Below are 144,179 nucleotides of genomic sequence, written 5' to 3'. Positions count from 1 at the left end.
TGAGAAAAAAATCATGTAAAATCACGGGATTTTTACCTTTTTGGGGGGTTGGGCCCCCCCCCCCCCCCTGGCGCTCAAGGGGGGGGGGTGCAAATTGAAATTTTTTTGAGGATCAAAAAAAAAAAAAATGTGCTCACATAGGGATTATTTGATTCCGGGTTCGAATTCCTGCCACGGCATTGATTTATATTTTCTTATGTAAAGTAATCCCTTCATGGAACTCCTTGAATGCCAGAGCACATTATGGTAGGCAGGCTAAATCCGGGGTAAACTTAAGCTTGCTCATATATTGCACTCAGGAAGAACAGTGTTAATGCTGACGAGACTCCCCTGGGTATACAAGCATGCCTAGCCCTGTCCCGTGACGTATGTCCGTCAACGAGGAATTTCTTTCTACATTTTCTCTTTTTAATCAGGTATGATACAGGTGGTTTGGTGTAAAAATGCCATAAATAAATATTTGAGAGGCTAATGATGTTCATGGTCGTAAGAGAGAGACAGAGAAAAAACATTACTGGAGTATAATAAATCGAGAAGAAATTGTCCCTTAGACCTATCGGAAACTATTCCGCTTCGACAAGGAGAACGGCACGGATTCTTACCCGAACATGATGAGAAACGGGGAGGATGTCTGACACCGGTGGAGAGCATTGAGGCCGCGCTCCACTACCAGGGGAAAAACACTTTTGTGCTCCCACGAATAGGCCCGAATTCACAAAGGAGGTTTTCCGACAAACCTAGGTTCATGTGCGTCAAAATGACGCGTTTCGACGCGTTTTTACAAATAAGGTTTGTAAAAACGCGTCGATACGCTGAGTTCCCATAGGACATATATTTAATCAGATGGTCAATACTCCAATTGGTTTTCGACATTTGGACATTATTTTTGGTGTTCTTTTGGAAAATGAGAAAACAAAATAGAGAAATTCTAAAAATAGATTTTTATGATGTCACAGCTTCGACACTGCACTGTTGGGAGTTGAACATGAGAAGGCACTACAATAAATAGTACGCTAGGGCAGAAATCAGTTCAGTATTGCTCTAAAGGTGTGGATTCACATGGTTGCAAAAGTAACAGCATTTTGCTCCAATTCGTGTAAATAAGTTAAATGAATATTATAATCAAGATATTTTACTTGTTTAATCCTTTCTCGGTAATGCTAGGAGTCCACTGGGCCGGCGCCAGTTGGCGCCAGTTTGCGCCAATGCAATTTACTGTGGCGCCTAGTGTCGCCAATAAGGTGCCTAGTGGCGTGTTGTGGCTCAAACTGCCTCCCAACTGGCTCGTGGTGGCCCGTAACGGCGCCAAATTTGAATGTGGCGGCAAGAAAATTTCAAAATGTTTAAAATTTTCGTCGCGCCACTTGCATCGAGCAATCAGCGCCAAGTGTCCGCCAAGTGGCACCAAATGGCGCGAACATATCGCCCTTTGGCGCAAACAATCCGCCTATTGGAATCCACTGGAATGTAATGGCGCGCGCCAAGTTGCGCCAATGAGATTTCGCGCCACATGGCGCCACTTGGCGCAAAGGGGCACCTTGTTTGCGCCACTACGCGAGCCAAACGGCACCCGATTGGTGACTACTTCGCGCCAAATGCCACCTGATTGCCCGCCATTCGGCGCCACTTGCCGCCTATAACAGCAGGGCGGCATCGCAGGACTTTCTCACAGTGATGGCGGCAGTTCTCCAAGCTCTAGGGATGAGGTTGTGCTGGGCATCCTCCTGGTTCAACATGCGGACGTCCAGTGCCCGATAGTGCTTCCTGATGAGGTTGTGCAGCATGACGGCAGCTTCAATGAGCAGGCGGACTGTGTCTGGTTCCTGTCTCATCTGGCCAAGGAAGCACTGGAACCGCAGAGCCAGAATACCAAAGGCATTTTCAACCACACGCCTTGCCCTGGACAGACTGTAGTTGAAGATCTTCTGCTGTTAGTCCATGTTACGACGGCCATAGGGCTTCATCATGTACGTCCTCATGGCGAAGGCATCGTCTCCCACGAAGAAGTACGGCATAGGGTGCTCTTCATCATCATGGGGAAGAGGAGCTGGATCTGGGATGCCTAAAGTGCCAGCTTCAATGCACTCCTTCAGTTCACTGTTGTTGTAGATCTGGGCATCAGACTGATGGCCAACCCCACCCACATCGATCCACAGGAACTGGTACTTTGAATCTACCAGAGCCATCAGGACAACCGAGAAGAACTGCTTGTAGTTGAAGTAAAGGCTGCCTGAGTTGTTGGGCTTCTGGAGACGGATGTGCTTTCCATCATATGCTCCCAGACAGTGAGGAAGATTCCATCTGGCTTCAAAATCACCTGCAACCTCAAGCCAGCCTTCATTGGTTGTGGGGAGGGAGATGACTTCTGCAGCATACTCATCCACTACCGCTCTGGCTACATCAGGGACAAACTTCTGGATGGTTTCCTTGCCCACTCGGAATTTGTAAGACAGCTCGGCATAGGTGGCCCCAGTGGCGAGATGGCGCAGGAAGACGGACAACTTGAGACCAGGGGAATGGCCTTCCTGATGTGGGTGTCCTTCTTCTGCAAGTGGGGTGTAAGCCTGACCAACAGGTCATCAAACATCTCTGGGGACACCCTGGTGTAGTTCTTGAACTTCCTCCTGTCATTCTCACTCAGCTCTTCCATCAAAGTGTGGTACTGTCCACGTTCGGCCCTCAAATGTGGGTGGAGCATGGGTCTAAACCACCAGTTGTGCTTCCTTTTCTTCTTAGGAGGCTCTTCTTCTTCAGGATTGGCCAGCATAAGTTGATAGGCAGTGGCCACCTCAGCATCTCTCATCATCTTCTGATCGAGCAGCATCATCACTCCAACATTATCAAAAGCCTCAGACATATCGAAATTGTAAATATTTAGTAGAGATGTTGTTCATACAGCAGCTGAGGAGGGTCTGAACCAGGTAGCCAATGGCCGGTATTTATTTAGTCGGCAAGTAGCGCCAAGCGGCGGCAAGTTCAAACCAATTTGGCGACCTTTGGCACAAACTAATCACCAAGTGGCGCAAAGTAGCCGTCTATTGGCGCGAATGGCGCCAACAGGGTTAATTTTGGAATCAAATGGCCGTGTAATGGCGCAAACTGGCGCGAACTGGCGCAACATTTTGGAGCAAGCCGGGTGGCATTTGGCGCACGCCATATGGCACCCAGTTTATTCCACTTGGCGATACATGCCGAGCGGACATTAATTCGGCGCCACAGCGAGCCACTACGCGCCAATCACATAATCTTTGGCGCGAACTGGCACCAACTGGCGCCGGCCCAGTGGATATTTCTGCCAAACTTTATTTATTAACTGTCTATTTCGTCAATGGTTGATTTCTAATAAACATTTTTGTCGATGAGTTTTACGCCCTGCAGATAAAGGCTGGTGAGATGTGAGTTGTTCATGTGACCAGCCCTCTGTCATAATCTATACACCTATTCAGAAGGAACTCATTTCGAAGGTGACAGGCGTCTCCCGAATGGTGGCACCGATGGTCCAACAAAGAGATTCGATCATACATGTCCTTCGAAGGAAGACTAGAGGGATAACTAAAATTGTGACCTCAGACATGCCATGGGTTTTGCATTGCCTGCATTATGGAGGAAAAAAGACGGCTGTATGAACTATGCGACTTATAAGTTATTCAAACATAAAGACTGATTTTTTTTTTTCCAAGTGCATTTCTATTATGATAGAAGTTTATCAAGTAAATCTCAGTGAAATAATAAATCCTCATAGGTAAATAAATAAATCCTCATCATCAAAGTGAGGCCATATGATACCAAGAAAGATAAGTAAAGATCCATTTTGTGTGAAGTTCTCTGTAATTATCGCGATGTGTTCGTCGTGGCAGTCAGTGGGATCTCTGCATCGTCACAACCTTTTTATCCCATATCCCATCCCCTTTTCTTTTGTCTAACCAAAGAATAATAACTGATTGAATAAACTTGAATTTAAATAGTCAACGGTGATATTTCTAGTAATAATCAGAAATTAGGGGTTAGGGGTTTTAACCCCCCCCCCCCCCCCCCCCTTAAGGCTGCCAAGGGAAATGTGATGTGCATAGAAAAACGCCATCATATGTGCAGACCCACACAGTATTAGTAGATGTTAGTAGTTGCCACGAAAACAGCACATACGGGTAAATGGTAACAACAAAAATCGACTCGCCGCTACGCGGCTCGTGGATGATGCTCTGCATCGTCATTGGGTTAACACCCACCCCCCCCCCCCCTGAGCAGAAAGCTATAGATCCGCCCCTGAGCATGATTATCGACAATGATCAGTGGCAGATGTGGACCTGTTAAAGAGACTAGATGGGATATTGTCAAACTAAATATTACGATTTTTCATTTCGTCGATGTTAGCCGGCTATTATCACCATTAAAAAATGACTGCGTTTCTTGAGCTGGCGTGGCGTTAACTTACTCGGTCAACATTTAAGTGTTAGATCTGGATTATAGTCTGAATTTGACACTAAAGTCTATACATCATTTATCCCCGCATTTATAATGGAATCCTGCATCTTGAACTATGCTTTGTACATTCTTCTAAAAAGAACTAAATAAATGGTCTAGGAAGATCAACGTGGAAGTTAACCAATGCAATGATTATAACCCTTCTTGGATCACTTCTTTCAGATGTGGCACTATCAGTGGCATAGACCTACTCACGAGCAATTATGATCTGTGTTTTGCCATGGCAAAGACTGCCATTGCCTTCATAGGTCTAGACTCGTTTTACTCCACTACCGTGGCATTATGTCTCGGTGCCGAGTCACTATGATCCAGGTCCAGATTCAACGTAGTTCGGATGTAGATCAGGTCTACTAAAAACATAGGTTTAGAATGTGCTTGCCAGATAAAGTAGGTGTGGCACTCTAATAATGTTACAGGTGTCACTAAAGAAATGGGTGACAATTGAATAAAAGGCCAGACTTAAGCCACACAATAAAGTCAAGACAATAATATTTACAAATGTAAAGTTCTTTTAAGGTCTTGAACCATCTTGACTAGAAGTCTGAAATTATCAATATTTGGGGAAAGTTACCAATATTTGGAGGTACAGTTGTAATTGTGCTGCATTACATCTTGTAATTCTCATTTCTTCTCTACCTTTATTTTTGGTGGCAAATTTCTGTGTTGCTTGATATTCAGACAAATTAGTAGATTCACTGAGCATGATATTAAAAGACAAACTCATAGGCACTATTTGTTAATATTAAATTGTATATATCAATCTGCACCAATGAGATGCACCAATGATTATAAACAATGTTATGGTTAATAAACATCTACCTCTACATGGATTTCCTATTCTTGTATATAGCAAATGTTAAAAAACGATATTTTTTGGAGAAAAATGATTTTTGAAAGTTTCCTTGTAATAAAAACTTGAAATAAATATGAACCTGTACTTTTTAAAACTGGTCCTATCAGATGGAAGTAGAACTTGTTTTTGTTTCTTGAAATCTAATGGACTGCAGCTATTTTTTTGTTTTTGTTTTGCAGGTTGTTCTAGAAGGTTTGACTACCATGCATCGTTCAGGTTATTTATCTATGATCATAATAGTATTATATTTTGGTAGTTCTTTGAAATACATTAACATTTAACATAACTTTGTTATACTAAATCTCAATCTAAGTATTGACAAATATATTAGGGACGCTGAACAAGATATCAAATTGAAGAAAAGAGATTTTAGAATATGATGTAGAAGTATTGCATTAGGAGTAGTTGCATTAGTAATAATAATAATACAACCAATGACAATAGTAATAACAACACCACTAACTACAATAATTTCTTATTTAGAAGAATAAAATCTTAAAACTCACCATAAACCTGTGCTTTACATGCTTAATATAGCACTTTGGTCTTTGAATAAATGATAAATGTGTAATTTTAAATTTTTTTCTTCTAAATTTCTTGCACCTTTTACAACGTAAAACGTTGTGTTCAAGAGACAGCAGTCCCCCCCCCCCCCCCTCCTTATTCATTTGTTGCCTTTATTTTGTTGATGTAATGTTGTGATGCATATGAAAAGGGCATTTTTTTTTTAATTGTTCATAAATGAGTTCATAAGTGTTGAAAACATAATTTGAAACTGCTCAATCCTCTTTCTTCTTCACATTTCTTATTTTATGAAAGATATGCGATGATGATGGTTGATGTAGGCACAATATGTTGTACTCTGTTATGGCAATGCTGTATGACTGAGATGTAGTGGTGCCGGTCTTGACCTTGTGATTTATTTAGATCTGGCAACAGCCAGATAGATATAATCATCTTTCCTAATGAGAGAGACGGGGAAATGTGATAAGAGAGTGAGCAGGGGAAAAAAGACGAACTTTAAAAAAAAAAGGAAAACAATAATCTTCAGGATTCTGTTGATAGTATCGTCTCACATTCACAATGTTTTAATTGCGATATTACGCTAGAAAATGGAAGAGAGCTAATAAAAACTAAAATTTGTAATTAACATAATTATTATACGCGTTGCGCATAGGCCGAAATCCCCATGTTGCTGGTACACTTTGGCTAATCAGTTGTCTTCTTTGATAGGCTAATACAGTGTACTTCAACCGGGGTGCCGCAAGACATCTCTCAGACGCGAGGGACATTTAGTCATATAAAAAAAAAAGTTTGGAAAACGTCGATTTCGTGAAAATATTAGAAACCGATAGACTAATTCCATGAGAAAATAACTTTTTTGATATAATTGAGTGTCTTTCCTACTCACTCGCTTTGCTTGCTCCCTACTATTACAATGTAAAGCGCTTAGAAACGTATAACTAAGCGCTATACAAATGTGACTTTTATTATAATTTAGAAACAGGGTGATTTCAGGCAGCGAAGTGCCTAAATAGCTCCATATTTTGGCACAAAGGTGCCCAAATATCCTTCTATTTGACAGCGAGGTGCCCGAATATATCATATTTTATTTCGAGAATATATCGAAATTACAATTTTACAACTCTCGTTCGCTTTACTCACTTGTCACATTTAGAAATAGGTTGATTCTAGGCAACGAGATGCTCGATCATATCGTCATATTCGTGTATCGATGTGACCGAATATATGATTACTGTAGTCATGTATACATGTATGCTTTTAGTCTTGCACTCATCCGTCAACGTTTTTTTTTTGGGGGGGGGGGTCCATTCTTGTTGATTACTCCGATGAGAGCAAGATAACAAGCTTTAGTATTTCTGTGTTTATTACTTTACCTTTTGAATTTTTCACTGAAATGTCATGTATGGCGTTTCACCTCTGGTATTTTAACATTCATCAATTGAAAAAAATAAGAGATGTTGAAGGATTAAGTTAGCCTTTAAAAAAAACGCTCAGACTTTTCAGGATAAGGAAAATTTCCAATCAATGTCTTTGCCCTGGTTTTGTCAACTTCGCCATGATGTCGTCTGGGAAACCAGAAAGGGCTATTAACCCGCTGACTTCTATTTCCGTTCATTGCCATATGTTTGATACAGGGGCCACCCGGTTCCAGTAGACGATCGGTTAAAGAAAATAAGGACAAGGTACGACGGACAAAAAAGAGTGGGTATTGTGAGTGTTATCAATACCAATAGGAAGTTTTCCTGACATCTGAAAAAAATCTGAGAATTTTTTTTTCATTATGTTAAAGTAAACTCTCTGGATCGTTTGTCAATTTCTACAATTTCGTATCAGGAACAATTTATTATCGCTCAAGGACATTCGAACCAGAAACTAGACCAATCTTTTTTGCAACACTGTAAATGAATGACGTAGAAATTGCCGTTTTCTCATTGGTGGTTTGGTTAGGAGGGGCATGTCTTTTATTTCTTCCTCAAATCAGCATTCAGTTTTTTTCATCGCAACCCTGCGGATGTGTCGAATTCGAAATATTTTGATAAAAGCAGTTATCTCCAGCAAATTGGCAAAAGATCATTCTGTGCCACTCTAACTTTACCGTCAGAGCCTCCGTATTCAAGCTAAATTACTCGGTATGTCTGAAATCAACGACTACATTGCTGAACTCGTCCTACAGAGTATAGCTTTCATCTTGAATGTTCTCACAGTTGGCTTCATCATTGTACGCAAGAAGCTTAGAAAGCAACAGAATATCTTCACCTGCAACATCGCCTTGGCTGACGGCCTGTCAGCTTTGCTTGTCATTGTTTCCATTGGGCAGATTTTCAGGGATGTTCAGTACAGAGGTGTAAGTAATTCTCTTTCTCTATACTTACCCTGAAAAGGCGACAGATTGCTCAGCAACTAACATGCGTTTATTGACTACGTTCAGATAAAAGTCAAAATATATCTTTCGTCTTTTCTTTGTTGTAAATCACGCAAAATGTCTTTATGTAATTAATAACAACAGGAGATATGTTCTCAAAATTTACCAGAAGTTTTCTTATTGTTTTTAAATATGACTAATGAAAGGCAATCCGCTTGTATTTACTCATGAAATTTTGCTTTAAAAAGCCGCACAATTTCAATTTGTTGATACATGATTAACAAAAAATACTATTTCCTTCTTGGCCCAACCATATCGGTTACATGGGCTAACTGACGAATATACTGTTGTACTAACAAATCTATTTTCTTTACTCATAAACTTTACTTTAAAAAGTCGCACAATATCAATGAATTTGATACTACATAATTGACAATAAAAACGATTACCCTCTTGGCCCAACATAAGTGGTTGCATGGGCTAACCGACAAATATACCATCGTACCAACAAATCATTAGGAAGCCCGGACAAATGTGTGTTCGATTGCTTCCCGCGCTCGCAAACATTATAATTGGGGAACGCAGGGGAACTGTTAAGCGCAGTGCAATACATTTCTGTATAAAATGATAAACCGTGCCCCCCCCCACCTCCCCTCCAAAACGAATATATTATTTGTCAGAAGGAAAACAAAATCAAGGTTAGTTTAATCATTCATAGCGAAATTATAAAAAAGAATGCAATAATACCAATAATAATGATACTTCAAATGATAAAGTTGATTTGTCCTTTTTTAACCAAACAAGTATTCATGAGATTTTGGAAATTATTATTCGTTCATTAAAATCCAGTAAAGCGAGTGGCTACAGTAAATTAAGTGTATCTTTATTAAAACAAATAATTTATTTCATGGCTTCCCAATTATCACCCCTCTATAATGTATATCTCTCCGAAGGTGTTTTTTCCCTGACCCTTTAAACAGTGCGAAGATAAGTTCCATATAAAAAAAAAAAAGATGATCCATCTCAAATTGTAAACTACTGACATGTTAGAAGAAATACAAACGTATATAAACTTTATAATTGGGGAACGCAGGGGAACTGCTAAGCGCAGTGCAATACATTTCTGTATAAAATGATAAACCGTGCCCCCCCCCCCCCCACCTCCCCTCCAAAAAGAATATATTATTTGTCAGAAGGAAAACAAAATCAAGGTTAGTTTAATCATTCATAGCGAAATTTTAAAAAAGAATGCAATAATACCAATAATAATGATACTTCAAATGATAAAGTTGATTCGTCCTTTTTTAACCAAACAAATATTCATGAGATTTGGGAAATTATTATTCGTTCATTAAAATCCAGTAAAGCGAGCGGCTACTGTAAATTAAGTGTATCTTTATTAAAACAAATAATTTATTTCATGGCTTCCCAATTATCACCCCTCTATAATGTATATCTCTCCGAAGGTGTTTTTTCCCTGACCAGTGCGAAGATAAGTTCCATATAAAAAAATTAAAAAAAGATGATCCATCTCTAATTGTAAACTACTGACATATTAGAAGAAATACAAACGTATATAAACGATTATCTTCGTTTTTAAGTATGAATAACGATTAATTTCTAAATATTATGGATTGCCTATACAGACCACATTTTGTATTCCTTGAACAGGTTTCTCATTGAAACCGGTACCAATGGAACCTGTACATAAAGACCACCTGCCTATAAAGACCACTTTTCACGTGTCCCTTGAGTGGTCTTTATATGCAGATGTTACTGTATATGAATGATATTGTTAATGCATCACCTCTCCTTACACAAAATCTGTTTGCAGACAATACTTACGTTTTCTATTCACTTAAACTTCCCCTACCCCTAGATATTTAAAAGACTAAATTACATTTATTTTGGACCTTAGACCAATAGCCCTGACAGGCTATTTTGCTAAGATAGCCGAATCGTTTATACATATACATTGATCCTAATCAGTTTGGAAATCGTAAAGGCTTATCGACGACACATTACCTCTTGGTCTGATAGACCAGATATTGGAGAATGCAGAAAAGGTGAAATTTACATCAACGATATTGACTGCAGAATATTGAAAAGCCTTTGATAGGATAAATCACAGTGTTTTAGTTCAAAAGCTCCTACATCTCGATGTTAGACCATGCCTTATTAACTGGATAGTGAGCTTTTAGGGTAATCGATTGCAATGTGTCAAATATAATTGGAAAAAATCAAACTGGAATGTCATAAATACAGGGGTTCCACAAGGAACAAAACTTGGACCTTTGTCATTTTTTATACTATTGAATGATGCATGCCAAGATTCCCTTATACCGTATTTCAAATACGTTGACGATTTGTCAATGGTAGAAAGCAGGACTATATGTAAAGCTTAAAAATTACAAGATGAACTTCGCAAACTACAGGAATGGTCTAATATGAATGATATGAAACTAAATGCCTTTGAATGTTCAGTTATGCAGATCTCCTTTTGTAAGCCTTTTTGGGTAGTAGTTATATTTCATACAATGTGGCATTACAAACATGTAACTTAGTTCCTCTTGAGGAAAGAAGAAAACAATTGTGTCTTACTTTTGCTCATAACCTTGAAGAAAGTCCTTTTTTCATCGAATTGGCTAGTAAACAAACAGGAAGGTCGCTACTGCTTGAGGAGAACGAAAAAGTACACCCAGTACAAATGCAAGACTAACAAATTTAGAAAGAGTTCAATACCCTACCATATAGATCTTGTAAACAATGAATAATTGGAATGCATGTTTTATAATTGTGTATATATCAACAGTATTTGATAACAAAATTATCATTATTTACTGTTTTAATACGTACCCAACTATGATTTATTTTTGACGTAGAAAACTATATGTTTTACAACCCATACTGTAATATGTTTATCTTGATACAGAGACATCAATATATAATTAGCTTTGATGAACTGGCAACATAGAGCAACATTTTGCTGACTTTCAATTTTCAATGAATATGAATTGTTAAGGACACAGGTGCAATAATTTCAGTATTAGCTTTTTGACTTGTTTTTATGTTATGTATTGTATTGTTTCCAATCAATGATTATGATTAATATTGTCAACTTAAATAGATTTTTAAAATGTAAATTAATATATAGTCATTGATTTTGAGTAGCTACACATGACTAATTTTAATTATTACTAATACCGTTTGAATGATTGTAACAAATGAAATATAATGTTATGTTATGGAGCTCATGTACATGTTAACTTGAATAATTCAGCATTTTGGCTGCGAGGAATTGTTTTTTTTAATAAAACCATTATTGAATTGAATTGAATGAATGGAATGAATTTATAGATGACATTCCCATAATTGGAAAAGAAGTAACATAATTCGTAGATGTAACAACTTTAAAGGTAAAGACCAGTATTGGAAACGCCCCAATTTCAAAAAGTTAAATACAAGCTCTTATTACTAATCATGTGAAAGAATATGTTTTGAATATTACATGATGATAACAATTTTGACGGGAAACCGCCTACTAATTGATATATTTGGTAAATTAGTGCATCTCTCGCCTGTTGAGAGATATGAAATGCACGTGTCGCGCACGTGTGTGTAGTCCCATATACATCTTTCTGTGTACAGTGCTTGTAACTTTACGAAGAATGGGCCAAATTTCTTATCATTTTGATGATTCCAGAACCTTGCAATACATCTATGCTAGATGATCAACCTTTTCTGATCGATTTCACAACGTTTCTTTCACAATGCAATCGCATGACCATAACTGGTCATTAGCTTAAACTTGAAGAAATTGCATTAATAATATTCACAAGTTAATATCAAGAGACAAAGGCATACTATATAGATGAAAATATTAACTTTCACATGAGTCACTATTTATGCTTTATAATTCATTCATTTTGTCATACATATCGCATCGTAACATAATATGGGGGGAATACAAGATGGATATTATGTTAATATCTCACCTCCAAAAGAAAGCACTTCTTATTTAAACACATTCACATTATATAGCCCATACTCATCCAATATTTTATGAATCAAAAGCATTAAAGTTTGCCGATATTCATATTTTCAAACTGCAATATTAGTGTATACATTATTGATACTATACCATTTGCACTTCGAAATATTCTGGTGTACAATAGTAATATCCATTTTTAATCCTGCGCGACATTCATTGGACCTCCATTAAACCAGGGAGGTGAAAGGAAGGAGGCGAAACTCTTGTAATTTATTCAAACGCATTCATGATTTGTAAAGCGTAACAATTGGATGTGTAACATTCCACTTGGCTTTGAAGTTCCATGCTCCGAACCGCGCTTCCACGGCGGGGACTTTTGGAAGCACCAGTTTTACATTTATTACAAAATATTAAATTACCGGCAAAATTTCAGTGTAATCAAAAACTTCATATGGGAATTGTATTGGGAATAGTGCATCAAACAAATTTTCAAATTTAGTACTCCGTCCTTCCTATAATTTGGTAAAAGTTAGTAAAAGAAAAATTACATCATGCCCAAAACTCAATAATGCGCTAATTTGTGCATGTTTTCATTTCCCGTTATTTAATCCATGATTTACAATCTTCAATTTTCACGACCGTTCTCAGCCATAAGAGCGTTCGTTCCCTAAACTCGACGGAAGAGTTGTATCGCCGTACAATAGACCATTTTCGCAATGTTACCAAATTTAATGCAAACGTCTTTGTGAAGTGCCTCAATACAAATTATTTTACTCACCTGATAAGAATAATAGTATTTCATTAGACAGAATCGGGACTGCATATTTCATTTGATCTCGGTTGAGTGAATTCTCTCGTCCTCTTTGCCTTCGGTCGCGTTGCTAACTGAAGCAATTTTTACGCAAACACAATATTGACGCCTCGTGTAACGGGCATATCCCCCTTGTAAATTGTTTGCGTTGGTGTAGGTGTATGAGTGTGTGTGTGCTTTGTAGTCCTAACAAGACAACCATTGGAGTCTGTTGTTTGTATGTATTCGAATTCATAATAATAATTACCCTTTTCCCTTTCACCTGTTCATATAGGTACAGTGGATCATCCTTACTTTCCGATCGATGTACTTCATAGGAATATTCAGCACTTTAGCAGTGGCACTTCATCGCTTCATCATCATCCGTTTCGACCCATTCAACAAGCGTAACCTCGTCACGGCACCGCGCTGTATCATCCTGTGTGTCATCATATGGGCTGTACCCTTCGCTACGTTCTTCAGCTTTGACAGAACTACTAGTTTCGTATTTATTCGACTAGGCTTACCGGCTTTGATATTTGCATCCAACGGTCTCTCCACTGTTTGCTATGCACTCGTGTATTGGGCAATTGCAAGCGCAGCGCGTAAAGCCGGCTTAACCGACCGCATGTTAGTACAGCGCATAAAGCAAAATAAGAAAGTGCTTACTACATTTGCGCTTGTTGTAGGAACAAATGTCTTATGCTGGACGCCATACTGCCTGTGCAATTTCATAATTACCTTACGACCCGACTTGACTTTCGCCAACAATGATTACACTCCTTGGTTCGAAGTTGTTTATAAACTTTCACGGGCAATACAATCACTTAATGGCGTTCTAAATCCGATCATTTACTGGACTCGGTTAACCGATTTCCGTCAGCTGCTGAAGGAAATATGTCCATGTAGTAGGAATAAAGATGACGGAGGTACATTGAGTAATACGAATAATGTTAGCAATACTCAGATATCTTTGCAAATAGAGAAAAGTTCTGTAGCAACCCCGAAAGATCATGATAGACACGTTAAAGTCGTATCAATGAAACAAAATAGCTATATCGTTGAAACCTGAATATCTTTCAGAATCAAAGTAGGGAGGAGACGGGGGTAATGTATCCCTTTGTCTTTCAGCTATATAACTTGAGGCTTCAATCGCAAGGCATTAATCCTCATTACTGTCAGTTATGACTTAAGGACGAAGTTCCCTAAGTTGATTAGCATAGTAGCACTGCACACACATGATTTAGCAGTCACGCAAAACAAACTCTCGCAAATTATTATTCAATAAAATCTGAGAATGTATACTATTATTTAGATCTATTAGGAATAAATCTTTGTCAAAATCCTTCTACTAATTAGGGTAAAAATAATAATTCCACCTTTATGACCAACAGTTTATCATGTATTAAAATAGGCGGTTATATCTCAAACACCCGCCATGTAACGCGTCGATCCCCGGTATTTTTTAAAAATATAACATGTAATACAGAATTTAAATATAAATTCAGGCCATCAGTTAGACATTATTATTTTCATATATCTTTTTACGAAGATTGGGGGCGTCATTTTTTTGGGGGGCGGAGGAATGTACGTGAGGAGATCTGCATTATCAACATTTCAGGGGGGGGTTTTAACGATCTCAAGAAAATTGTAATCATACTTTTTCTCCCCTTCGTAATATCACAAACTAAGCTGCCTCCTTCTAATTCAGAATAAAGGGAAATGGCTAAAATGAGTTAATTCGAGGGCACTGCGCTATTGGTTAAAAAATCTAAAGTCCCTAGTCTTGGCGGTGTGAATGAGGTATATTATGGAATAATTTAGTTATTGTGCTTATCTAATAATTCGGTTGCATAAAAACTGTTGTATTTTAAAATGTGAGGAATTTATTTTTTGATTTGTTAATTGAAGTTATAGACTTTGATATGCATAGTTAGCACACTTGTTCAATGTATCCTTCACCATATTTACAGATTTGTAATGACATTGATAACAAAGAACTTGTTTCTATAGCAGGAGTATCGTGTATTTTTTTTTTTTTTTTTTTTTTAATATGCTACTCATCTGCGAGAAATTAGCCCTGGATATATATATTTACATGTATTTTACTAAAGGCATCATTAGAGGGACGTTTGGAGTGAAAAAATGAATCATTAAGTAGACATTGTCATTAGGAGGACAATTTGGTGTCCTCTTAACGTTTTTTACGTGTTATTTCTCATAGAAGGCCCAATTTTGTTATATATCACTCTCTCTGTATATGTAATTTTACTAAAGGCGTCATTGGAGGGACATTTGGAGTGAAAAATGAGTCATTAAGTAGACATTGGGGTTAAGGTTAGGGTTAGGTTAAGGGTTATGGTTAGGTTTAGGGTTAGGTTTTAGGATTAGGGTTAGGATTTGTATGATGTCCACTTAATGTACCATGTAGGTTATGAGAGACACGTTACGGTTATAGAAATAATAAATACATTAAATCCTTGACAGTTTTATTCAATCATTTCCTTTGGCATTATACTAATATATTTCATCACTTTTGTAAGTACACAATAAATAGATGCTTCTCACCCTGCTATCCGCTTTTTTTTTGTTTAAAAAAACAAAAATCCTGAAGAAGAGAAACAGGAAGCTCTCGCCGTTTGAATAATAATAGCAGGTGTCATTCAAGTTCATAATTCACAATCCCCATCTAAGGTAACTCTAACAGTTTTTTTTATGATAAGGACATGACACTTGCCTTAATTAAAAAAAGAACAGATGAAAAGAAGTTTCTTATTAGCTTCTTTATTAGTTTCTTTCAGGCAATTCTTTTCAGGTTTTTTGACGGTTTGTCCAAAATCTGGCAAATGTTGGTTTTGACATATTTGCAAAGCAATGCTGCATGCTCAAGGAAGCGTGTGTGGATTAACGCTATTGAATTGTGGTCATGTAGCTCATTGTTTGAGACGCGCTGTACAGTGTATATATAATGTATAATTTCTTGTGTAAGCTCACAATAAACCAATGCACTGCAAAAGATTATATTCATGTATAACACCATGGTTTGTAGATAATATAACGCCTATCAAGAATCACGATTGTTAAGCTCAGACCCATATACGTCTGCTTTTTGACAAAATTGCTTAACTGCAGTTAAAGGGATAGTTGAGTTTTGTTGCGGATGGCGCTACACAAAATATTTTTTGTGAGATAATGAAAAACTGAGTGTCAAATTTGAAAGAAAATACAATTCAAATAACAAAATCATCTTTCTTTGATAAAAATCGGTTTACAGACGGCTGAAATATCCAGAAAAATAACGATTTTTAATATTTATGGTGCCCCACAAATATTGGTTAATTAAACCAGCCGTTGAAAAAACGAGATAGCGCCGTTTTATTCCAGCCAATTCCGATGAAAGCTTTTTCGCGTTGGGTATAATACGCACAACCGGCCGGTACGTGTCTTTTTATAATTAATTAATTAATTAACTGACGGTCACCGTATTTTTTTTCAAGTGGAGCTGAGTTGGTATGATGGTATTGGCTAAATTTCACACATTTTGTGGTCTAAATTATCTTCATGGCAAATTTAGGTCCGGAAAGAGCAATATAAATGAGTACATACGAATAAGAGCAATAGCCATGCACTTTGAAGGCATTTGCGGTCTGAAACAAGAACTCAACTATCCCTTTAAGTAATGTAAATTTATAAAGAAGTTGTATTATATTAATAAATATTACTATCATTATCATTTATTTGGCAATCACTCAATCACAAGTACAATTATGATAGTGGAAAGCACAATTGAAATACAATCCATAATTACATGTAATAGGAATGAAAAACACATTTCTACCTCATTTCCCCGGAATGCCGGGGTTGAAGAAAAAAAAAATTCCATTAACCGTCATTGCTACTATCACTATTACTGTCATAATTGGTATTATTATCATCGTTATTATTATCATTATAGTTATTAGTATCACCATCATTGTTATTATAAAGAGGAGGTCCAAACTAGCACCCGGTTGGCTTTAAGAAAAGCAGAAGGATAAGTAAAATGTATACATAAAGATTACGCAAAGTCTGGATATGAAAATAAATTAAATTAAATATGAGATTCGTGATAAATCGAACAGAACATTGTTTATCCATCACTGCATGTAAAGCACATTAAGATATTTCTCTCCGATTCCTATGTTACCATGGTTAATAATAAAATCAAATTCACAGCAGGCTTCCTTTGTCCGTATTCGTGTTGTGAAATTTCGTTAGTAATATAATTTCGAGGAAGATGAAAAGGATTATTCAGTGACAGTTTTTTGTTCATGCTCTAAGCCTGCAAATATTTGAGCTGCCGATGTTTCTTGCATTTCATTTTTGTATACTGATAAACATGGAATGGTTGAATATTCGAATAGACTTCTTGAAGTCACCATCAATGCAAGGTCATTGCTGTACTGTCTTAAAGAAGTTCGACGATAACGCCTGAAAGTAGCCATGTGCCAAATCAAGTTGTGAAAAGTAACGTGCTCCACTTAGTCTGGCCTCCTTCAAACTTTTGCTAAAATCAAAATATCCATCGTTCAATTTCAATTACTCACTACTCTTTTTTCACGCCTATTTATTTGTACCGTGATACAATGAATTATGAATTCAAATATTCGCTTTTCAGTTACAACATCTAGTCATTGTGTCGTAACACATAACTGCACAGGTTAATTACATTATAGGATTACACATGAATGCATATAAACAAGTTCCAAACAACTAATGAGGAAGATTTCAAGCAAATTACTATCTGCTTTCTAAATCAAATTTTATATAAACACAACTTAGAATGCCGGATTAACCTATCAATTAATCTATAACTTTCCTATTATATATCATTGCATCGTTATACAAAGTCACATAATCAAATCTGTGAAACACGAAACAGTGCTAAATCTTAATATGGGCGCCGCCATCTTGAAAAGGATTTGTTTACAAGAATGACGCCCGCTACGCCTATTGTTGGTATAACTATGCATAATGGTGTTACCAGCGGCAAATCGTAGGTTATTCAACAATATTTACTTTACTCTTCCATTCTTTTGAGAAAATTTACAAAGAACTGCTTAGGTGCTTAAATATTAGGGAAAGCAAGGTTAGGAATTATCCCAACAATGTCGCGCTTTGAATAAGGTGCACACAGGAATGTGAATATTAATTGTCTGAAATTGTGTCTCTACCAGGTCTCTATAACACTACGGTACATGAACAAAATGCACCAATTCACTACTTCCAATACACGAAATACACAGTATTTCCCTTTATTTGCTTATCCAAATTAATTTGAATTCTACGTACCAGACATCAAGATGTTTAAAGGTAAAGACCAGTATTGGAAACGCCCCAATTTCAAAAAATGAAATGGAAGCTCTCATTACCAATCATGTGAAAGAATATGTTTTGACTAATACATGATGATAACAAATTTGCCGGGGAATCGCCTACTAATTGATATATTTGGTAAATTAGTATATCTATTTGACTGTGAGAGATAAAGGGTAGTCCCATATACATATTTCTGTGTATAGTGCTTGTAACTTTACGAAGAAAGGGCAAAATTTCTTATCATTTTGATGATTCCAGAACCTTGCAGTACACACCAATACTTATATGCTAGATGATCAACCTTTTCTGATCGATTCCACAATGCAATCGTATGACCATAACTGGTCTTTACCTTCAAAGGACCAGGCTAGTTCTGTGAGTTGCCGAAGGAAGCTCTTTAAACACGTCAGGCGTTAGGGATAGTGAGCATTTTTTCCCCAAGAAAATTGAATATTCGCTCAATGGGAGGGGGGTAAAGATCTTATATTTAATCAACACCCACCCCCCCCCCCCCTGAGTAAAAAAGGAAGCGTTTAAAAAAAAATCCACAAATAGAAACATTGGGTGGGCTTTAATCCCACCCCCCCCCCCCCAAAAAAAAAAAAAAAACACCTGCATACGCGCCTGATTACTACTACTAGCTCCCCGACTACTAATACTAATACCAAAACAACTACTACTTCCAATACTAGCTACCCCCTACAATTACAACTACTTCTACCTCTGCTAATACTATTTCTACTACAACCACTACTACAATCACTACTTCTACTCATACTACTATTACTTCCACTACTAGATCCCACACTAAAATTACTACTACTACCCCTACAAATACTACGACTACTACTATCATCCACACCACTAAAATAATTACTAATAATATTAATACTAAAATAACTACTACTACTTCTACTACTACCACTACTACTACTACTTCTACGTCTACTACCACCACCACTACCACTATAATGACTACTCCTAAATCTACTACTCCTACTACTACTACTACTACCACCACTTCAACTAATACTTCTTCTATATTCTGCTGGTCAGATGCAGATCCATTCGACGGGATATGGGAGGGGACAAGGGGTATGTGCCCACAACCTCCACCCCAACCATCTTCACTCTCCTGTATCTTCACTTCACAGGCAATTTCATAAGTCGCAATCTTATTTACTTCCCAGGGAATTAAAATTGTATACAGTGCGTTTAAAAAGGTATATCCAACTTTTGTAGCTTATCAAATATTTATAATAAATGTGAACATCCGGAATTATGAACCTTCAGAAAATTAACCTTCGGAAAAAAGCTAGTGCCTGCCGTTTATGGTATAGTAGAATTCTTTTATTAAAAGGCTTGATCTGTCGGAAAAACAGATAATACAAATGCAGAGAATAGGATCTCTCAGATTACGGGAAGAAGCAACGAGAGACAAATTTCTTCTTAAAATATATTTGATACTCAATTGCATAAAAGGCTCCAACGTATCAATAAGGCTATTTCAATTTGAAAGAGATGATTGGTGCTACAAAATCGAAGGATAGCAAAGAATACAGAAATACTACGGCTTTCCGTTTTGCACTCATCTGCTTTTGTGATTTACACCGATAAGAGCAAGACAACAAGATTTAGTATGTCTATATTCGTTTCTCTACTTTATGAACGTTTCAATGAAATATAATGTATGGCGTTTCACCTCTGGCATTTTAACATTCATCAATTGAAGAAAAGAATATTGAAGACATATTTGAAGGATCAAGTTAACCATTAACAAGAAAACGCTCCGACTTTTCAAAAAAGGAAGATTTCCAATCAATGTCTTTGCCCTGGTTTTGTCAACTTCGCCTTGATGTCGCCTGGGAAATCAGAAAAGACAATTAACCCATTGACTACTAAATTCATTCATTGCCAAGGGCTTACTACAGGAGCCACCCTGTTCCAGCAGACAATCGGTTAAAGAAAATATGGACAAGGTAGGATTAACACAAAAGAGTGGTTATCGTGAATGTATACAGTATTAAAGGGTAGTTTTCTGAGATCTGGAGAAAAAGACAGATGAAAAAAAAATCCCTTTCTGAATCCAATGACAGTTTTAACTATTTAGTATCAGAAAGGATATATCATCGCTCAATGACATTCGAACCAGAAACTAGACCAAGTTAACTTCATCTTTTTTGCATCACTGTGAGTGGCTGACGTAGAAATTGCCGTTTTCTCATTGGTGGTTTGGTTGGGAGGGGCATGTCTTTTATTTCTTCTTCAAATCAGCATTCAGTGATTTATCGCAGCCCTGTGGATGTGTCGAATTTGAAATACCCCGATAAAAGCAGTTATCTCCAGCAAATTTGGCAAAAGATCACTCTGTGCCACTCTAACTTTACCGCCAGAACCACCGTATTAAAGCTGAATTACTCGGCATGGCTGAAATCCACCACTACATTGCTGAACTCGTCCTGCAGAGTTTAGCTTTCATCTTGAACGTTCTTACAGTTGGCGTCATCATTGGACGCAAGAAGCTCAGGAAGCAACAGAATATCTTCACCTGCAACATCGCCTTGGCTGACGGCCTGTCAGCTTTGCTTGTCATTGTTTCCATTGGGCAGATATACAGGGATGTCAAGGTTAAAGGTGTAAGTAATAATCTGTAAAACAACAATGAAAGGCGAAAGATCGTTTAGCAACGACCATGCTTCTATTGACTACATTCTGATAAAAGTCAAACGATATCTTTCGTCTTTTTTTTTGCTGTCGATAACGCAAAATGTGTTTCTCTTATTGATAAACAACAGGAAATATGTTAACAAAATAAACAAGAATATTTTTTTTATTAAAAGCAATCCATTTGTCTTTACTCATAAAAAGTTACTTTTAAAAGTCGCACAATATCAATAATGTTGTATTTGTATTTAAATTTATAAACATTTATTTCCTTCTCAACGGTACAATATGAAACACAATGTATATATAAGTCATATATGTAACAATGATTTCAACATAGAGTAAACAGTAAATAATTTAGATAACAGAATGAGGCGAAAACCCGAAAAGCATAGCTTGAGTTTGGAACGCCCATATCTTAACACAGTAACTGAGAGAACATTATAGATATTATGAATATGACATATTGTACAACAGAACGTTGATAGGAAAGAAAAAAAAAATAGTAAATAGTAAAAGAACTGAGAGGTGAATTAAGTATAATTATGCACGTTCACTTATAAAGAGAAAGTTATTTCAATTGCATATTCAGAGCCCTCCTGGGCTGTCTTGGGCTGTCCATTTGTCTACGATTACATCATGAACATGACAAAGTACAACGATTCTAAAGTAGACAGCGCGTACATATCATTAAAATCAAGCAAAATCAACAAACAAACAGCAGCTTCATCCGACAACATTGTCCAAGGGAATACACAGATGGTATCTAGTAACAGCTGAGGTGTATAAGTAATTTTGATACTACATCTTTAACAAAAAGGACTTTTAAATTTTGTTCCAACGTTATTAGTTGCATGGGCTAACCGACAATATACCATCGTACCAACAAACCTCTTTTCTTTGCTCACAGATGTTACATTAAAAAGTCGCACAATATCAATACTTTTGATACTACATAATTGACAAAAAAAGTCTATTTCCTTCTTGGCCCAACGTTTCTGGTTGCATGGGCTTACCGGCAAATATACCATCGTACCAACAAATCATATGCAAGCCTGGGCAGTAGCCTTTTCGAAACCATGGTCATGATGGAAAGGACGACTCTTTTGAGATAGGGATGTAGGGCAGAAAATGTCCCCCACCCCTTTCAAACTGTTATCTTCATCTTCCAAGGGGTTCGAATTCATGCAGCAGTTTGTCCTTTTGCTAGACACTAATCTCCATTTGCCATGCTCGGTGTAGTAATTTGGCCCGTCGCAGCGGTATTCAAGAACGGCATTATTATAAATAAAATCACTTTTTTCAGGAGTATTGTATTTATAGGATTTCGGATTCCATTCTAGGGTAAAGGTGTATTTTTTAATAATGCTCGAGTATTCCTAAGGCGCAATCAATCTTCTTTTTCTTTTGTTTTTCTTCTTTAAAAAAATAAAAACCTAAAAGTAATTTTACGAACAGCATATCAATAATTTCTCTTTCTTTTGTGCTGTCTCTCATTTTGCTCTTTTTCTTTCTGTAATTTTACAAGATAGTATGTCAAGTTAAACCCGAAATCACTTTCCACCGTTGAGTTTGACTGTGTGTCTTTCAGTCGTAATTTGGGGCAAATCGATAACACAGTAGGAAAAGAAGCAAACATCTCGAAGTTCGGTCAAGGTCTATTGATTAATCTCGGGGTTTTTTAATGCTTAATTTCCCTCCTTAATACGATGTATGTTAAGAAAATCAAAACAAAACACTCAAATAGTTCTTACCACGAAAGAGAATAAATAACACATCCCCCTGTGTAATAGCTGCAGCACAGCCATGCAGGGTAACCGACGACCCGTCAAACCGATATTTTCGGTCTCGCGTATTGCCGTTGCCAATGATGGAGCCGCTGCAGGCCCTAAATAATGTTTAGATGACCAATATTTTGGCGATGATTTTGGTTATGTAGAATTTTAAGAAAATAAAACCATATTGCTTCCCTCGCTCACAGACTTTATAATTGGGGAACGCAGGGGAAATTTAAGCGCAGTCTTAAAGGGATAGTTGAGTTCTTGTCTAAGACCGCAAAAGCCTTCAAAGTGGATGGTATTTGCTCTTATTCTTTATTATTTATGATATTTCTAATGCCTTCTTAGAACTAAAGTTGGTATAAAGGTACGTTAGACCCCAAAATGGTTGAATTTAGATTAAAGCGACTCAGTAACATTGTTGAAGGTTGATGAAAAAACTGCGTAATTTTTGTATGAAATGTTACTTATTATTTTCCTTCTACTGTATCTACCCTCTAACATGCTAAAAATCCTGAAAAATGATCAAACAGATAATGATTTTTTTTTTTGAAGGAGTCACTGCACGACACCCTCTACCAGTAAATTCTCCAAATCATTTTTGAGTTTTCCCAACCGTTTTTCCATGAAAAATCGACATAAGAAAGGCTTTTAAAATTGTTCAACATTTAAATGTCTGGAATGGTATGAAGAGCAAATTCATTAATTTGTGACGATTTACATTCACCTAAAATGTAAGTAAATTGGAATAATATAGTTTCCCAATTTTTTCATCATTAATGATGGTCCGTTTTCACTCAAACTTTCAGATTATCTTTAATTGTACATCAAGCATTGAAGTCACTACCTTAGCACTATTTTCTCTCATCTGAAGATTGATACCAAGTCCCTTTAAATACGATCATACCAATTCAGCTCTACTTTAAAAAAATACGGTGACCGATACAATAACAAGACATGGGTCGGCTGGTTTTGCGTATTATAACCCACACGAAAAAGCCCCCCAAAAAGCCAATATTGGCATTGGCTGGAATAGAACATATAAGGCGCTATATCGTTTTTCAACGGCTTGTTCAAAATGAGTGAATATTTGTTGGGCACCACAAATATTAGAAATTATCATATTTATGGAAATTTCAGCCATCTCTGAATCTATTTTTAATCAAACAAAGTCATTAAAAAAATGGTATCTTCTTTCAAATTTGACTCTCAGTTTGTCATTATCTCACAAAAATTATTTTGTGTAACGCCCTCTGCAACAAAACTCAACAGGCCGTTTAAACATTTCTGTATAAGGCGACAAACCGTATCCCCCCCCCCCAAAAAAAAAAAAAACAAACAAACAAAAAAATCAGCAACAAAAGTTAATTATTTCCAGAAGGAAAACAAATCCCCGTTAGTTTATCAAATCACTAATACCAAAAGAACACGATCCGTCGTTTAGATCATACCAAAAATAAAGATTTTAAAAAAAATTAATTAATAATGTTTGGCCGTTTTTGTTTTTATTCGAACACATATTCATCGGCATTTAGAAATTATTCGTTCATTAAAATCAAGTAAAGCTACCGGCTATGATCAATTAAGTGTATCTTAATCAAACAGAAATATTTTACTTTATTGCTTTTACTACTTTTACATGCCTTTGATTTATCTCTCTCCCCGAAAGTATTCCCTAAATCATCTAAAAATTACAAAAATAATTCCGAGATATGAAAGGATGATCCATCTCATATTGAAAACTACAAACCAATTTCGTTTTTACCTAGCATTTCACAAATATTAGTATAAACAGAAAAAGTTTTAAAAGTATTAAATTCGCTTTGAAATATGAATACCTCATTGATTTCTAATCAATATGGATTTAGAGATAATCGCTCTCTCCACACAAAAAACACAATAGTCTCTACTTAGTTCTTTGGGTGTATTGAAGGTATTCGATACCGTGTAATATAGTCTATTAATTCTTAAATTAAAGGCATATGGATTATAGAGTCAGAGGGACTGTCCCCCTACTTGCGTAATTGACGTTAATATGTTATTTCTAAATCTAAAACATCAAATATTTCCACAGTTAAATGTAAGTACCACCGGGCTTCATTTTAGGTCCCACACTGTTTTTAATATATGTGAATGATATTGTTAATGCATTACCACTCTCGTTAACATACATTTTGTTCGCAGATCATACTTCCGTATTTTTGTCACGTGGCAACTTAAACATTCTTATTACAAAATCTCAATTAAAGCCCCACCACACTACTTGTAGCTACTTGCTCCCTCTATATAGCAAACAATTCCTTAGCGGTGCCCGTTGGTCCCCCATGATCCTCTCCTTCTTGTGTTAATTGAAAGCTGAGTTGATGAGATAACCACCTGTCAGTGACCACGCTAATCTCTCTAATCTCTCCTGGCCAAACTAGTACAGAGGGGCTTTAAGAATGTAATAAATGTTTATCTTGGTTCAAATCCAATAAGCTCTCCCGAGATATTAACGATACTAATTACATTTTTTTATAGCACTCTAAACATGTCATTCATAATATATTTTTTTAGTTGACATTCCCATAATCGAAAATTCGGAATAATCGTTTCAAATTTAACATGAAATAGTACATTAATGATAAGTGCATGTTAAATTCGAGAGGTATTTGCATTCTACATAATATAAAATATTAATTTTTCAAAAGTGAAATTCATTCATGAATTTCGTCATACATATCTCATCGTAACAAAGTATGGGTAAAAGACACGATGAATATTTTGTTAATATCTTGCCTCCAAAAGAAAATACTTCTTATTTGTACACATTCACCTTATATAGCCAATACTGATCCAAAATTGCATTAATGTATACATTTTCGATAAATACTATACCATTATCATTTCAAAATATTCTTGTGTGCAGTGGTAATATCCATTCTAACCTGATCTTCATTAAACTCAACCCGAAATATCATAGCCTATCTAAACAGGTCATCCTTGTATGTTGCGAATACAGTTTCCCAAATTTGATAATGGCCTCAATGATATTCGCGTTATCGCGGTAACGAGATATTTTCTGGGAAATTTGAAACATTTTAATGACCATGTGACCTTTGATGTTTGACAGCTAGAATATAAATTTTATCCATACATCCTTAAATCCTCATACATACTTCTTACATGTTTGGTTAACATCTGTTCGATGGTTATCAGGTTATCGCGGTAAAAAGAAAGAACAGAACAGACAGACAGTCGGCCGAACGGACGAACTACCCAAAAGCATCACATATAGCTCCGTTTAGTCTCATTTCACAACGCTCCCTATCGGCAGAGTCCAGCAGCCTAACATGTACGTTAGCCTATGGACTTTTACCAAAAAAATCGTTAATAATTAATTTTTTGTTTAAACGAAAAGTACATCCACCCCGACGTACGTTATCACTAGCTCTTTCATTGGAACCCTCATGTCCCATTGACTTTTGAAAGTTCACCCACCGTAATTTGATCAAAATAGGTCGCAAGCTCGCCATTGCCTATATAACACAAGTGCAACAAGTCGAACTTTGGACTCGATTTCCCACGCGATTGTAAGGTTATAGTTCAAGCACACGAAGGATAACAAGCATGAATAATCATAGATCAGTTCTGATTTGTTCATTATTTCCATTTCAGCCAACCCCCCACCGTAATTTTTCTTTTTAGTATAGGCAAGCATTTTGCCGAGGTAAGCGAATACATGAATATTCATGAACGCCATGGACTATTCGATTATTTACAGAGGGGTGCAATTGTGCACCACATCAAACTCCCCTACTTTCAGTCAAGTATTTCATTTTATTATGTAGTTTGGTAGGTTTTTTATGTTTAATTATCAGATATCAATGATAGTTTAAAGATATGGAATAGGTTCTTGTATTTTATATTTAGCAAAGCAATGTCACATACAAAATCACTATCAAGTGTCATCTGATCCGCCGATTGCCGTCTGCTATACGTTCAAGGCACATCTATCTGTGGACTGTGATGTACCCAGTTTACTCGTCATTGTAGATTTATGATTAGCCACCTGTCATATATTAGTCTTTATTTGTTGACACACATACAATTACCACACACATGAACACTCTCACTTCCCCTCCCCGACACACCATTTCCGCACACCCGGTTCACACATCATACCCATGGCATATACACCCTGCAACATAGTCGAACATTCTAGTTTGGTAGTGACGGGGAACTAGCTACGTTCGTGCTGGCAGTTAATGGTCCAGCGAGCGAAAATGAGACAACCGGAGCAATATGTGTGCCTGCACCACCCTTGATGCCGGACGCATGAAAATGAATGGAGAATGCACTACTGCAAACATTGCATTGAAGTAGTGGACGCGCCAGTAATTCAAAGAATTGTTTGCACTATTCAGTTTGCATCAGTTTTTGTTTAATGATGTCACTTTCACAAGGCCCTATCCTCCATAAGATTGTGCGCGTGAGTGTGGGTATGTTTTCTGTATTCTTTATAAAACTACTATTCAGTTACATCTGTTATTTGTATAATCATGCGAATTTTTAATCATGATTACTCTTCACCCTTTCACCTGTTTATAGGTATGGTGGATCGTACTTACTTTCCGATCGATGTACTTCATAGGAATATTCAGCACTTTAGCTGTGGCACTTCATCGCTTCATCATCATCCGTTTCGACCCATTCAACAAGCGTAACCTCGTCACAGCACCGCGCTGTATCATCCTGTGTGTCATCATATGGGCTGTACCCTTCGCTACGTTCTTCAGCTTTGACAGAACTACTAGTTTCGTATTTATTCGACTAGGCTTACCGGCTTTGATAATTGCGTCCAACGGTATCTCCACTGTTTGCTATGCACTCGTGTATTGGGCAATTGCAAGCGCAGCGCGTAAAGCCGGCTTAGCCGACCGCATGTTGATACAGCGCATAAAGCAAAATAAGAAAGTGCTTACTACATTTGCGCTCGTTGTGGGAACAAATATCGTATGCTGGACGCCTTACTGCTTGTGCAATTTCATAGCTACCTTAAGACCCGACTTGACTTTCGCTAACTATGATTACACTCTTTGGTTTGAAGTTGTTTATAAACTTTCACGGGGAATACAATCACTTAATGGCGTTCTCAATCCGATAATTTACTGGACTCGGTTAACCGATTTCCGTCAGCTGCTGAAGGAGATATGTCCATGTAGTAGGAATAAAGATGACGAAATTACATTGAGTAACACAAAAAATGTTATCAATACTGAGATTTCTTTGCGAACAGAGGAGAGTTCTGTAGCAACCCCGAAAGATCATGATAGCCATGTTAAAGTCGTATCGACGAAACAAAATAGCTATATCGTTGAAACCTAAATAGGCCTATCTTTTAGAATCGAAATATCGAGGAAACGGATGTAATGTTTCCCTTTGTCTTTGACAGCATGTAGGATTTGTTGTTATTCTTTTTCTTCTCCTCCTCCTCCTTCTTCTTCTTCTCCTTCTTCTTCTCCTCCGTTTTTCTCCTTCTTTCTTCTTCTCCTCCTCCTTTTCTCCTCCTTCTTATTCTCATTCTTCTTCTTCCTTTTCTCCTCTTAACTCTCAGACACTGATAAATATGTTTTAACGCCAATCCGCACTAGTTTGGCCAGGAGGAATTATACCTCCCTGCATGGTCACTGACAGGTGGTTATCTCATTAAATCAGCTCTCAATAAATATAAGAAAAAGGGGACCATGGGGGACCAACGGATACCACTTAGGCATGGTTTGCTTTATAGAGGGTGCAAGTAGCTACAAGTAATGCAGTCCCGCATTAATACCCTTTCCACTCATGAAGGTCAATTGATTAATCATAAATCTTTGTGAGCATAGGATCTTATAATGTGTTGAATTCACAATTAAGTTTTAAGTGAAAATTGTAATTTCGAGATGATACGTCATCGCTTCAAGTATTAGCTCAAACTTATAAATTTGAAGTGAGGAACACAACGAAATAAATTCGATCCCAATATTCATGATAACGGGGCTTTTTACGCACAGATAAAATCTAACATGTCAATCGAGGTCTTAGTCCCCACAAACAGTACAGATTTGAATTAACAAAGCAAAACAAGCAAACAAGGTCTTATTAGCTCTTTAAATGTATGTTTCTTTCAGTTTATGTTCGAATGTTATCCTAAGTTTTTGGCGGTTTGTCAAAAATTTGGCACAGGTGGGTTTTTACATGATATTTTCAAAGCTATGCTGCTCAGGGAAGCGTGTATGGGTAAACGCTATCAAAATAACTTCGGGGGGGGGGGTTCTGGGCTGTATATTGTTTTTATTTTGTATCATATCTAATGTATGCTTACAATAAACCAATTCTTTGCAAAAGATTATATTTCACATCTTGGTTAGTGGATATTACGGCGCCTATCAAAAATCATGATTGGTAACTTTAGGTCTACATGTGTCTGCTTGTTGACAAATAATGCTAAAATGCGGTTTAATAATGTTTATTTATAATGAAGTTGTATTATGTAAATCAATATTATTTTCATATATTATTTCTAAAATGCGGTTGAGTAATGTATATTTATAATGAAGTTGTATTATGTAAATCAATATTATTATCATTATTAGTATTATGAGCATTTGATGTTTGGCAATCGCTCAACCACAAGTACAATTTTAATAGCATAAAGCATAATGAAATATAATCAATAACTAAATGTAAAAGATATAGAGCGCTTTTTAAATCCTCAATTCACCCGAAAGCCGAGGCAGAAAAATTTGAAATAAATTCCTATGAACGTCATTGTTACTATCACTAGTATAGTCATGATTAGCATAATCGTTTTTATTATCATTATGATTATTAGTATCATCATCATTGCCATTATTATAAAGAGGTCCAAACTGGCACCTGGTTTGATGGCCTGGTACCTGAAAGCAGAAGGATGAGTAAAACATATCTGTAAAGGTTACGCAAAATCTGGATATTGAAATGAAATGTATAAAATTCATGATGAATCTAACAAAACACTTGTTATCCTTGACCGGATGTTAATCAAATTGGGAAGTTTCTCTCTGTTTCCTCTGCTATCATGGTCAATAATAAAATCAACTTGAATTCACAGCAGGCATTATTTGTCTGTATGCGTGTTGTGAAATTTCGTGAGTAATATAATTACGAGGAAGATGAAAAGGATTATTCAGTCATTTCGGTGACATATTTTGTTGATGCTCTAAGCCTGTAAATATTTGAGCTGCTGTTGTTTCTTGCATTTCATTTTGTTTATATTGATAAACATGGAATAATTGAATATTCGTATAGATTTCTTGAAGTCACCATTAATTCAAAGCGTTACTATACTATCTGAAAGCAGTTCCATGCTGCATTTAGATAGCTTTTCCCGAAAGCTTAGCAAAATATAAAAATAGGCAATGAAAATATTCTCAGAACTTTCACTTTACTTACAAGAAAAGCTCTTAAGATTTTTCAACTCTTGACATTAGTAGGTTAATAAGTAGTAAGATATTCAACAGGCCATCTCCTCATCAGAAAGAAAAATAAGTCTGATTCATGGCACTTTGGTTTAAACAAGTTATACGAACACCATTCCCCTCTGGAAACGCCCCGCCATTTATGGTTTTCATGAATAATCTTTAATAATTGTATTTTGCTTACATGTCTGGAAAAATAAATGGTAAACGCTATAACGGGATCTCTTGAATATAATTCATTATTGTACGGGAAATATTTTGTATATATTTCACGAGTCCTAAGCAATGAGCTGCACTTTGTTTTTTCAGTTTCTTGTGGATCAAGTAGCAAAGGAGAATAAAATACATAAACCCTTAATTTAATTACTGTATTGTCTTCCTTTTCATTCTGCATGTGTCACTGGCCGTTCATCTGGAATACGAGAGTTTGTTTTATAAACAAATATGCTTTTAGTATTTTTTTTCTTCTTCTAAATTAATGTTAATCCTACAAATGATGATGCAATAAATTTGGCGCTTCCTTTCACATCGTGACTTTCTTTCGATAAATGTTTCCAACAATGAAAATCAACTCATTTCATATAAAACGTTGAATGAAGTGACTGCTGTCATAGATTTCGATATTAGATTAAACCTCAGAACATGACGAGAATAATTGCACCAGACAACCTTCCAACCTCAGACGTGCTTTTGAACCATTTCCCAAGCGGTGGATAATCAAGAAGAAGAAAAGGAAGAAGGAGAAGGACGATTAGAATAAGAAGCAAAAGAAAAAAAACAGCAACATACAAACGTACAAGCATACACCCTTACACACATCCCTACATACATGATTATATCCAATTGTTTTTAAATGGCGCAAAATCTAATTAAATATGTCTCAATACGCTTTACAGCAACAACAAAAACAAATAACAAGGAGAACAATAACAAAGAAGACGAAGAACAAGAAGAGGAAGGACAACGACAACAACAACAACAACAAAGAAGGTGAAGAAGAATCTTTATGATTTAAATTCGGCAAATACCATTAGATATCGAATTTAATAACATCAATACTCACCTTTTTTATTATAGCAAAACTTGAAAAAAAAAAACCGATGGTAAAAATATTAAAGCATAGAACTTGCTGTTATTTATTTTGTTATGAGCTTAATATACCTATTTTTCATAGTATTAAAAATGATAAATAATTAATTTTGTCTAATCTGCCCATGGTAGCAACGTAAGTGTGTAATGCTCTTCTTCTGGGCAATGTTACTCGTATTACCCCAGTATTCCCGGGTACACGTGGGCCGAGAGGGGCAAAACACTTCGTCCAAGGATAATTTTTTAATAATAGATTTCGCTTTTATCAACGATGCACTCTCGCAAACAATGCCACCTGTTCATCTATGGGTGAACACATACCACACAAAAATGATACCAAATGATTTGGGATAAAACACTCTTCCATAAGATGTATAATAATTTACTGTTCATAGATAATTTTTAAAATAATAAGCAATTTTCTTCTTTTTGTTTACTCACACGGTAGTATAAGAGTAAAGATCCTTCACCGCAGTGCATCTTCATGATAATTATCGCCATAAAAGTCAGTTTTGGAGTAAACCTTACCATCTTTATTGTATTCTGTTTTGAGCATGAAGCATGTTTTCTACCGAAGATGGCGCCATCAGCGAACTCGCACGCTCAGCCTATGATTTTGTTCGCCTGGCGTAGATATTCAGGGATCACGTCATCTTCGGCTTGCAGCAGAACTGCAGAAGTAGGAGATCGCGGGGTGGATGATTATTAAATATTAATCGGCCAGATACTAAAAGGATGTAAATCGAATAGCTTACTCAAGGTGTTCGGATGTAACAGCTTTGGCCGATGGCGTATAACTCTTAATCACTAGGTACTATTTCCCATTTGCAGGCCAAAAAAATGAAAAATTTAAATTCCAACGGCATTTAAAAGATAATACTAATTTAGAACTTCCCTAAAAAAGGGGGGTTTGAAAATGTCTTTAAGTGGGAAAATAACGGCTATTAGTTGTCAAATCGACTTAAGAGCTATAGAGCCAGTAAGTAATAGTTTGATATTCAGACCATTGTACAGAATGGTCGTACAGTACGTTTTATGCTGCGCAAAGATTCAATCAGTTTAATTTTGGCCATTAAAAGAAGTGGGTTATTGATGTAGACAAATGATCATGTACCCTTTACAGCTCATTTTATGTATGTTATATTACCAAAGAAGAAGAAAAGGCCAGTCAGTCACTCGATAGTGTCTGACAGTGAAGTCTAGCAAGTAAACGGGTTTCCTTGCATAATTTGTATATCAGGACACTGCTAACGTTTAAATTTCACAGATAGGACATATATGACATATTTATAATTCCTGCAAAGTTCTACATAATTTGATGTTGGCTACAAAAGGAACAAAGTGTATTTAAAGTAGGCCCAAAGGGGATCAGGATTATGGACACCGAAGAACGATACTCCGTGAAGAGGTGCCCTAAAACATTTCTGGATGAATGTGAGAGTGAGAGAGTGAGAGAGTGAGGGGAAGGGGGAGAGAGAGATTATAGTTATATGTGTTCATATCTCTGTCGTCTGATCAGATTAAAAATATTTCCTTCATTTTATTTTTCTTCTTTTCCTTCTCCTTCTTCTTCTTTTCCTTCTTCTTCTTCTTCTTCTTCTTCTTCTTCTTCTTCTTCTTCTTCTTCTTCTTCTTCTATCCGTTCTGGCTCCTTGCACGCTCTTTACATTAAGCCTGGCAATGCTGGGAAAAGCACAACACCATCTTGCCTCAAAGAAACACAAATTGAACAAGATAAACAATTATTTTTAGCACAGAATCAATCATTATGATTATTTTTTAATACGAAACTTTAGATACTCTCTAAGTTGCCAATAAAATCATATTAAGAGCATTATAATATAATCTTATAACCTATATCAATTAATGTTGACAAAAAAACAAAAAAAATGTAGGATGGATTTGAAACTTCCTTGATCAAGAGAAGCAAAAAATGATGACGCCCGCAATGCATGTGAAGAAGATGATTTTGTACAATATTTTCAAGACGAATGATGATTAAGATATCGATTTCTTAAAAACCGTCTGCTTCATTTATAATGCGATATGTCGTTTTGTTTGGCCCTAGATGGCGCTCGTTATATTTTTGCCATCCACGGTTGGAGCAGAGATGCCTCACACGAAAGTAATATTAGTATCCGTTAGCTGTTTTTGTGAATGAGAACGCTCCTATGAAATGATAGGGGCAACGGTGTTTTGGTATAAAATGATATTGATAAGCATCTTCTTTGTATTGTTATCCAATTTTAAAAGAAAGTATTTTTATAACATTATTGTTTGTTTTGGGGTGGTTTGTTTTTCTTTTTTGTTGTACATGTACCTGAATGAAAAACGATCGCAGCTGTTTTGGGTTTACAAGAAATCAACTGAAGGGAAATGTGAATACCCTATAGGGTAAAATACATCGCATAAAAATCATGGTCGTATTACGTAATACCTCATTGTTATGTTAGCACATTTCAGTAAGTGATGCACAAGGCCATTGAAGTTGATTTAGTTTGATTTTTCGAAAATAGTCAAGATCTTGTTCTTTATTTTTTTTTTTTTTTTTTTAAAGTAATACAGTTGTTTTAGGGTGTACCCCATTTGTTTGGTACTGTATTATAGACAAGATCTTTATTTTTGGTAAAGGGGGGGGGGGCTGGTTAAACTCCACAAGCCCCTCTCTATAACAGCTACTGCCCTGATCTAGAGGTACATGATTGAGCAAAACTACAGTCGGATGTTTGTCAGCAAATTTACAATCTCGCCATCGGAAGGTGATCGGAACCATGGAGGGGATTAGAGATTCGGAAACTGGTATGGTGATAGTGAGGCGGAAGCTCAGTGACATGATAGGCCTAAAGTACTGCTTTATCTAGTTTGCTGGCACGCCCTCTTTTCAGTCGCAGTGCGTAACAGAGTCTGCACTGTGAGAAAAGGCTGGCAGCATGCTCCATAAGCTGTGTACTTTAATAGTAATACGCTGCTCCGAACAAGACAGCTAGATACTGACAGAGCTAGGCTCTGCTCGAGGCTTGAGGAATTGTGGTAAAGTGTCAAACTAGAGTATATGCCTGCCGACTATTAGAAGCTCACAGTGACATGGTAAAGCACTGTTGTATCGGTGTACGCGAATGTGACTGTTTTGTAGGGGAGGGTGATCACCCCTACCACTTTATTCAGAAACCGAACAATTAATAGCAGGAACTTTTGCCGCGTCAGATTTACTTGTCAAAATAAAAGAAAGGTAAATAATAAAACATATTTGTTATTTAGACATATGTGTGGCTTACACCCAGTAAATAAGATCGATTGACCGATCTGTATCGAAAAAACAAGTCAGAACAAATTTTGGAACCAGCGGGACTTGAACCTGCATCTACTGCTTGCAGCGGGCAGCGACTCTACCACAAGGCCATGACTGGTCCATGGCACAGTCATGATTAACTAGAAACAAATACCCCAAGCACCTATCTAGCATCTCATCAATAACGAATAGCAGCATTCTATAACTAATTTGCCCTCAGTCAATCAAATGCATTGATCTTAGTAACTTATAAATAACGATTACCTTAATTTGTTATTGATACATTTAACATGTTTTGTGAATCAAAAGCCCTGGTATTGTTCAGCTCCAATAGCTGCTCTTATTACGCAACAATGCATTGTTTGGCTAATAAATAAAGCTTAGGAATAGTAATTTGAATAAATGATAATCAATTAACTTGCTCTGACATTATGAGATAGATAGTTTTTTTTAGTTTAATGCAACCAAAAACGTTAGCTTGATTAGATTTGATTTTCCGTTTCAATATGAACGTATTAATAGTACATATGAATTTTAGAATTAACATAATACAAATTAATCAGTTTGGAACAATCAAATAAAGAAATTGTTACAAAAGTTACAGGTTAGTGACGTATCAAAATGACATAACAACTTATATTGAAAACGTGGGGGCATACGATAAAAAGTGGTGCTTGTGTGGTGCATGCATCCGAGACTTAGTTATGTAATAAGAAAAATATCGTTTTGTTCCAAAATTATTTACCTCCCCCCCCCCCCTTCATACATAATATTTATCGTCCTCCCTTCCCCCTCATTACCTTCTCCCCACCCCCTTCTCCCCCCCCCCCCCTCTCTCTCTCTCTCTCTCTCTCTCTCTCTCTCTTCCATCTCTCTATTTCTCTGCGCTCTATCTTTCTTTCTCTTTCTCTCTCTTTCTCTTCTTTCTTCGATTCTTTTCTCTACTTATATTCACTGATATGTCATGTAAACTATGTCTTCCTTCAAACAACTAAAGGGTGTTTTTTATTTGTTTTATTTCCTGAACAACACTCGGCCAATAAGTGAGTTTCCTTGACGACTTTCGATATAGCTCGAGAAATATTTGATAAAATTTGTTCATTCAAAGAACAGAGTCTTTGGAATTTCCTGATACACATTGTATAGCTTATTACTGAACAATTGAAACTAAGGTGTTTATGGCACTCGGTACAAAAACAGAGTGCATTTTGCACTTCATAATGTAATGCATGTATTTTTAGAAAGGTTTCCATATTTTGGTTTATGTACAGGTGCGTTATTTGTAATATTGGTTCGCGAATCGTTTATTAATCCCGACATTTCAGCTGTTTATGAATTTGAATTCATATAATAGTCCCTGATTATACCCATGGCAAAGCAAATAGAATAGCTGCAGAAAATAAAATGAATACTACAACGTTTTCAGACCAGTTTTGAATTGTTTAATTGTATCGCCTTGTCTATTACTATTTGGATTTTCATTCCATAATTAATAAATATGAACTTAACAGACTAATATTAGCCAAATGAGTATTCATTCGCAAGTATAATATCTTTCTAAATTGAATTGAATTCACATTCTCCTGCATCATACAAATCAAATTACATTTCAGCAATAAAACATATACAAAATTGTACTTTGAACGTGAATACAACATGGTACTATTAAATGATGACGATAAAACAAAATGTAACTGAAAACACAATATCAAGAATTATTCATTAAGAAATATTAAGAAGAAGAAGAAGGGCCAATACAAAAAAGCGATTGCCTGATAGCGTGATAGCACGGGTAGGGAGATGGAGAGGCGATGGATGTTTTATAGAAATCTGGAAATAATATGGAATATTAATTCAACACTTGGAAAAGGTCAAACAATGTATATACTCTGATATAAAAGCTTTTTTCGTAGTGAAGATGAATTTAAGATGAATTTAAGGTTTTATATGATTTTATTGAATATGGGAGTGCATCATAAATCTGGACCATGATGTCTCATTAATTTATGCATGGTCAATAATTTGAGATTTACCAAATGAAAGTTAAATGAATTCCGAGAGTAGGGTAAGAATGGATAGTGTTGTTTCATACCCTAAAAAACGATCTTAAAGGTCGTCTGTACCAGTTTGGTTAGGAGGGATTAGACCACCCAGAGTAGTCACAGACAGGTGGCTATCTCACCAACTCAGCTCTCAATTAACATAAGAAAAAGAGGATCATGGGGGAGCAATGGTCACCGATAAAGCATTGTTTTCTATAAGGAGGGAGCAAGTAGCTACAAGTAGTACAGTGGGGCTTTAAATGAATCAGGAAGCAGATTATTCGTGTATTTAAACATTAAGATCAAACTCTACTGATCGTTTATATAACAAATTGTCAATGTTTAAAATTCATTACATAATCGGTTTGTATGGGTTTAATAATGGGAGACAGCACATATGCGAAGCGCTTTCTTTTGCAAGAAATAAATAAAAAGGGGCTAATTTTTGTGAGTGCCCAACTTGCATTCCTAAATGACATTCGTGTATGATGGGATGCATCGTCACTTTGCAGAGACAGGTGCTTTGCGAGATTGGGGTGTGAGTAATTAACTGTTGGACTATTATTAATCCACCATTTTGTGATATTAACGGTACAGGCGTTCATGACTGATCCGTTATTTCCTCTCTGTCATCACACCCCAGGCAAGACTATTGTCCTTTTTAAAAATGATTTCAAGAGGTAGATTCATACAACAATGAAGGCTTGCGACTTGGTTTTAGTTTTCTTTTTTATACAACAATTACAAATTGCAGACCCTAGCGACTGACTACATATGTATGTCAAGTTTGGAAAATAAAAGCGGAAATAACGGTGACTTTACCAATCCTATTCGGGACGGCGTTATTGTTTTCTCTATCTTCCCGAACTTGCTACAAACGAAGTATTTATAACACTCATTTTTTGTTCTTCTCCATTTTCAGGAAAGAATCGATATAGACTCTTTGATGGGCCTACTCACGTTTAATCACAAATGGAATAAAGCACGGCAAAACGCGTATTCTCTTCATTCCACGTATCACACATCACTTACATGTACATAATTAGATCACCAATGCCAATAAGATTCGTAAACTTAGCATGCTTTTCGTCGGAGGCTTGAATCCTCATTGGATTTATAGGACATGATATGGGTTTCCGATGAACTTTAAAATGAACTTTAATTTTCATTCCCCCTTCTTTCTTTGTTTTCAAACACAGGATGCGACCGGGAATTAGAAAATAGTTAAATCTGGGGAAAATGTGAGCCTTCTTATCCAGGTTAATACCGTTAATCATAGTAGACATGCACATACCAGCAACATAAAGGCTAATCTATGGAGCTCTACTTTCGACGTGTTCTTACTTTTTGAAAGGAGTGTTTTCCGAAAAGTACAGGGAGATGGGAACTTGCTGAAGTAGGAAGTACTACCTTGCAAGTGGGAACACTACAGACACGTGGAATCGCTTTACACCTGTCAATCTTGGCTATAACATTGGTACCAGGAATGCGTGCTTGAACCCTGATCGTTAGAGCTCCCCCGATGTTTATCCCCGATTGGTTGAGTAAGTAGGAGTTCTACGTTGTAACTGGATGCACGATTCGACACAACGCTAGCGGTGGCCTGGTATGTTGTGATACGGATGTAGATTTCTCTCATCGTACGAGTGCGAGCGCTCATTGTTTTAGCATTCTATCGTCTGCCTGAAAACAATGAATTTGTACACCGTGCACCAGACGGAAAGCCCGCTTCCTACTATTACTCAGTTGGCGTGTATGGTGAATAGCTGACTGAACGAAAGTTCGCACCGAGTTGATTTTTTTGTCTACATCTCTCGCCGCCGATTAGAGGAATTCTGGATTTAGCCGAGGAAATATGGTACTGGGACTGTGGACTTGGTGTATTTTGACTGTGTTCAATTTTCACAGACGCTTTGCGAGTGTTCTGTTTGTAGGTTTGTCTGTCATCCTCCTGTTGCAGCTGGACCAACGTCACCACCATGCCTACGCTCTGTCATGGGGAGAGTTGTGGGCAGGGAGCGGGAGAGGAGTCGGTGGGAGGGAAGCACCGTTACATCGCCACGTACGAGAGGTAAGATGCGTTTTAATATATATTGTTTTATATTTTATCATTATCAAAAATTCCATGGTGTAGGTTCTAAATCTGGTCATATTTAGAGGGGGTAAGCAGCACCTTGACAGACTAGAGCCGTCGTTAAAGGCCCGATCAATTGACAATTTCTTTTGTAATTTTAGAGTTCGCCTTGTTTTATACTGTGGCCGGTGCAGCTGCGTTTTAACAAGCCTTCACTTCTGCATCAGTTATTTTTTCCCAAAAAACTGCTAGCTCAGTAGCTAAATTGCACCAGAATTCCGGATTTGAAAAGTCCCTGATCATTAAAAAGAACCTCCTATAAATATGTCATTACAAAATTTGAATGGCACTGTATGAGTATGAGCGTGGTGCAAATGAATTTCAATCTCATTAGGGACAATTTACAAGTCCCTAATCTCATCAATCTCTGGTATATTTAGGAATGAAATGATGATGTTTAAGATCATGGTGTGTTTTTTTTTAATAAACCAATAGCTTCCCTTACCCCTTGATTTTCCAGAAGAACAGTCGGGTAGATAGGTGAATAATCTTATTTTTACGATTCACCATGGATGAGATGTCATATGGTGATACGTTTTGAAAAAAGTGTGAAATGTTTGTAGCCATGGTCTTTGCTTTGAAACAATGGAAGTCGAAAACAATTTGCTCAGTCTGTTGGGTCTAACAATATCTTTCAAACCAGGCCTAATATTGGGATTTTTGCAGCTGTGCTAACTTGAGACTGAATGTATGAAGACTTTCTTAAGGTCGTGAAGTCAATATACTATCACCTGATCACCGCGAAAGGAAAAGCGACCCCACGTGAGTAGAAAAATCACAAACTTTTGGTGAAACATGAGCTTTACCGGCTTCTCAGCAATTTAAGGTCATGAAATCGGCAAAAATAGGACGTTTATTTCATCAGCGTGCTATAAAAATTTGGTTGTAAAAGCAGGCGTTCATGTCGAAAATATATGTTTCAAAACGTGACTTGAAAATCGGGTTTATTCCCCAGTTAGTTATTCAATTCCACGGTGTGAAGATAGGAGATACAAAATTTTGTTATTTGTCGACTTTCGTTGATATTGATAACATATGTGCTTTATTAAAAATGTGACTGTCGCCCTTCCTGCCTAGATGGAGCTGCCCCGTCCGATCCGGAAGAGTATGAAACATTGAGAGCAGAGAATTTAAAACAGAAATGTAGGATATTCGTCATCTTGTTCAAATTTACATTTTTGTCGATGCGTTTCACTTAAATGTGTGGTTTATTTTATTTCAGCATTTGGATACTTTTTTTTTAGTTCTTGAATTATGCCATAAACAGCATTCATGCCTAGTGCCGCCGCCTGGGTTCGAACCCACGACCTTTGCATCTTCAGTCAAGTGTTTAAAGGTACTACATGTATATCCCATTTTCAGCCAACATCAGATTATGTAGAACTTTGCAGGAATTATGAATATGTCACGTATATGTCCTATCTGTGAAATTTGCGACCATTCGGTACAAGGGTCTGAAAATCAGACTATTACTAAAATGATTGCAATCACTAAATTCGATTCGACAATGAATGCTCGTTACTTTCCCACTAAAAGACATTTTCAAGACCTTTCGTTTTGAGGGGAGTTCTAAATTAGTATCATCTTTCAAATGCCGTTTGAATTTAACCTTTTCATTTTGTTTGGCCTGCAAATGGGACATAGTACCTTTAAACAACGGTACTACGACATGTATCATGGTATACTCCAATATTACTTTTAACCAGTGTTTGATTGCATCGATACAGGAGTTATAACAATGTATAATAGCTTATACAATAGCCAAAAAACTAGTAGGATTAAATCTGGAGTGCATTCCGGAACACGATTTTAGATAACATGTCCTGGAAATAATTTGATTTCTTTGTGAGAGCTTGACTAGTATCAGTCTGGAACAATGTAGGCCAGTTCGATTTTATTTTTTTTAATAGGAAAAGTCATTACATAACTGTCCATTACAGAAGATAACATATAATAATCTGGGTTTACATACATGTATTATAGCGCTTTAAAACACTGGCAACTTCTCTATAAGCGCGATACAGACAGAGTATTACCCCTGCCATTTGATTCAGGCTTTCCCGCACACAATATATGCACATTCTCCACTCCTTGGGAAGCATTTCAGCCAGACGCCATTATACCGACGCTCACAATGCTGATCAAACAGCAGCTACTTTCTCATCCTACCGGATATCTGTTTAACAGCTGGGTGGAGAGTGGTTATAATGTAGATTAATATCTTACCAAAGGACATTATTGCCGGGCTGGGCTTCGAACCCTCAACCCCTGCATTGAGAGTCATACGAATGAACCACTACTCATGTAGCATGACACCTCCATAATATATAACTAGCTCCTACATTTTAAAGGCAGGTATTGGTAAAAAAAAGGAAACAATGTTCGTTTTCCAATTATACCAGTAACCGACAACGATGTATTTAAAGGGGTAGTCTTTCTTGATCGTAAGTTGGTTTTAAAGACCGTTAATACTACTGGGCCAGAAGGGATTAGACCACACTGCGAGGTCACTGACAGGTGGCTATCTCATTAACTCAGCTCTCAACTAACATAAGAAAAAGAGGATCATGGGGGACCAACAGGCACCGATTTGGGGAGTTTTCAATATAGAGAGAGCAAGTGGTTTAGAAGTAATGTGCTCTCTCTCAATGTTCTTAAAACAAATTATATTCATTTTAGAGGTAGAAAATCTAATGACAACCTTGCTCTTAATATTAAACTAGATGATATTTCTTTAGAGAGAAAGACATGTACAAAATTCCTTGGTGTCTATATCAATGAAAAACTTGACTGGAGCGACCATGTAAAACACATTGTTACACCAATCTCCAGAAATATTGGCGTACTGTATAGAATAAAATGTTTTGTTTCTGATAGAATATTACTTATGCTATATAATAGTCTAATTTTACCACACATTTCTTATTGTAATATTTTGTGGGCAACATCCAAGTGTGTGACTAATAATATTCTTCTGTTACAAAAGAAAGCTGTACGCATATGTACCCGAGCTGGTTATCGTGACCATGCTACCCCACTATTTGTTAAATTGAAATGCTTAAAGATTGATGATATTAACTTCCTCCAAATTGCCATATTTATGTTCCGTTTTAATATCAAATTATTACCTACGTCATTATCTTCAATGTTCCAACCTAATAACATGGTTCATTCGTATTCAACAAGGCAGTCATCGAATTTACATGTGGTCAATCCTCACACTACATTAGCCCAGAAATCAATCAGACACAGAGGTCCAGATGTATGGAATTCTTTACCTAATGATATTCGAAATATAAAATCAACAAACTCTTTTGAAAGAGCACTGAAATGTATTATCATTTCACAGATGTAAGATATTACTTACATTATAATCTATTTATCAGTTCTAATTAAATCTAACATAATTTTGTTACTAGGCCTAACGAATTTTTTTTTTCTTTCTTTTTTTTAAACTTTGTAAATAGTGTAAATAGTTCACTACAAAACTTTAGGAATTTTATTTGTCATATATTATATATTTGAAAGGTGTTGTAACGATTCAAGCTCTATTTGCTTATGTTTCATCACCTTTGTGTGTTCATTCTTCAAACTGTATGTAAGTTGCAACTTGTCTTTGATAAAACAATGTTATATTCTTTTTCACGTGAAGTTAATTCAAATGTATTGTAAAATTGAAAATGATTTGTCATCTTATATTAATTTTCATGTGATGTTAACTTCAATGAATTGTGAAATTGTGAACATGCATAAATAAATAAATAAATAAATAAGTAGCTACAAGTAGGACAGTGGGGCTTTAATAGAAGCAGAAAGATTAGAAAAACAGGTCAGTAAAAGTTGACCAAAATTTGATTATAGATTAGAAAGTTATGATTTTTTTTTAAGTTGCGATCAATCAAACGCAAAGTGGTAACTTGTGACGTATCTTTCGAGGTTCCCTCCCATTTGGTCTATTTTAGCATTATTTTTAAATAATTATATAAACATGTAAGTATATAAAATGTTAAGCATTGTATCGTTTTGATATAGCATTTGGAACTTCGGATGATGGATGTTGTTATCATTTTTTCTTGTGCAATGATCACAAATATTGCAAAGAATTCTGGGAATTAATCATTATCATGATATTCCATATTTTATACGATCCTTCCTTTCCAAACAATGACCAATAAACGCCTCCCGAATTTATTTATTTGCAAACAGTCAGCCCAACCTAACAACGTTTTCCGTAAATAAATTCATTAAACTGACGCCCTCATCTAATCGGCCATGTTATTGTCTTAGTTTGTGGCTTAGTTCATGTTTTCTTACGCTCTAGATTACAGGCTTTGGTTTTAATTATCCATTGTTTAAATTAGGTATTCACGTCATTTATCTATTATTTTGGCCCTGAATGGCCGCAAAATGTTACTCGCTAAATTATATTTTGTGGTCGATTAACCGAATTCTTTCATGTGTGTACACAAAAAGATAAAAGGACCTTTAATAATATGTTCTCCTCAATTCATTTTAAGTAGCACACCAATGGAGGATACACTTACTAAAAAAAACAGACACTAATTATATTTTTGAAGGCGAAAAACGGGTGAGTTATCTGTTGCCAAATTGCCGATATGAGATTCGCATATATATATATATATTTAATGATCTCATATTTCAAACATGTATAACTCTATTATTATTGGTCCGATTTATTTCAAACTATCGTCATTCTGATTCTGTTATTTTTCTGCTTTCATACAAATGAACTTATCACAAAGGTTGGCTTTCCTTTTAAATGCCTTTCTCTCGATCAACTATTTTTTTATTGGCGTCACCCAGGGGTTTCTCTTAAAGCTCGTTGGTGTCACTAGTCTAATACAGGTCTGCCGTACTGATCTGCCTTTTGACTATGGTATACTTCTCTATATAATATACTAGAAATGACAATAATAGCCGTGGCCAGGCGCGGATGTCAGCGGATATCCTGTATTATCTACGAAACTGTGTTGATACGTTTTAGCGCATCAAGGACGGGCTATATGGAGGCTGTGGAAGCACTTTCATTCAACTTTTGAAACTTTTTTTTTCCAAGACTATCAGACGGGATAATAATGATATGATTTGGTTATCTGCTCACATGGATGTTGTAACAGGTCAAATGGGAAATCACAATCACTTTATATGCAGAACCGTTGGCGCAGCGTTCAGGTGCAGTCATGGAGGGAGCACTCATGATTGCCATGAATAAGGTGTCGTGGTATAGCGGTTCGTTCACTCGACTCTCAATCTAAGGGTTAAGGGTTCGAATCCCAGCATGTCACTTACGTCTTTCGATACTCCACTAATCCATAATTGCCATTCTCCACCCAGATGTAAATGGGTAGCCGGCAATTGCTAGGCTAATGATTATTGCAGGGCCGGGCCCTCAGCCTCGAGAAGAAAAGCATTAGACTCCCTGGGTAAACAAGTTGTTAATATTATTATTTGTATTATTATTATTATTATTATTATTATTATTATTGTCATTAGTGTTATTATTATTATTATTATAATGAGAGGGCGTTAAGAATTATTCGATGGATAAAATGCGAGAGAATAACGCCATCGGGTGAGGGGGCGGCGGTGTGAAAGGGGTCATAATTATCATCTCCTTTTCTACAGTATGTACATGGACTTACTCCATGGTATGTACATCTATTTCCATTCATGCTTTCTCTCCCTTTCTTCCTCCACCCCTTTCTCTCTCCCTCTTCTCCTCCTCCCCTCAGTTATTCTTTTTTTCGCCATTAGGGTACTTGCCCCCTGTCACTACGCCTCTGGGCAGAACGAATGGGCAATTTCCCCTGGCCAAAACGTAATTATATGGATTTTTGTAAGCAAACTACATGTATGACTTGTATGAAATAATTCATTGCTTTTCATTTTTTGTTTTAAAGAGATGTACATGTAGGTTCAACTGACTTTTGAATTAAATTTGTGTATATTTCAATGGGTAATTTCAAAATGGCTCTAACCACTTACGATCTGAAAGGGTTGAAACGTTGTTTTTTGTCACCAAATCGAGGTTTTTTATATTACAAGTTGAAGAGTGTTATAAATTATTTCTGCTTAATTTGAACGTATAATTTTCACTTTTGGACAATATTCTAAACCCCAAGAATTGTGAGTAGCAGGACTTTACCACACCGATCATGCCAATGTAAATAGTACATCGAACCTACCCGGCACTTTTGTAGTCCATAATATATTGATGACGCTTGGTAGAAGTTCATAAACATCAAAGCCATTCTGAGTTTTAAAGTATTTAGTTTTTACATTAAATGGCATCAATCACATATCCTCAAAAGTCAGCACGCTACCGTCCCAATCATCACGATATTACCGTAGAAGTTGCTTAGCAACCACGCGTAGTTCATAAACAAGTTCGACCATAAAATGGCGATGTGAGTAAATTCGCAATGTTTGGACCGCGGAGTAAGTGGACCTAATTGAAGTTATGATGCATACAAAAGGGGAAGAAAATATTATTTGCCGCTTTAACTTAAAAGAAGAGAAGAGACCGAGTAGATCAAAACTGTTGTGACGATGCTGATTGACAGACAGCAAGAGGTCAATCAACTTTAGGTCGCACAGTGGCACTCATTCCCAACTTTTCCTGCAGCGCCTCGAAATTAGGCCAACAACTGGTATGATAATGGCACGGATGTTTGGTTAATATTATGAAGATGATTCGGGAATTCGCCCTTGATGGAGAAGTAATCGACGACTGACGTCATTGACTGAATGATAAACGATTTCTGAAGAAACGTACGTGTGTACATGTCTGTGGAGTGGCATGCCGACTTAGACTGGCCGATTGAACTCTTTCTTGGGGATAGTTTGCGTGCACAAATCATTGTAGGTCGTTGTCCGTGACAGTGTCTTCAATTGGAGACTAGGCTTACAGCGTACTACTGCATTTGCTCTACATTAGCTGCTCCAGAACGGTAGCACCAGAGCCTGACCAAGCTAGGCTCTGCTCAGGGCTTTTTTATTTGAGGTAAAGTGTCAAATTAGAGTATATGTATGCAGACTAGTTTGGTGACGAGCCAAATCATACCAGGTATCCATCGAACAACTGGGTGGAGAGTGGCAAATGTAGATTCATGTCTTGCCAGAGGACATTAGTGGTAAGGGGTGACTCGAACCGCGAACCATACGATCCACAGTCCGGCGAGATACCCACTAGTCTGACCACGACACCTCTATACAGCCATAAAGGGATGGTATTCTGTGACGTCAATGAAGTTGAATTAATTTATTAGAAGTGTCATCTTCCTATCACAAAAGAATGTGGATCTTTCTCAGAGGTGTCAAAGCTAATAAAAACATCATTATTGTCATCGCCTTCGTAAAGACTGACGGGGATAGAGCTGTTTAACTGACAGAGGTCATGCCTATGTCATTTTACCTAGTAGTACATGTACTAGTGAAACGCTGGCGAGAATCGATCCCAGTCACTTTTGATTGGTCCAAATCGATGCACATGGATACTAAGTATAAAATAAAGCTTTAAGCATGCCTTTAAAGGAGGTGAGAGTTGGTCGAACAGTCTGGTCAGCTTTGTGTCAACGCCGACAAAGTAACTGACTCTGAGGGACACTGGTTCGAAACTCGTTTCGTCTTTCGGATGTTGACACTACGGTCGGTCGGTCGGTGTAGAGACGTAACTAATCATATCTGGTTGATAGTTGATAACTTGATACACTTCTGTGAAAAGACACATTAGACCGACACACCAATCTCATGGTCTTGTGAAAGTTTAGACAACTTTTATAAAGACAGTGGAGTCTAGATATAATAATAATAATACTAATAATACTCAGTGTTTATATAGCGCATATTACAATCTCTAAGCGCTTCCAAACTTGGAGATTATTACCCCCGCTTTAACTGTGCTGCCATTACAGCGCTCTAGCATTTCAAAGAATTAATTTCTGCCAGGTAACCGTTTACATCACCTGGGTTGAGTTGTGGCAAATGTAGATCAATGTCTCGCCATGGCGGGTCTCGAACCACGGACCTTGTGATCGACAGTCCGGCGACTTAACCACTCGACCACAGCACCTCTACATGTAAGTTTCAATATGTTATGCTCCGGCAAGATGCTATGTTGGTTGACATAGACTCAGACAAAGAGAAGAAGAAAGGAACGAGAAAATACGGTGCCATGCAAGACAAGCGATTGTATGCCTACAATGTATACAAATGCTTCCTGACATGTCCGTATGTGGCATTCTCGTGTCTTCATATCTGCATTTGGATTTAATATTGATTGTTTCCGAAGTATCGTGTACTGACAAAACATTGATTCTGTATCATGTTATTAATAATAATGGTTTTAACAATGATTTCAATACTCTTGACTAAGTATGTAACACTCTGGTATTTCGGGTAGCCTACCCATTTAGACCTGGGTAGAGAGTGTCAAAAGTGGATTAATGCCTTGATTAATGCCTCAAAGGACGTTGGTTTCGGGCTGGGATGCGAACCCTCGGACCTCAATCCTTGGATCTAGAGTCAAGTGTATGAACCCCTATACCACGACACCTCCACTTGTTATTAGTTAGACCAGGGGGGGGGGCGTTTCACAAAAACTTGTCATCAGTGACAAATGACAGTTTTTGTTATAAGCTACTGAAATCCTTGCTTCTGATTGGTTATAAGCAGATTTGTCAGTGATTTTTGTCGTTTGCCATTGAATAAAAGGCTTTGTGAAACGGGTCCCTGGACATGAACGGTGAACCCTGCTCACAGTCACGCAGTTCTTACATCACATAAAGTCCACCGAAAGAGGAGGGAGGGGTGGTTGACCACATGAAATACTGCCAGTTGTAACTACTGCCACATGATTTTCCTTGTTTGTTTGAACCATGATTAGAAAATCCATAATGATTATCATGTGGAACATTCCAGCTGGAAGGGCGAAGAAAACCTTATAAGGAACATATCGGCGATCTTTAGGGAAATTTTGCTATAAGTACCCATTCCTATCATATTTTTCTAAGTAGTGGCCTTCACGGTGCCAGCTGAAAATGATCTGTTGTTTGGCTGCCTGTCTAGATTGTGTCTATATTTACACCCCCAAATCATCCCCAAGATGAATTCCATTCCCTGAAATAGCCTATCTTAACCCCACGGATTTACTTTGGTTGCGAAAGCTAAAAATTGCGAAGGTAAGTTGTATGCGTTCACACTGCAATATCACCATGTGTGCGTTTTGAGGTGTGAAGTTTTTTTCCCTGCACAACTTTGGTGCGCAGTACGCCAACCAAAATCTGTACGTCACGACCAATAATTTCTTTCGACTTTTGAGACGTCAAGCCTATTTCACTCCCACGTTGATGTCAAGATGCTAAGACGCAAGCCCTCGTCAGTCGTCGTGTGTAACTAACAGTGTCTGCACTATGAGACTACAAAAGAATATACTCTGTACTCTGTCTAGGTTCTGTTCAAGTCTTTAGGAATTGTGGTCAAGTGCCATTTTTGAGCCCATGATTCCTGGTGATGAGAAAGGGTTCGGGCATGGTCCATGGCTTGGGGGATTTGAAGAGGGGTGTGCATCTTATTTTTATCATTATTTTTGTTCGGGGGGGCGCCGCTGCAGTACCAGTGGGAACGAGAAGTGTTTACCCCCTCGCCCTGTGGGTCTCGAACTCCTTCCGTTTGATTGGAGTCAAGAATGCACGCATTAACCACCCGTGGTCTGAGGATGTGTATGCACTGTCATCCTGTCTGGAATAGAAATTATCAAATATTTGATAGAACCAGGGATATGTGAGTTTTCCCTGTTAGAACACACCTTTTCACTCCACAGATCCACCAAGGTAGTTTGGAGGCTCAAACCGTTGTCAGTCGCTTTAAAGGTACTATGTCCCATTTGCAGGCCCCCAAAAACGGCATTTGAAAGATAATATTAATTTAGAAGTTTCCTAAAAAAGGGGGCTTGAAAATTGTCTTTAAAGATAAACTTGAGTACTGGTAAAAAAAAGAAAATTAATTCTCACAGAATCAAACGAAACTTACACTGAATGTTCAAGATTACAAATAAATGACATGTGCCAAACAATTTTGGAAGAAAATGTATACTGGCTGAGTAATGAGCATAGAAAGACAAGGACATCAAGGTAGTACCAGCCCCGACACCATGTGTGTTGTCCCATATATAGCCTTCCGTGTACAGCGCTTGTTACTTTACCAAGACTCGGTCAAATTTATTATGATTTTGATGACTCCAGAACCTTGTAGTGCACACCAATACTTACATCCTACATGATCAACTGTTTCTGATCCTTTCCACACCTTTTCTTTCACAATGCAGTCGCATTACCAGTACTAAAGTTTATCTTTAAGTGGGAAAATAACGACTATTAGTTGTCGAATCTACTTAAGAGCTATAGAGCCGGTAACACTATTGTACCGAATGGACGTACGTTTTATGCTGCACAAAGATTCAGTCAGTTTAATTTTGGCCATTACAAGAAGTGGGTTATTGATGTAGATAAATGCTCATTTTATGTATGTTATTACCAAAGAAGAAAAAAGCCAGTCAGTCTCTCAATAGTGTCTGACAGTGAAGTTTAGCAAGTAAACGGGTTTCCTCGCATAATTTGAATATTAGGACACTGCTAACGTTTAAATTTCACAGGTAGGACATACATGACATATTCATAATTCCTGCAAAGTTCTACAGAATTTGATGTTGGCTGCAAAAGGGACATAGTATCTTTAAAACTATATCAAATTGGTCGAATTTTGTTAACGTTCAGCATCAGAATTTGGCCCAAACCATAAATTATGTCCAGGCATATTTTAGATATAAGAGCACATTAAATAGCAGTCTTTATTTATGTCCAGTTTAGATGATCTTCCACCGGGTTAGGAAATGAGAAAGTTTAGATTTTCAGCTTGTTCTCGTAAATTCGTTTTTCATTTGCTTTTTAAAAATCCCATGGATTCCATATCTCAAGCAACAATGTCTGTGGGCCATTCCATTTAGATTGACCATTATGGACAGTTTCATTGAAAAAGAATTTCATAAACAAAACTCAATAAACATGATAAAACACAAGTATGTGACCAACAAATTTCAGCACACCTTTTAAATGAGCTACATTGTAGGTCGTAGATAAAATCTGCGCACGGGCCAATACAGGTCATTTGTATACAAATGTGTAAAACCCATCGAGACGAGTGTTGGATTCGTGCATCAGCTCATGAAAGTTATATAAGCATTATTCGCCGACGGCACGAGGGCAAACAAAAAGAATTCGCGAAGCACCTACATGCCATTGGCAGTGATTATTCTAAAATGTACAAAGTAGGACCTCTTCATGTGCAAAGGTCTGTCAATATTTTGGGCATGTTGGCTCAGTCGTTAGAGCGCCCGCCTCATGAACGTAAGGTCGTGGGTTCGAACCCCGGCCGAGTCATACCAAAGACTTATAACAATGGGACCTTCTGCCTTCTAGCTAGGCGCTCAGCATATTAGATTGGAGAAGGGTAGTAATAACATATTATGTTATGCAAGGCCCGCTGGACTAGCAGTTTCATAAGTGGCTATCCTGGCTAAATAAAACGTTATTAGTATTTGTATTATTTTATTATTATTAAAAAACGCAGTTGCGCATTGAGGCCAGGCTAAAGGATGGGTGAAGCAAAAGCTGTTTCCGGTAGGCCAATGAAAAGTGCATTCACTTTTGACACCGATCATGTTGTAGTAAGAAAGGATTGTTATGGAATTTGAAACACGGGTCTTGTTTAGTTTGCAGACACAAACTCATGGCAGTCGTTCGGTGTAATAGAGTTTGCACTGTGAGACTATGCTGACCAAAACTCCTAGGACTGACTGCATACACGTGTAGGCTCTGTGCTTTTGCTGCTCGGATATTAGGTATTTGACACAGCCAGAGAGACCATGGCAGAGACTGACAGAGTTCGGGATTGTGTTTAAGTGTCAACCTAGAGTCTGCGCCTACAGACTATGTGTTAGGTGTGTCATAATATAGGCCTACCTGTTACATTTCGCTACAAATTCGTTTGTTCTGTATAAAGGGCAACAACTGTTTAATCTGTGATAGTTTGTGACATAAATATCACCTGTTACGTGAAAAGTTACTTGATGATTGCAAAAGTCAAATTCTTATCGTATTTACCCATTCCTAGGGATATTATCTAATCGTTTCCGAGAACCTCTTCCTTTTCACCTCTAGAATTTGTTTTACATGTATGGACTGCCTATACTTGAGTCTTGAGGAAGAGCATGGAGTTAGCCTAGTAACTCCATGGGAAGAGCAACACCAAGCATCATACCTTTTTCCCATTTTCCAATGTAAGCTTTTATTAGGTTGTTTCACCGCAAAATTCACTCCGATAAGTAGAATAGATATAAAGAGTTACATTCTCAGGTGTTTCAGGGACATGTATGGCCTATACGTCCTCCTTGGAACATTAAAAGTCGTTAAATTGATATACTCCCGATGCCTCCTGAAAGAAACAGCCGTGATAAAAAAAAATGTTTGAATAGTTTATTAATTCGATCACATTGAACTCTCACAACAGGTGTCCTTACTCCGGAAATATTCAGAATATGCAACAGAAGTCATGCAAGGTTCAAAATCGGTAGATCGTTGAGCTAGCCTAACATAATTCATTTCACCGATGCCACAGCAGACGAAAACGAAAAGTGGAGATCTATTCGCCTTCCCCCACACTCCAATTAACTTTTCCTACCCACTCCCACACATCACCGCCCGTTATGCACCCTGTCACACCATATCAACAGTTGTATTGCCATTATTTTGGTTCCGAGCCATTGACACTTGGTCAAATAATCATTTTGGTGCATTACCATTCGGTCCAATTGCCATTTTGACTAATATCAAAACGACGAGACCAACACATCTGCATACGAAAGAGAACATTATAACCTCGAATGTCAAGTGTCATCGGTCGATTTAGTTAGGCCAGGGAGGCGGTGTGACCGGGTCGATGGTATTATAAGGAGGAATGGGAAAAAGTAGAGTTTGAGCGGGTTGCTAGGCAACCTGAAGCTTGCTGGATCTCCACGTCACATTCCGGTCATAAATCACTCACGTTTGAAATAGCTGTCAGTTTGTTTTGGTTGTAGGTCTGTCGGAACACCTTGAAATGTCATTATTAACATTTATCGCCATCACTCATGCGGCCATCGAGAGAGTGGAAAGATAACCGTAGTGTTTGAATATGCTGTTTGCGTTGTTGAAAAACAGAATTTTATGGTGATGTATCTTGTTTTGCAAGATGTAACATACTGACGATCATCTTTTCCTCAATTATGCTACGTTCACAAAGGTTCGTGCGAACGATAATTTCGTACGAATCCCCCTGTTTTTCCATTGTCTTCCCGAATTTCCATTGTCTGAAAATCGTTCGTACGGCGTTCGTAGCAGTTCGTAATGGCATTTGTGATTGTGACCGAGGCTTTAGTTGCGTGATGCATTACATTTTCCCACTGTCCTTTTAGTTATGCTTATTATTTGAGCACATTGTTCTTAATTGATTACTAAAGCCTCGGTCACAAATGCCATTACGAACTGCTACGAACGCCGTACGAACGATTTTCAGCCAATGGAAAACAGGGAGATTCGTACGAAATTATCGTTCATACGAACCTTTGTGACCCTAGCATAATACATGCACTTTCGAAAAATCAACCTAAGGAAAATTCAATAGAAATGTGCGAACACGACCATGACGTATTACGTATAAATCGAAACACAATTTCTTTGGGCCATGCAATGTGGAAAATGACCTTACGTTGATTTTCGAAAATAGTTGCGATCGTGTTAATTCTAAGTTCTAAATTATAGAAGAGCTCAAAGATGAAGTTGAGTTCTGGTCATGCGATTGCTTTGTGAAAGAAACGGTGTGAAATCGACCAGAAAAGGTTGATTATCTAGCATATAAGAATTTGTGTGTATTGCAAGGTTCTGGAATCATCAAAATGATAAGAAATTTGGCCAAGTCTTTATAAAGTTACAAACACTGTACACAGAAAGATGTATATGGGACTACACGAACACGTGGCGTAAAAACCCTACCCCCCCCCCCCCCCCCGAGTTTTACGAGTTACATGACATATTTAGAATATGAAGGCATTTTAAGAGCCATGCTTTTCAGGGAACATGTCTTATCTGATGTTCTTCCACACTTGCATAATAAGAATGATAACGCTCACAAATTATTTTTCACCTCTTCCCAGAACTCAACCTTCTCTTTAAGAATATATATTATAGGCTTTTTGTTTACGCGCAAACATTACGTAAACAGGATGTCATTAAAAGCTTTACGTTGGTCCAAATATTCAGGTTTTTATCCATGGTACGACCATCATGAGCAGATCATATGCCAGATGTCCTAGCTCGACACACATTTGCCACCTTGTGGAAAGTTTCAGGATGATCAACAGGGTGTATTGATTGGATGAATGAATGGCTGGTAGGTAGGTCCATGGTAGAGCTAACGGAAAGGGCATTTGATATTAATTTTGGTTGGATGTCTGTTGTGTTACTTGGTTGGTTTGTAGCTCGCTTTCTTTCTTAAAAATGGTTGGTTTGTTAATTGGTTAAGTGGTTATCGATTGGTTGGTTGGTTGCTAGATTGGTTGGTTGGTTAGTTGGAATTGGTGGGTAGGTTAACGTGTGGGTTGTTTGATATTTGGTGGGATGGTTTGTTGGTAGCTTGCTTCCTTCCTTACTTGATTACAAATGATTAGTAGCTAGATTGGTTTGTTGGTTGGTTTCTTGCTTGCTAGATTGGTCGGTCGCTAGATGGGGTGGTTGGTTGGTTGCTAGCAGTGCCATGGAGAGTTTAGCCAACCCAGCTTGAGTTGGACACAATATGCCGCACCCAACCCCCACTTTGTGAACGGAGGGATACCATCCCTACCATGCGTATTCCCGAACTCGCCGGCTCGTATTGACAGAAGAAAAGGTCTACCAGTATTGATTTTATACACCGGACTTTTGCTGAAAGGGGGTGGGTCACTGGGAACACGCATATGCGTACCCTAAATGGGGCCGGGGTTGGTTGCTTGCTTGCTAAATTTGTCGGTCTCTAGATGGGGTGGTTGGTTGGTTAATAGCAGTGCCATTGATAAGGAGAGTTTGGCCAAACCGGCTTGAGTTGGACACAATATGGCGACTACTGCTTTGTAAGTTAGTTGGACAAGCACAGAACAAGAGAATATACACCATGTTGTGACATGTGACCCAGTGAAACCAGGTTGGCCTAACTCTGTGTATAAATGGCTCTGGTTGCTAGATTGGTTGGTTGGTTGGATGGTGATTGGTTGCTTCCTTGCTTGCTTGCTTGCTAGATTGATCGGTTGCTATGATGATCGTTTTTCGTCTTTTTGTTATTAAACTATGATTGCTTGTTGTTTCTTTGTTTGTTTATATATTAGGTGGTTGATTGGTTCGTTTCCCTGGCCGCTTGGTTGGTTGATTACTTGGGGCGCGTTTATCGGGGCTTGCCACTAGATATGTCCATATCGTACCCCACTGTCATACCCCACTATCGAACCCCACTATACGATCGTGATTTGCGGGATGTCGCGTTTATCGTCTCTTCACGATTCACAATAAAGGCCTTGTCTCTTCGCAGCTGCTCAGCGCCGTTTGACCCGGGAAGCAGACTAACCTGGGAATTCCTATTTGTATGTGAGGTTCAAAACAGCTTTGCGTTTATCGATCTCTCAGAAACGTGATTCTGGCTGTATGTCACATTCAAAACACACCTTTTTGCGTCTTTAGATATGCCCATATCTAAAGCCCTTTAAAAAAGGCTTTGCGTTTATCACTTTCTAAACTTGCCTGAAAGACGTTTGAGAAACCTGATTCTAGCCAAAAATTTGGTCGATAAACGCAACCCATGATGCGAGAGCTTGCATGCCTTGTCATTCATCGATTAAATTCAAACTACCTTACAAATTGATGTTCTGTGGCCCACCAGTCCTTTTCACTAGTCTCTTGAGTAAACCTTGCTGTACGTTTTTCCTGCCCCCGTGTGTCCGCGGTTGTCATTTCAATTCAAGAATTTCATTTGCCTTGTCAAGAAAGAAATTGCGAAAGGCGCGGTATACAGGGTGTATCATAATAAAGGATATTGAAGTTTAATGACGATTTATATGAAAACTACTGATTTCATAATCAAGCACTTATGTCTGTTGTAAAGGACAGAATGTCCTCTTTTTAATGACACCCCAATGATACTTCTACTGTCACAGTTGACTGAATAACAAGCATTGCTGTCCACCATGTGAAAGGTGCACTGTGCCAAGTTTGATAACATTTCCTTCTTAGACACATAATCCACTCATTGTTCAGCATTTCAATATGTCTGGGCTGACACAAGCACTAATCTTTGAATGCTAACTTGTCACAGTGCACCTTTGACATGGTGGACAGCAATGCTTTGTTATTCAGTCAACTGTGACAGTAGAAGTATGATTGGGGTGTCATTAAAAAGAGGACATTCTGTCCTTTACAACAGACATAAGTGCTTGATTATGAAATCAGTAGTTTTCATATAAATCGTCATTAAACTTCAATATCCTTTATTATGATACACCCTGTAGATACGCTACAATGGAAAGCTTTTATTGAGACAAGACACTCTGTAACTTGAACTAGTTAATGACCAGTCACTACCCCTCTCATGCAGTAGTTGAAGCATGGATATAATTCACTTCTGGAGTCTCTCAGCGGGTTTCAAAGAAAGTTCAACGATGAACGCCTACACCGCTTACTATTTATTTTTCATTTCTTGTTCTTGTTCTCATTTTTATCAGTGAAAGTTGGCTCTCAGTGAAATTATATACATGCAAATAGAGTGAATGTAAAGTGTAAAAAGGTTAACTTTGATTTTCCTTGTCTTTTTTTTATCTTCCTCCAAACTTGTTCTCTACCCACCCTTTCTCTTCGACCCCCTTTCCCCATTCTTCTACCTTCCTGGTTCATTCCCGTACATTTTGTACATCTCGTCGTCCACAACTTGCCTCATACCTTGTTCACCCCGTTTCCACTCTCGACTCTTTTCTCGACTGATCCCAATTTCAACATATCCGCGTCTTATCTCTTCCATCCTATACAACATTAATTCTTTTCCACATCATATTATCTCCTTTGCCTATTGACTGATACCCCTCCACAACTTCCCTCGTGTCATATCCAACCCGATGCCACACCCTGTGTCATAACACACATCATCTACAACTTCCATCATACAACATCCATCGCCTGACCACACCCTGGCCCTGCTGCCTTCTTGGCCCATTTCGTGACACATATCGTCTACAACTTACCCCATACCTCATCCCTCTCATTGCCACACCCAATTCTCTCTGGACCCATCACGTTACTGATTACTTGCACTATCTTCCATCTCTACCCTTCCCACCCTTCCCAACATCCACACCCCCCCCCCCCCCTCCCCCCACCATACATTACCGGCTTTCTTGGCCTATTTCCTAACACGCATCGACTAAAACCTCCCTCATACCGCATCCAACTCCATTTCACATCCTCCTCAATTCTTGATCCATCCTGAAAACTCGCATCTTCTACGCTTCTCCATTCAACAACCACCCCCTGGCCACTCCGTTGTCTTGTTGGCGTATGACATTATGGTGTCTTGTCTGGAACTGCGTTCATACTTCATCCACCCACCTGCCACACCCTCTTCTGTATGTCTCCCGTTTCTTGCGTTATTTATCTCGTGTACCCCTATACAACATTCACTCGACCCCCTCGCCACTCCTCCTACTTTCCATCGCCCCCCCCCCACCCCCTTTCTGTGCACCCCTCCCTCCTTCCCTTAGCCAGTACCCGCGGGCATCTTTCGCTGGAGTGACTATGGACTCTGGACGACATGCACCGCTTCGTGTGGGACCGGGGTCGAAGGAAGACGACGAGTTTGCCTCGATGAAAGGTATGATCTCGGCCGAGGATTTTGCGTGAGGCGTTTAACTTTAAAGTTTACCTGTACTAGTTTAGAATTAGACCACTCTGCAAGGTCACTGGACAGGTCGTTATCTCATCAACTCGGCTCTCAATTAACATAAGAAAAAGGTGATCATAGAGGACCATTTCTACACCACCATAACCACCATATAGAGGGAGCAAGTAGCTACCAGTAGTGTGGCTTTAAAATCCCTGAAATACCTTTTTGATATTTCAAGCAATAACTCGACATTCATTTTGTCCCTTCTTTTTTATATAAGTTTGAGCTTCAAAAAAAGTTTAAGGCAATATTTAAGCCTCATAAAACCCTGTGTAAAAGTCTCTAAATGTAAGTGTAAATTTGTTTGATCTGAATAGTACTGTAGTTACTTTTCATGATACACAAGTTCATTTTGAATATTTTAATATGTAGTATAGAGAGTGTAGTGTGAATTGCTGTAAACTGAAGCCTGTAACAGCCAAACGTGATGAATTAAACTAAATAAATGATTTTGATATAAGAATATATTTAAAGGTAGGCCTACTTCTTGCATGATCGTTAGACTAAATAAAATTGATATTTGATATTCATATTGTGTATATATATATATATATATGTATGTATATAGTTATTGTTTAATTGTTGTCGGAGCTCGACTATGACACTGTTCTTATTATCACTGTCTAGGAACAAACCTATTCTCCTTTTTTTGAATTTCAGGAGTAATGAGGTAGCCCCTGAAAAGTGTGTCGGCTATCAAAAAGAGTATAGACTTTGTAGAATACAGGTAAGAAAATGTGTAATAATTCCAAATACTTTAATAGAGTAATATATCGATTTTTGATTAACATTTTGAAAGGTCAACATTCTTTCTTTAGTATACCATCGTTTTGTTTTGTTTACTTGTAGATTATCCTTCTGTCAGTCTCATGTGCACGTCATTAATGATAAATTGTCATACTAATCTATTTATGATATCACAGGTTTTATGAATGGTATGAGCTTTTTGCGCCGCGGTTAAAGTCATGATATAGAAAAGGGACTAGTTTTTAATTTTACGAAGATAAAACGATGAATAAATCTTGGTCCTATCTCTTCTTTTTTCTTTCTAGAATTGTCCTAATTCATTCGATTTAGGATACCGTGCTGCTCGTTGCGAGGAGATGGCTCCACCTGGTCATAGATGGAAGCCTTTCTACCCTTCAGAGAGTAAGTTTGGAAGAAAAGTTCGAAAGAAGTATCGCAACATTCATAATCAGTTTTCTATCTATCAAGGCATGTTCTCCCAGCTCGGGCGTCGATTGCCACATTTTTCACCCATCTCTGTTTTTTGCCACCCGAGCACACTCTTGCAGTTTCATCTCCTTCCATGTCTTAATGTTCCCCTCCCAGTTAGTTCTTGATTTCCCTCTCGTCCTTGTACCTTCTGCTTTTCCTTCCAATACTTCTTTAAAGGTAATACAAAGTTTTGGTAAATTTTGAAAATTGGGTGGATACTGATTCTTTACAATTTTGATATATTTGGATGCCCCTGTGGATGTATCATAAGCACTAGAAAATTTAGCCCCTAAAACACTTCTGCTTCCGAGAAAAATGAAATATAAAAATTTACCGGTGCTCCCGGTAAATTTTGATAAATTTAAAATAGCGCCTACGGCCTTACAATAGTACTTGCGACCGTGAAAATCTCAGAATATGTAGTAGTGATATATAATTTCCAAACGGGAATAGCGAATTGGTCAATTTTAGTCAAGAAACATTGTTTTATAGCTTAATTAATATCTTGACCTTGAGAGGGAGCTAAACAACATAAAGAGTTTATTATTTACAATTTCATAACTTTAGACACGATTTCAACCGCGACAACAATCACTAAATATTAAATGATCGCATCTGCTTCCAATATGTTCATTTGAACCAAACTCATAACCCCTATACCAAAACTTTGTATTACCTTTAAGCCTCGGTCACAAATGCCATTACGAACTGCTACGAACGCCGTACGAACGATTTTCAGACAATGGAAATTCGGGAAGACAATGGAAAAACAGGGAGATTCGTACGAAATTATCGTTCGTACGAACCTTTGTGACCGTAGCATTAAAGAGGCTATGTTGTCTTTCAATGTCGCCAAAGTCTCTTGCCTTTCTTTCTTCCTTTAACCATGCCTATCAGGATCATTTGTCCTGCCATATGCCCTGTTTTTCTACAAGTCTTCATATCTTTCGATGATATTTGAATCCGATGACCGGAGTGATAATAATTACAATGTAAAGTGTTTCGAAACGAAGTTTTAAACTTTACAAATTCGACTATCATTTTTATTATAGATTGCTTGTATTCTAACAATGCATCCAAAGTCTGAAAGGTGATTTAATAAGAGCAATGAGAACTACTTTTATTTTTGTCCACTAATTATATCAAGAGAGCTCTTGCCCCGTCTTATTTGCGAATGATATCAATCGCAACTATGAACATTAGAGATAGGGTAATGCAAACTTGCAATTGATTAGAGGACCTACGATTTATTTGGATCAATCGCAACTCTTAAAGCCTGTCTGCACTAGCTTGGCCAGGAGGAATTAGACCTCCTTGCGTGGTCACTGGCAGGTGGTTATCTCATCAAATCAGCTCTCAATTAACATGAGAAAAGGGGGACCACGGGGACCAACGGGGACCGCTTAGGCATTGTTGGCTGTATAGATGGCGCTAGTAGCTACAAGTAGTGCAGTCCCGATTGAATAAGACGGGGCCCTGACGTTACAAGAAAGTTTGTCATTTAATGTGTCACTTTCGACCTCTTCTACCTATCCAGGAGACGGCTACAGCCCATGCATTCTCGCCTGTTACAACGAGCATAACCAAGGGGAGGTTCGTGTTGTAGAACACGGTGTGCCGTCGGGGACCCGGTGCGCCAGGTTCCGTAACGGGGTCCCCGAGACGGGGGTCTGCATCGATGGGACATGCTGGGTAAGCGGAGAGGGTGCACATATTGTGGTGACGAGTGTGGAATGAGGGAGATGATAGGCTCCGGTTCTTTAAAAAATGGCCAGGTGTGTGATTATAAAAAAAGGGTAGCTTTAATATGTTGCTCAATTGGTTTTCCCTGGGCTACTGAACGTTTAGTATGGAAGCTTTAAAGTGCTTGTTGGAACTCGGCGAGTCGATTTATTTTGGACGAGAAGACGAGATGACGACTATTTTTTAACTCGGCAAGGCGATCGATTTCAAGTCGACTTGCCGAGTTCCAACAATCCGTCAGCTTGTCTTCTTGTCCGAAACAAGTCGACTTTCCGATTTCTAACATCTCGTCTTCATCGCATAATTTATTATCGTCATTTCGTCGGCGCTTTTAAGCCGGCTGCACAAGATGCGTCATTTTACCCAAACTGACCGTGGACTGTGTCAGCAACTGGCGCAGTTCTTGACATGCTATTTCGGATTGAAATCGTTAAAAAATAAATAGTTCAAACATTTCGATGACCTGTACGATAATTTATAAGCGTAGAATATCGTGATGTATTCATGTCATGTTATTTCCTTTTTCTTTGTCCATCTTCATTGAATTTCCAGAGCGTTGGCTGTGATGGGTACCTCAACTCTACCAAGTACCCCGACCGATGCGGCGTATGTGGCGGTGATGGCAGCTCCTGCTCGTTGGTCTTCAGTGAAATCATCTCGGAGAATCTACAAGTAGGTAAGCCTTTACTATTATATCTCGAACAAAAAGTCAGAATTATAAATATGTGATGATGGGACCCCTTTTGAAAAACAGCTCATAGCTGACAAGAGCAATCCATCCCATGAGTGGATAATAAATAAAAAATTAAAAAATTACTAATCCACATGTTATTTGATACAGAATATCCGATATTTGACGTTTTTAGATCATTAATTAAACATTTTAAAAAAACATTAAGCATAATGGAAGGAGTAGATACTGACTTATATTGTTGTCGACGTAGCTGTAACCATATTCGTATAACATTGGAGTGTCTTGAATTTATTGTTATGATATATTTAAAACTGTTAGAAATGTAACTATATTTCTCATTGTAATCTATTCTACGATACTTCTGTCGCGTATGAATGTAGTAATCATAAAAAGGTTCTTTCATGCTCGCTGTCATTTTTTTTCTTTCTTTGTCTTTTCATCTAGGCTACATTGATTTAATAGAAGTTCCAATTGGTGCAACAAATATAAAGATATCAGAAATTCGTAGCGTGAGAACTTACTTAGGTGAGTGTTGTAACAATTGCTATAATAATGATAATAATAATAATATGGATATTTATATAGCGCCGGTAGCCGCCAGGCTCTGACGCTCATGGCGCTGTACATTTCAATCACGAACATATCACTTTCTTAAACTAAAATAAAGGTAAATTAAAACAACACAAAGTATTGTGCCACAATTATAATTGTCATAATTTAATAGCACTGTTTAGAAAGAGGTGGGGTTTTAGAGCAGCTTTGAAGCCATGGATGGCTGTTAAGCTACGAATACTAAGTGGTAGCTTATTCCAAAGGGACGGACCAGGATGAGAAAGGCTCTTTCCCCCAGGAACTGTTCGTCTTAGGGACAACTTTATTCCATACATCATTCAGTCACAAAGTACTACAATTTAAAAATCATCATTTAATAACTTGGCAGCGTCTCGCGAAGCGCCATTTGTCTTCAAAGTTCGTCGACTTCTCATTAGAAGGTGTGTTATTTTTTTACAACAGACTTTTCAATAGGCTGTCGGCAAAACTTTCGTGAGACCCTGCCAATTTTAAAAATCATGGTTATTAATGTCATCTTGAGTTGGAAGTGTATAGTCGATGTAATAGACATTTTGGGGATTATAAATTATGTCATGTTCTGAGAGTCAATATTTAGCATCATTGATGTACATAAAGAGTCCTTCCGCAAACAGTCAAGTCACATGGCAGTCATTGTGAAAAGAAGGATATGCACTTGCAGCTAATCATTTGATTTTCTCTGATATATTTGTTGTGTTACTTTAGCGTTAATTCAATTTAGGAATTATATTTTATGAAATATTTTCTCAACGTATAAACGAAATCTTCACTCTGTTTTAGAGTCTAAACTATCGTCACACCGAGATTAAAATGGAACGAGATATGGAAGACATTCTTATGTCGAAGAAAGTATGAAACTTGCATGATATTTGGCCGCATGTCTCATTGAAAAGGAGAAGCATTCTTAATCCTTATGAAAATGACACATTACAGCACTGATGAATTCCGATGGAAAATATTTGATAAACGGCAACTTTAATGTGGAGACCGAGTTTACCAAGTACCTCCAGGCGGCCAACTCTGGAATACGTTACCAAAGAAGGAATATATTCAATGGATTACAATGGGAAGAGAGAGAAGTTATCACAGCCAGAGGACCACTTAATGAAACACTTCATTTACAGGTAAGTAAGGGGAATTTTTGATTTACCTTAACAAAAAACAAATTTCAGCGATATATTGAAGAAGGAATTAGTAGGATTCAACGAAATCTTATGGAAATCGTGTTCTAAAATATTTAAATTTACAAATTAAGATGAATGCATTCGCAAACGCATTTACGTGGAAAGTTTTAAAATGTTTTGAAAATTGAATCGTGGGGATAACATTTGAATATATACATGTATAGTGAATATGTTTTCTTTCTTGGTTTGTTTGTTAGTTATTCTATGTGTTTGTTTTCGTATACCGAAGGTAGCACCGCTGCAAATTATTTCGTTTTGACGAGTATGCTCGTAGTAGGCCTACTGAATAATTCATTTACCACTGCATGTTTCACTTTAAATAATGTTTATTCATTTTCATTTGTGTATGTGTTTGTTTGTTTGTTTACTAGATCTTAATCCTTAAAGACGGTTCATCAAATACCTTACAATATCAATATGTCATCCCCATTGAGACATCAACGCCAATACCCACCACAGAAAATTCTTCGGAGCCTCAACAGCATTTATTAAATTCAACGACGAGTATACCAAAGCACTATGAAGCAGTAGAGTCGCTTTTAGAAACAGAAAATATAAACCCACCTATTTATCCTGTAAATATGAGTGAAATTATTCAAGGGGATCCAATGTTATCGGAGGAGAGCTCTGCAAGTTCGCCAACTCCTATCGAAGAAAACTCAGAAGTTAGTCACTTCAATAGTTCGAGTAGGACCAGAATAGACCTAATTAGTAGGAATATATCGAGTGATTTTCGGGAGGACGACATCCCCAGTGGAACGAACACAAGAACTCAAAGGCCTCCTATACAACAATCAGTAGGAGATAGGGTGAACGAAAACGCAAATAGTACTGAAAGTACGCATTACGCTAGCAGCGTACTTCCTACATACAATACACCAATGCATAATACAACACATACGCATAATACTACGCAAATGCGTGATGATACGCATACGCTCAACACTACGCGGTCCATTGACTTCCGAGATCCACTTCGCCAGAGTTACGCGGCGCGTCCGGTGGTTAGTCCTTGGGGCGAGGGACAGGAGGGAACAAATCCAGAGTGGCCAGAAGGATGGCCAGAGATAGCGTCTCTGGAGGGGGCTGATAGAGGCCGTATTGTCCTGGAGAGAGACGGCGTTCAGTCTGGCAAAGCTTGGTCCACGAATGACGGAGTCAGGCAAGAGGGAGGTAAGTTTTTGGACTATCCTTAGCATTTTTGTATGGACTGTGTCTTATTAAGAGTTGCGATTAATTCAACTCGAGTTTAAATCAATTAAGCGCAACTCTGTAATAAGAAAGGTAGATTGTATTTTTTCGAATAATTGGAGGATTTACAATCTATTTCAATCAATCTAAATTGTTCTTATGACAGGACCCATAGAGGTTTATTTCTTATTTTGTGACGAACTTTTAAAAGAGGTGAATCCATGGTTATCAAAAAACGGGGAGGTTTGAAACGGCGGTATCTGTGATTCCTTCTCCTTTAATAGTGTAACGTTTTGTGACTATGTACTCAGAAAGCATACAAATGGACATAACCCGAACATTAGGATACACGGGATAGAATGCATTCTAAAAGAAGGCTCATTATTTCTCTAAAAAGGAAGATCGTTATGGTTTAATAATAAACGACTGTTTATTAAAAAGAAATCATACAAATTTGAAAAACGGAGGTAAAATATTGTGATGTCACTTGAATTACATGTGCTTTTAAGTATTTATACCATATCTTGATCCGATTTGGGTACTTCTTGCAAAGCAGACGGACTTATTTACGGTCCACCGTATAGGACGGAGGATTCCCCTTCACATCCTTCCCCTGAGGTGATCACGAGAGACATGGTTACCGTCGAGCTCCAGACGGAAGAACCTAGGGATGTCGACGAAGTGATCATTGACGTGATCGACGACCAACCCATCATCAAGCAGCACCAAGGCGACAACAAGCTCGGTTTCGAATCTCAAGTCCCCGAAGATCTCGACATGTCGGAATCTGATTACGACGACGATTTCTCGTCGTCCGACGTCGAAAACGGATTGCGATATTCAACGCGAGCGTCGTCGACGACGGGACGGCGCAGCACAACAACTGTGTCACCTACGACTTCATCAACGCCATCTACGACCATTGCTACCACTTCTGCGGGGAAAACGGAGGTCCAGACAACCTTTGAGATGGCCACATACCTCACTTCTGAAACTATGACTTCGAATCCAAGGACCACCACCACTGACCAAATGACCACGATAGCTGTCACCACCGAACCACCGCCGAAATACTTCTGGAGGATTACAGCGAAGATGCCATGTAGCGCAACTTGTGGGAGAGGTAAAATTTTGTTATGCCTCCGCCACCGAAGGTGGTGCCGGAGGCATCATGTTTTCGGGTTGTCCGTCCGTACGTCCGTACGTCCGTCCCGTTTGACCGTTATCACAATATCTCAAGAACCATTTAAGATTTAAACTTAAGACTCGGGAATAGTATTTATCACCATAGGAAGACGATCTGATTAGATTTTGGAGTACGTAGGTCAAAGGTCACAGGTCACAGAGGTCAACTTATGAAATTCCTTGTATTGAGTTTGTTAGCGCGATATCTCAAGAACCATTTGAGATTTAAACTTCAAACTTAAGGATAGTATGTATCACCATAGGAAGACGATCTGATTAGATTTTGGAGCACGTATGTCAAAGGTCAAGGGTCACAGAGGTCAACTTATAAATTCCATACATTGAGATTGTTATCATGATATCTCAAGAACCACTGGAGATTTAAACTTCAAACTTAATGATAGTGTGTATCACCATAGGAAGACGATCTGATTAGATTTTGGAGCACGTAGGTCAAAGGTCAAGGGTCACAGAGGTCAACTTATGAAATTCCATACATTGAGATTGTTATCATAATATCTCAAGAACCACTGGAGATTTAAACTTCAAACTTAATGATAGTGTGTATCACCATAGGAAGACAATCTGATTAGATTTTGGAGCACGTAGGTCAAAGGTCAAGGGTCACAGAGGTCAACTTATGAAATTCCATACATTGAGATTGTTATCATGATATCTCAAGAACCACTGGAGATTTAAACTCCAAACTTGTTTAAATTGCTTTATGGCGGAGGCATCATTTTCGACTGCGCGCAGTCAAAATTCCATCTAGTTTTTTCATTTTATTCCCCTTTCCAAATGTGCTTCCTATTTCAGCCCGTACACCGTCCATCTTTGACAGTGATATGATTACTTCAGGGTCGTGTCTGCAAAGATGTTTATTTATTTACCACTTGTGAATTGGAACACCATGATCAGCTGCTTTTATAACATAATGAATATAAGGCACGGAGGGATCCAGCCGGCGGCAGGGCAGGGGAGGGGGCCCAATTCGTGATAGAATATTTAGCGGCGAAACAGCCAGCCGGTGAATAAGCAGAGGGGGGGGGGGGGGTAAGGAGCACTATTTTTTTTTTTTTTTTTTTTTTTTTTTGCTCCCGAAAATTTGAAAATCGCGCCGGCCGATAATTGCTCAGTGGAGGGGGGGGGGGGGGGGGGGGGGGGGGTGGTAGTGAGCACTATTTTTTGTTTGGCCTTCGAAAATCGTCCCCCCCCCCCCCCCCACCTCCCCCCCCCCCCCTCCCAAAAAAAAAAAAAAATATGAATTGTCATGACACAATTCATATCAAAAGCAGTCCTTTTCACGTGACGTTGCTAAAATACTTTTCTTTCTAGAAACGCAAGAAATGAGAAAGCTGACAAATTATTTTTACCTTCACCAGTACTTAAAGGGGAAGTCCAGACTGATGTTAAGTTGATTTTGATAGAAGCAGAATATTGAGAGAAACATGACAGTAAAAGTTTGAGCAAAAAGACGATTAAAAATGAGAAAGGTATAACTATTGAAGGTGCGATCAATCAAACACAAATAGATAACTCATTGACGTACTTTGCGAGGTCCCCTCCAATTTGCCCTGTATTAAAAACAAATATCAAGAAATGTATTATTTCCCTTCAGAAAATGTACAATCATACTTTTACTTTTATCATTGCAAATATGTTTTTATACCACCTCTGTATAAAACAAATCTATTCCGTCATAAGAAAAGGTAAGGTCATGAAATTGTCTGTACAGGGCAAATTGGAAAGAAGCTCGCAAGATACGTCACCGTGTTTCCATTTTGTGTTTCACTGATGACAACTTCAAACAATTCATAACTTGCCTATTTTCGTTACGGATATCGCTCAAATATAATGACTAATATGTATCTCTATTTTATCTGTTTTTATTCAAACCAACTTACCTTCAGGGTTAACTTCCCCTTCAACTTTTTCCTTATCAATATGACATCGTCATGATGACCAATTTACGAATCGTAATGTTGGTTAATTATATACTTATACTCTTTCAGGTATCATTAGGGACTATGCGTACTGCGTTGATGCGGAAGAAGAACAGGTGGACGATACTAAATGTGATACAGAAACCAAGCCTGACGTCATCGCTAAAGAGTGCGCGGGAAAACCATGCGAGCCCAGGTAACAATTGAGATATTATGAGATTTTGAGATAAACACTATATCCTTTGCATTACCAGTTAGTCGTACACTAAATCTAAATGTGACGGTAGATCCGTATACTTTGCCTTCTGTTTACGCCTTTGAATTTTTGTTTGCTCAAAATGCAAGTAATAATTTATCGTATAATTTGCCTGGGGTTATTTTGTGTAAACATCTATTGCTTCTGTCTTGAATTAGCTTTGTACATGTTGCAGAAATAATGCAAATATTGCACTATAGCTTTTAAGAATTATTGAATAGGATAATAAGTATTAGGTCTTTATTTTGGATTTAGAGTCGTATTTACTTAAAATTTCAGAACTGATGCGGTGTTTATTTAAAAAGATATATGCTTTATAATAATAATAATAATAGCTAGTTCTTATATAGCGCTTTTCAGGACCGAAGGCCCTATCAAAGCGCTTTACAGATATATATTATAGTTCAAGACAGGCTTAATTGTACTCATTGGATAAATATTTCTAAGTTTTAACTCTTACGTTTAAAAGATGGCAAATTCGTGTCCATGCTATCGTATCAATTTTTTGGTAAACTTGTATTTAGGAGTTATGTTTTATTTCTGTTTTTGTATTCTTTCTTAAAGTTTATATTTCTATAGATTCATGTTTGATTTAATTTTTGTATTTATTTTTGTATTGTTAAGACATTGCCCCTTGGAAGAATATTCGTTATTGAAACCGGCTACCCTGTTTAAAGCAGACTAAAGTAAATAGATAACTAAATAAAATCCCTTTTTTGTATAAATTCTGTGGGGCAGATGGGAGGCCGGGAGTTGGAGCAATTGTCTTGGGGACTGTGATGCCAGCTACCGCTTCCGTACGGTCCATTGCTGGCTCCTGATGGGCCAGGGTCTCGATTCATCGGTACCCAATGAGCGATGCAACCAAACCACCAAACCAGACATTACCGTGCCGTGTGATGAGAATGACTGCGGACCGCAGTGGATTGTTTCCGAGTGGTCTCGGGTGAGAAAAGTGTCAATATACTTCTTTTTCTTTTTTTTTTTTTTTAAATTTGTACTTTTGCTTTACTTCAATTTTGTACTTTTGCTTTTAACTCCGCGCAAGTGTGTTTCTAGTAGGGGTAAGGGGATATGGAATTTCTTCCCCATGAAGAAAAAAAATTGCCGGCAAATTATCGATATTATATAGAGCCTTGTCAAAACGCATTGTCTTCTTCTTGTTCAAATGCTTTAGAACCTCTTTTTTGCGAATTTTAAGGATTGTTCAAGGTTTTGTCTCCTGTACAGATATGTGAATCTATATGACTGCTATTTACAATCGTTTTAGATGATAGCTAATGGTATGTGGGAAAACACGACACCCCTATTCAAAATGATTTCGTGGTCTATCGTCTACCGTAGCTAAGTCCCTCTTTTTCAAACGAGATACTTTGGCTTTGAATCCCTCTGTGGGCATTGTGTCTTATTCAATTTTTATACAGACTCTCTTAATCCAGGTCTAGTAAGTGGGTACCTGATAGATTTTTAATTAAGATGAAAAGTTACATCACCAAAAGCAGCCCATCAACCATTTTCGACCCGGGTTTTTAATTAAATACCTGAGTTGAGATAGAGAAGAAAAAAATATGTTTACATGGAATGAAATGTTAGGTTCATGCCTAGGGCATGGTAATAGTTTTGACTGTGATGTTTTGCTTGTGTCCGTCAGTGTTCTGAGACCTGCGGACAAGGTAGAGAAACCCGTCGGGTGACGTGCTCCGATGGGAACCGATGTGACGCAACAAATCGACCCGAGTCTGAACGATCGTGTATCATTACCCCATGCGTCTGGACTACTTCATCGTGGAGCCCGGTAAGTCATGATCTGCCTTTCTTTATGCTAATCGTCATCTTTTTTCGATACAAATTTGTATTTTGCAATAAAATGACATTTAATAATTAACAGTACAGCAACTGTCCTAAAAAATTATATGAAAATTGTATATCTTTAAAGTTAGTTGCATGTGAGAAAACAAGTTAAACTATCTGTACCATTTTAATATTTTTCATTTGACAATACAAATTAGATCTATTATAACTCCACATAACAAACATCCTCAAAATTATAATTAATTGTTTACTTCTTCTACCATCGTTACTGTAAGACTAAGCAATTCATAATGAACAGTCAATGTTTTTGTAATGTGTTTTTAAAGGGGAGAATAATTGATTTTATTTGATAAAAGATGTTTAATATTGTATACGGACAACAGGTCCGTAAACTCCACCCTTGACGACAAAAGGCCTCTGCCGCCTTTATATGATAAGGACTGCATATTGTCAAGGAACAAGTGATTAAATCGTCAACGTTTGAATTTGTTTTTCAATAATTATGTTCTTCTAGTGAATTAATTAATGTTCATAACTCTAGACACAAGAAAGAAGGTATCAAAGAAACGTTCATGATACTATCATCTTTCTCGTCTATTGTCTCGAATCAGTGCACAGGTACATGTGAAGTGCAGTCTCGTCGTGTGTTCTGCATTGCGGAGTCCACTAACAGTCGAGTGCAGGATAGCTCCTGTGCTGGTATCGAGGTGCCCCTCTCCATCCAGATCTGCGGCGGGAGCCCCTGCCCTTCGAAGTGGGTGCCTCAAACATGGGGACAGGTAGGACTCGTGAACTCCTAGGCCCGAATTCACAAAGCAAGGTTTGAGCTCAAACCTTCTTTTGTTCCGCCAAACCTCCTTTTGTTATTTACAAACCAGGTTTGTAAATAACAAAAGGAGGTTTGGCGAAACAAAAAGAGGTTTGAGCTCAAACCTTGCTTTGTGAATTCGGGCCCTAGAGTTTCTAATTATTTACAGTTTGAGATACTTTTGTATTAAATTTAGGATAGGATGCACCCCCCCCCCCCCCCCTCCCCAAACACATTGTATTCCATGATGTATGTTCTGCATTCAAAGATAATCAATTTCTTTCTTGAAATTTGTGTGACCTTTCGTCTTGGACTGCATTTTATCTTCCAAATGGTTTCCTCCAGTTCCATAGAGTTTATTTTAAATTAAAAAACACCCCATTTTCAAGCTTCTCTTTTGGTACGCTCTATCTCCCTTCCAATTACTCTCTCTCTCTCTCTCTCTCTCTCTCTCCCTCCCTCCCTCTCTCCCTCCCTCCCTCTCTCGCTCTCTCTCTCGCTTTGCATCTATGTGTTGCTCGCACCCTCTCTCCCTTACTTCACAACACAAGTTTAAGACCTGGGCCCTGTCTTACAAAGAGTTGATATCAATCGTTACTTATGTGCGATTGATATCAATCGTAACTATGTACATAAGATATAGGAGACTGCAAACTTGCGATTGATTGGAGGACTTACGATTGATTTGGATCGATCGTAACTCTTTGTAAGACGGGGCCCAGGGCAGCTTCTCACGAAATCGTCGGAACCAAATTGGCCGACATCAGACTGACAAATATATTTTAAAATGTACAGGTGTTTCTGTTTGATGTCGGCGAACGTGCACTTGTTTTTTTTTCTTTTTTTCATAACGATTTTTTTAATGATTGTTAATATTACTAAAATATGAAGCCTTTCCCTCTTTCACTATCATTCTTCCTTTACCTCTCTTTCCCCTTTTTTTGTATGTCACTATTATGGTCTGTTGTTTTTCAAAGGATAATCTTATATTATTGGTTTAATATGCTTTCTACTTTAGTTGAGTTTGAATGGTTTTCTACTCTTACTATTTCACAAGTTTTCACACATACATACACAAAAACAACACAAAAGTGCTTTTGATTTAAGTATAGGATATCCAGATTTATTTACAAGGATATAATTGAGTATTTGTCGTTGTTTAAACAAATATATGTAGGAAGTTCAATTGTTAGAATCCATTTTGAAGGCGACCCCAGCAATGATTTCATCTAGAAAAGTTGTAGCAATTATGAAATCACTTTCGATTGTTTGGTCTCTACCATTGATGAGTCCATATTCATCTTTGGTGAGGGAGAGATCAATTATGACGTTACTGCTGTCGTCATCGAAAAGATCATGAGTGTAATTAGTCAAATCGCTGACTGTAGTAAACGTGTCGTCTTCGTCTTCATTGTCAGTTGTAATGCTGGAGACGTCTGTAAAACTATCATTGTCCATTTCATCCATGAATCTGATCAAGCTAGAAGTAGTGTCAGATAAGAGTGAAGCGTTATCATCTTCGTTATGAATTTCTATCGACACTTCGTGACGGAGCTGACAGCAGTCGGATGTGATTCTTCTTCCATCGTCGTTTTCATCGACTACGTCGTTGTTTTCGATGTCGTTTCGCTTAGAAGCGGAGACTGGGTAATACGTGCTGCTTGGGAAGCCCTCTTCCGAACTCCACAATGATGTCGAGTCACTGAATGTATCGTTGAAATTCCATGTAGTAGAGTGGAACTGTGTTTGAACGAAGAAAAAGAATTATTGAGATGAGAGCTGAAATTATTTTGCAATAGCTGAAAAATTGCATACAGTGAGGCAGACAAAATAATACGGAGAGAGAATATTGTATATTCGGAGAGAGAAGATCGAAATTAAAAAATGTATAAAGAAAATGTAATGAAACCAGGAGAACGAAAGGCGTGTGGGAGCAAAATAAAGATTGAATTCCTACCATGATTGTACAAAATGTATTAATAATATCGTGGTTAAATAGAATTTCGAAGAATACGACGACTGTGGTTCAAATTGAATTCTTACCATTTTGAGGGCTTCTACTGTCAAAGCATTACTTCGGTTGGCAGAACTGTCATCCTCGGTGGCTGGAAATAAATTAAAAAAATATATTCTCATAACTTTCAGAATTATTATAAGAAAAAATGATAGAAAGTGGCGCAACAAAGATAAACATTGAATGATTGTTAAAAGAGTACCACGCTATGTTCGACGCAATTTGGGGTTTGGTATTAAACTACAGAGAAAATATATCTGTCTTAGATAAAAGATACTATTCAGATGTGAACAGTGTGTTTATGTGTATGTAAGGTTTATATGACTATTGGGAGAGGTTAAGGAAAATATTGCTACCTGAAGAGAGACAACACATTCTCCTCATACTCTTTCCCATTCTCTTTCGAAGTCGGGCGAAAAATCGTCGCTTACGCGAAGATCGGCGAGCCATTTCTCTTTGTGATATAAAGACAGGAGCAGAACAACGTCTTTATTGCAAGGAGAATTCATAAAGAATGAAACTCTATTAGGTATTGCGTTACTAATGTAAACATAAAAAATGCGCATATCATTGTTACGTATGATTATTGGAGTAGGATTTTAGTAACGCGTTCCTGATTGGTCAGAAGTTTCTACTCAAACGCACTGGTGCTGACTATACATTATTACGTAGGTCAGTGCGCGTAAATATGTGAGAGGGCTTTCGCTATAGGTTGAAGTAAATACACGCGATGACCTCACAAGGAAATTGTGTAGGTTTAGTCCCTTATAAACTGCCAATAGGCAGTGGCGGCAGGCAGGGGCAGAGGTGGCACGAGCCCCGGGCGGCCTTTGGATGGATGAAAAAACCCGCAAAATGACAGGTGCCTAAACGGAAAAGAGAGAAAGAAAAGGGGAGAAAGGAACACATGATCATTATGGTATACAGGATTATATGCGTCCCTATTACGTAGGGTAAACCGCACCAGAAATTAGATTTTTGTGGGTTTACAATTCAAAAGTTTTCTCAAACATAGTGGCTTCACTCCCTCGCATAATTTTGTTACCTAGGGTCTCGTTATTATTATTTTTTTAGTATACCGTACTATCTTGTTGTTGTTATAATATTGTATATCTAGTTGTTATGCTCAACATTACAATTATAAGGTTCATCAGCCTGAAGATAAATACCCCCCCCCCCCCCCCCCTGAATATAGGTTAAAGCATATTTGTAAGCGCTTTCCATAAGTCATCATTTTAAAGAAATCTTAACTTTCGGTTACCGTACTTAAATCCTCGATAATATCTCTCCTTGGTTTACGTTAATTTTCCACCTCCCATATTGATAAAGCATTGAAGCCATTTATCAATGTCCACAATTCTAAATTATACCACTCGATCGAAGTGCTCCGTTGAAAAAAAAGTAGGTAAAATGCATGAAAAATACCTTTTGTAGAGTAAAAAGCAACAACAACAAAAATACCGCTCCGACGTTTTCCTCCCTCCGGACCGGGGGGGGGGGGGGGTCGCAATTACAGTGTTTGCTGGGGTGTCATTTTTTTATTTTTTTTTGCATAGGTGTTTATTCATATCTCTCATAACGAAAATTGTACATAATTTATAACATGGTAACATGGTAACCAAAATAATCTTCACATAGGTCTAAATAAATTTGCAAGTGAACTTTAACATTTACATACAAGGTTACAAATAAAGTTATACATTTACAGATGGATACAATTCACATTAACAAAATTATATTTTCACATTTAAAAAAAAATTGCAAATAAAGTTTGTACTATTTTCTCGACCAGTTTGCTCATAAATATAAATTTACTTCTTTTCTTTTCCACAATACTTTGTTTTCCTCTTAAATTTCCTTCAGAGAGAGAAAAAAAAGAAGGGTTATGATTAAAAAACAAATCAAATTAAAAAAAAAAAAGAGCTGGAGAACACCTACTACCCTCCCCCCCCCCCCCCCCCCCCCCCCCCCGCCCCACACAACATTTAAACACATAACAAGTACAACAGTATACAAAACACACACCAACGTAGAACGAACAAACAAACAAAAAAGAAAAGAAAAAGAGAAGAAGAGAAAAGAAAAGGAAAAAAAGGGGGGAAAAAAGAAAATATAAAGCAAGGGTAGAGAAGAGAGGAGAGTCTTGAAGTTGTATATTTAGGAAATTAAAAACAGAAAACATTTAATCTAAACTTTCCAAGGCTTCCCATTTCCTTCAATGAATTGAAAGGGTATTCTTCATTTCTATTTTCCAATAATCTATATTCTATCTCTTTTGCTTTTGGAGGGTTTCCCTTCTCTCTACTGTGGAAAATCATAAATTTAATCAAAATCAAAATGTGGTTCAATAATTGCTCTGTTTATAAAGTATTGTCATCTATGCCTATATGAATTTCTTTCCAGGATAATTTCTTCAGAATTGGTAAATTAAGCCTATCTGCACATCCCCCCATACTTCTTTCATTTGATTTCATTCAAAGAATACATGTTGATAGGTTTCTTCAAAAAATGTGCAAAATGAGCACAACCCATTTTCATGAAACCTGAATCTATGTAAATGATGATTTGTATATAAAATATTATGCAACAGGTTGAACTGAAATTCTCGCAATTTACTACTTAGATACACATCCTTGGTTGAACATATATCTTTTCTACTTCTTTTCTTGAAATATTATAAAGTGACATTAAATTGCCGCCTGCTGAGTTTGTTTCTACATTTTTCTTAATTTGACTCTTATATACCATTTTTGCAGTTAAATCTTCAAATGTAAACAGTTTCTTTGAAAAAATAAATTCTAAACTAAAGCCAGTGTGAATTGACTTTATTAAAGGCTGAACATTTTGTTTCCATTCATAAGGGGCTACTTTATGAATTTTGTTTACTTTATCAATTTCCACTCTACTCAAACCTAACATTATAAAAATGAGCTTCAGGTTTCAATTCTCCATTTCATCACAAATGTGATGGAGTCGTTATATTTATTTATTTTTAACAAAAGTTCCTCAAATAAGGTTTGACCTTCTAGTTGAATAAAATTATTATAATACAATATTACCTAGATATTACCAAGATACGCCATTACCAAAAGGTACTTCGATATTTATGAGGAAAAATGTGTGTGATTTGAATTTGGTATGTTAACTTGTTTATACTAGGGTCTATAATAATACCATTCCTCCCTCAATATTCCCATCCTCGCTTTGTATTTTCTCTCTTTCTCTCTCTTACTTTCTCCCCCTCTCTCTCTTTTGTTCTCTCTCTCTCTCTCTCTCGTACCCTCTCTCTCTCTCTCTATTTCTATCTCACTGTCTTTTGAACTCTCCCGTGTGTTATCGTATGTTTGTCAGAGTATTGTACTGCTAGAAAGGAAGAAAAAATACACGGTTACGTTTTTAATTTGATTGATAACTAATAAATATCCAGCTTTATTTACAAGAAAACAGATGGTGTTTGCGGTTGTAGAGAAGTGATATGTTCAACATGTAGAATCCAGTTTGAAGGCGACCTCAGCAATGATTTCATCTAGAAAAGTTGTTGCAATGATGAAATCACTTTCGATTGTTTGGTCTTTACCATTGATAAGTCCGTATTCATCTTCGGTCAGGGAGAAATCAAGTATGACGTCACTGATGTCGTCATCAAAAAGATCATGAGTGTAGTTTGTCAAATCGGTGACTGTCGTCAACGTGTCGTCATCGTCTTCATTGTCGGTTGTAATGTTAGAGACGTCTGTGAAACTATCATCGTCCATGAATCTGATCAAACTAGAAGTAGTGTCAGATAACAATGAATCGTTATCATCTTCGTTATGAATCTCTATCAAAACTTCCGGACGGAGCTGACTGCAGTCGTTGTTGTCGCTGTCATTTTGCGAAGCGGAGACAGGGTAATACGTGCTGCTTGGGAAGCCCTCTTCCGAACTCCACAATGATGTCGAGTCACTGAATGTATCGTTGACATTACATGTAGTAGAGTGGAACTGTGTTTGGATGAAGAAAAGGAATGATCTTAAATAGAGTTGTGGATCGAGGAGAAATAACTTATACATGATACAGAAGTACATACAGAAAGGCAAACAAACCAATATACGGAAAGAGGACATCGTTTTGGACAAAAGGGAAATTTAATAAAAGCCAGAAGAAACAAAGGGGTAGGAAAAATAAAATAAAGATACGATTCTAGATATGGTTGTCTTTTTGATTTTATCATATCTTGTCTGAATAATTTTGAAGAATATTGAAGAATAGGGTTTTAATAGAATTCTTACCATTTTGAGGGCTTCTGCTGTCAAAACATTACTTCGGTTGGCAGTGTTGTCATCCTTAGTGGCTGTAATTAGATAAATACCACACAAAAATCGTATATTTTAAAAGTTGTTATAGAAAATAATGATAAAAAGTGGCACAATATATTTGAAAATCGAATGATGGTTTTTTAAAAAGTGCCACGCTATTTTCGGTCCATGTTCGATGAAGGTTGGGAGTGTGGTAACTGCTAAAACTGCTTTGGTAAAAAAAGATACTATTCAAATTTGAATAGTGTGGAATCATTTTTCATATGGTTATATGACTATTATATAGGGGAGCTGTAGGAGAAAATTCCTACCTGAAAAGAGACAACACAGTCTCCTCATATTCTTTCCCATTCTCTTTCGAAGTCGGGCGAAAAATCGTCGCTTACGCGAAGATCTCTTTGAGATATAATGACAGGAGCAGAGCAAATGTCTTTATTGCAAGGAGAATTCATAAAGAATGAAACTCTTGAAGGTTATGCGTTACTAATGTAAACACAACACTTGCGCATTTCATTGTTACGTATGATTATTGAAGTGGGATTTTAGTAACGCGTTCCTGATAGGTCAAAAGTTTATACGAAAGCGACCTCAATATTATCATCGATTGTTACGTAGTCAATGCGCGCAGCATTTGGTTTGGGATTTCTGATTGGTTAAATGACGCAGAGCGGCAACGGCACAATAAATGTAGGGCAGTTAACAGCTAAATTAATATCTTTGTATATTTTATGTGTTTTTGTGTGTGTTTGTCGTAATTCAAGGATAAAAGATGGATTGGCAGAAATAGGGCCTTTCAGACCGTTGGCTTTTGCCGTAAACATAAGCAATGTAATAACAGACTAAATCTTATAATGTGTAGAATATTTTTAAAAATTATTAAATCAATTGTTAGAAGGTTGGGTGATAAGGGTGGGGTCGTATTCGGTAACATAAGGGATGGGAGATGATATTGGAATAGATTTTTGTCTTTTGTGTTTGTTAAGTCTAGTTCAAGTACAATTTATTTTCACTATGCCTTACTCTTTTTTTATACTATTACTTATTATATTATCATGATGTATATATTGGACTCCATGGATGAAGAGAGCCATTAGGTTAATGGCTCTGAAATGGACTATCCAACCGTTTTATCATTCTATTATTGTTATATTGAGTTATTGTTTTTTATGATGATTTTCGGTAATAAAACGAACAAACACATAATACCTGTATCCACCTCTCAAACACATTCCCTGTCTTGCCTACCTCAGTGCCAGGGCGACTGTCAGAACTCATTCCATAGACGAGCAGTGGTGTGTCAAGGCATCAGTCGATCCGCTCAGCTCATCATCTACCCAGACTCCTCCTGTTCGCTGAACCCGCCAGTCAAGAGGTTGCGGTGTGTAATGCCTAACTGCCAGGAGCAGCGAAGAAGCGCCGCCGATTGGATGTCGTCAGCCTGGAAACCGGTGAGTTGTTTGGAGGATTTTTGCTCTTCCAACGTGATTCTTTTGACCACCGTCATTACCACTATCATCACCTCATTATCACTATCATCCCCTCATTATCACTATCATCACCACATTATCACTATCATCACCTCATTATCACTATCATCACCTCATTATCACTATCATCACCTCATTATCACTATCATCACCACATTATCACTATCATCACCTCATTATCACTATCATCACCTCATCATCACTATCATCACCTCATTATCACTATCATCACCTCATTATCACTATCATCACCTCATTATCACTATCATCACCTCATTACCACTATCATCACCTCATTATCACTATCATCACCTCATTATCACTATCATCACCTCATTACCACTATCATCACCTCATTACCACTATCATCACCTCATCACTTTCAACGTCACTATCAAGCCATCATCACGAACGACCGAGTAACCATCATCATCATCATCATATTACCACCATCATCATTCCTCACCTCCATTAGCATCACTATCGCTATCATCATCCTTAGGACCACTATATTCATTACATAATATCTTTATCGTCACAGCACATCACTGATCATCACCGATACCCGCATTGTCTTTCTTTTTTTTATTTTCGTCCTGACTTTTTCATCATGCTCCTTTCTATCTCCTTCTTTTACTGAATTGAAAAATGTTATATGACCAACATATTTTGTCATCATCATTATCATGTCATCATCAGCATCATCATAAGTCGTTAACCTGTGCAAAATAAATTAAGTATGCACAAACAAAATTTATTACGCAAATTTATCACTAAGGACGGATTTGCTTTTTCATTCTATCTGGTCTTGTTACTCTTGCCTTCCGATTCCTGCCAGTGAATTTCTTTCTTTCCCCTCTAAGGAACTACAAATAGACTCCCTATTACGTGGCCCTACTCCTACCTTCTCATCCTTTTTTGTGTTTTCATCACAGGCATTTATCTTTTCCTTTCTTATCATCTGTTTTGTTTTTCTATCGTTCATTATACGCTTGTACAAAATGCCATTGGACCATCTTCAGCGTGTTTTCTGACTTGTGCGTGTTTGTTCCCATAGTCTCCGGACGCGCGGTTTCGATCGCCTTATTACGTACATACTTACCATTTTTTCGTTACTTGTATAATTCATTTGTTGTATTATATATTGTAATACTGTATGGTTTATATATGTCATTTCAATTTGTGGATATTTGAGTGGAAAAATAAATCAAATCAAACGAAATCATCATCAACAGCATCACTTTATTTGTTAATATCATCATCATCAACATCAATAGTGTTATAACCATTTACGCCTTCTTCATTATCACCGTCATCACTATTTACATCGTCATCACCATCATCTGTATCCTCATCGTCAGCATTACACATGTATGTGAAATCGGACACTATTGACATCAACGTATTTATTAACACTGACGTCGAAGTTATGTCAGGTATGTTGGAATAACATTAGACAGACAGAACTAAAGAAATTGATGGTCTTTATGAGGAAGAAAGGCATTGTTTTACAGAATCCAAAGATTACGTAACCGATCATCATCCTCTTAATGGTGTTCCTTATCATTCCAGTGTTCTGTTACATGCGGTAAAGGGATGCAGACTCGCGAGGTGCGCTGTCTAATCGGTGGACGGCTCAGTGATCACTGTGATGCAAGCTCGAGGCCGACGTCTAACCGGGAATGTTTCAAACCGGCATGCAACACTGTCCCCGGAAATACAGGTAAATGACGATGAAGGCAAAGCCTCAGTGGCGGAACCAGGGGCCCGTTTCTCGAAACCGTCATCAGTCTAACTTCTTGGACAACCCATTGAAACGTGTGTTATGATATTAACTCGCGTATCTATGGGATGTCTACGAACTTAGACTTATGACGGTTTCGAGAAACGGGCCCCAGGATTCTCTGACGGGGGGGGGGGGGCACAAGCTAGAAAATTCTCTGACAAGATAAACGTCGTCACCTATTATTATTCTTTTCTCCCCCAGTGACGTAGCTAGGATACTCTGGCAGGGGGAGGGTACAAGTCCAAACATTTGGTGACAAGAAGAAACGTCGTCACTCTTCGTATTAGTCCTGATGCACAAAAGGCGTCATTTTGATTACATTATTACTTACCCTGTTCAATTCGGAATGCAATTATCCAGTGTTATCACTTCTACATGACGCTCAAACACCAAGAGCTAAACCAGCAAGTCCTACATCAACAAAAATAATAACACCCCATGTGCAAATGGATGCAATTTTTATGTTCAAATACAGGAATAAGCAACTGCCAGCTTCATTTGATTTTTTTTTCTTCATAATAAAACAATAATCATTCTTATTTACCTCGTATTTCTGAGAATGTTCATTTAACCTATCCGAAATTATTGTTTACACAAAAATCAATCAGACATCATGGCCCCAATTTATGGAACAGTTTATCTATAATAATTTAATCATGCTCGACACTTTATTCTTTTAAAGCGACACTCAAACGTCACATTAAATCATCATACAGAATCGTTACTCACTAAACTTCGTGTCTGAATTCGAATGAATTTTTAATGTATTATGGAATTATTAGTGTGTAGATGAATTGTGAATGGAAATTGTAAAGGCGTGTTCACTGATCACACAACATAACTCTCTTTTTAATTTAACTACGAGGAAACAAGGTTGCACTGGCAATAAAATACATGATAAAAAGTATTCCCTTTTCGTTATTTTATTGGGTACTGATTTGCAGACACAACACTTGCAAAGTGTAGTCATGCAAGCAAATAAATGATTCAGAATGAGAATCACATTAATGAGGATCGTGGATATTGCACGGAGTTTAAATGGTCATGTATGAGATGGACATGAATAAATCAAACGCGATGAATAAATAGAGCTTACGACAATGGTAGAAATGACGTCGAAAGTCCATGAAGATGATGACGGATGAAACGAAGAAAGGGGCTCACGCGATGATTGTGCGGAGGCTTGATGATGGAAACGCGACTTCGTTGACGTGGCTGAAGAGCCGAGAAGAACGCGATGTCGATGCCGACGCTCATGATGATGATGATGAATGTAGCGCTCGGACGAGAAGAAAAGAGAAGAGAAGAGATGTGGCGCTCGACGACGAGGCAGTGAGTCGCTCGATGTCGGAGGCCCAGGTTGAAATGTAGACATCAAACCGGTATAGTGGTGATCGTGAAGAGCAGTGAGTCGCTCGATGCTGGATCGATGAGCCGGACTTTGTGAAAGTGAAATCATCAGAGTTGCAGTGAGTTGGACTCGTTGATGAAAGTTCAGACGAGCTACAGTGATTCGAGCTCGTGTGTGAAAAGAGCTACCGGAACGAAGAAGCTAGCAGCTCCCAGCGGAGAATCAGGAGCCATGTCGGTTCCTGATTTAAGCGTTCCACTGCAAGACTGCCAGTCCTCTAAAGACGGCAGGATAAAGAGATGATGTGCCATACAAGAGGTGATAGGCACGGAAGAGAATTCTCCAATTGAAATGCAGGAGGTTAGAATTGTAGAAGGATTTGCTCCTTGTGTATGCATGAAGCAAATTGTAGAAGTAGAGTTGACATTCTCATATTGACGTGTTGCTTCGACGAAGAACTATGAGAAGTGTAGTAGTGAAGAAAGTTAGAGAGAAGATGTTGTTTTCATCCTTCTTGGGAGGCAGGATAAAACAAAGAGAGTTCTGTACCAATTTCTGGGAAGGGAGAATGAGTCACTGGTGATAACTGCGGTGTCCAGGGCCATTACGCCATTAAGCTGACACTTGTTGACACATATAGGGTGGCAGTGCCTGGCATAATGTCGGAGGGCAATGTCCTCCCAAATTGGGTTTGCAAAGTGACAAATAAAATTGAGAAATAAAGAAAGATGAAATGAGGAAAATACTACAGTATTAAATCTTAAAATACACTAGTATTGGATTATAAACATTCCGTACCAGAATCCCATACGCACTTGCACTGCACCCACTTGATCAATGTTATCTGATTATCCGACTCTCAGAGCGACAATGCTTTGAATAAAATGGCGCGCACAAGAATTAATCTTGCTATTATACTCGATCGCAATTTTTTTCTCAAAAAATCAGCTCGGGGGAGGGGCAGATTCAATACCCAACGACACATTCCATGTAAATCGTGTTCGCATTACGTAAAACGCCATTCTCGTGTTCGCGGATGACGCATATAAAGGCTGTCGAAATTGCCATAGGTTAATTTTTTGAAAGTATTTGCGATCGTGTGATTCATGATTAAATAACGCAATTGAAATAAATTGAGGCCTGAATCTTACGTGCCTTCTTCGAAAAAGATGATGTAATTTTTTTAACTATTTGCCTCCTTTCTGTTCTTTTTCTTTAGCCCGGGAAAACTGCCAAGACAGTAAGAGCGCAGACTGTGACCTTATTGTTCAGGCGAATCTCTGTCGGTTTGCCCGATATAGCAAGACGTGCTGCAGGTCGTGCCGGAACGTCGCCGGACGATCAGGGTCTCGAAGTCAAAAGTGACCCAGACACTGACATCATCATCGTGATCATTGACGGTTTCGTCGGACTTTTTTCGATGTTGTCGACTGGCAGCCAACCTTGATCGATGAAAAGGAATCGAAGGTTGATGACCGTCGTGAACTTGTTGGATATTAATTATATAAAGTGAATTCGTGGTCGAATCGCTTGACGCTTGTGACGATCTCGCTCAAGAGAGACGGAACCACTGAATAGAAAGAATTGCAGCTAAGACATCTTACCAAACTCTACTTGTATGTTACCACATAATACATGTAGGCTACCTTGGCATTATAAACATTACGACGAACAAAAATTTGCAGTATTTCTTGCCATTTTTATACCCCTTACTGAAACGTAATTGTTCCTGTGAATGTCGATATAGTCAACAATTTTGTATAGTTCTACGAAGTTAGATAGAAGAAAATAGGAATCAGACCACACAAACCCTCTCCGTCATCATGCACCTGTTTATTTAAAAATTCGTTTTAAAAAAAGTTCCTCTTCTGAAGTTAGCGTCCCTATCATTCACCGATTCGCCAGAAACTCATCAAGTCTATTAATTCTTCAAGTTGTGCATCGATTTTATTCACCGGTTTGTGAATATGTGTATGACACTTCAGACGCTATTGGAGGTCTGACTCAAACGAGGGGAAATTACCGAATAGAAAGAAATTCAGCTAGGACATCTTTATCATTTTGAAAATCGCAAATAACGAAACGAGTATTTCTTGCCATACTCTCTTGCCATTTCCTTACTGAGATGTCATTATACTTTGAAACTTTTTTTAAAAGTAGGCTATGTCATGTCGTAGTGAGAATCTGGATCACAAGTTTGTTTCAATAAAATTGCACGCTAAATTCAACAATGCTAATTTGTAATTACATTCCCAATCTGTTTAAATTGTATTTGTCTCCAATATGCGCAGTGATATTGTTAAGTTTCCATCTCGTTAGGATCGCATCAGGTTTTTATTTTATTTTTACATTTAGTTCGCCTCTTCGTCATCCAACATTTCGTCTGATAAAGTTGTCTCAAATTAATGTACACCATATAATTTACAATTCCGTCATAGTGTGATGAACATCTCTGATTTATTTTCATAGATTAAGTCCAATCTGATGTCCTATGATGACATTTTTGACAAATCATGTAGAGCAATGATCGGCAAAATCATCCATGAGATCGCAGAATGAGTTCGTCATTGAAGTTTCTCTAATTACGTGTGGCAGAAGTGTGCCTAATTTCTGTCCGTGTCAACTTCTTCCTCTCATCAGTATCCAATGCCAGTATTTGAAATTAGTTTACTCATTGTATCTGAAAAGATTGGGTTTAGGATTCTGTTGCATGATAATTCCTTATTCTTTGTCACCATTTGCAATTTATTTGAACAAACATAAAAACACCCTTCTGTCAACCAATCACTTTTATAATGCCTCCTGTGACATCTGTTTCATCTTCTTTTTTATGATATAAATCATAGTATCCTTAACAAAAATCGAAACGTAATAACAATACCTTAAGTACCAAGTTTTCTGCAGTGTACATATAACGAAAGACCCGTCGATAGATGGCGCTGTTTTATATTATGACAGTCGTTGATTAAATGACTAGACGCCCGAGTCGTATTAGTTGTGACTCCGTCAACCAAGCTTCTTGCATACAGGCGGATAGACACAAATACGACAAATTAATTAACGAGTGTAATTTCACTGAAGAAACTTTTTTCCCTTTCCTAAAGGGATTGTGAAAAAATATACCCGCTCTTTTTACTGAGACACCCGTATGTGAAGTACTAATACTATTTAGCTGCCGATGGTGTGTTGGTGGTGAATTGTTTTTCCGAGAAGAACAAGAAATTGGATAGATATTTTAGTGTGTGCTGCATATATTAATAACAATGTGACTTTATCGAGATCATAATGCACTATAACTACTATTTTAATTGCGATAGGCAACTATTAATCACAAAAAGGGGTGTGAACATGCTTTTACAACTTTTTTATTTTGTATGATTTGTGTATATCGGCCTTATGTTCGAGTAAAACAGTACATGACGTCGACGACCCGGTTACAATGATCCAATTTTAAGTATGAGGGGCACAATTTTTTTGAAAAAAACATTGTAATACTATTATTTTTCTTTAATTAAATTGTAATTAAAATTTGTATTTGTCATAGATTAGTGGTTACACAGTAGTTAAAATAAGATAAAGATATATTTAGGACAGAAAGTATGAAGATATTAAAATGTATAAATGTATATATTTTTTACCGATTTGAAGTCCCTTTATAAGTAATCTTGTTATAAGGGGAAAACTTCTAGGCATTTTAGGAGTTGCATCGCTATATCATCTGCTATTCTACTTTGTTGGAGTCTTGCAGAAAGTCACAAAATTGCTTTGTTCTGACCAGTACTCTTCCTTATTTTACTTTTTCCAACTCTCGATTTGAGTAAGTAAGTTAGATGCATTGTACATAGATTTCTTGGAATTTTGGATTAATATGTCATTTTTGCTTCATTATTGGAACCAAATCTTTTGATGTAACGTGTATCACTTTCTTGAATAATTTATTGTATCTTTTTACCCTCATTAAGCTTAAGTTTTATGCTACATTATGTTTTTTTGTATAATTTATACTAAAATACATACCAGTGTCGTGATATTATTGTCCGTGACGTCACATGCCACATGATATATGATGTGATTAATATGGATTCCATCCAGAAAGGTGCCGTCAACCATTTCGTCGTTGGGGATTTCATGTTTCGTAGCTTAAGGTACATCAGTAAGGGTATATTCTCTTTTAATTCCCTTCCTTATATGTACACGCTTCACCGTCTAGTCAATTTTCCTTTCTCATCGGTACTTTTGTGGAGATTCTGTATTCTATCTATCTGCAAATCTTATTTTTCTCTCCACCTCTATCTCAACCCTCTCCAATATCTACCCCCCCCCCCTTCTTCATTCCCCTTCCATCTCTATCCCCCTTCCATCTCTATCTTCCACCCTTTCTCATGCTGTTCTCTTTCTCGTTTCTTCGTCTTCAAAGTTGCACGTTTCCACTACCCCCCCCCCCCCCCTTCACTCTCTCTCTCTCTCTCTCTCTTTCTTTGTCTCTTTCTTTGTCTCTTACCCTGAACCCATGTCTCTTATAAAGAGACAGTGCGCGCTCTTTTTCCATCTTCCTTCATTCTATCTCTCTCTCTCTCTCTCTCCCTCTCTCTCTCTCTCTCTCTCTCTGCCATATATTTAGTCTTTACTTTTCTGAACACGAATTTCGCATAAACATATTAAGTAATTTGAGTGAATTGCGATCTTTATCATGTTATGTTTTAATCACGTTTCTCCGATCAGAATACAATAATCTCAGCTATGTTACAGGCAAGTGAGAAAATGACAAAGAAATATTTCCTATGCACACAAGAAGTGATGAACTGAGTTATACAAAATAAAAACAACCATTATCTATTGCAGTTTATAACTAAATAAGACATCTGTTTTCACTATTTTTACAAAAATAGACAACGACTGAAAGAGTGTGAAAGTGTGGAATAAATGCACATAGAAAAGGGATTAGGATTATATCCAGCCTATTTACAAATGATATTTATGATAATCTACAAAATCAATGACTAATTAAGTTAAAATTGTTCTGCTTCTATAAATATACAAGTCCATGTATTATCGTAATTTCTTTGACTTTAACATATATATACACATTTTAAATCACAATTTCTTTAGCTTTAACATTACTATTATACTTTTTATTATTTTGAACTGTGTTTTCGCAAATGTATTTAGGCGTGTAAGATACTGATATTGTACATGAATTTATCTTTTTGACATTAAAAATGCTAATTGTTTATGTAAACGAAGCGTGTGTATTGCAAATCTACTTTTTAAATGTGATGCATGAGAGTGTAACACTGCCCTCAACGAATACATTTAGAAAACATTGTCATACATTGTACAGTAGTCGACGATATACATCATAATATCTTGAATAGAAGAATAGTATATATATATATATATTAGTCATGTCAGTACTACAATTATGGAAGTAGCAAATAATCTCCCAATTAATACATGTATGTTCTTAGTGTTTAGCACAACACAGTGTATGTAATAAGAACATTACTTGATCACAGGTTCCATCAATATAATATTCTGACCTATAATGCGCTAAAGATCAATCATTGTTTGCCAAGCTATGTACATAACAAATTTTAAAGTGACCACTCAAGACCAAGAAATCGTCGTATTGAAGGGTGTTGATCTATTACGTTATTACTGGACAGCAAACAAAACAAATATATGAAAATGGCTTCACCCGATCTATAAACAAAATAATTTCAGATATTCCTCTAGAATAATATCTGTTACGCTCTAGATTCATAATTATTCGCATATGCCTTGGCACTCGTATCACACGGCCACCAGACCTTGCTCTAGAATATTGAGTTTAATACCATTAACATTTATATTCATATATGCCTTTGTTTGCAAAGGGCTTTTTCATTTGCTAGTACCTGTGTATTCACTTTGTCAAATCGTATAAAGTTCGCAGCGTTTCGATATTAAAGGCTCTCATCCATTATGCAATCAAATGAGCATTTCACTTATATTTCCCTGTAAAATGTGTTTATGCAGTACATATCTGTTGGATGCTGCCTAAGAAATCATTTTAGTGATGGTATGAAAGGATGGTATCATTCCATTGATAATTCATTTCATCTCTGATAATCTCAAACATGTATTTCACTTTTAATGAACGAGAGCCCCGATGACTTTGGATGTTTACAATTCAACAATTATTGTTGCCACACCACAAGAGTAAACTTGAAAAAATTTATTTGGTCATGCTTCAACTAAATACAACCACATTGGTTGACAGTAACAAACCGTTTAGGCCTCTGTAATAAAAAAAAAAATTAAAAATACATGTACATGTACATGTACTATAATCATCAAAGTTATCAACATTGACACCAGCCAAAATTGCAATAACAATGGCAGTTAACCTTATCAATTTTGTGCAAATTGTTAATAAAGAGAAGGAATTAATTTTCAAAATTGGTAAAAACTGTCATAAATTTTAGATCCGATGAATTAATCTTACAATGGGATGTGGAGGTGTCGCGTAGAATCTGAATTAATAGAGTGCAACACCCTCTGCAAAACAGCGAACAATGTAATAAATATGTTGTTTTTTTCTTCTAATTCGATGGTAGATTAATTAGACCCAAATGTGCCCTTATGCAAAATGATCAATTCGTCGTTCAGTTTTTGTCTCTTTATGATTATGAATGACACGAAATAACTCATATAAACATCACACTTTTGATCACCGGTACCATGTTATCTCCTAATTACCTCATGCAGAAACTGTATGCGTGAGCAAAACCAATTTCAATCTACAAATGATTAATTCACCTTTGAATCCAAGGCACTCCCTAGCCGAAAATCATCATGAACTCACAAATTATTCAATGTAGTCAATAGCAAGCGTCAGTAAGCTTTTTTAATGGAATATTCATGTGCTCAACGTACGACATGAACCCCCTGGGAAGATCATAAAGATTGTAGGCAATATCGCCGTCATAATTATGTTATCAAAATATGCTTTGAAATTAATATACATCGATATCATATCATTAATCTGAGATGCGAATCTCATGAGATTACCATCACACAGGGCTCGCCGGGTGTTCGGAAGCTGATACGTTGATGATTCTCTTTGATAATGATTTTAAGTCATGTCAGAGTATGATCGAAAGGGGGGGGGGGAGGGGGCATGTATGATCACCCCCCCCCCCCCCCCCACCAAAATGATTATCTTTTATGTTTCTTTGTGCTAGCAAGATAATGATTGTATAGTTGGCCATATCAGAGCATCCAGGATCTGCTAATGGTCTGCATTACTCAATGGCTCAAAGAGCTTAGAACACAATTTAGATGTTTACCTGAAAAGTGTATTGGGAAAGGTACCATGCACGATGCATAGCCCATGATAATTAAAATACAACGTAATGCGAACCTATTCGATGGTTATCTTAAATGTGCATCCAAGAACCCACTACATGATGACCGCGTTCGTTCTCTACTTCACTCATAATTCATGCACTCTATTCGTGGTTTCGTCAACTCCACTGTGCGGGAAATCTTCTCGAGCGAGGTTAAGGGACGCATAAAGATGCATGTTACCATGACAACAACTAGCTTTGACGCTCGACGTCTCTCTCTTCTGCTTTAAAGAAAACGTTGAGTTATGGTCATGCGATTGCATTGTGAGGGAAAGTATGCGGAAGCAACGCTGTGAAGAGGTTGATTCTGTATCACATAATAGTTGGTATACAGTGTGAGGTTGTTTAATCAACAAAATAAGAATAAATCGACTCGGTCATGCTGAAGGTCACAAGTAATGCACACAGAAAAGTGTATATGGGACTACACACAGACATTTTGTTACACAATTTTCAGCTTTTTCTTGCTATATTTCAAATAATCATGAAGGGATTTGAAGAGTAATCCTTTTCAGGAGGCATTTCTCCAATGATATTCTTCCAAACTGACATCAAATGAAAGAGAAAGCTCAGAAATGATATATCACTTTTTTCCAGAACTCAACATTTTCTTTAAAATCTGAGATTGTACGTTGCCGGGGTCGCTGGCTTAGTAGAGCGGCGACGCCTGTGCCTGGCAATACCGACCACGACGTTAGAACCCGATGAATAACTAAGGATAGATAATGAATGGATAAAAGCATATCCCCTGCGTATTCGTATAATTTTCATACCAGTTATAAGCTCTTTGTGTGTATGGTTAGAGCCATTCATATACGTTGATCAGAAATTTACAAAATGGCGTCGTTAAAATCTTGGCTGCTTGAATTGAAGGAGATGATGATGATCCTTGCTTTCCCCGTTTCGAGCTGATGTCATGGGCAAGTAGATTGAGCATGAACACGAGGAAATCTGGAATTGAAACAGATAAGAAAAAAGAAAAGAGTGAAAATGAGTTTGCAAACAATGTATATGTATGCAATAATCAATCATTACACGATAGTTGTTTCATATTCTGCACACTGTTCATTTCAAAATTCTGATTGAATCAATTTAAGGTATTGGCAGCCATTGTAAAATGTGAACGGTTAACAACAGTATGGGTTAAAATATGAAAATACAGATACACAGACTAACAGAAACATACATGCATAATGCTTGCTATATTCCAGAGACTGTTGTGACATTAACATCTGGCATAAATCGATGAGATAGAATCTCTCCCATAAACATTATGGCACAGCTGTATATGCTTTATACACATGTCTGTTTGTACGTCTGTGTGTCTCTCTGTTTGTCGGTCTGTCCGGCAGGTCGTCAGAGCCTTGTCTTTCGTATCTCTGGTGTTTACGAGGGAAACGGGAAGGTTGATATTCAGAAAAGAGAGACCACACCGACCCCCCCCCCCCCCCCCTTTTTTTTCTCCGGCATAATTGTTACATAAAGTCGCGACGCGTTTCCATGCATCACAGAATAGTTGAAAAGGATGTTTCTAGATAATTGAAGGAAAAACATGTCTTGTTATGTGACCTGGTGACCCTTAGAAGGAATGTACTTAACTATGTAGACCTAGTATAATCGTGTTACCCCCATGACCAGCGTTATATCCAGCATAATGGCATTTAGTATAGTTAGGACACTTCAGCTACACATACTACGTCGGAGTATGATGCATGTTATTTTCATACAGATACACAAAATGTACTACTTGAAGATGATCATATATTTTGTTACCCCCGACAGATGTCACGACTAGATCCCTAACCCCCACCCCCAATAAATGAACTCCCTGGTGTGACCTTATTTAAACAGACAAATTTCTGACCGTGCCAGTCACGAACTTGTACAGTGCTTGTCAACATTTTATGGGCACTCACTGCAAAATACGAAATTGCGTTCTCTATATGATATGCAAACGCAATGAAAGATCAGTCAGCATGCAATTCGACATCATTTAAAACACGATCGCAAAGACTTTCGAGAAATCAAGTCAAAGGGAAAATACCGTGGTGCGTTGCCTATAAAAATCATATTCGGGTTATTCTATTTTCAAACTTATTTAATGATTTCATGAAACTACCAACTCCGATTTTTTTTTCTCCCTCTTTTGTTCCCTCTATTCTAAGTTTTGTTGGATATCTCAGTCGGCTTTCACCAGCCTACACGACCATGACACCCCTGGATGGACACAACGGGTGGGAATAACAGACCATCTGAAATAGCTCAAACTTGAGATTGAGACTAAAGTACAACGAACCCAAACTTCAAAATCGAATGAATTTTCAGTTGTACGTCTGATAATAATACCAAAACAACTCGTAAATTTGCACATGATCTGAAAGGGAGGACAAAACCAAAAGGAACAAGATTGACAGGGACAAAGACTGTGCTTGTGGTTATGATGATGATGATGGTACGTGATGATGATGATGATGATGATGACGATGATGATGATGACAATGATGATGATGATGATGATGATGATGATGGTACGTGATGATGATGATGGTGATGATGATGATGATGATGATGGTAATGGTGATGAATATACGTGATGACGATGATGATGATGACGATGGTACATGATGCTGATGATGACGATGATTAAGATGATGATGATGACGAAGATGATGATGATGATGATATGTGTTGACGATAATGATTATAATCATCATGATGATGATTGTGAAAGAGGATAGTGATGATAGTAGTCTCCATGCCTACCCTATTCAAATTTCCAAATTCAATAAAATCAGACACCAACATTGCCACCAAACACTTCACAAATTATATTTTCTACAAAGCAAGAACACGGTACTGTATAATAAAGTTTGAGCACTACCCATTTACTAATTTATACCCTGATTGCAATTACCTCGTCACCATGGTAACGATCCGATTTGAACTTAGCGTTCAATTTTCACGCATTTTATTGCCCTTCTCGCAGCAGGAATCTAATGAGTTAGGTAAATTGACCTTAGCCCTACTGAATAAATAGTACATTTTACCGAACAAGCTGTAATTGTATGATGACATTTGTACCCAAATAGCGTTCATTTACGCGTCTCGTTCGAAGTCTGATCTGAAATAAGCGGTTAATTTTGACAGATTATTCTCGCAACACGGATCTAATGAGTTCTATAAATTAACATTTGGCTCTCGTTATCAAATAAAACATTTTGTAGTTATATTGAGTTAAATTTAATTCGCTCAGTACATGTTCTCATTAACGCCACGGTCACCATCTGATCTGAACTTAGCAGTCTATTTTCACAGGTTTCCCCGTTCTCCCCGCAGCAGGGATCTAATGAGATCTGCAAATTGACCCCAGTCCTTCTGAATAAATAGACATTTTTCAACGAACACGTCACACGTCAGAGTTATATCTAATTAGGAATATACACCTGGGTTAGACGATATTCAATTCCTGAATCTTCCACAGAATCCATTTCAGTGTAGCTTATGTCACTGTCTTGATGATATAGGGCACCGACTAAAAGGTGGGTTTGTGAATTGCATGTTTTGCGTTCAACGGAATGGCTCGATTTTATATCATTAAACAAAAGTATCAATATCTTGAATTACATATCGAAACAATCCAATTCCACCCCACAAATCCAAAAACTCATTTTGTTTTTGTTTACTTCTTTCTCACATTCCGGCTATCCATAATGTATAATTAGTATTTATTTATTCTTTAACCGAAGAAAGCATTATCAGCATCACTGCAGTTACCCGAGCAATAGCCCAGCATTACCCTAGCAATTGTTAGGTGCAGTACTCATTTAAGTCTGGGTGGAGAGAGGCAAATGAGGATAAATGTCTTGCCAAAGGACTTCAGTGCCTGACTGAAATTCGAGCCTTCAACCGTTGAATTGAGGGACAAGTGCGACACCACCTAAGACAAAGGATTGAATCGAATATAATTGCGTTTAATTGAGTATATTGCGCTGTCATCTCTGAATCTATATGGCTATACAAACAAAAATCTATTAAAACAAATTGACAACAGATCATTGTGAATAACTAATGTTTATTGGTCAATCTTTGCCTATATAGATGACTTCAATGATATACATGTAAGGAACTGTATGAGGGGGGGGTGTACAACACAAAATTTGTCATCACCTATAAAAAATACTGGCATTTACGAGTCAGATTACGTTATAATCTGATTTTATATGTCTGTAAATACACGCGATAGTCAGAAGAATGCGGAAGGCTACTATTTAAACAGTGTATAGGTTTTGACTACCGATACAAGAAGGTACTTCTCCGATGTGACGCATGGGTGGAAACAAAGAATTAAGGGCACAGAGAGAGAGAGATGCTATTTAAGAAAGAAAGAAAGCGAAAAACAGCATATAAAGGGAAGGCAAGATGGGGTTAGAGAATATGAGAGACAAAGGACTGATGAGAGAGGGAGAGACAGATAGAGAGAAAGAGGGGGAAAGATGGAGAGAAATGAAGAGAGAGGTAGAGAAGCGATGAGACAGGGGAAAAGGACAGGGAGAAATGTAAGATAGATGTAGGAAAAAGGGGGAAGATAGACAGACTCAGAGAGATAGAGACAGAAATAGTAAAATAGAGTACAAAGATTGACTGAAATATGTGAATAAAAGGCACCAGAGGACGAAAGGAATAAAAAGAGTGGACTTTGTGAGATTAAAAATGGAAAGAAGTATAATTCTGTACAAAACCATCTTCGCAATCCTTATAATACGAGTGAAAATAAAGAAATACCAAGCTGGTCGCAGCGTTTAATTCTATCACAAAGAATTGGCATGCTTTCATTTTTTTTAAATGGATTAATCTATTTTCTCCCCTTGACTAGTACTAGTCCGCCTATAAATTCCCCAACATTATTACCCTATAACCACCGCCCCCACTCCAACGTATAGGCTAGCTCTATTTTAGTATTTAACCTTAAATATGTGGATGACGCGGCCAATACATTCCACGGGGGAGAAAATAACATAATAATCATATCAACGCACAAACAAAGAGTTATTACCCCGGGTGAATATACCACTGCCAAATCCAAACATATAGCGCAGGTGTCAAAGTATAATTCTGCATTCACTGAGTGCTGATTTTGGAACTGATATGATCTCGAAAAGGGCGCGTTTAAAAAGGTTTTGTACTTTCCAATATGTTATGGTTATTCATAAAGAAAAGAGAGTAGGGGAAATATGGGTCGACAGCTCACGGTCAGTGGACCCCTTCTGGATAGTGAAACAGAACAGAAAGAGAATAGTGAAACAAAATTTGCAAATTAAAGAAGCTATGTTTACAAGCGGAGCTTTTCTATAGCTTCTTTTATTTGCAAACGGTCTCTTACTCCCTGTTGTTGTACATTGCATTGTACATAGCAGCAGTGTATAGTCTTGACAATATTATACTGTATGTCTTTATGCATTTCTTGTGTTATTTTTTAAGTGGAATAAAAATTAAACTGAACTGAAGTCAGTGAAGTGAATGCTAGATGTTGTATGATTTCTCTATTTTCGCTTTCTAACATTGAATAATATAAAAGAAATGGTAATACATCTATATCTGCTCGTTATGGTCGTGTGATCAGCTTAATCGGTTGCCTTTTGTGAAAAGCAATAGCAGCTTCTTTTTTTAAAGATTACACGTTTATACATGTACGCGTCACAATGTAGTTATACATTATAGGACAAAAATAACCAAGTGCTCTGTAAGCAACACGCAATTTTCTATACGCACCACTGCTGTAGACATTATACATGTTTGGCCTGTATTGCAAGACATGAAACGAGACGTGAGATGAGTTTCAAAAATAGAATCTCAAGTCCCCATGCAGATTTCAATCACAGTATTCAAACATGACACTTTGAAAGAGGAAAGTAGTCTACAAAATGCTCATTTCAGGGGCGGAGGGCGAAGATCGTCAACAAGAGAGGACCGATGTTTTCCCTATTTTTGTCTTTTTCCCAGAATCACCATTTCGGGAACCCCGCCGGCCCTCCCCGGCCTTAAGTTTCTCCGGCAGCGGAACAGAATCATTTTCAATTCAATTCAATTCAAATTTATCGGTCCAAAAAGGAAATTCGTTGCGTTAACATGCATTATTCACAGAGAAAAATAAATAAGATACATGTGACATGATACATACAACCTAAAACGAGTATATAGAGAAAATAAACATATACCATTTTTTGTTTCGTATGTTTGTGTGTTTGTTAATTTTTCTTTAAAAAATAGTGGGCACGCGGCCATTTCGGCTCTAAAACAACCGTATCCATGTGCTTTTTGTTTGGTTTTCGTTTGCTTATTTGTTTCAGTTGTCTGGGTTCTTTTTATTTGCTTGTTTCGTATGTTTGTTGGTTTGTTGGTTTTCTAAAATAGAAGGCCCGCAGCCTTTCCAGTCTACCCTTATAGCCTATAAAAGCTTGAATCCGCCTAGGCATGTATATATGGATACATGTCTAGGCGTATAATGTTGCAACATCACTGTTGTATTTGTTGGCTCTTTCCTAACTTTTCCCCCATTTTATGCTGCCTCATATTCAAAAATCCATATTTCATTATTTGTAGGCGTTGCCAATTTGATGACTGATCACCTCAAGTATGTACACTTGATGCTTGAGAATCAAGCCGGAGAGTAAGATCACTGAATTCTTCGGATTAATCATTAACCAGACTATGAGATAAGTAAATAAGACGCCGCATTTGTTTTGAAATCGTTCACAATGCCATCTCGGTCATAGTACATCATGAAACGTGTTTCATAATATTTCAGCTGCCATGATGACAACCACTGTTTGTCCTTTGATATGAATAAAGCATATTCAATTAGAAAGGACTCTGTACCGGGCCCACGATAGGATGGTCTAACACAACGTTTGCTTTGTGATTCAAATGAAACATTATTGGAAGAGGTGATACAAAAGAATTCATTACAGAGAAGAAAATATGGGTTGACAGAGTCGAAGTTCACTTCGGTTTCAGTATCGTACTGCCACATTTGAACTACAATACAGTTTCTCCCCTATTGTTTTTGTTCTCTCTAGTATAAAGCTGAAAAAGTATAATATGCCTAAAAAATAACGTGATACCGGCAACACTTGAGTCCCAGTCACACATGCATACAACTGTAACTCAATCTATATATTATCCATATTGTGGCAATGGCGAAATACTCATCAAAATCAAAGGCTTGGGAAATTTAAGAATACTAAAGAAAAAAAATAATTAAAAAACAAAATGGATCTAATGAATATATTCTTTAAAAATTATACGTGTGGGTAATTTCGGTAATAATAATGATAGCTCACATTTATAATGCGCCTAATACTTTATTTCTAGGCGCGGAACATAGTGGTCATCGGATTCAGGCTTACTCGCACACAATGTATGCACATTCTTCACTCCCTGGGAGCATTCCAGCCAGGCGTCATTTTTACAAGCGCCATTGCTAATCAAACCACATTAGCTTTCGCATCCTACCGGGTACCCATTTTAACACCTGGGTGGAGAGTGGCAAATGTAGATACTTGACGTGCCAAAGGACATTAGTGCCGCGGCGGGACTTGAACCGCGGACCTTGCGGTCCACAGTCCGGTGACATATCCACTCGACAACGACACCTAAATAACACTGAGTGGGGAGAGCCTACTAGTATATGAGTTTAGTTACAGACTTATAATAAATTTATAGTCGATGTCAATTTTCATGGAGGTGGGGTCCGGGCTCTACATTAGGTCAAAGGTCAATGTTGTTATGAGCAATAAACATTCTAGTATGGCATGAGTCAGTTATTATATCACTTATTTAATCTCTAACGGTGATAATTAAACACGCATAATATGCACGGAATGCTTTATCTGATTACAGCACTGTAAATTGCACGTAGCCCTAAACACACTGGCATAATATCATTTGCATTGGAACCAAGGTGACGATAACTCTTTGGCATTTCACTATATTCCTGGTTTATCTCAAACGACGCCATAAAGGAAGATATTGATATACTGTACAGGGTGTATCAGTGACGCAATATGCGCTCAAACAATAGTCATTCAAGATGACTTACTATGGCCATATGCGAGGCAATACAGCAGACTTGTTCATTATTATCACAGAGAATTTAATAGAAGCACTAAGTTCGTATTAATAACTCAGCATTGTGTTCAATCGTGATACAACAATACGGGGTACTCAAATTGCTTTCGAAAGTGGATTGGCGGATAACAACTTGGTAGTGATCAGGGGCGTCGGTTTGGGTTATAGGGGAGTGGGGTACGTCTCCGGCCCTCCTTTTGTAATTAAGGTTCTGCTTGCGAGCACAAACGTTGGCACATGGACCTATAAAATACCTGTTTCTTAATAATCTCCCCTTAGCATTTTTATTTCATTTTCTTCTACAAACTGCTCCCTGAATACATAAGATCTGACATTTACAATACTCATTTGAAAAAGACAACGTTAAGCGGATCTGACACATTTTACTACGACCCCGATCTGTCGGTGCAAGGCAAACAACACGACTCGTCTATTCGAATAATAATGTGTCATCCTACAATAAATTCATTTCGTTCTAAAGTGAATGAGACATAAAGGAGGAGAGGATTTTCACCTACATCATGTTCAGAGCAATCGGCAACACAACTGTATTACATCACTCTTCGTCATGTTTATACGACCTTCCCCAGAGAAAACAATACCGTCTGTCTCGATTTCTGTCTAGAAGGCACATGTTATTATCAGACAAAAGGAAAGGCTATTTTGAGGTGTGACTGAGAATGAATGCTCCCTTTTTATCGTAGGAGGCTGGCTACATTTTTAGGTAAACAGTGACACGCTGTATACCTCATCTTCCAACACCCTGTTATAATGGAAGATGTGGGATGCGGTCATGTGGAAAATAAATCAAACGCAGGAATTACCTCATTTTTTATGAAGTGCCGGACTTTGATCCACCAAAACTACTTAGTTATTGTGAATTAATGCTATTGCTAAGCCTTTAATGAATATTTAGTTTCTTGTTCCGCCATTTGTTTTTATTTTTTGTGGGATTTTTCAATAGAAAAAAAAACAGTATATTTTCCCTAATTTCATATATTCAAACTCATTATATTTTTAGTACCGTGTAACCAACTTGTATACATATACCTGGTAGTGCGTTGAGAGGTAAAGTACATTGTATCAGTAGTAATAGTCGAGTTGTTGTTGTAGTTGTTGTTGTAGTTGTTGTAGTGGTGATGGTGGTAGTAATAAGTAGTCACTATGAACGTGACTGACAAAGAAAGCGGACAAAATATACAGTTCCTCAGGTAGACAAAGGAACATCCCTTCACTGCTATTATCTAAAAATGTGTAGAACAGGTGTCACATGCATATTCACCTTTTTACATAATAGCAGTGAAGGGATGTTCCTTTGTCTTCCTGAGGAACTGTATATTTTGTCCGCTTTCTTTGTCAGTCATATTCATAGTGAGTAGAGTTGTAGTAGTAGTAGCAGCATCAGAAGTAGTATAAGTATAAGTAGTAGTAGTAGTAGTAGTAGTAGTCGAGTAGTAGTTTACCGTTTCCAAGAAGATTAGAATATTTTTCCTTTAATACCTCTTTTCATGCAATGATTGTGACCATGTGGTTATTCTTGAATAATAATAAATGAATACAAATGTACATCTTCTCATAACTGTATTGCTCAAGCTCTGTGACTCTTTAGACTGATCAATGAAGTTAATAAGAAAATAACAATTTTATTGATCAAGAATAAACCATAATCTCATAATCATTTCATGAAAAGAGGTAAGGAAAACAAAATCATCAATTCCAAATGTCTGGCAATGGTGTAGTTAGGGGATACACGTTTGCTGGTGATGGTGATAATGAGGGGAAATTGTGATAAAAATTGCATTATCGGTACAAGTGATACTGAATCACTGGAAAACAGATACAGATTATACAGCCCTCAGTTAGTCACAACAATCTAGTACATTTATTGAAAGAATTTTCGAGGAATCGACTTCATGGCAAGTTCAACATAGTATATCCCATTAGGTAACTAATACGAAACGTTCATGTTTGTACATAGAACATGTCACACAAGGCTATCGAAATTGCCCAAGGTTGATTTTTAGAAAGCCTTTGCGATTGTGCAAAAAAAGAAAATCAAATACAAATCGCCTCACTAACCTTGTGACGAATGTCCTGAACACCCACGCCCCTCAATGCATCCATCGGAGCAACGGACAGCAGCATCCCATCATCAGCATCTCATCTGAAATCTGCATGGATGAAGATGTCGGTCACCATGACAACGGCTAGGCAGCATCATGATCTCGTATCAGCAGGAGAAGCCGTGGGTGTGACAAGATGCACACGGTCACATGCTGTGCGCTGATGAAGACCCGCAGTAGGAATGGACAGACATGCAATGTTACTCCTTGTCAAATGGCGTTTAGTTACAGTGCACGTACGGTCCGTAGAGGAAAACAAGAAGTCCATGATGATAAACGGGACGCGATTTGTGTCCATTGCGTGATGTGAATGTCTTTTCGTAGAATGAAGCGTGTTGATATATCATTGCTTAGGAGGTTTTTTAACAAGTTGAATATGAATCCGAATCATCGAGGAAGAGTCCAAACTTATGGGCTACTAGCGCAACTGTCACATCCAACCAGTATTATTACTTCATGATTTCCAATTTATGTTAAGAGTTCATGTGCCCGATATTCCAGAATGTAGGCAATTTCCATGTGTATACAACATCTATTCGCGTGAAGTCATAAGCCAAGTACAATTTTTCACTATGTGCAGTATTGATAGGGTTATTTTCATTTTATTCCGTATGGTAAAATGTTACTTCGGGTAAAGGTGTGAAACGGGAACACTTCTAATTTACATGAAAATTTTCTTTGGCGTGATAATTTGCAGACACCATTACCGTTGGTGTCCTGTAGACTCCGTGAACAGGAGTTTTATCCATCCATAGATAAAATGGGTTTCTTTTACAAGTAGCTTATCATCACCACGTGATCAGCATGACTTCTCTTCAAGTAGGACACTTCTGTGTGCGACGGTTGGCAGACAAGTTGCCTGACAAAGCGAGCGATAATACAACACGAAAAAAAGAGAGACCATTCTGTCTGTTGTGCGACACTGTATGGATCCAAAGTACAGTTATTCATGCAAACAAGAATAAGTACCGATTCGAATGCACAGTCACAATGGCGGGTTACGGGCAGATTTAAAGGAACCGTGTTCAGTGAAGATTTCTCTAAATTCCTTTTGTGATGTGTGTGAAATACAGAATGGGCAAGAAACTGTGTCATGAACTCGCTATTTTGTTGACTTCTTGGTATAGAAATATTTGTTGTCCGCTCTTTTTATGAAGCGTGGGAAAATAATTTCTTTCTAAATACCTCATTCAAAGTGATCCAAGTGTAATACGGTCCGACGTATGTCAATTATTTTCTTGAATGGGGGTTTAACTGTCGTAAGATGAAAACTTTGATCCCGCGTTTGTAATGAAATGTCATGGTTATTTTGCAGACACAGTCGTAAAGAGATTGCGATGTGAAGAAAAATATTCCTTTCGAAGCAAAGTAATTCCTCTTTCACTGCGTATACGTCCATAGCTACACATCAGAATGGTTGAGTTTATAAAGAACGATGCCATTTTCATTAGTTCATAATTTATGTTCGCGATTAAAGAATATTTGTCGTCTGTTCCTGAAGTTTCGATTATAGTCCAATTACGAACTGCGCAATGGAACAATCACAATTACTACGATGCCTCGCTTTTACTACATTGGCAAATAAATCACTGCAAAAAAACATAACGTAATGGTCCAAAGCAAGGACATGATGTGGTAATGTTGTATTTAGAGCTGAAGAAAGCGATATTAATATTTCTTTCACGTTTCATTCACGGTTCGTGCACACCCAAAACAAATGATCCTTGCGATGCATGAATGCCATGGGATCCTTCGGGCTAGGTTTGACATTTCAGACGGCATATTGCCGACATTAATTTTCCGGGTCGTCAAAGTAGATTCCACACATAGAAATGTCTTCCCATTTCAGCTGGTTCATCCAAGATAATTATTAAACTTCACACTTTAGATGAGCATACAAGTTAAAAGAGATAACTGCTGTTATCAATATAACAAAAAAATCCTTCTTTTTTCAAATAACAAAAGATCATACAGGCACAGTACTCACTGAAGGCATAGCAGAGAACGGTCCATACCGAAGATGCATGGTGACGAAGTTCTTCTAGGTACGAAGAAATTGTCAAACTTGCACAAAATACTGCGAATTCCTCAAGACTCCACAAATGAATAAAATCAAAGGATAACGACTTGGCAATGGTTTGACTGCGAAGAAATATTTACAATCCTTTTACGTGCAGATTTGTCTGTACAGTACCATATTTTAAGTGAAAGACGGGAAAAACACAAGCGGTATCGGTGAAAGAATTCTGTTGATAGGTCCTTCAAAACACATACAATTATAAAAACACAAATAAAAAACTGTCTTCTTTTCTTTGTTCGGTCGAGCTTCAGACTTCAAGAGATACAGCAAGATCATTTCATATTTGTTAGTCTCGTAAGAGTTCACCAGAAGATAACGTATCGCAACAGCTTGCACATATCATCAGCGATAACATTGTCCAAAATTGTGCATTATGATTTGATCCAATTTCAAGAACAATAAAATTCCACAATCAATGTATTATCACTGCTTCATACTGCTCCTTACAAGTTCATTGGAATTTGAAAGTGCTTTATCCATTTTGTAAACTTCTCCACAGTACTGTATTAGAGAGGACCACTACACTGTTGTCCTCTCTAAACTCGGTCAAACGTGTCCGCACTATCATTTGGAGTTTGGACGCATTTCTTTCTTCTTTCTTTGGTAGAATACTTCGGGTTTGAGGTATACTGATTTTAAGCTAGAATAGCCACCATAATGCTCAATGATAAGTCATTTCAGACGCCACTGTTTTTCTTCAAAATAGTTCAGTTCTCGAAAACTAAAACGGATGTGTTCACACGGTCATCTGCAATAACGCGACATTGCTCACGGCTCTCTCAACCTTCTCCATCTCGGCATCGAGGTCGACGGTCTCGACGGAGTCCATGGTCTCGAGGATCTCTGGGTTCTGGACCCATTCGATGGTGTCCTGATCGGTGTCGGGGACGATGAGGCACATGAAGGTCTTTCCAGTATTCCCGTCGCGCGGGTAGATGGTCACAGGCGTGATATGCTGGTTCTGCTCCACCCAACGGCACAATTTTTCATAAACGACTGGGAACTGGTGTCGGAGACTAACCCCGCGTTGGCGTAACTGACGTTGAATATGCACGAAGCACACCTGCCTAGCCTTCATGTCCAGTCCCCCTTCCGACGTCACACCGGGTGGGGCAGTCAAGATCAGCGTCTCGCGATCAACTCCGGGGCCGCTGACCCCTCGCCCGATTCCCTCGTACAGGCGAACTTTGGCACATTTTCGGAGGATGAGGTCCGGTCTCCTTGGCAACGGCTTTGTGGGCGAGTCCTGGCTGGCCACAATGGACACGTTAAGAACAAACTTGACCTCTGGGTCGTATTGGTAGCAGGTCTGCTGGAGAGAGTTGAATCGACCTTCCCCGCATTCTTCTACCTCCCGAGCTGACAGAAAAACAGGCGCTGTGCTCAACTGGTCAAGGCCTTTGGTGATGTACCTGACGGCATGTAAACAAAACGAACTCATTTGAGAAAATTTGTTTTCACTTAATTGGTATGAAACGGTGATCCAAAACCCCAACAGTGTTAACTATTCAGCCTCTCTGTCAAAATAGGTTCTCAGAAATATTTGGTTTATTTCAATCAGAATCAGATATTGTGCAAGATTATGATGTTTAATTTGTATCAGCCCACAATATACTCATCTCCCTTTCACTATCTTTCTGGCGCCCATCTTCTTCTCAACCCCCCCCCCCCCCCCCTTACCTCAAACTCTCTCTCTCTCTCTCTCTCTCTCATCATCTCTCAGTCTCTATATTTCTTTCCTTCTCTCTCTCTTTCTATCTCTTCCTTTCTCTTCCTTTTCCTTCATATTTCCACCTCTCCCTTTCTCCAGCCTCAATGTTTCTTTATCTCACTCTAATTACATGTGACCTTAATATCTTCTATCCCTCGACTCGCTCTAGGGTGTATTCATTATTACGAATTTCAAGCAATATTCGTTTCCCCTACTTCAATAACATGCGGGAAACAATGATAACAATTGCAACACTCACCTATACGCCTCTTCCACACTCGAGAAAGCGAGCAGCACCGCGCCTCTCCCGTGAGCAAAGTAGCCATTCCTGGCGATCTTGGACAACCCTTCCTGTAAGGTCTCATTGTACCGACTGTGGTAAATGACATGTTTGCAGAGACTGTTGACGCGTCCGTACAGGCACTTCTTCTTGTGGCGACCCCAGTGGGCCTTGCGGCAGTCCCGTGAACAGTAGTAGGTGTAGCAGTTGTGGCAGGTCTTGTAGGTCTTCCGGGCTTCCCGAAGCTCCCTGATCTTGCTGCATCTCTTGTAGCTGCACTTCACCATAATTACCTACGAAACAAGGAAAGAACGTAATGAAATCACCGAGCCATTTCTCAAAATGCTTTATATAACCATATTGTAAGTAATAAATCCAATATTGTGTTATTTAAAGGAAACATTGTTGTTAAAAACTTAAATTATGCCATAGCAATATAGATGAAGTTAGTTGTTTGAGTAGTAACAAAGGCTGAAAGCTTTTCTACTTGAGAGTCTAACAAAACAGAAATATACCGAATAAAGACAATGCTTGGAGCCAGAAGGGCGTTTACTCAAATACTTAAACACAGACTCAACGGACTACATTAATGTTTTCTTTTCTCAAACACAAACAAACGGACATGTATGACGATGATGTACACAGTCATTTGCGGACACTTTTAAAGTATTCCCCTACATCGCATGTTCTCAAAACCTTTTGTTTAAGTCAGCGATAATTTAATGTCATTATTTCATTACCCTGTTGACTTTTGTATTTTCCATAGATATCAAGCTTGGATAATGTTCACACATTTCAATATGAGATGCACAAGGCTAATGAAATTTATAGATATGTATACGTGTAAGTGTACTTGGAATAGTTCTATTATCATCGTTATATTTAAATATAGAAATAGTACATTCTTAAGTTACAAAAGTAATGGCATTTGTCACATTTTCCTGTTGATACACAGATATTAATATCAGAGATATAGTAAAGATCCTGCGATCATATTTTCGCTCTCGAACAGCTGAGCATGTGACCTTTGACATAAAGAATCAACGGCGGATCACAGGGAGGGATTCAGGAGCAGCCCAGCCCCTCAGAATATTCGAACAAAAATATGTTACTCCCAACCCCGCCCCCCCCCCCCTCCCCCTCCCCCTTCCCCATTTCAGAGTATATAGTCAACTACTTATGAGCATGAACGTGATACATGGGTTTATTAAATTAGGCGCTCCAGGGTTTGGGGCACTCGCCCCCCCCCCCCCTATCACAACAACCTCTACTTCCCACTCCAGCCCACTCCTCACCCCTCCATCACCACCTCTATTACGAAACCTTTGATCCGCCACTGGTTAAGAATAACAACATAAATGACAGACGGCTATAATTGTCGAAGTGAAACTCGATGCAGATGAAAATGAATACATCGACATGTAATTAGAATAGTGCAGTCAACTGGAAAACAATTTCAGACAACATATCGATTCAAAGACTCACTGTAGATCTTTTACACAAAATAATTACAGTAGGCATATAGACATGCATGCCCACGAAGTTGCAGAAAGATAAGACGAAATATATGATGAAAGATGTGTAGTTGTCATCGTAGTACAATTAAGTAAAAAGTACAGGAAAACGATACCATCGACAAGACTAGAGTCTTTACAGTAATTTAATAATGAGACAATGTGAGGATGCAAGAGATGGACAAATAAGTAACTAAACGCTTTAAATTTAGAGAATAATTTACAACAAAAATATAAAACATAGAGATCATAATAATATTTTAGTCACAATGAGATAAAAAGAGAAGACAATAATTGAAAGAAACTAGGAGAAACGAAGAGTTGCTTTACGTTCGTCATGAAAAAATGTGCAAAGACACTAATTAACCATAGAATATAAGAATAACGATTTGCATGTAATTAGTGTGAAAACAGTAACAAATGTGATTTGTTACAACGTTGAAACGTGGTAAGTGATTATTGTATGAACTTGAAAAAGCACTAATGCATGTAGTGTCTGAGGTGCCCTAAAAAAACTACATGTATGACTGTCAATGTGCGCAATATATGAATAAATCATATGGTGCTAAATTATTTGTATCAGAACCCCGCACTCAAGTGTGACTAAATTCATCTACCGATTTGTCATATGTCCGATTTATCTACTTTATTTATGTAGATGTATTATGGGAAGGCACTGTGTATAGTGTGTGCTATAAAATAACTCATTACACAATGGAACTGAATACGCCTTTAAAATGCAATGATTCACGGACTACATGTATGTATACGGTGTTTTGTACCCAATCTCACCCCCTCACAGAATAGCTTTGTAAAGACCACGTATTGGTGTGGGGAGGCCCTGACGCATTATATACAATGAACAAATGTAGGTTGAGAACAAAAGAAGACATGTAAATAGGAACTCTTCTAGACGCTATACAGACGCTGTGAATAATGATGAGAAACAGTAATATGTATGCCTCCTTGGAAGCAGCATGGACGAATGCGTGTATACATGTAGACAGTTGACTAATGACATCTCCCTGCTAAGATGTACATGTATATGTGCAGAGAGAGGGGGCATACACAAGTTTATGATACGGAGTGTAAAGAGTATATTATGTTTATTATTATATATATATATATATATATATATATACAATTAGTTCAAATCATGTAACCATGTATAGAGTGACCAATTTTACTTGTGCAAAAGTGTACAGAGTATATATATATATATATATATATATATATAATGAAAAATTGTCATCGACGAGAAAGGGGGAGGCCCTCGAAAATTTGAAAATTGAATTAAAAAGTTGGCATAAAATACATTTCTCTCTCTCTTTGTTTCAAACCTCAGTTAAAGTAATACGAAGAATATGTGACATGGGTGTGATATAGAGAGATGAATGAACGTGAATGAAAGATGTTTATGTAATTGTACAGAGAGAGAAAGAGAGAGAGCATCATGCACAATTTGTCATGTAGACTGACCAATTTTACTTTCAGAACTGTAAGGAGAGCACAACCACGACAACATAACGACTACATATGTAAATGACACGAGTTATTTGAAAGAGAGAATTGCATTCAAGTGAACCATGGAGAAGAAAATCCAGAAAAAACAAGGAGAGAGAGAAAGACGGAGTGATAGATATCGTCTGCTGGTGAACTAGAAGGACGTTTCATGTAACTCAATGAAAATTTGGTGAAATACAGCCCTTCTAGATTTCAGCAGACGACAACCGACTTGTTTATGACTGAGGACAAATATTTGACTAGGACATCACGTACAGCGAAGGCACCGTTGTCATGGTAACTTACTCGACCTCGGAAGAACTAAGATTATTGACATCCTAGGAAAGGTCACGTGGCATGTGTGGATAATGTAATAAACATGGAATAATGTGATTGGTTTTTACTTTTGACTGTTGTAATGTAAGACAGGTCATACAACTGTTTGTTATAATTATGTACATACATGTACATGTATGTACCAGATTTAAATATGCAAAGAAATGTAACGACTGTCTATACATGTAGCGTGCATATGTACAAAACTGCAATGTCTGTTCCCCAACCTGAATGTTTTCTGACTAATCTTAAACAATTAACCTATCATGGCCTTATTCTTGGAGACAAGGAGTTAGGAAGGTATTTTTAGATGAGTCATGACTAGAAAAAGATACACCTCCGCAAAATATTTTGTGTCTTTTCCCTCGAAAGTTGGTCTATTGATTCAAATACAAATATCTACGATTCGTCATTCGATACACTGTAGTACAATAAACTGAACGAGCATCTGTGCAATACGCCTATTCAAGTGATATGCCCTTCTTCTATACCTCAATTTACACAATACACCTGCAGTTATCTGCGTGCATATTTAACGAACGATGAATCTCGGTACAAACACGGTTATACTGCTAAAACTCAGACGGAATATTATGTACCACGAGTTATATTATTAGTTATCATAAATCTGGTTTTCAATTACAATGCCTTTCATTTATATACCCCTCTATACAAAATACACCTGCAATTATCTGCGTGCATATTTAACGAATGACTATAAATCGCGCTAAACACACGGATGTATATACTAGCTAAAACTCAATGCGGAATATTATATACCACGAGTAATATTATTAGTCATCATCGTCAATCTGTATTTTCATTACAATGCAAATCAACTCTAGAATTGGCGCTTTTTCGTAAGTAATGCTGCTGGTATTAACGATGGCTGTAATGAATTTACATGTAAAAACAATTATTACAGTGTATATTTCACCAATATCTTTTCTTATACAATAATAAATATGGACATCTGTATATATGTTACACTGTATATTTCACATTGTCATGGTTATTTTTGACGATTGGCGAAAAGAATCAAATTGAATGATTGCACCATTATTGTACACAGAGAAGTAAACAACGAGTGAGTACATGTACCATGTTATTCAAGAATGGGAGGCCTTCTTATAACCAAAAGGCCTACTACAAATAACTAACCCTTTTTCTGGTAATATAATAATTTATACATACAAAATCCTTGTCAACCATGTAATCAGGCTTTTTTTTTTAATCAACCATGTACATGTACACGAAGTTAGGAATTCAACATGAATATATTGCATTGATTTGTTTATTTACGGAGCGCATAATTCTTATGTATATTTGCATTGGCAAAATTAACACAGATGGCCTTCCCAGTAAAATCTACCTGGTCCAGTATGTTTGTTATTGGCTTTGTCCTGCGAACCACAAACAGAATTTTCTCCCAGACTGAGTGTTAACAATAGCTTTGCTTAATCGCATTTGAATCTAAAGAAGGGAATTAGATTTAATGCTGGCAGGGGAGCATTCCCGACAGTTAACTGCATTTCGGTAGCTAGATTTGTACGTAATGTATAAGCAGGGAGTTGGAATGAATATATATAAGAGTATACCATAAAATATGCATAGTATACTATACATGTTAGGTCCATGTTACATGTACGTATATTCGAGGCATTTGCTTGGTATAATACACACTAGATACCATGATACTATTGTAGTTGTATTTTCTCAGTTCACGAAAAGGTATACAGTTAACAACTAAATTATTCATAGCCCTTGTAAATTTGATGTTTTTGTGCATATATTAACTCTAGAATGAAAGGGGTGGACTAGTTGAAGTAGGGACTTTGTTGATATGATCAGTGAAAAAAATACATTGGGGCTCGGGGCGAATTAGCCCCCGAAATACCAAAAAGAGCCCCCAAAAGTCATAAAAAGAGCCCCCAAAATTTGCATAGAGTTCAATGCAAAACAAATTAAAGAGTTTTATTTTCATGCAAGCAAGCTGGAAGAGTAGCCCCCGGAATTTTGTTAGTATTTTTTCCCTGGATATGATTAGATGTAAGCTTTAATATGTCACATTCTCAAGGAAAATAAATCGGGACAAATCAATTTTCGCTTAATACATTTCAAAACTTGGTATTAAAGGGTATGAATAATTTTAGTTGTTAACTATATGTGTACAGGCTATTAGAGAATCTTTTACAAGTACACATGTATTTCCTAATCCATGTATCAATTTGTATATCCCCTGCTTAGCTGATTAAATTGGCCTGCGGCAACAATAACAGTATTCAATCGATACAATAATGTAATGTAATACGTATGGGTACTCCAAGCATATACGTATGTCTAACTCTTTACGATGGGTGTATTCCATTATCGCGGGTAGTCTTTAAAAAAAGTTAAATGACTTGAATTTGGTAGATCGATGAAAAGTCAGTAATAAAATTTGATTATACTCAGTAGTACATATATGTTGTATTTGTTTCAGTCGTTTTAGCACTTTTTTCTTCATGTGACTGAATCTCCGTTCGCTTTTATATTTTATCTGTCTTTGCCAGAATAAAATGGAGTCGTGTGTAGCGCATGTAGATCGAAATCAACGATCTTTGTATTATACTATCTAAATTTGTAATATCGAATGATTAAGAACAAAATGATGTCTATACTGCTAGAAAAAATGAAATCCAATTCATGCATTTTGATAGCACGAACAAATTCGAGAAAAACATATAGATTGTGTCAAATAAACATTATTCCCACAATCGGCTTTGGAGTATAATAGATAACTTGAGATCATTTAAGTAGCACAATAAAATACATATGCAACATTTTGTGAATATTATACTGCGAGTTAATGGTAATGATGTACAGTTTACACAGATTGTTAAATATTAGATGAAAGTGTTAGGAACATTTATGACGGGCAATCAAGGCATAGTTGTTATGATAAGACAGATGGGTTATGAGAGACAACAAAAATAGAAGATTATATATGAAAAATGATCAGATATGTAGAATGAACTCTACATAGATAATGAATGAAGTTAAATAAAATAGATCTGTAGGAATTGTATATGTACAACAAAGTTTGGTCACTTTGATGTAAATAATTCACTTTACTTTAAGGAAAATATAATGTAGTAAATATGGGTATCACTCTCCAACAATTATTTGATGTAAAATCTTACTGGGAAACAGTAAATTCAGACACATTAATATCGTGTAAAGTGTTCTTGAAAATTTTGAAAGATGTCTGCATTATGATTTTATCTCATCGTCTGCATGGCATTGTAAAAGACATCGTAATATAAAACATTAATAAAAGAAAGGAGAAAAAATTGAAATATAGACTTACCTCTTCCGATATGTCTGATAGTCCTCCTCGACTCCTGGTTATATTCCTCGCCTCGTCATCCTGTCCATCATTGATCACGATGGACTTCAGTATCCTCTTCCCTCCTGACGTCACCCTCTGACTCGCCACCTTCCTTTCCCTCGCCTCGACGTCGTCCTGCGAGATCACCGTCTCCAGCGAGCTGTCGCTCTCACTCACCGACTGGTCCGACGTGGTCGTCATCGACATCGAAGAGGCGTCCATGTAGGAGGAATACTCCGTGAATGAATTACTGGGAGAACGACTGGTGGATAGGCCTAGCAGACTATCCACTATCTCTTCCATGGTCACGGAAGGGGGTTGGACGCCGCCGGCGTATCGGGCGTCGTCCAGGTTTTGGAAACTCGACGACATCGCACGTTGATCCCATGAAGCGCTGACGGTGACATCGTATTGGTCAGCGCTGGTGTCGGTGACGGTGATATGGGGTTGGTTGACGAGTGAGGCGGTGATTTGGGGATTCGAACTCCTGATCATCGTCGAGGGCGATGAAGATCCAGCGAAATATCGTTGATCATGATTCGTTGGCGAGTGCAAGAGGGGTATATCTCGACTTGAATACTGCGACGCTTGGTTCCATTCATTATTGTTATTGCCATTATTATTATTATAGTAAGTGTCAGTGTTCATATTTCTGGGTAATGTAGCTTCATCGTCTCCATGGTAACCAGAGTACTCATATGGTTGACGACGGGAGTGGTCAATGTCGACTTCTCTTTGGTGATGGTAGTCAATAGGGGAACTAGCTGAACTTGAAGAAGTAGCTGGGTGTGAGGAGTTATCTCTTATGTTAACTTCAGGTGGTGGAGGGGGTGGAAGGGGAGAGCTGTCCCGGCTGTTGTAGTATCCTTCTGGTGGGGGAGGTGGTGGAAGGGGCGAGCTTGAGGTGGCTGAACTGTAGTATTCTTGTGGCGGTGGTGGTGGTGGTGGTGGTGGTGGAGATGGAAGCGGTGGGGACACACACGCCTCTTGTTGTTGGGTGCTCACTGCTGAGATGTAAAACATAGCCGATCCACCGATTCGCTCATCCTTTTGCACTGCATACTCATAAGGATCTTCCTCATCACCCACCGATCTACTCCTCTCTCTTTTTGCTTCTTCTCTATCACCATGAACTGGGAGAATGTACTCCTCCTGGTTCCCTCCAACCAAGTCCTCCGCGGAATGAATATCTTCATCAGGAGAAGCTCGCCTATAAAGGGCTGGGTTCATTGGCAGGGCAAACTCACTAGTCCTCACATCTTTATGAATTTCGTCACCGATGCTGAAAGACAAGTCATGTCGGAGGGGGGCACTAAAAGACGACGTAATCGGCTGGAATCCTGGCGTCGGCTCCGTTGAATCGATGGGCAATTCAGAAAATGACCAGGATGAATGCACTGGGACGGATGGGGAGACACTGGGTGCCGGAGAAAACCCAGTCCGAAGTCGGGCCTCTCGCGTGAACGACATCCTTGTCGAGCTCGTGGGTTGAGCAAAGAAACGATGTCCAGTTGGAGTAGGAGGTCCACTCATAATCTGACGGGGTTTGTGATTACGATACGCGGGGAGACTTCGAATATCTCCGCTCATAATCTGCTTGAAATGCGATGATTTTCGATACCAAGTGGGCAGTTCCATGCGCTTCAGAGTTTCCCTCATACGAGCGAGTTGCTTCGCAATCACACCACCCGAGCTTTCTCGCCAGTCAGACTGAGTAGCATCCGCATCGTACTCGAGATTTGGTCCCGGAGTAAGAGAGCGTTTACCCTTTCGTCTTGCTACCTCAAACGGTACAGTGAGCTCAGTTGTAATACTGTCGGTATCAGAATCATGAGCTGATGTAGAATGTCTCGGATCAGGACTTCTATTTGTAGCTTCCTCCCATGGTTGTATAACTTTATGATCCTTTGTATTTCCGGCTGCATACTCGTCACCCGACTCCACTTGAGAAGTTGGTTGTTTATTCGAATTATCACTAGATCTGCCTGCTATAATATCCGCAATGACATCAAGATTGTCCTTGGCACTCACAGAAAGCCGCAAATTAGGAATAGGAGCTAAACGGGGGGCTCTTTTTACTGAAATCGGTTGTTCTGCTGTGCAAACTGACTCTTGTTTATTTTTCTCTTCAATGAATACCTTGGGAGGCAAGTCCTTTTTGTCGGGTTGTTTTGCAAACTGATCATCTCTTTGTTTCGGTCGAATAGTTCGCTCACTGATTATTTCCTCGGTCCGCTCAGTCTCGGTGACGACAAGTACTCTTTCTGATCTCCAGTCTGCCAGCGAGGTTTCCATAAACACGTCGTCGGTATCCCCGGCCGACCATCGGCGATCTCGAGCGCCCAAATCGACTGGAGTTTTCTCACTAGCCTCCTTTCCAGACAAAGGCTTATCTCTCGCATGTTGATTCTGCCCTTGTTTGACAGCGTCATTATCAGGCGGGCAAGGTTCGCTGACGATTAGCTTCGGAACAGCGTCACTTGGAGACGGAGCATGCGTAGTAGAAGCTGAAGTGGTGGAGCTAGGTATTTTAGCATCAGAGGGTGACGAATGCATCGGCTGGGTATTCGCATCACGTGATGAAATACTTGATGAATACTTCCATGAGCTTGGTTTAGGTGGCACAGGCGGGGGACCAGCTCTACCTGAAGGTTTTTGCAATTTTGGTTTGGCTGGTGAGACCTCGCCACTCTTGGACCTTTGGGTCACAAACTGTTGGTAAGAATTCATGAAATCAATAGGATCGGGAGAGGGATCGCGTCCCGAAGATGACGATGGTGGCGACGCCGCTTCATGTCTATCATTCTCGCCGACATCGTCCAAGAGTTCGTCATCGCTTTGGACAATCTTAGCTTTCTTAACAAAGCTCTGCTCCCTCTTCAATGGAGACACGACTTTAGTTTCATCTTCGTCCTCCTCCTCATCGTCGTCATCGTTGTCATCATCATCATCATCCTCATCCTCGTCACTTTCCTCCTCACTACTAGAAGAATCTTCATTCTCAGACGAGCTGAATTGGTTTTCCCTTACATCATCCTCAATATGTATATTGGGTTCAGAGTCCAAGTTTGCTTCGAGATTAGGCTCTGGTGTTTGTATTGGCATACTCGTATCGATGATTGGCCTATCTTCAAGACTCTGAAACAAACTGATATTTTTCTTCACCGGTTCAAGACGCTCTGCAACCACTTCTCCTTGTTGGGTCACTTCAGGGCTTTTAGATGGCGTAGATGCGTACTCTTGTTTCGTCCAATCAAAGAGCGGCTCATTGTCAAATGTGTATGATGATCCTTCTTTGTCGGGAACAAAATTCTGAGACTGGTTTTGATGATATGGCATTGCCCGTTGCCCAAAATCTTTGGATTGGTTTTGATTGTATGGCGTAGCTTGTTGCTCTAAATTATGGGTGGGGTCTCGAGGAAACGGCGTCGTTTGTTGCTCGAAGTTTTTAGGTTGGCCTTGATGATGCTCAACAATTTGGGTGTGGTCCTGATCATATGGCGTTGCTCGTTGCTCGAAACCTTTGGACTGGTCTTGGTAATATGGCGTTTCCTGTTGCTCAAAATATTGGTTTGGGTCTTGATAATACGGCGTTGCTTCATCCTCAAACTTTTGGGGCTCGTCTTGATAGTATCGTGTCTCTTGTTGCGGAATATTCTGCAACTGGCCTTGATACGGCGTTGCTTGATACTGGAAATGTTGGGGCTTGTCTTGATAGTATGTTGTCACTTTTTGCTGAATTATCTGCGATTGGCCTTGATATGGAGCTGCTTCACTTGCTTGTTTCTCAAAATCTTTGGACTGGTCTTGGTAATATGGTATCTCTTGTTGCTGAATATTCTGAGACTGTCCTTGATTAAACGGCTGCGGCTGATGATCATATCCATATCCATTGTGAGAAGATGACTGATATTGAGGATTAACATCTTCATTTTCCCCGCGTGATTCACTAACCGGTTGGCAATCAACGACTTTAACCGGTTCGTTGTCGACAGATGACACCGGTTCTGACACCTGTTCCGATTCAAAGCCGGATTCTGGTTCAGCATTATACTCAGGTTCTGGCAGGGGTTCATGTTCGTGTTCATCGTGTTGGTATACAGGTGGAGCAGGCTTTGTTTGATGTCCCCATAGTCCGATCACAAAAGCCCCTCCAGCAGTCCTTGTGACAACTGGAGCGTTTTCATCCACCGTAGCAGTATTATCCTCTTCACTTTCTACCTCATTTTCTTCTCTTTCGATGTAGCCGTCTTTTGTTAGCTCATAAAAAGGATCTTCCTTTTGTCTCGTTTCCTCTTCACTTGGATCATCAGCAGGGAATTGCTTGGTATCAACAATTTCAGGTTGCACGCGAGGTACAGAATTTTCTCCAGGCATTTCACTTGGAATATCAGCTTTAGGAACGTAATTCCTCGTTGATGGCAGCTCAAGCAAATATTCTTTCTCAAAGTGATAAGGGATGTCCGTTTCTTTGGATTGCTTGTTAGAGATGACGGTTTCGTCGCTACTCCTTACATCATCACTAGTAAACTCAGATCGCTCATGGTCGCTAGGGTATTGCCCCCACATCCTGGGCTCCTGCTCAAGTTCAACAATCTCGACCATTTTGCTGTCACTGGGCCCTCTCCTATCAAACCCATTGTTCCATTCGTTTGGCTGGCCATGATGATAATCTTCTAATGTAAATGTTCTATGAGCAGGTGCTACTTCTTCACGTTCAGGATCAAACCTGTCATCAATGAGGGTTTCCTTCTTCGCTTGGACACCCGCTGTGAAGCCATCCCCACCTGGCCAATCTGCACCAGTCGATGTTGATTCGTACGATGATGTGGGTGTGATGCTATTGTTATACAACTGTCTGTCGCCTACAGATGGTGTTGGTTTTTCATGTTGAGAGTTAAAGCTGAGATCTTTGAGTTGAGCTTCATAGACGGGTGTCCCAATGTAAGGCATCTCAACGACTTGCACTGCAGGGCTGACACCGGCTTTGCTACCATCTTCAGGCTCCAGGGTGATGTCACTGCTCACATCTTCGAAAGATGATGAATTACTTGGGACATACACACGCACCGCATCTCCTCGATAGGGTTGGATTGAAGAATATGCAGGCATTACGTGTATGGTTTCATTATCCTCATCCTCATTTTCTAAAGTCCTTTCCGTTTCAACATCTTCATCATCACTTTCGCTGCTTTCATCATCATCGTCGTCGTCGCTGTCCTCATGTTGGTCGGTGAGACTCCTCTGGTAATCATCACCATCACTTGTATATGACAGTGTCCCAGTAACTGTGCTATGTTCTCTGGAATAGCCTGCTTCGGATTCTTCTGGAATTGTTTCGAGTGTCGGATAAACCGGCAGTTCATCATCTTCTCTGTAATAAACGACATCTACAGGTTCGGGCATAGCTTGCATCAGCATCACTTCGGGAGGCAGAGGAAACTCATTATTATCCATAGGCGCCTCCACAGGTTCATCCTCGTCAGAATATGATGCAGATTCACTGGCATTGTGTGTCTGTGTCTGTGACTGCATTTCGTGGTCTGGTGGAGAATAATTGTGTATTTCATGAGGAGGTTGATGGTACTCCTTCTCCTCATTCATCTCATAAGTTGGTGAACTGTAATCGTATATAGGGTTATCCGGTTCTGCTGGTTCAGCATCAAAATGAACCCTTGGTCGAGCCATTCCCATGTCAACAAATTTTGTCGTCACCCCTCCAAACTCTAATGATTGAACCTCACGCGGTAAATCAGCAGTCTGGCATTCCGCAGATTCTGTGTCAACTTTACGAGGCTCGGAAGTCGGTTCAATATCCATATCATGGGTCAGATCGTCGGTTTGTATTTCAATTTCCATGGTTTGAATTTCTTTTTTTACAGGTTCGGCTTCGGTTTGCATGGTTTGAATTTCGGTTTCCACAGTCTGGATTTCGGTTCGCATTGTCTGGGGTGGCGGAGAACCGACAGCGGCATCAGATGGGCTAGGGTCACGTAGCTCTTCATTTGATGTCTGAATCGAAATAGAGTTAGGTTTCGGTTCCAATGACGTTTCATACATGATAAGATCAAGATCAACTTGAGAGCTGAAATCGTGGTTCGGGCGAGTTTGAACCCCCGTTGACATCATCTCGGCTGGGAAGTCTTCATACGTGATTTGGACAGCCAAATTCGATTCGGATTTGGTTCGACTTGTCTGTGCCGTGGACGAGGACAACGGAGGCGGGGAAAGTTCTGTCCTTGGGGCAGGTTGAAAGCTTTGGGCAGGTTGCAAGCTTTGGGCAGGTTGAAAGCTTGAAGTAGGTTGAGCACTCTTGAAAGAAAGATCAGATTCAGATTTCGACTGTGCAACAGTGCGGCAAGTATTGGAATGATAAAAGACTCTGCCTGGCAGCGAGTGTTTAGTGAATGCATCAGCGCTAACGTTGGGTTGTCTTCCGGCTTCTCTTCCGGAAAGGTTCAAGTCTGATCTTGTGTAAGACACTGCTGGTGACATGGCAGGTGGATAACGGATTATTTGAAAGGATGGCTGGGCGAGGGGCAAGGGCTCATCATCTTCATCTTCTGAGGATGGCGTTCGGTTAGCTCCCCTTCGTGTAGAGTCATCATCCATTTCCGGATCACTCGACTCAGACTCGGTTTCATTCGGTTCGGTGTCGGGTTCTGCAGAGAAAACCGTCTCCTTGCCGGTTATATATCCCCTACTGGTAACCGGCGCCCTAGCTTGCTGATCATCTACATGTATCACAATATTGGTGTTTTCATCACGCTTTCGTCTCCCACTTCTCACTCGAGGCTCTTTATCCAAAGCGATGATGGATAGCATGCTATTATCATCGTCGGAATCACGGAAGAAGTTATCATCATCATCACTCTGTAGTATAACAGATGGCTCAGCCAAGCTATTAGCACTCACCCTCCCCGTCAGAGAGAAGTATGCATGCTGAGGCGGAGGTCTATGGCTCTCATCCCTAGGGGCTTGATGTTGAAGATTTGGTTGCTGTTCTTGCAACACATGTGAAGGTTGATGTTGCTGCCTTTGTTGATTTTGTTGTGTCTGCTGCTGTTGCTGTGGATCTTCATAGGCCTCTGTTAACTGGGTTTGTATGCGCCTTCTCACATGTGGTGCAGAAGTGATTTGAAAAGTGTCTACTCCTGGCGTTGTTCTTTCGACTCTTGGATGTTGCTCTTCATGCCTTATCGGTTCAGGCTCTCGTCTGGCGGGCTGAGGCTCTGGCCTTGCCGGTTGAGACTGGGGTTCTGCGCCCAGAGTAGTTTCCTTCAATCCTTTCCGAGGCTTTGGCTTAGGCTGGGGTTGTATGTTTTCTGCTCCTTGTAATTGGATGTTCCCTTCATTTGCTAGCCTCTGAGCTCTCCGTCCTTTAATCTTCTTCTGTTTCACTTCAGTGGCTACTTTCGCTGATTCCTGTCTGACGAATTTCATGTCACGTTCACGTTCTAGTTCCTCACCAGGCTCCCAATAAAAACAAGTTTCTTTCATTTTGGTGGGAGGCGGATTGTAGCCACTGTCACTGCTTTTGGAGGAACCTGAAACGTCCTGGTCAGACTTGTTGTCGATGCCAAGAGAAGTACGTTTTGCTGGAATTGGCGGTTGCAGCAATTTTTGAAACAGGTCTTTTTGTGTCGGAATAACCTCTTTCTCCCTTTGCTGTGACTGGTAAGTGGGTGGAGTTTGCCTACCAGAGGCCATATTTGGCAAACTATTTGTTTTAGATTCGTGAACACCTTGGTTGTGAGAACCTGACAGAGGAGCAACTTGTTGCTGCATTTGATGTTGCTGCTGGATCATCCTATCTTGTTGAGTCTTTCGGGGTAAAGAATGTTGCTTCACCTCCTGTTGTTGGTGAGGATATTGTTGCTGCTGTTGGTGACGGTTCGGTTGATGTTTCTGCTGTTGATGGTTATGTTGTGGATGTTGCTGATGTTGTTGCTGATGTTGTTGCTGTCGTTGACGGTGCTGGGTTTGTTGCTGCCTCTGTTGCTGTGGCTGATGGGGAGCAGCTTGGGGTTGTGACCTGCCTGGGTGATGAACTCTGACATCTCCCACAGCATAGTGTGACTCAAATTGTGGTTGCACATGTTTTTTCTCGGGGTGACTTTGAACCCTTCTCCTTACCCCTCTAGGATCCCGATCAGGCAAAGGAGGGGGCACATTGTCACCACCCATTGATCTTGAATGTTGCTTCGGATGTTGTATGTGTGGAGGGTGCCGAGAGTGTTGTTGCTGCTGACGACTCTGTGGAACCCCTCTGCTTGGTGCCTGTTGTGGATGTTGTGGGTGGCCTTGAAAGTGTTTGTCTTGTTGCCTCTGTTTATTATCCCTTTGGGGTTGCTGAGGGGCAGCCAAAACATTCTGTCTCATTTCCCGCGGAATCGTTCCTTCCCGAGGAAGAGTTCCTCCTCGGGGAAGGGTTGAGGGAGGAATTCCTCTTGGATCTTCTCTTGGATTTTGCCTCTGGTGAGGAATTTGACGATGCGGTACTCGAGGGTGTGCTTCATTCTGACTATGCAGCGTAGACGTCGATGAAATTGAATGTCTACTTGTGGCGTCATTCATTCCAGGAGGGAACACCAGAGGGGCTCCTCCTTGCCCCGCTCCTTGCCCCCCTGGCGGGGCGCTCCTCTCATGGCGGAGATTGAAAATCAGCTGCTGCTCCTCGGGTGTTAAACCCTGCACTGAAGGTGCCTGTATTGACACCGTAGATGCTAAGCTTTGTTGAGACACAGCTGGGGAGGGGCCACGACGCATCCCTGGCGAATGAGGTGGGTGCAACCCACCCCCATTTAGCTGACCCCTTTGGTGGTGCACATCAGCTTGCCCAACATATTTCCTTGGATGTTTATAATGCGACTCGTCATCCTCCATCCCATTCCTATGTTGTATTTCAGAATATTGGATAGGTGAGGGATATCTCCCTTCAACTTCAGTAGCGTTATTGCTATAACCTCTCCTAAGCGTTCCTCCTCGACCAACATTAGCATAAATGGGTTGCATACCAACATTTCCATGATCACGCATAAAATTACCATTTTTTTCAAAGGGACCGTAAAATAATTTATCAATCCTTTCCAGTGATTCCTGTGATTTTGTACCCTGTCTACTTTTGTCTGCTTTCATGTTTTTCAGGATACTTTTAGGCACAGGAGCGTTAGGATCATCTTCCATCACGGCAATTTTAACCGCTTTTTTCCTCTTCTTCGTATCCTTACCGTCTCTCCTTCTCGCATCAGCTTCGTCATGTTTTCTCTGCGCCCCAACTGAGCGAACAATGACCACCCGTTTCTGGGGCTTCGGCCCGAACAACGACGACATTTCGCTGGCACTGCTAGCACTGTTAATTTCCAAACTTGTCTCACAAACAATATCACTATCCGCTTTACTTAAAACATCCTCCTCCTTCTGATCGCTAGAAAGATTTCCAATATATCCATATGGATCCGAGTCAGGCGTTGTCACTCGTCTTTCCTCGTTTGAATCATGCGAAACATGGCCGTTGATATTCCCAAATGTTATAACGTTCGGTATGGATCGTCTATTGACACAGTTTGTATGAGGCGCTGTCGTCCGTGTACTTTGCCCCGTACAACTCAACGACTGTGCGGGGTTATTGTTATTGACGGCCGTCACATTGGGACCGCCTATTGTTGAGGGAGCGGTTAAGCATAACGGCTTCCCAGACGCGATTGCAGGCGTTTCTGTATTGTTGTTATCACAATAAATGAACGAGTTATTAGTCACTGGCAAGATGTGGGTGACACCTGGTGGTTCCTTTACCACGATGGAGTATCTTCCGTTGCTCCCTAAAATCGCAAAGTAGCGCGCGTTGGTGATGATGTGGCTGCGACGCGGCTTCGTCGCTACGGAGATGTTATCGAGGTCATCGACATCAATCGTCGGATGCTGAGGGGGCGAATGATACTGATGATGAGCAGGTTGCAGTCGTGGTCGTGCTGAGATGAGCGGTGATGCCTCCCTGCTGGCCAACGGCTCCACCTCCTCGACGATGCTCTCGAGAAAGAATGGCCATAGTCGAGCTCGTTTACCAACTCCGACTAACCCCGGTATTGACTTTCCACCCAGATTCTTGAATAAGTCATCGTCACTGTTTGCACATAGGTCCTGGTAGTCTTCATGTTCAAGTATTGCGCGATACTCCTCTAAAGCATGCATGCTATAGCTCCTTCGTCCCCTCTCCTCTCTTCCATCACCTCAATTTAACCAAATCAAAAATAGTTTTCTCTTTATGACCTGCAACGGTAATAAATAATCATGTTTTTTGCTCCAGTGTGATGAACACACACGTAATGCACTATCATCTATAATACGCCATCTACTACGCCTCCGATACAGACTTGTAGAGGAAAAGCTTTTTATGCCCGCCATCTGCCCTCTCGCTCGCTCCTGATTGGTCGATAAATCTTACTCTCATCATCGATTTCTTTCCATCTCATTAACATAATGCAACTCATCAATGTAAAATCGGATTCCATGCCTGCACCGGAGGCTGTCAGATTCATACGCTTTTCATGAGGACACTCAATTTCTTGCAGGGCATTTCCATGATAGAGCCAGTCTCCCATATAAGGAAATCACATTATCATACACAAAATATTGATTGATTGATTGATTGATTTTTATTCGACAAGCTTCCAACATACAACAATATACAATAATAACAGATCAAAAAAAAGTCAGCTTGAACAGGATAACCCACGAAAGCTCGAGAGCTTATTTCCAGTGGGGTCCCTTACAGACATGTATAAAATTAATAAGTTAAAATAGTAATATTTACAGACAGATAAGAAAATTAAAAGAACTACTTATTAAAGATAATAATAATAACAACATTAAACTGATGATAGAAATGATATTAAGTACAAGAAGAAAAAGAAGAAGGAGAAGAAGAAAAAGAGGAGAAGGAAGAAGAGGAAAATAATGATGAATTTGTAGAAATTCTATAACGTACGAAAACATAAGTATATACAACATGAAAAAGTATGAACCGACAGAAGAATAAAAATTTCAATCATATAACATGTCATTCACTTCTCTTCTCTGACTGTCAAGTATTAGGTATTCCTTTAATTTCCTCTTAAAATGATCATAGTTTCCTATTTCTTTTACACCATTGGGAAGGGAATTCCAATGTTTTATGGCATTGTAATAAAACGAATTTCCAATACTACCTACTCTTTCAGGTAAGTTAAAGTTGAATCGTCTATTTCTTGTATTATAATCATGTACGTCAGTAACAAGATCGAAGTTGGATCGAATATAATGATTCGACCTAGTATGGTATATTTTATGCACATCCTCAATGTACATGCAACACCTCGGCTAATTATGCTCTCAAAATTTGGCTTTGGGCGTCGCATGCGTAATTGATTGAAAGTGGATTGAAAAAGGCTGCTCCGAATGTAATTAGCTAATTAATCCGTTTCACAAAGCAAAATCGCTCTATTAATAAACGAAGCATGGTGAACTACAATTTTTTATTCGTGTCCCCTAATCCAAATACACTTTACACAGTGAAGCAACTGGAAATTCAATGGAGTTTTTTATCTTGTAAAAAAAAACTCCATATTGATTGATTTAGATAAAAGACCAACAATTAAATGTCAAAACATTTGAATAAATGTCATATTACGTCATATGCGCCATGAAGGTATAGTATTGTTGGTATTTAGGAGTTTACCTTATTTATGGGGCTACATTATATTCAATCGGAGAATTTAATGTTAAGTCTAAATAAATTGTGAAATAGAGGTTAATTGGTAACAAGTGCATCTTGATCGAGGAATTATTTAAGCGTTTTCTTTGTCTGTTCTTTTTGTCATAACTTTGAATTTAATATACCCTTGCAAAATATAAATTAGAAGTCAACATTAGGGAGAGTAATTCGAAAAGACCATTACCCCCCCCCCCCCCCCCCCCCTTCCAGGTCGCCGGACTGTCGATCACAAGACCAGGTGATGTAAATGGGTAATTGCAGGAATTAGAGAGCGCCGTAGGAAGCATAGCTAAACCCGGGTAATGATCTCCCAGTTTGGAAGCGCTTAGTGTTTGTAATAAGCGCTATATAAAAACTGAGTATTATTATTATTATAAAAAAGGGACTCATCAAATATTCAGAAAACACTGGTTTTTGCCTGGAAATCTTAGAAATTTCATATCAATTGCCGTCATTATCAAATACCATTTGTAATTTTTCATTCGGCGTAATTTTTATATCCATTCGATCTGTATTGCTTCATTCGACAATAAAATACAGAGATGGCGCTAGACTGAAATCATCACTTCTCGTAGTAAAGCAACACGCTAAAAGCAAAATTTATGAAAAGCGTGCAGTCCAAATAATTGTTTTCACCAAGTTCTAACTTGTATACTATATACAATCATGTTGTTTATTTGTTTTTAATTAAAGTGTCACTATGTGAGGTTACATCACAGGTATCCAACCCTCCGTTTCACTGGCGTACTGATAGGGGGCTTGGTGCTGCTGCCCCTACCCCCCCCCCCCCAAAAAAAAAAGGTTTCACGATTAAAAGGGGGAGAGAGAAACAAAGTGTAAAGGGAGAAAGAAGGGAAGGGAGAGAGAAAGAAGAAAGAATATATAAGAAGGAAGAAAGATAAGGCATCATTTTTGTTTATTAATGCCACCTTTAGAGTAATTTCATTCGTTACTTCAAGTAAAATTGTAAAGCAATTAGAGTACGTTTTGGGACTATTGTGTCATGTCTTCTAGAGTCTATCTTGTCACCAAATGTGTATAGTCCATGCCCTCTAAAAAGGTACGATTTATTTTCATTGTTATAGGAGTTCGTCTATCAAAAATCTAGATTTGCTGAATCTTCTTGGTAACTCCAATCATATATAGTAACATGTATAATTCTCTACGTCCCCCTCTTCTACCCCCCCCCCCCCCTATCTCTCTCTCACGTTTTCTCTCTTTTCCCTTCATGTTTTCTCCCCATGAGGTATCTTGTTTCTTCTTTATTTCTTATAATCCCTTTCCATTTCTCTTTTAAATTATGTTCCTTCTTTTCCCCCGTCTCGTGTAATTTTATTCTTCCCTCTTTCTCTCTCTCTCTCTCTCTCTCTCTTTCTCCTTTTCTCATTTCTTTATATCCCCCTCTATCATGTCCATCTCATCTCTTTGTCTCACTATCTTTCTTTCTCTCTTTCTCCTTCTCTCTTTTCTTTATATCCCCCTCTATCCTATGACCATCTCATCTCTCTGTCTCACTATCTTTCATCTACCCTCTCTCCGTCTCTCTCTCTGCCTCTCTCTCCCTTCCCCTCTCTCTCTCTCTCTCTCTCTCTCTCTGTCTTTCTTTCTCTCTTCTCCTATTCTCTTTCTTCCTGAGTTCTGACAGTCCAAATCTCCCTGCAATTCACAATAACATTCACCCGCTGCATACTGTTTTAATGGAACAGACCCCATTTCATTTATTTTCTTTAAAAAAACAAAGCAAAATAAAAACGAAATAAAAAAACAAAACATTAATTTTCATTGAAATTACAGAATACATATTTAATTATCATTAATAAAGAAACATCCCTGGTGCAATATTAAATATCTATTATATCATACTTCGAAAACTTGCGCATGAAAACAAATTGAAAATCATTCATGAATTAGATGTCAAAGGTCATTAAGCACACAAGATAAATTGTGCATTCATTTCAGGGACACCCTTTGGTTTCATCGGGCCGACTCATGAAATATGCTTGTGGGATATACCTTGTATACCACTCGAGGCCATTCAATATTATATCATTATTATCCATTTATTGTAATAATCAAACATTTCCACTGCAGCATTAAATACATGTATATCATACATGAAAAACTTGCTCATGCAAAACTTGAAGAAAAAAAAGAAGGGAAAAAAGGGCTCTTATTTCATTGAACACAATGGTAGATCACACTCACTATATTCTGATTCATGACATATGGTCAACAGCTCATGCGATATTCTCTTGTATCCCACACAAGGCTATTCAGTATTATATACCGCATATGAAGATTATAGGCCTCTGATTGGTTGAAACTCCAGGCATGAAATTTACTACTGACTGCTGGTCAGTATAGCAAAAAATATTGACCGGGCATAGTTCTACCTGCCCGGACATTGCAAAGGATGCAATGGTTGCACATGATGCTAACAATGGATAAGTGCAGCAAAACACCTGCAATGCTCTCAGTAAAATTTCCCAAGACCCAACAAGTAAATACATTTTGACAATCCTAATTTGTTGCAATATCTCTCTTTGAGAATTGACACTGTGGATGCAGTATATTACATTACACAAATATTGACTGCTTATTTTTGGGGTCGCGCCCTTAGACGAAGTCAAGTACAGTTTTAAGATCAGCTAGGGCAATACTGTACCTCTCAAAGCAGTAAATATGTGTGTATTACATAAGTACTATTACAGTCAAACCTGACTTAGTAACCACCTGTCTACAAAGACCACATTTTTTGTTTCCCTTGAAAATGGTTTCTCATTGAAACATGTACTATACCTGTAGGCACCCATCTACAAAGACCACCTGCCTACAAAGATCATTTTTCTTGTCTCCCTTGAGTGGTCTTTATAGACAGGTTTCACTGTAGTACCATAGCTGATTTACTGTAGGCACCTGTCTACAAAGACCACCTGCCTATAAAGATCACTTTTCTTGTCTCACTTGGGGGATCTTTATAGACAGGTTTCACTGTAGTACCATAGCTGATTTTTACGAGTTTTTTTGACCATGTCCATTGTCCATCTCTTACAACTCTACCAACTTGTCCTCTCCTGGAAGATGGCAGATGAACTGAAAGATGAATATCTCGAGTCAAAACATGCAGTTATTCATCAGATGTGCAGCCCTCCTGATCCTTTAGGATCAATAGCCCTCGTTGGAGGATTTAATACTGGTATAGTCTGGAAATTTCTTTTGTAGGATCTTTACCGCTATGCTGTGATCAGCCTGCCCGAAGCCCTGTGTTGATGAAAATTAACAGAAGGACATCAAAATGACTAAAAAACGAAAGGGGACAAGAATGCATGGCAGAGAGATAGAGAAAGATGGAGGGAGAAAGTGAGAGCAAGAGAAAGGATGTAGGGGAGAGAGAGAGGGAAAAAGAAGACGGGATGAAAGATTGTCGAGAGGGAGACAATAGAGCAAGAAAAAAAATGTGTAATATATTGACTGATGAAAACAAGGGAAACGCTCTCGGCGGTCTCACCTGCATTACGCAATTCGTTATGATAAAAAAAATTGAGGTTGGAACATTATTTATAGGCAGGGTGGCCCATTAGCAGGCCCCACAAAATGAAATTCTCTGAATATAATCAGCATTTTGAAGTGAATATTGACTAAGAATCATCAGAAGAATTATTTACTATTAATTGTACCACGATCGACAACTTGAATGAAATATGAACAAATTAATAAAAAAATTGATTTATTAATTCTCATATTCAGTTGTAAAAACATAATCCAAGTCTACTGACCTAAAATGACCTTTGACCTTGTGACCTAGAATTTGTGTCATATGACTTGTGATAGTTGATAACCCTTGGGTACAAGTTTCATGGAATTTGAACAAACACTTTTGAAAATATGCTAAAAATTCAAAATCTTGATGTTGATGTCACAACAAAGTCTAAGTCTGTTGACCTGAAATGACCTTTGACCTTGACTTTGTGACCTGAAATTCAACTCACATGATTGGGGATACTTGATATCCCTATAGTCCAAGTTTCATTGACTAAGGACTTATACTTTCAAAATTATATCAAAAATTCAAAAACTTAACCTAAGGTTAAGTTTTTGATGTTGACGCCGTCGCCGCCGCCGTCGCCGTCACCGGAAAAGCGGCGCCTATGTCTCGCTTTTTTGCTACGCAGGCGAGACAAAAATGAATATTATAAATTTGGCAGCTTGTGCAATTGATTTGAGAACCTGGAATCTGTTTATTCCTACCTTTGTTGCCCATAAAGCAACTACAAAACAAATCTCAAGTCAAAACTGTAATAAATGGGTTGTGAACATTTTGAATGTAAATACCCAGTTGTACGACAACTGCTCAGATCTGAGCTGTGTCAATTTCTCTGAGTTGATTTCCCACACTAAATGAATGTGTAACTTCAACCCTAGATATCTTCAACTAGATAAAGCCCAGATCAATTTTTGCAGCAGCAAACATAGAGTCACCTAAATACCCACCAAAAGTTTCATTTGCCAACCTAGATGTTCGTCTTGCGTATTACCACAAAATGCTTCAGCCTTCAATGACAATATACGTAGCTCCAATAAGCTCCATGGTTAATTTCCAGCACTTACCCGATTCCTGACTTCAACCATAGACAAAACATTATACCTAACCTTAAACCCTTCTAACCTGAAACCATAACCAATTAACCATACACCTTTTGCGAAATAAAACCAGGAGGAAATGTCAGAGGTGTCATGGTACGGTGGATCATTCACTTGACTTTCATTCCAAAGACTCAAATGATTGAGGGTTCAAATCTCAGTCTGGCACTTATAACATCCTTCTGGTATCTACATTTGCCACTATTCACCTATGTTCATAGTACCGGTAGGTGTAAATGGGTATCTGGCAAATGCTTGGGTATTAATAATAACTGCAGCATTGATGCTGATGAGGCTTTCCAGGTTAATTTAAAAGAAATTCTTCTTCTTCTTATCATTACTATTATCATTATCATTATTAACATAATTGTTATTATCATTATTATCATTACTATTATCATTATTATTATCATTATAATGATTTAATTATTACTGGTAGTAGTAGTAGTATAATTTGTATTATTATCATATTTATTTTTATTTATCATGATTATTACTATTATTAATTATCATAGTTATCACCAAGGAATTTTCCTTTTGCAAATCATCTCAAAGATTTTGTTCCCCCCCCCCCGCACCTATCCCGTATTTGAACACTTACCATTGAGTAGCCATAGACTAAGATGGTCTTAGCATTCTTGTCGTGTTCGATTCTTCCCCCTCCAGGACAGCTGCAATTGATGCCCTGCTTTTCAAGTGCTGGAGTAACTTCATCGTAGATGTCGGCTGTATGGTCAATGACAAAGGGAAAGATGGTCGATATAAAGTTAAATATGTTAAAGCCATCTTATTACAAATTACAATTACAAGCCCCATTATTTCTATTTACCTGTGAGCAGTGTTTCTGTTTTTTAAAAATCTATCAAATAATACCAGAGTCCAAAATAGCATGAAGAGGATTATCATTTTAAAATTCAAGGTTGGACATCAGCAGGTTCACAATAGCTCACAATAGCTCTTCCCTCCCCATTCTAAAACTTGAACAGGGAGCCCATGGCCATGCATACAGAACCTACATGTAGTATAATGCAAAGCAGACTACCAGAAGAAAAAAAAAGGGGGGATGTTGAGCCTAGCATAAAAGAAAAATGAAGATATTGATAATCATGTACATAATCAATACTTGTAAGTTGTATTAATAATCCTATTAATACCATTATAAATCAAATCTTAATTAAGCTAAGACTTAGCGGATCTAGATCTGGATGATTTTTTTATTTCATATATTTTTCTGAAAAATCTTAAGCTTCACAGCTTGCCCCAATTCAAATATACATCATTAAGTATAGGGTTGTTTATTTCTTTTAAAAGTGTGCACACTGTTGACTGTATGCACGATTATCTAATTTTGTTTATTATGATATGTTCTGAGCAACAAAATAATAAAATAAATATCATTCATAAACATATGACTCAATGACTGATCTTCTTTTCTTACCATGGTATCCACAGTGGCTGTAGCCTCTAACAATATACTTTGTTTGATCTCCAACCGATAGTTGAATCAGGATATATTTGAATTTCCCCGACGCCTCAATATCCACATCATCAACTCTGCCCAAGGCTGCCAATGCCATCTTCTTAACTACAGTTTTAGAGTTTGTTTTGTGACTTGAAGTTGAGCCTTGACTGAGGGTTGAAGTCGAACTTGAAGCTTGATTGATGACACAGATGACAAAGAACAAGAACTTGCTTCTAACTATTGCTTATTGCCTTTGACTATGGTCCCTTCCTTGTTATGGTTGATTATCAGATTAGATCGATTTAACGATTCACGAATAAGACAAAGGAAACTAAAAATCCGCAAGAACAACAAGAAAAACAGCGGGTTGATCAGACCGGTTGATCCGACAGCAACAACTCAACAAGCGGAGCAATAATGAATTAAAACGTGAATAACTTCCAATTCCAAGGGTAAATGGGCTACCATTTGTTCTTACGTTAATCAGTTTAATTATTTAAACCATTTTTTCAATTCAAATATTTTGTAAATAATATAATATATACTTAATGTTTTTATTATGATGTAATGCAATTCAAGTTTCTATTAAACACAAATACATTATTCATTCCTTGATTAGAGCACTTGAAAAGCCTAATGTATTTCCAAGATGTCAGCCCCCTTGCTCCAACTTAGTCTACGTGGTTGAGATTGTTTCCCTTCATATTTCGAATATAATGAGCTATTTTTAGGGACTCTATTGTCCTCTGTTTATTGGAAACAACAATCAAATCACAATGTCTGGTAAAAAATTTGTGAAGAGTTGTCAGGACAACTGGCGAACAGTCATTCCGTATGTTCCTCGATCGGTGGTTTTCCTGGACGGTTCCGTCGCCGAAGCGCTCCACTGGACCTCCGGCGCAGCTACGCTGTTTCAAGCAGGAGCTCTGAACCTAAAGGAGTTTTCATCGTTCGAGGTATCATTCAATATAAGTGAAGGGCCCAAACATATGGGAGACCAACTGATGTTAAATGGGCTACTCGGCCCGGCCGTGTTAATAAGAATAAATATTAAAATCAATAAAATATATAATTATAAATAGTCTAGATCTAGATCTAGAAACTAAGAATAGATCTAGAGTCTAGGTCTAGAGGTCTAGATCTAGTCTAGATTAAGAAAATCAACAAAAGATGCATTTAAGAAAATCATGAAAATTGTGTAAAATATGTGGAGAACAGTTGAGTTTGACCCTAGTAGATCTAGTGACGTAGTGGAATCAGGCTAACTCGGCTCAGGGTAAAATGACAAAAACTGACTGTTTTTGCATGGGCCGAGCTGTCTTTGCTTTGAGCCGGGCCGAGTTAGCCCATATTCGACCTAGTCGCCCTATATTTTTACATGAACTGATTCCGGAGATTGTATTAATGTGCAGTTCCTGGGGGGGGGGGTCATTTTTTTCCTTTGGGGGTGGGGCTTTTAGTTTTCTTCCATTAAATGACTACATGTGCCTCTAAAGGTCTTTAATTATACCCTGCCTCCTCCAAGAACTGCTACCACTTGTATGGTTTTGCAGTTGAGCACAGAATGATTATCATATCTTCATTCTTTACCTCAGAGTTGTACCAAAGATGAAGTCAAGGCCGTATTCATCGTCAGTGACCAAATCACTGCCACAACCCAAGAGATCCTAGAAGACATCATCTGTGCCAGCCACTTCCAGTACTGTGTACTGATCACAACTCTGCCCGAGTCCCTGCATCAGCATCTATCAGGCAACGCAGCATCGGGAGGCGGAGAAGGGAGTGGCAACCAGTCTCTCTTTCAGGAGGTGGAGGAGAGAATGAGAGGATGGATGAGACACAAAGTAATCATGACTATTATTTTTTTCATTTCATTTCATTTCATTTCATATTTATTTTTTCATTTCCAACAAAATACAATACATGAAAACAAATACAATGTAAAATGTATACAAAACATAGTTACATTTGTATAAAACAAATCTTAATAGTAATTTATACATTTGAGGAAGACAAACATTGAATTATAAATGTAACTGCATTTAATCAGGGGCTAGTCTTATAAACAGTTGCGAACTTCTGATTAATCACAACTTGTTTGCGACTGATATCAATCACAACTATGTACATATTAGAGATAGGAGACTACAAAATATTGTAATTGATTTTTATCAATCGCAACTCTTTATAAGACACGGGCCCAGATAGTGTAATTTGTAAAGACTTTAACTCTTTGTAGAATTTGGTTTGTGTTCATTTAAAGAGCACTGCCAAAGGTTGTGGGTGGAGGCATTTTCAGACTCTTTATTGACTTTGCAAAGTGTTTTGTATAGCAGTCATAATAGAATAAATGAGAACATTCTATTTTCCTTGATATTAGCTTGTTTTATGTATGAAAGAATATTGCATACCATTCAGAGAGAGTCTACCAATCAGTGTGATATTTTTTGTAGTATGAAAGACAAAGAATACAAAATGCGAACTGTTGAAAACTATAATTTTATCACACAGAGGTACACCCACATCGTTAACAATTAAGATATGGAGCTGGTAAATACATGTACTATATCGATTAACCTTCATGTTAGCTAAAATATATGTTTTAAAAAGAACATCTTCTGAGAAAATATCACCAACTAATTATGCCTTTCATGTTCTGGACGCGTCTTTTCGTGACTTGATACTTGATGAGGTAATCCCTGAAGCAGCTTTTCCAAGCTATACTGGTATGGGATGTGTTGTGCCAGCAGGTGAAGGTGCAGACAATAACAGAAAGATGTAAAAATTTCTATATACAATAAAACTGATGTTTTGCTATGCTACCTATCTGTATTTCATTTATTTTCAAGACTACCGTGTATGAAGCTGACGTGGTGCATATTCCCCTCTCTGTGGCTTGTACGTCACCCAACCTCTTCTTCTTGCCGTCGTTTACCACTCTCTTCCCTCTTTTGGACGCTGATCTGTTACCTATCAGGAATTACATGCAGGCTAATGTGAGTTCAAAGGATGTTTACTCCTCCAGTTAGCAACACTGGTAGTATTCATGCCATGGGCTGCTTGATTTTCTGAAGAAAATATAATGTTTTGAAATAGGGAAAAGTTCCCCTTGAAAATTAATTCAAAATTTCAAATTTTAATTTCTGCCCATTTGCACTTTCAAAAAGCGTAAATAATTGTAATTAATATTTCCTTTTTCTGGGTTGGAATGACTTCAAGGTCCTGTATATTGGATAATTTATTTTCTAATATTTTTTTGTTGGGGGGGGGGGTAGGTATTGGATATGTTCTTTTCTAAATTATCAACCCATTAACAAAGAAATTGAAAATACCAGATTCCACATGATTTGAATCAGTTGTTGTTTGCAGTTTGTTTGTTTATTTACTCATTTGTTCATTGCTTGTTTGAGTTTTTGATAGCTCATTTGTTTGTTTGTTTGATTGAGTGATATATTTTATTTATCATTCATTTATTTGAATTTAAGGTTGAGAAGAAGCCTCCAGAGAGTGTGTCTGATGTTGATATCAGCATGCTGCCTGATGAGCTACAACGGGACATCAAGGTTAGTAAAAACAGAATGTCCTCACTATCCATAAAACTTTCATTGCCATCGATGCCAATTGGCACAATCGCTCGTTTACCATATGTGCAGATCAGCACACAACAATAGGCACCAATTTACTGAAGGATTACTTTGTGCAATACAATGGCTTTACAAATTGCTCATTACCGGTCTTGATTAGCCCCATGATAACCCTTTTAAAACCTGTAAATCTGTAGATTAGTCTTGCATTGGTAAATTAGTATATGTATTACTACCGTATCTAACTTAAACCCCTTTTTCTTCCTCTCTCTCTCTCTTTCTCTCTCTTCCAGTCTCATTTCTCTTGCCGATAATTCTTTCCATTTCTGTCTTGCTTTCCATATCCTGCAGTTCTTAAAGTTCTTAGTTTCAAAATATGTAGAGCAAAATGAATTTATTAATTCTACTGCCTTACTGTGATTTTCCCTTTTTTTTTTTTTTTTTTGATTCACTTTCATTTTATTTTATACTCCCAGATGATGGTGTCCACTCTGAGTTGTCTCTGTGAGACCCTCGATGTGAACGAAGACATCTATTGCCTGGGACCCACAAGCCGAGTGATTGCGGGAGAATTAGCCCAGCTCGTATCTGCAAGGGCCAGAAGAAAAGTAAAAATCAGGGCCCTATTTCATAAAACTTGTTATCAGTAACAAGTTACAATATCTGTTATAAGCTACTGAAATCGTGGCATTTGATTGGCTGATGGCAAATTTGTCATAGAAATTTAGCATTTGTTATTGAGAATAAGTTTTATGAAACAGGGCCCTGTCTCCAACCTTGGCTGTTACACATATAAATGTAGCTTGTTTTGGGTGTCATGGTACAGTGGTTCATTCACTCGACTCTCAATCCAAGTGTTGAAGGTTCAAAACCCAGCCCGATTCTAACGTCCTTTGGCAAGACATCAATTCACATTTTGCACTCTCCACCCAGGTGGTAAATCGGTACCCGGTAGGATGCAACAGTCTTCATAGTTTGCTCAGGTTGTGAACATCTGTAAAGTGGCATCTGGCTAAAATGCTCCCCAGGGAGTGAAGAATGTGCATTATTATGTATGAAGCACTATATAAGCCCGGAATATTTTATTTTTTTATTTCCTAAGAACATGACAATGGTTTCGATATCATGGTCTAGAAATTATGTTGCAGTTCTATCCTTTATTTCAATTACAGTCAAACCTGCTTTAGTGACCACCCGTTTACAAAGATCACCTGTCTACAACAAGCACATTTCTTGTTTCCCTTGAAAAGGGTTTCTCATTGAAACATGTACTAAAGGAACCTGTCTACAAAGACCACTTTTTGTGTTTCCCTTGGGCGGTCGCTGTAGATAGGTTTGACTGTAACATGATTTTGTTAGCAAGAAACTCTGAAAAGCTAAAACAAGTACATCTGATATCATCTAGCTACTATTACTGGTACTATAACAATAATCCTTTTATTTATTTTTCTCTTCAGAATCATTTGTAGAACTACTTGCAATACGTGCAAAATGTGCATTGCAATTCAAGATTGTTGTTGTTGTCATCATCTTTCACTGTTGTTGAAACTGTCTGGATATAATTTTTGTCATCGTCGTCAAATTGTCTAATGTCTAGAGATATTTTCGTCGCTGCTGTTGACATTGGCTATTTTGTTATATCATTAGTAGCATTATTTGTCCCCATAATTGTTATAAGTGAGTTTTCACAACGGGCGACGCGCTTTCTACGACGCTAATCTTAATAGCGGGGGGTCGCACTCGGAGCAAAAATTTCTGTGTAGCGTCCAAACCTACTGCGGTATTCAGCGGAATTAGCGTCGGGAGTCGAGCTACACTGTAATATGGGCTTGATCAGCCAATCAGAGCGCTTGTTTACTTTCACATGTCCAAATGGGCAGTACGACTTTTCTGACGTCACGTGGAAGCGTGGAAACTCCCGCGTATTCAGAGTTGCGAAACTGCAAATAGATCGCACAGGAGCCAGAGGACGGAGACGGTCACAGCTCATTTAAATACCCCGTAGTCAGCACTTGGGTCACTGTGCAAAAAATTGCTATTGTTATACTTAACATCTCACATTACGTATACTTAATTGCTAGGCATGCTGAACTCAGATACAAGTGTATTTTTCCTCTCTCTTATCTCCCTTACCAGGCTGCAACTAATCGAGCCAGCATTCTCTTCATCGATAGAACCTTGGACATGGTGGCACCCACGTCTCACAGCAGAGACTCATTCGCTGATAAGATCATGTCTGCCCTGTCCCCTCTAGAAGGTCATTCATGTGATGTAGCTGTGGATATGTCTGCCCTGTGCTCTCCCGGAAGGTACCAGATTAATCTTTAATTCATTGAAATGTATAGGGTGTAGTACAGTGAATATCAATAACTTAATATATACCATTTTTCATCCTCATTGGAAATTCTGTTTGGTTTAAACAGTACAATCATAGGTGTATTGATCATGTAAAGTCTTGAGATTCATGTCCATCTATGGTTTTGTTTGTTTGGGGGGTTTACCCATTTGAGTGTAGATGTTTGATTACTTTACCGAGTATATAGGTGTGATGGAAGAGGGTGGAAAAAGGAGAAATAATCAATTTATAGGTTAATAAATATATAGTACAAGAATTATGATGTAATTAATATGGTGCAGTTTATTATAGCAAAATATGTTAAAGGCAGGGTATTTTACCTACATCGCTACCGCTGCTGTATTGTATTTTCAATTGCGCCATCTTTCGGTGAAGCCGTAGATAGAGCGATTTCCGGTTCTTGTACCCAAAGATCGCCACCCACGTTAATCAGTTGATGATGCATTGTGGGACATGGCTGTCAAAACATCAGGACATTGTGAGCAGCAGAGGGCAGTATCTGCTGATCTGAAACCTGAAGTTGCTTCAGTAGAATACCCTGCCTTTAAGAGGCATTTACTGTTAGGTTATGTCCTAGAATAACTTAAATATGCATGAGATTAAAGATATTGATGGTTTAGCAAGTAGTATGGCGCAGTTTATATACCATTTATTATCTTCCTCAGATATTCTGGTTTGTTTTAATAATTTTATATTCACTTAAAAACAGTCCACATAAATTGAATACATTGTACATCTAGTTGAGCATTCATCCATTTCCTAGTACTGGTACATATACTCTCTTAATTGCATGTATAATTATATCCCGTCTCTCTCTCTCTCTCTCTCTCTCTCTATCTATCTCCACCTCCCCCTCTCTCTCTCTCTCTATCTCTCTCTCTTTCTCTCCCCTCTTTCTCTCTCTTTCTCTCTCTCTCTCTCTCCGCATCCCTCCCTCACTCACGCTCTCTCTTTGTCTCTTGGTAGTCAGTACAAACCTAGTGTCTTGCTACCAGGTTGCCTGGCTCATCCTCATGATCAACAATCAAAGGATTTACTCCAGACACTTACAACCTCCAAACAAAAGGTAGGTCCTCTCTTTAACACAAAACATTGTTCATTGCAACAAACAGTATTGGTGTAAAGAAATATTCACCTTCAGATACAAGCATCGTTGCTTTATCTGGATCCCACAAAAGCTTGGGTTGAAATCCATGAAAAGGATGTACAAAATGAAATACCGGTAAAGTAAACTCTGCGAAAGTATAATCTGTTGGAACTAGACAAAACAACATCGACTTATGTAAAATTTGCCTTAAGAAGTGTAAATAACATATGTTTTGCATACTTTGGTCAAAAACTGTATTCAAATTAGGGAAAATTTGACCTGTGCAACTTTGAGATGTGCAGATCATTTACAAAGGGTTAAAAATTTGCCACTTATTTTTACAATGAAAAAATATTTCAACAGTGCCCCCCTCCTGGATACTACACTAATACTGGATGCCAAATGCAGTTTCTTATTGGGATTGGTTGTCCTGTATGTGTTTCTTTATTCAGGAGAGTCTGATGGAGGTGAATCGACGAGTCGTAGAGACAATAACAAGAGAGAGGCTACCCTTTGATCCATCGGCTGCCAAGATTGGACGCATCAATGCAGATTCACTTCAAGCTCACCTCAACAATTTCAAGTATGTACAATTACTTTTGCGTTATTATTGTTTGTTTTGTTATATTTTTCAATGGAACCTTCTCTTTTGTTTTTCTCCTGACACGGACATGTGCTTTCAGTAGTTGGACTCAACATTAACGGTTGCCTGGGACTCATAGACCCCAAGACTAATTGCACCTCCCTCCGTCCCTTTCAAATTTCTAAGTTGGGGCTCATGCTGACAACCAGTCTTGACCCCCTACCGAAAAAGGTTAGGGCGTGGAGCTCTGATATTAAGTACACTATAAAATTGGATCCCGGTAGTCTATGTTTTAGAAAGGATATTTGATTTATCGCAAATGGTAAATGTATTAGCAAAATTGTTGACTTGGTTTAATATTCAACATGCCAAATAGCTCCTGATCAAGTCATGATATAGACAGAATTTGAAAGGATTTGGTTTACAGGAGAGCTACTGCAAGATACTATGAAGAAATGGAAATGTTTAGCCCTGTAATTGAACTTTTATATTTCATAATAAGGTAAAGTTTTTAAGCCTGCAGTAAAGCAGAAATATTATTTTATTTCACAATTCTTACTCCAGTAAGGTATAGGGCCCTCTTCAGTTTATGTATGTGTACATGCATTTTATTTTTCTTTATCCACTTCTACGTATTACCCCTACAGGGACAATCCAACAGCCTTCCGCAATGCATGCCCTCTGCTCCAGCTAGCCTCTGCTTGTGTACAGACACTCACCAGTCCGACCCTTTCTCGGTGGGACGATTTGCAAACCACTGAGAAAATGCTCCTGCAGAATGCTGGAGAAGGGAACGGCCCATCGGTCACCAGTATCATCTTGGATCTGCTACAGAACCAAGCGAAGCAGGGGAGGTATAAAAAACAATTTTGTCACGTGGGTATCACAAGATTGTGTGACACGTGCTCCAGCTACCATTTTTCCCTGGTCATTTTTCTTTCGCAACTCAAACTCCCCCTTCAATCGTGGACCCTAAACCATACCTGTTCCAAATTCTAACCTATGCCGTTTAAAAAGGTGACCCAAAACCTAAGTGGTAACCTGAAACCTGGAGCAATTGTAACCTAAGTAAACTTTTGATCACTTATCAGAGCCCTTTATTTGACACAATGATTTTTAGAATCAATCTCGTTTTGTTTTTTGTGAGGTTTAGAGATTCTTGATGAAGAAAGTCTTAATTGGAAAAGGAATAATGTAAAACCCCAACTTTTGTATGTAAAATGTGTTGCAAATTTAACAGGTGTACAGATTCACGTAACTTTTTTCTGTGAAGGTACAACACTAGGACTTTTGCGATGTGCAGAAATTTTTACTTCATGAAAACTCTCTCTCTTGATAATGCAAGCAGAAACTCACGCCGTTCCAATTGAGTGCACATAGTGGAGAGAAACCGGAAATCTGAGTGATCACGTGATCGGAATATTTTACCCTGATGCGCGCTACACTTAAATCTCAGGTTGACCTAGCAGTCCCACAATACTTTGCGTTGACTTTAACCAAAGTTCGGGTTCGGGTGATAATATCTGTAAAGCTCTCAGAAACTGTATTTTGTATTAAGCGCTATATAATCTAGCTTGTTAATTTTATTATAATTATATCATAATGTGTTAAGTGCTATACAAGAACACATTAATATTATTATTATTATAATACTCTTAACTAGATCGTACTCCTTGGAAGAAGTTGTTCAGCTGATTCTGTACGGCTACTCACTGACGGGGGATGAAGCAGGGGGAAGCTTTGAAGAAGATCGCCGGCTACAGAAGCACATTAGTCAACTCATAACACAAGCACCAGACAATTCAGAAGTAGTGAGGCTGCTAGGTGAGCCATAGAGAATTATTGAACACTAGCTTTTGGGTATCAGGCATGTTCAGGCCTCACATTACCCAAAGGTCATAGGTAAAAGGTCGTGAGGAATTTCACTGTGATGCCATACTGACTCAATGCCCTTTTCCAAATCAAGCTTTAGACCACTTTGGCCCTGCTTATAATATTAGCTGAGCACTGAATAATTTTTCTGCCTTTAAAATTACTATTTGCAAGGCATAGAGCATCAGTAGCGATTGTCTCTCATTAAAGAGCGGCAGGGAGTTTTCATGGGTGTATACAAACATATACTGTACGACAAAGTACTTCTATGCATGAAATGTAGGAATTTTACAAAGAAATTGATAATGTCTTTAATCATCATCATTACCTGCTCAGCAGAAAAACGTAGAAGACAGGCTTGAAAATATATGTATTATTTATTGTATACAGTGACAAATTTCTTTCATTTAAACCTAAAAAAACTTTTCTGATAACGGATATATCAAAATGTTTCTATTTCATGCCATTTTAAATGTTAAATCTACCAATTCCTTAATATGTCACATATATTTGTCTAGTATGTCATTTGAACATTAGTAATTTGTGTCCTTGTAAGAGTGTCTCCTAATGACAATTTCAAATGAATATTCTTGATCATTGTGTGTTTAATAGTTGGAGAGGAGAGATCCGAAGCAACAGCTCAGAAGGTGGCAAAGGAGATCATGTCTAAAGTGAAATCCATTTCAAGAGCCAGGAATACCCTGCAAAGGTTCATGTGAGTGTAGAGCAGTGAACTTTTCTCTCTTTAACCCATTGCCTATTGGAACCGGATGGTTCGTGTATTAAACACATGGGGAATATGAGAATTCACTAGTTAATGGGTTAAATGAAACATACATCCTTAAATCCAGATACATTTCTCTATTAATAATAACATACTGAAGCATATAGTGATAAGATAAATCTGCCAGTTGTGACTCCTTCCTGTATGTGTATTAAATATGTTTGAATTTGTTTTTTGTGCTGTTCGGTTGTGTGTACATAGTCTTATTCAAATGTTTTTGGTAAAAACTTGTGAGGAAGCTTTATGCAATGTTCATTTGAAAATTACCAAATCATCTAGAATTCTCATGTTCATGTATTATTATACGTTTATCATGCTGTCCAAAAGTTTGCTCTGATCTAGAGCCTTTTCACTTGAATATTAGCCTATAAAATGTTTCTGTTTCTCTAAGTTACATAAGTGATGTTTTCATCTTAGTACTACCACTTACCTATCTGGCTACCCCTATAAGCCTGAGGGGGAGGGGATGCCCCTCTCTGGCTGAGATACAATCCAATTAACCCTCCTCTTTAGGTTTAACAGAATCTTTCTTTGTATCTCTCATACAGGGATATTTTCAATCTTGGTTCAATCTTTAGAATTAATTCAATCTTTAGGGTTAATGGAATCTTTCTATGTGTCTCTAATACAGGATATTTTCAAATCTTGTTCAATCTTTAGGATTAATTCAATGGAATCTTTCTATGTGTCTCTAAGACAGGGATATTTTCAATCTTGGTTCAATCTTTAGAATTACTTAAATCTTTAGGGTTAAATCAATCTTGAGGGGGTTAATGGAATCTTTCTTTGTGTCTCTGATAACAGGGACGTTTTCAGTCCTGGTACTGCCACTCATCCATCAAGCTACTCGCCCCTCGTGAAGCAAGTCATGAAGAGTGTGTTTGACCCGTCCAAGCCTGATCTGGTCGACATTGAGTACAAGTCCAGTGGATTCAGAGACCTCCTCAAAACAAAATTCAGGTAACTCATTAGGCCTGTCCTCATCAGCTCAAGATTGCCAAATATCCTGCTATTTGAACTATCCCTATCGCAAATTATCCAGTTAATTTGCATCTTCATCAGCCCAAAGCCCAAAGTTGCAATTAGCAGGATATTTGGTCGAGATGATCATCCTAATATATCTTGCGCTAGTTTGAAAAATATCCCGCTATTTGTCCAGTGCGTTTCACCAGCTCGAAGACTCGCACTATGCGCGAACACTGAGCAAAATATCTCGATCTAATTTCTCGAGCTCGAGTTTCAACTTTCAAGGTCAAGTCCCGAGCTGATGAAGACGCGATTTGTAACTTCTGGATTATTTCCCAAATCGGAAATAGCAGGATATTTGGCAATCTCGAGCTGATGAAGACAGGCCTATAATTGTTCTGTAGTTTTTTTTTTCTACCTCTTGGATGCATGTTTGATGTACATGTAGAGGTGTCGCGGTCGAGCGGATACGTTTTCGGACTTTGGATGAAATTGTTCGCAGTTCAAAACCCGCTACGGCACTTATGTCCTCTGGCAAGACATTAATCTACATTTGCCACTCTCCACCCAGGCGTGATATGGGTACTGGTAGGAAAGAATTCCTTGAATGCTGTGAGCACCGAAATCGGTAGCCTAGTTAGCAGAGCCGGGGTAATATTGGGAAACCTTGAGCAACTTTAGTGGTGGATATGTGTGCTATAGATATATCTTTTATTATTATTATTATTGTTATTGTTGTCGTTTGTGTTATTATTATCATTTGTTGATGCTGTTTAGAAATTTCTATTTGAACAGAGCATTGCCAAATTCAGTCATTTTAGAGCATATTTTTACCTTGAAATGAACCTAAGCAAAACGCTGAAGTGGAGGTGGGGGGGAAGGGCAGGGTATGAACCCCTACCATGTATTTCTGGTCATTGATCACATCATAGATTTCAGATGTGTATTTTTAAAAATGATATTTATGTAACATCTTCCTATATATAAGGATATCATTTACAATCGTTAATCACATAGCCTTGCTTCTTATAAACTTTTTTTTTTAAATGCATGATTTTCTATTCATCCTTCCTTGTCCGAATGGAAAAATGGTAAATTCTTTTAGTAATAATTATTCTTTTGAACACGTGTCAAAATTTATCTGATTTTTGTCTCGCCTGCGTAGCAAAAAGCGAGACATAGGCGCCGCTTTTCCGGTGACGGCGACGGCGACGCCATCAACATCAAAAACTTAACCTAAGGTTAAGTTTTTTAATTTTTGATATAATTTTTAAAGTATAAGTTCTAAGTCAATGAAACTTGGACTATAGGATACTCAAGTATCCCCAATCATGTGAGTAGAATTTCAGATCACAAAGTCAAGGTCAAAGGTCATTTCAGGTCAACAGACTTGGACTATGTTGTAGCATCATCATCGAAAACTTAACCTAAGGTTAAGTTTTTGAATTTTTGATATACTTTTGAAAATATAAGTTTTTTGTCAATGAAAATTGGACTATAGGGTTATCAAGTCTCCCCAATCATGTGAGTAGAATTTCAGGTCACTAAGTTAAGGTCAAAGGTCATTTAAGGTCAAAAAAACTTAGACTTTGTTGTGGCATCAACATCAAGATTTTCAAAATGTTTCTTCTTCGTTATTTTTCAACCGATTTTGATTCTGATTGTTTCATATGATAGGGCTAGGAAGGGGATTTAAAACTTTTACACAGAATGGTGAAATTCATTATCTATGCTAATTTATGCAAATTTATTCAAAATCACAAAAAATGCTTCGTCTCCTTCATTTCTCGACCAATTTTTATTTGGTTTGCTTTATCTGGTAGAGCTAACTTTGGTACACTAAATTTCTACACAGAATTTTGAAATTGTTCTCCATTAATTAATTATGGTAATTTATGCAAATTTATTCCAAAAATAATTTAAAGATCCCATTTTTTTTTTTTTTTTTTGACCAGTTCAAAAGTGTACCACATAAAATTTACGATTTTTTGTTGTAGCGAGAAGCGGATGAGCGCTACGTCATTGACGTTCTGGTTTATCATATTGAATTGCGTTATGCAGGCGAGACCGCCGAGAGCGTTTCCCTTGTTTTTTATTTAAGCCAGTTTGATGCAGATTGATAACATGGGATTCAGACTTTTCATATAGAGTCAATTGGATTTCAAAAATTGACCTAAAGAAATAAACCTCAAGATTTTCTTTATTGAACTAAAGATGGTGGACACAGCTGGCAGCATCAAATATTCCAACATGCATTTCTCAAACCAAAGCTCAACCATCCACAAACGATTTTTTTTTTTTTTTTTTTTTTGTTGTTCATAATCGATTTTAAATTTTTCTTTTGGTTCAGATTATTCATGAATGTCGGTAAGCCCCGCCCTAGCGACCATCCTCTGCTCGTCGTCTTCATGGTGGGAGGGGTCACATGTTCGGAGGTCAAGCACATTAAGGAGACGGTAGCATCCCTATCACCTAACACTCAGGTGAGAATCAGTTTCAAGCTTTGAAAAATTTCCCTTCTACCCAAGCGGTAGCTATCCCGCACTTTACATATCAAACATACCTGCCAACTGTTCCGATTTAATCAGAATATTCAGATTTTCTGAATTTTTAGGACCTAAGAATATAGAATATTCCATTTATCAAAATTCTTAAAGACCAATTTTTTTAATTTTTGTTTTTAATTATTTGTCTAATTGCCAAATTTGGCTTGTTTAACCATGTGCCATGATTTGAGAGTTCGAGTATGGCGTGTGTTGAATGGCTGCACAATTGAGCAGAGAATTTGTCTTTGCTTTTTTGTACAGATTTAGCGCGTATTGCTAGTTACACTGTCGCTGCATACATGGCCATGGTAAGGCCATGTGGTCGCCTGTAAAGGGTACAGATTTCTTATTTTCAAATGTTGGCAGGTATGGTATAAGGGGTACAGGGTGTAAGGGGTCATTGACGCCTGAGAAAAGGGAGATTAGGGACATATTATATTTACAGAGAGAAAAGGAAGATAAAAATAGAAGATACATGTGAACACGGTTAAGGTACGTGTACGATAGGGTTCCAAAGTACAATGGAATAGTGAACATTCACGACAATCATTCCACATTTTGTTCTTTGACTCAATAACTTTTGCATTTATTTTTGTTTCATGATTATATTGTGTTTGATGCCCGGAATTTATAAAAGGAAAAAAAGCTTTCAAATCTTTAAATTGGCAACATTTCATTTCATTTTATTTTATTTTATTTCAACACGGATCACTTGCTTCAGCCAATGGCTGTTCTTCAGCAAGTCCATGCAACATGATGATGAGGTTATCTTGTACACTTCTCTTATTTATACAGATTATGTCAACATTTCCTTATTTATAAATATCATAAATTTATGCTACCAACAGCATTTGTGATTGTATTGTTTTTTTCCTAACTTATCTCTTCATGTAGCAAACACTTTTTCCCAGCATACTCTGATGTTGGATACCAATTAAAAGGTTTTAGTGTGTTTGTACTTTTATATATATTTGACAGTATCTCTGTTTGCTCAATATTTTCAGGTGGTGGTAGGATCAACAAGAATCCTAAGAGAATCAGATGTCCTGGACCACGTCTTTGGACAAAAGCCACTTTCGTTCTGAAACACCAGAACATTGTGATGCATCTACTAGATACTGTGAAACCTTGGACTATGTCTTCGGACAAGTGCTACTTTCATACTGAAACACCAGTATGTTCTATCGGATGGATTAACTAGAATCATAAGAGAATCAGATGTCTTAGACCACGTCTTTAGACAAAAGCCACTTTCGTACTGAAACACAAGAACATTGTGATGCATCAACTACATGTAGATACTGTGTTGCCTTGGACCGTGTCTTTGGACAAAAGCCACTTTCGTACTGAAACCCCAGAACATTGTGATGCATCAACTAGAAACTGTGATGCCTTGGACATTGTCTTTGGACAAAAGCCACTTTAGTATCGAAACACCATAATGTTCTATTGGATGGATCAACTTGAATCTAAAGAGAATGTTATGCCAGCCACAGGCATGCCCTTGTTAACTCCCTAGAAAGTACTTTAGAATAGATCAACCAGAATCTTGAGAGCCCTGAGCCATATTCAATTCAGTACATGAATTACGTCAGTATTTCACTTAGCATTTTACTTGGCTAAGTAATATGTCTTAATTCATATTCAGATCACATCTGAGAATTTTGCTTTCGTAAGCCGACTTTAAAGTAAAATACTTACTGATCATCATCGTGACGTCACATTGTCAATCAAAAATAATGCGCAATTAATGTGTCACATTAAATGGACGCTAATTTAATTGTGCACAGGTTATGATACTGCGTTAGAAAACCATATGCCTGCCAATCAAATCCTCCAAATAGTTGACCTTAATCAGCTAGGGAGTTGTCTTAAATTTAGAGTAAAATGCTTGGCTAAAAGCTTCAACTGAATACAAAAGTTGGCTAAGTATTTTATGTAAGCCGAAAAAACTAAGTAAAATACTGGTATTTCTGACATAAATGTTAAATTCAGTACTTGTCCTTAGGGTGTTTCAAAAAGTCTAAGGTCAACTTTAAGTTGGACTTAAAGGTACACTTTAAGTTGGACTTAAAGGTACTATGTCCCATTTGCAGGCCAAAAAATACTAATTTAGAACTTCCCTAAAAAAGGTGGGGCTTGAAAATGTATTCAAGTGGGAAAATAATGACTATTAGTTGTCAAATCGACTTTAGGGCTATAGAGCCCAAAAGTAATAGTCTTGAATTTCAGACAATTGTACCAAATGGTCATACGTTTTATGCTGGGCAAAGATTCAATCAGTTTAATCTTGGCCATCACAAGAAGTGGGTTATTGATGTAGACAAATGCTCATGTACCCTTTACAACTCTTTTCATGTATGGTATTACCAAAGAAGAAAAAAGGCCAGTCAGTCAGTCACTCAAGTGTCTGACAGTGAAGTCTAGCAAGTAAACGGGTTTCTTTGCATGATTTGAATATGAGGACACTGCTAACTTTTAAATTTCACAGATAGGACATACATGACATATTCATAATTCCTGCAAAGTTCTACAGCATTTGAGGTTGGCTGCAAAAGGGACATAGTACCTTTAACTGTGACGGGCCATTCATTCCACTGGCTGCACTCCACATTATGATCTTTAGATGATATTTTTTCCTCCAATAATGAATTATCAAAAAATGTGAATTCTGTGACAATGATTTGTACGTCTCTTGAAGAGACCAATTCCAGTAAATGGTGGGAGGAAACAGTGGCATGAATAGCCTGCCATAGTTAAGTACAACTTAAAGTCGATCTTAGTCTTTGTGAAACACTCCCCTGGTATCTTTGACTAAGATGTCTTTGAACAGGAGCCATTCTCCTACTGATCCTTTGACAGTCCTGTCCAATGGATCAACAAGAACCCTGAGGAAATCTATTCTGGTGGGCCATGTCTGTGGGTCAAGACCATGGACCCGTTTCACAAAGGCTTTTTTCAGTGACAAATTTGTTGATAACCAATCAGAAGCAAGGATTTCAGTAGCTTATAACAAAAAACTGTCATTTGTCACTGATGATAAGTTTTGTGAAATGCACCCCATGACTCATGTTTTTCAAAGGATGAAGTCCAAAGATGTGGTATCACACCTGGAGACAAGTGCAACCGATGTCTTACAATGGAAATGTAATACATTCCAGTGATGCCATAACTGGGAATATATGTAATATATTCTGGCACCTTGCTGCCCGAACGTGACGATATTCAGGCACCTGGCTGTCAAAGAGAAATTCTGGCACCTCGTTGACTAATTATGTGGGTATTCACATGAGGATGAAGATGATGACACATAGTTCTTCTGTACATCTGCATTAGCACAACCAGTGTCCTTTGGCAGGGAAAGGGGACCAGATAATGTCCAAAATATCTTACAAGCAAATTCTTAATGAAGTAATGGAAGTATGGAAGTATGAAGTAATGGAAATGTGAAGTAACTATAATGGATCATCAAAGAATTAATATATATTTTAAGCTTCTACCAACCTTAAAGGGAAAGTCCACCCCAAAAATAAGTTTGTTTCGATAGAGGCAGAATAATAAGAAAATCAGGTGAGTGAAAGTTTGAGCAAATTCTGAATGAAAATAAGAAAGTTATGAATTATTGAAGTTGTGATCAATCAAATACAAA

The 144,179-nt window shown here is 38.1% G+C and overlaps 5 protein-coding genes across 5 annotated transcripts; 3 read left to right on the top strand and 2 right to left on the bottom strand.

Annotated features, from left to right (window-relative positions):
• Positions 1–20,784: 20,784 nt before the first annotated feature.
• LOC100892073 (melanocortin receptor 5-like) lies at positions 20,785–28,096 on the top strand. The gene is made up of 3 exons (XM_003723905.1): positions 20,785–20,997; positions 27,394–27,603; positions 28,082–28,096. The coding sequence occupies exons 1-3, from the start codon at positions 20,785–20,787 to the stop codon at positions 28,094–28,096; spliced, it is 438 nt and encodes a 145-aa protein (XP_003723953.1).
• A 10,201-nt stretch (positions 28,097–38,297) lies between these two features.
• Positions 38,298–85,351, top strand: LOC100891182 (ADAMTS-like protein 2). The gene is made up of 17 exons (XM_003723899.3): positions 38,298–38,772; positions 56,720–56,829; positions 57,562–57,628; positions 57,954–58,050; positions 59,657–59,811; positions 60,415–60,538; positions 61,001–61,081; positions 62,081–62,271; positions 62,703–63,504; positions 64,079–64,645; positions 66,720–66,846; positions 67,645–67,852; positions 68,558–68,701; positions 69,330–69,497; positions 77,089–77,286; positions 78,898–79,048; positions 81,682–85,351. Exons 1-17 carry the CDS (start codon positions 38,557–38,559, stop codon positions 81,825–81,827), a joined length of 3,552 nt encoding a protein of 1,183 aa, XP_003723947.2. The 5' UTR covers positions 38,298–38,556; the 3' UTR covers positions 81,828–85,351.
• A 1,687-nt stretch (positions 85,352–87,038) lies between these two features.
• On the bottom strand, positions 87,039–119,103 carry LOC578501. The gene is made up of 4 exons (XM_778665.5): positions 108,877–119,103; positions 102,154–102,467; positions 98,060–101,595; positions 87,039–88,804 (listed from the first exon to the last, which is right to left on the bottom strand). The coding sequence occupies exons 1-3, from the start codon at positions 119,086–119,088 to the stop codon at positions 100,920–100,922; spliced, it is 11,202 nt and encodes a 3,733-aa protein (XP_783758.5). The 5' UTR covers positions 119,089–119,103; the 3' UTR covers positions 87,039–88,804; positions 98,060–100,919.
• A 3,233-nt stretch (positions 119,104–122,336) lies between these two features.
• On the bottom strand, positions 122,337–127,193 carry LOC578308 (14 kDa phosphohistidine phosphatase). Its single transcript, XM_778484.4, has 3 exons — positions 126,729–127,193; positions 125,892–126,016; positions 122,337–123,910 (listed from the first exon to the last, which is right to left on the bottom strand). The coding sequence occupies exons 1-3, from the start codon at positions 126,865–126,867 to the stop codon at positions 123,815–123,817; spliced, it is 360 nt and encodes a 119-aa protein (XP_783577.1). The 5' UTR covers positions 126,868–127,193; the 3' UTR covers positions 122,337–123,814.
• Positions 127,194–127,391: 198 nt separating this feature from the next.
• LOC578232 (sec1 family domain-containing protein 2) lies at positions 127,392–142,580 on the top strand. The gene is made up of 14 exons (XM_778416.5): positions 127,392–127,708; positions 128,348–128,596; positions 129,602–129,748; positions 130,238–130,315; positions 130,813–130,944; positions 132,473–132,645; positions 133,659–133,758; positions 134,232–134,362; positions 135,010–135,216; positions 136,026–136,186; positions 136,847–136,949; positions 137,823–137,978; positions 140,335–140,467; positions 141,535–142,580. Exons 1-14 carry the CDS (start codon positions 127,529–127,531, stop codon positions 141,613–141,615), a joined length of 2,031 nt encoding a protein of 676 aa, XP_783509.3. The 5' UTR covers positions 127,392–127,528; the 3' UTR covers positions 141,616–142,580.
• The last annotated feature ends 1,599 nt before the right edge of the window (positions 142,581–144,179 follow it).

Source organism: Strongylocentrotus purpuratus, unplaced genomic scaffold (genome assembly GCF_000002235.5).
Source record: "Strongylocentrotus purpuratus isolate Spur 01 unplaced genomic scaffold, Spur_5.0 spur5_scaffold_4, whole genome shotgun sequence".
In the NCBI taxonomy this organism is placed as follows: Eukaryota; Metazoa; Echinodermata; class Echinoidea; order Camarodonta; family Strongylocentrotidae; genus Strongylocentrotus; species Strongylocentrotus purpuratus.
The sequence above is the reverse complement of the archived record's forward strand: the minus strand, read 5'-3'. Positions and strand labels throughout refer to the sequence as shown.

Bases quoted from the DNA above. Each gene is read 5' to 3' on its own strand.
- LOC100892073 (XM_003723905.1), top strand. From the start codon at position 20,785: ATGGCTGAAATCCACCACTACATTGCTGAACTCGTCCTGCAGAGTTTA. The intron at 20,998-27,393 runs GTAAGTAATAAT...ACCTGTTTATAG, and splicing joins GGGATGTCAAGGTTAAAGGT to GTATGGTGGATCGTACTTAC.
- LOC100891182 (XM_003723899.3), top strand. From the start codon at position 38,557: ATGGTACTGGGACTGTGGACTTGGTGTATTTTGACTGTGTTCAATTTT. The intron at 66,847-67,644 runs GTAACAATTGAG...TCTGTGGGGCAG, and splicing joins GGAAAACCATGCGAGCCCAG to ATGGGAGGCCGGGAGTTGGA. The intron at 79,049-81,681 runs GTAAATGACGAT...CTTTTTCTTTAG, and splicing joins CACTGTCCCCGGAAATACAG to CCCGGGAAAACTGCCAAGAC.
- LOC578232 (XM_778416.5), top strand. From the start codon at position 127,529: ATGTCTGGTAAAAAATTTGTGAAGAGTTGTCAGGACAACTGGCGAACA. The intron at 129,749-130,237 runs GTGAGTTCAAAG...TTTGAATTTAAG, and splicing joins GGAATTACATGCAGGCTAAT to GTTGAGAAGAAGCCTCCAGA. The intron at 134,363-135,009 runs GTATGTACAATT...TTACCCCTACAG, and splicing joins GCTCACCTCAACAATTTCAA to GGACAATCCAACAGCCTTCC.
- LOC578501 (XM_778665.5), bottom strand. From the start codon at position 119,088: ATGCATGCTTTAGAGGAGTATCGCGCAATACTTGAACATGAAGACTAC. The intron at 102,468-108,876 runs GTAAGTCTATAT...CTTGTTTCGTAG, and splicing joins TATCAGACATATCGGAAGAG to GTAATTATGGTGAAGTGCAG. The intron at 101,596-102,153 runs GTGAGTGTTGCA...ACATGCCGTCAG, and splicing joins AGTGTGGAAGAGGCGTATAG to GTACATCACCAAAGGCCTTG.
- LOC578308 (XM_778484.4), bottom strand. From the start codon at position 126,867: ATGGCATTGGCAGCCTTGGGCAGAGTTGATGATGTGGATATTGAGGCG. The intron at 126,017-126,728 runs GTAAGAAAAGAA...TTGACCATACAG, and splicing joins CAGCCACTGTGGATACCATG to CCGACATCTACGATGAAGTT. The intron at 123,911-125,891 runs GTAAGTGTTCAA...TCATCAACACAG, and splicing joins TAGTCTATGGCTACTCAATG to GGCTTCGGGCAGGCTGATCA.